This window comes from Myotis nattereri (genome assembly GCF_964212035.1).
Source record: "Myotis nattereri genome assembly, chromosome: 1".
Classification (NCBI taxonomy): Eukaryota; Metazoa; Chordata; class Mammalia; order Chiroptera; family Vespertilionidae; genus Myotis; species Myotis nattereri.
This window is the reverse complement of record NC_138075.1, coordinates 26,593,983-26,738,161: the sequence shown is the minus strand read 5'-3', so window position 1 is coordinate 26,738,161 and position 144,179 is coordinate 26,593,983. Positions and strand designations below refer to the sequence as shown.

Genomic DNA, 144,179 nt, shown 5'->3' with positions numbered 1-144,179 from the left:
CGCTTCCCCCCACATATCAAAGTCTTCCTGCCCTCTGTCCTGCCACATTTGAACCAGAAATGGAAGCAATAAAAAGTATGCTTGGCAATACATTTGAAGAAGAGAAAACAAGATGGCCAGCTCCCAAGAGGAGGACCTGGCTTAGCATACCTATTCCTGCTGCATAAAGTGCAGGTTCATACCCCTGCCCTTTGAATGTGGACAGATTAATTTCTGGGAATATGACCAAATGTCCTCTCTGGGGGGAGGCAAAGGCCAGGAGATAAGGGGAGAGATGGAATTTCTTTCATCTAAATCAGGGGTAGAGAACGTCTGGCCCTTGGGGCCATATAAGGCCCACAAAATCATTTGGTCTGGCCCTGCCTAGGCAACCCAAAATTCAATAAATCTAGGAGCTTTTTAAAAAATCATATTTTTATTGATTTCAGAGATAGAAACATCAATGATGAGGGAGAAACACTGATTAGTTTCCTCCCACATAACTCACACTGGGGATCTAGCTGGCAACCTGGGTATGTGCCCCAACCGGGAATCAAACCGCAACCTCCTGGTTCCTAGGTCGATGCTCAACCATTGAGCCATGCTAGCCAGGCTAGGAGCTTTATTCATAGCAACATAAATTTATATTAAGTGAGTTACATTAAGCAAATAATGTTATAAGTATCCAATTGGCCCTTGGCAGAAAAGAGGTTCCCCACCCCTGATCTAAATACTTGCTCTTCAAAATGTGGGCCATGGACCAGCAGGATCAGCATCACCTGGTAGTTTGTTAGAAATGCACAACCTTGGGCCCATCCTACATGAATGGAATCGGGAAATTGCATTAATAAGATTGGGATTCATACGCCTGTTAGAGTTGGAGAAGCACAGAGTTTCTGAATCCTAAAGCCATGCCCAAATTGTCATTTCAGTCTTTGCTCACTTCCAAAAATAGTAGTCTGCATATGGTCAATAGTTAATGACAGGATACTTGAGAAATTCTTTTTGGCACCTCTTTAATTACGTTTGAAGGGAGAAAATTTCTGAGACACCAGCACAAATTTACCAGTGAGTGGCTTAGACAGAGACAAACATACTAAAAACAAGTAAACAAAACAGTTCTAGACATACCCACACAGCTCTGCTGAGCGGGACAGATGGGCAGAGTAAGTCTGCTCTCACTGCATCCCGCCGCCCATAATATTCCCTCCCTTCCTCACGCAAGCTCTCCTTCATCCAAGCTAGCATTAAGCTCTCATGTTGAGCTCTGTTTCATACACAGTTGAGTACCACGTGGATTACATGTCTCTTGCAGCCCTGTCCTCGAGCCCAAAATCTAAGCACAAGCTACTGTACTGTTAAGCCAGGACGGAACAGGAAATCAAAAGGTAACTTGGACATCAGTATTTCTCACCTTTAAACAGGTATGGTTGTCATTGCCCACATCTTATTTTGGACAGTAGCCAAATCCCATGCCTGGATCTTCGCCCAGTATTTGCCTTCAGTAGCTCTTCCTATCTGAGCAGGAAGTTAATGATAAAAACTCAGAGCACCCAACTCCCAGCGTCTTCTCTTTCTTCTACCTGATACCATACCTTAAAACAAAAAAGGCCAGGGGATGGCAGATAGGTCTGCCATAACTTTTTTGACTCTTCACCCGGAGTATATGTGTGTGTTTTTTAATTGATTTTTTTTGAGAGAGAGTGCGGAAGGAGAGGGAGAGAGAGAGAAAAGCATCTATATGGAGAAACATCAATGATTGCCTCCCATATGTGCCCCAACCAGGGTTAGAACCTGAAACCGAGGTATGTGCCCTGACTGGGAATCTAAGCCTTGACCCTTCTGTACATGGATGACACTCCAACCTACTGAGCAACACCAACCAGGGCTGCCATAACATTTTTATGGGATCCAATAACGACAGGATTTAATGAGTAATGATTAAACTTACCATCTATTCAGCACTCACAGTGTGCTTCACAAGAATTCTATGAAGTAAGTAGTATCTCCATTTAATGAATGAGGAAGTTTGAAGTTTTCATAAGTTGAATAACTTGCCCAGGAAGCAGCAAAGACAGAATTCCAGCCCACACCTATCTGAGACCAAAACCTCTTAACCACTGAACTATGATACCTCACTGGTCAGAAACCTCTGTGTGAGTAGAGAGTCATTTCCTCCCCTGAGGCTAAGGCGAGGATTAAATGAGATTGAAGATGTTGAAGAACTGTCCTGTAACATATAAGGTATCATTTAGTACAGTAAGATAGTGTCAAAAGGCCCTCAGTACTCTATAAATGGCAATTACATGTATGGAAAATGTCCAATCTTATAATTAAAGAGATCCCAGTTCATTCAATATAGAGTTCTCATTTATTAGGTTAGAAAAAAAAATTTTTTAAGTGTAACTCTCAATGTTGGCAAGGATGTTGTGAAACTAGTACATTGCTGGTGGAAGCACAAATTACTACAACCTTTCTGAAAGGGAAACTGACAATATGTTTCAAGACGTTTTTTAGAAATTGACATCGGAATTTCTTGTAAGGAAAAATAAAATACGACAAAACCTTAAGTATGAATATAATTAAGGGTATAGATTCTGAAAGCAGGTTGCTTCAATTTAAATCACAGCTCCACTACTTATTAGCAGTGTGACCTTGGGCAAGTTTCTGTGAGCTGCTATTGAAAATGGTGTGGCTAGGTGGTTGAGGGCGGACCCATGTACCAAGAAGTCACTACTAATTCTATTTATTCCCAGTCAGGGCACATACCTGGGTTTCAGGCTTGATCCCCCACTAGGGGGCGTGCGAGAGGCAGTTGATCAATGATTCTCAACATTGATGCTTCTATCTCCCACGCCCTTCCTCTCTCTGAAATCAACGAAAAAATATATATATTTTAAAATGGGGATAATAATAGTGCCTATTTCACTGGGTTGTTCTGAGAATTACATGGATTACTATATGTAAAGTGCTTAACCTAGTGCCTGGCACAAAGTAAGCACTATGTGGAAATCTATTATTTTTATCATCACAGTATTCAATATGATAGCAAATAATTGGAAAATGGTTAAGTCCACTGATACAGACATAAAGTGAATATTATAAAGGCATTAGAATGAGGCTTTAAAAGACTGATCACATATAATGTAAAGTAATAAAGAGCAGAGCATTGTATATATTGTCTCATACCATTCATGTTTGTTAAAAGAGGACTTAGTACAAATATAGATGTATAGAAAGCAACCCGTAGGGATTACATCAAAATATTAACAACGAATATATCCGAGTGACAGTGTAAGGTTGGGGGTTTTATCTGCTTCTCTACTTGGCAAATCCTTTAGAGCGGTGCTTCTCACACTCAAATAGGCATAGGCATCACCTGGTGATCTTGTTAAAATGCAGATTCTGGGTCAGTAGGTCTGGGTTTTTAGAGATTCTGCATTGCTAACAGGCCCCTGGGTGGTGCTGATTCTACTTGCCCAAGGCCTACACTCTTGAGTAGTAAGGTTTTGGAGCAGGGGTTCTCAAACTTGTGTGTGCGTCTGAACCAACCAGACGGTTGTGAAAGGACAGGTGCTGGACCCCGCCCTAGAGTTTCAGATTTTAATAGAGCTGGAGCACGACCCTAGAATGTACATTTCTTACAGATTTCCAGGTGACACTGATGCTGCAGGTGTGGAAACCATGCTTTGAAAACCACTGCCATATATATATATATATATATATATATATATATATTCATTCACCATAAAGAAGTGGGGAAGTACTAAAAAAAAAAAAAAAGAAGAAGTCAGCCTTCTCCATTGCTTACAAAATAAAATCCACGCTCTTCATCCAAATGCCTCCATAATTTAACCCAATGTTTTCTCACTACTTCTGTGTAGGCCACTACTGCCCTAAACACACTCGAGATTTCAAGCATCATGATTTCTGCTCTATTTTCTCACTCTGGCTGACATGTCACTTCCTTCTGTTTCCTCATGCCCAAGTTCTACTCCCCACCCCTCAAAGCCCTCCAATGCCATTCCTCCATAAAGTCTGCAGATCCACCACTGCTTAAAGGGCCACCTCTCTCCCCTCCTCCGCGCGGCACGGCACCTTCTGCCCTTCCCTGGTAATATTTACCCACCTTTATCTGGGGGAGTGACTCTCAGGGTGGGCGGGGTCCCCCTCCCCAGGAGACTGGGAGTTAACTTGAGAGCAGGGCAGTCACTGGCCTATCTTCGTCTGCCGCTGGGTCTCAACAAATCCCTGCAGTCGGCCGACGTGCGGGGCTGACCTGAGAATGAATGAAGGAAGAAATGGCCTCCTGCGGAGGGGCGCGGAACTGTCCGGGAAATGGAAGCTAGACCGGCTGCGCGCCAAGCCTGCTGACCGACAGTAACAGGTGTTTTCCATCTCGGTGTCCGTGACTCAGGCGGCACAGCTGCCCGCAGACCACGGTGTGGGCGCACGGCGGCTTCGGGAGCACAACGCCCCGCACGCTGCGTGCGCTGTGCCCTGGGCGCTCCGGCGGCCGCGCGCGGAGACACACCTCGGCTGCACCCGGCTCCGCACAAAGGGCGCTGCCACCTTAAAATGGGCCTGCCTTACCGAAAAGAACGGCTATGGCTTGTGCCTATGCCCCTCACTCCTCGCCGCACCTCTGTTTGTAGTTTCTAAGAAATCTATTGAGGGTGAGTCTGCACGCGTTTCGTCGCTGGCGTCCCCCCTCCCTGCACACCTACACACACACGCACACGCACGCACACACACACTCCTTCCCCCTTTCGTCCCTTTCAGACCCGGCGCGTCTCAGAGGACTGGATTGAATGGGAAAGAGCGGGGCCGTCTTTGTCATTAATCCTCCCCTCTTTCGGGCGAGCCAAGCTTCTTCCGGGTCAGCGACGATCCCCGCCACCCCAATCAGGCCCGCAGCCCCCCATAACGCTAGCCCCAGAGGGCGCGAGGGCCAGGTCCTCACCCCCCGCAGGTTGCGGGAGGGGAGGAGGGCCAGCAGCCGGGCGGGCGGCGCGCGAGTGGGGGAGGGAGGGAGGGAGGAGAGGGAGGGTGGGAGGGGAAGGCAATCCGAGGAGGAGGAGGAGGAGGAGGAGTGGGAGGAGGGGGAGGAGGAGGAGGAGAGCGCAGCTTCCCGCAGCTGGCGAGGAGAATGGGAGTGCGGGACGACAGACCGCCGCGGGGTGTCAAGGCCGCGGCCAAGCTCGCCCGACGCGGGGCAGGCGCCCGCCGCTTTTAAACCCGGGAGGGCGCGGCGGCGGCGGGCTGATCGCGGCGCGCGCGCGGTGCCGGGCGGCGTCCGAATGGAGAGGAAGGGCTCGGCGGCCGGGACCAAAGGGAACCCGAGCCCGCCGGGGGCCGGCGAGGTGCAGCGGCCGCCGCCGCCGCTGTGCGTCCCGGGCGGCGGCGGAGGGGCTCCGGCGCGGGGCCAGGCTGGGGCGGCGGCCGAGCCCGCCGAGTCCATCCGGCGCGCGTACGAGTTCAAGAGCCAAGGCTCGCAGTGCTACAAGGACAAGAAATTCCGCGAAGCCATCGGCAAGTACCACCGGGCGCTGCTGGAGCTGAAGGGGCTGCTGCCCGTCCCCGGGGAGCGGGAGCGGGACTCGCGCGCGGCCTCTCCGGCCGGGGCCCCCAACCCCGGCCGCCTCTCGGAGGAGCAGAGCAGGACGGTGGAAGCCATCGAGATCGACTGCTACAACAGCCTGGCAGGTGAGCCGCGCCGCCCGCGCCGCGCACGCAGCCCCTCCTCCCGGCCTCCCGCCCGCCGCGGGCCCCCATTCCGCGGCCCGGGCCTGGGGTGCAGCGGACCACTGCGGCGCCCCGCGATGCACACTCCCCCGCTGGGACCGTGCTGCTCTGGGAGGAAGAACCTGGGAGGGGGGCGCTTTGGGAAAAGTGTGACTTTTAGCATTATACCTTCCAAAACTCATTGTCATCCCGCGTCCCTTCCCCCGCACCCATCGTAAATCGCGCCTATAAATAACTGGACAGAGACAGAAGGGATCCCAGCTGGCCTGGCGGCGGCTGCTGCTACTATCACTCCCCAGCAGACGTGGGTCCGATGCGGGCAGCAGCGCCAGGGTGGGCCACCCGCGCCCACGATACGCCCAGCGACCCCGCTCTCTCTCGCAGGCACCATTGGCGCCAGAGTTGGCCCTCACTCACCTCCTCCCCAAATAACCGCATCCCTATGGCTGAGGCCCTTCCCCAAGTTCACTTGGCCCCAGTAGCAAAGGCAGTAGCAGCAAAGGGAAGTTTGCCAAGATGCCTTCAACGTCTTGAGCAAAATGGATTCCAAGATGCCACTTTCTTCTCTGGGAGCCCTGCTGGGGCCCGGTTGCCAGGTGAAGAGGGTGGTCTCTAAGGGAGCCTAGTTCCAGGTTGGGCTGGGCTGGGCTACATTCTCACTCTCCTCCCTTCCTCCCGCCTCCTCACTCCATGTAGTGTTGGTCCGCACACCAGCTGGCTGCTAGGTGTGCGGAGAAAGGAAGCCCTTCTACTGGGATGAGAAGGTGAGGTATGCATTCCCCAGTTCACTTCGGGGATTGCGGGCCAACTCAAACATTATCTGACCATGTAACTTTGGCACAGGAAAATTTAAAGTCTCTAAAAATTAGGGAAGAGACTGGGTCTTTCCAGGGCCATCCTCTTAGAAGGTGGGAGATGCTGACAGAAGCAGTGGCCTTACATGTTAGATGCATTCTCTCCTCTTCTCCCTCACCAGTTTGGTGGGATTTTGGCATGGCCCAGCTCCTCTGACCAAACAAAAGTCCATTAACCCTTGAAATTGCCTAAATTAGCTACAGACATTGGAGCTGAGTAGGGCAGGGAGAGGGACTAGGTATGGCTGGGGATGTTGCTGAGGTCCAGGCAGTTGGGGCATGAAAAAATATATATTGATAATCCTGCTCTGTTCCTGAATGCAGATCGGCTGTTCCCTTTGAGGTTTCTAATGCCAGCCTGCCTTCCCATAATGCCATGTCCACTATTATCTTTCATCAGGCAAAACTCAGGCACTTTGAAAATCGTAGTTTACAAACTTAATTAATAGTAATAGCAGCAGCAGTTGTAGAAATGGTGGTGCTGATAGCAGTTCTAGTAAAAACAGCAGCAGATGAAGTAGTAGTACAGCAAAGATGGAATATGTCCATCCCTCATAAGGTACAGCATGATTCCCTGTATTTTCTGTAAGTCTCTGGCATGCTTCTTACTGCCTGGTGAATAGTTAAAGGGCAGAGTGGCTGTGGGTGGAGGAAGAGGCAGTCTGGATCCCTAATGCAGTGATTTCACAGTGGTAATGGAGTCATATTTGGTATTATCCATGGGCATTCTGGGGTTGCCCCTCACCCCATACTTTTGGCTGCTGGCCTGTGGCTAGCACTGCGCATCGCCCAGCCCAGAAGTGGTGGTTAGATTTCCATGGTGAGACCAAAGATGTGTCTGTCCTTGGTCAGGCCAGCCCAGTCAGGGCGTGGTTAAGATCTGGACAGCTCCTCCCCTTCTACCCTTATTCCACATACACTTTGGAAAACTTCAGTGTGTTATGGGTAGGGGTGGAGGTGGAAGAGCTGTCCACTCTGCTGCCTTCTCCAGTTCTTACCACTAATCATTTGTGTGCACTATGCTAGGCCCTCTACATACATTGTCTTTTTAAATCCTTAAAATAACTCAATAAAAGAAATATGAGCATTATTTTGCAGAGAAAAAAAACCTCTGCAGTTCTATAGCCACGTAATTCCAAATCTATGTTCTTGTCATCACACCCTGCTGGACAAAATCAGCATCCTCTAGTCTAGACTCTCTCTCCCTGGAGTCCAGGCTCAGATAGACTCTGGAGCCCTTGCACTCAGAAAATTCTGTTGGGAGCTCTTAGCCCTGATAACCAGGAGAAAGAAATACAGTATCTTGATTCACAGTTCTGACAGGGCTATTTCCAAATATTGACAAGGTTCACATAAAAGAGCAGTCTTGTCAAAGCCAAAATAGGTATCCTGTATAGAAAATTCAGCTGAGAGAAAGGATCCACACAGAAGTCACCTGGAGAAGTAAGAAGCCTGATGGTAGAAGCCTTTGGACAGTGCATAGCATCAGTTACTACTATTGCAGAAATCCTGGCAAACAGAAACGTGTCCTTTCTTGTTGGATTATAAAAGTAATACCTACCTACAAAATGTACTGTCTTTTAGAAAATACCAAAAAGTTTAAGGAAGAAAATAGAAAAGTCCCTTTAACCCCACCACCTAAAGGAATCCATTGTGATATAGTTCCTTCCTCTATTTTTTTTTCTATACATACATGTAAACTGTTTATAAACGAAGGACCTCCGGTATCCTGCTTTTATTTCCACTTACCGTATGTCCGAAGCACTTTACATCTCATTAAAACATGTTCATGAAGATTCTTTTAAATGGTGACATACATTTTTTTAAATGTGTATTTACAGTTATCATTTAATGGAAAGGGGAGGAACGATTATCGCTGTTATACTTCTTAGAGTCAGAGCAGTGCAGTGTGGCCTGTAAGATGTCCTTTCCCTCTTGTGCCTGCCAAAAGGAAGCAGACGGCTACTGCAAGTTTGTTCTGGCAAAAAGGGGAACTGACTTTTCCATCGGGGCTGCAGTGGCAGCTGAGGAGCCCAGCAGGCTCCTGGCGGGAGCAGTCTGAAGGTGTTCTCTCAAGGATCCATCCTCCTCTCCACAGCGGGGAATAGAGGGAGAGGTTTGGGGGTTAGAAGGAATTTGGACTAGCCCAGAAGTACCTGCAGGTATAGGCCGTGTTGCTAGGGTATCACAGCCCTAAACAAAAGGCTGTTGTGAGGCTTCTGGAGGAAACTAGGTTCAGTGGAATCTTGTACTCTGCATGGAAGGCTCCAAGACAATAACAAGGGGGCAGCTAGGAGAAAATCCATTTGGGTGACTTCAAGGGACCACATGAAGGGTGTGCAGGACAATTTGCAAAGTACTCATAGTTGTAGTTTCTTCTGGATTGGCGTTTCTTCTGATTAGTAGGGATCTGGCCAATGGTACAAGATGCCAGGACTTGGTTATTCTATTCTCTAAGAAATTCAAGGAAAGAGATGGGAAGCATCTTGTTCCTTAAGATTTCTAATGTCTTTGAGACAATGGGTAGAAAAGACTTCCTCACTTGCCTGGGGCAGTTTAGGAATCCAGTCTTTACCAAGGCTGCAAAGGAAGCATGTATTGGCCTGTTGATCAACTCCGCTTGACCTTCAACAAAACAGGACTCCCCGGGGCCTTGGAATGTTCTGTGCAGAACTTCTTGAAGGGCAGAGCCTTTTGCTCTACATCTGTTCCTGTGGGACTGCGGTGTCCTCAGCTGGGGTGTGATCAAAAGGTTGCAGCACATAATGACTTTGTTGGTGTTTTCAAATGATGTTTGAGATTGAAATACCAGTGGTGATTGGTGCAGACAGGCCACGGCATTGGATCTAAAGACAAGATGGGAGTCAGCTTAGGCCTCTGTCCATGGCATACACTGTGACTTTGGGTAAGCCCCTACTGTGTCATTTTACCCCCATTTTCCCATCACAGTGGTTCTCAACCTTCCTAATGCTGCGACCTTTTAATATAGTTCCTCATGTTGTGGTGACCCCCAATTTCATTGTTACAAATTGAACATAATTAAAGCATAGTGATTAATCACAAAAACAATATGTAATTATATATGTGTTTTCCGATGGTCTTAGGCGACCCCCGTGAAAGGGTCGTTCGACCCCCAAAGGGGTCGCGACCCACAGGTTGAGAACCACTGATTTAGAGCTATGTTTGGGAGAGATTTTTTTTCAGTTTATTGTACCAAAGGGGAAAATAATCTCCATTGGTCCCAACTGAAGCCCAGAACAGGGTCTAGAGAAGTCACACTGGGAAAAGGCCTTGGGTGGAAACCAGTTTTATCAGTGCTTATGGATATGACTTAAAGCCATGGGACCAGGGCCAGTTACATAATTTGTGGGGCCCAGTGCAGACTGGAATTGTGGTGCTCCTTGTTCAAAAGGCAGGGGAGAGATGTCATTAAAGTTCTTAAAAGGTAAAGCTTTTTTCTTTCTCTCATGCTGTCTCTCTCCCTTGACTTGACGTGGTGTTTTTATTTGCTATTTAATGTCAATATAAGAACATTAAAAATTTAAATTATTGGCATGCAGTTTAATGTTCATCTTTATACTGTGCAATGCCACTTTTAAATGGATATACAAGAGCACGTAACTTGTATATGGAATCATATAAATTACACATTTCACATTTTGTAGCTTATATATGCATATTATTCTTATTAAAACAGTGGAAATGCTGATAAAACAAACTCAGCTGTTTTCATTTCACTTCTTTATATGCATACTTTATGTACACACTTTCTGTCATGCTTGGCTTTCTGTTGAGTAAAAAAAGGAAAAGGAACGGTAGTTTACCCTGGCTCTTTCTTCCTATGTCATCATTTTCAGCCTGAGTGGTTGGCTAATACAGGGAAGTGACATAAGTAGAAAAGGCTATGACAACACTATTGCTTTCTTTCTGCATTTGAAGCAATTTCTGGATTGAATGGAAAGCCTAATTTCTTGGGGCTGTCAGCATCTCTGCTTGCATATAGAGCTAAACCTCTTACCGTGTGCTCGAGTTGGATCCTTCTAAACTGTCATGCATTGTGAATCCATTGGAATTCTGTGCTCATTGGGCATCGTGATTGCTATATGCAAATAGGGCTGCAAAGAATGATGTGCCTATCTCTTTTGCTCATGTTTATGCTCCATCGTCCCATCAGACTTCACTTACAAAACACAATTTCAAAGATAAAGTTATTAAGAATTTTAACAAGGCAACAGCAGAGCATTAAGTCAAATACAGGGCCCTTCTGTGTATGAGTCTTATGTGACTATATAAGTCGCCCACCCTTGAAGGGGCACTAGATGACTAGGTGGATGCAACTAAAGTGGGCACAATTAGATACAGACTTTGAGGCAGACAAAGGGTGTTTAATAGAAATTGTTGTGGAACCAACGAACCAAGCAAAAAGATAGATGAATTACAAATGCAAGAACTCAGTGGTAAAAAGGGGGTCAAGAGCTAGAGACAAGAGGTAACCTGGTAGCCAGAAGATGAGTTGTTGGGGTAAGAATTGGTCAAAGGAAGAGGAAAGAAGGGCTTTATGCTAAGATGCTCAGGCAATATCTTGCCATCTGGATGGGAGAACCTGACTGGCCAAATCACTGTTAACCTGAAGCTGGTTGTTGGGCAGCACCTTGACCAATAAATCTTTAAGACTGTGAATGTAGCTTCTAAGACCATCTTTCAAAAAAGGATGTGAGAATTGAAACTTGTAGAATGCTTTCAAGGAAAGAACATTCTGAATGTAGACTTCGGGCAGAGTTTCTAAAGTGGATTCTGAAGCTCCTTGGTTTACATCCAAGGGAAATGAAAACTCGTTAGGACATAATGAAGTCAGAGTTTCTGTAGCCAAATACATGGGAGTGCCCCATCCAAGACAAGGGGATTCGGCAGCAGCACAGACAGGAAGGCCAAGATGATCTCTCCTTCCAGCTGTTTTCTTTCACCGCCAGGCTATGCCTACTCCATGCAAATAGGATGAAAACCAAATGTTTCAACAAACCAACCAGCAATTTCCTAATTAACATAGAGGAAGTATAACTTGATGAACTGGGACTTGAACTACAAGTTCTGGATCTAATATGCTGGGTGCCTTGACATTTAACCTTTTGGGCCATGGTTTTCTGATTTATAAAAAACCTAGGGTTGGATTCCAGGTTCTCAAGGGTCCTTTCCGGCTCTTAAAAGAAAATTTCTCTCTAGATGTGAAGGCAGTCTGGCAGCGACATCTGTCACCCTGTTGATCACCAGGGTTGATTAGGCTGATCTGGGTGTCACCCTCCTCACTGCTCACTCCATGTACATCCCTCCTGACACTACACACTAGGTCAAAGAGGAAGACCTTCCCAACTAGAGGAGGATCGCTGTTCAGTCAAGGGTATACAAGTAGCCGCACTCTCCTGCTAGAACCTCCAAACAAGCTCTCAGGGTCCATTTGTAGAACATGCGGTAGTCAAACTTCCAAGGCTCCAGACACATCCACATGAGGCACTGCCTGTGGCTGTCTGCCATTCTTTATGAACATTGTGGCCCTTAACACAGAAAGGGGTAGTTCTGTGTGTGCAATATAGACCAGTCTCCAAAATCAGTTATTACATGGAAAGGCAGAAATACAGAACAGCATTTACTAGTAATATGATTCACTTGTGTAAAAATAAATAAATAAATAAATAAATAAATAAATAAATAAATAAATAGCATAAACTAGCATAAGAATATATGATAGTATAGTGTTTGCATTCAAGATTATCTGAGCAGTCCCCTCGGCAGTCCCCTGGATCTGTCTCTTGCTTCAACAGTGTTTGGATGGAACAGGGACACTCCTTCTGCCAGCTTCCTACCACCCTCCAACCTCTTTTCCAGTCACCACCTTTAGAACCTTCTCAACCATCCTCAGCCTCTGAGACCAGCCAACACTATTTTTTTTTTTTTTAGTTTAACTCCTTATTGCCAACCATGAGCTCCCAAATTTGTCAGAATTATTCCACTGGGGTGGAGGCTGAGGTCAGCCATCTGGTAAACCTGCCTCTGTGAGCCTCCTGTACCTACCTTTCTCGGGGTTTCTATTTCCACTGTGGCGATGTGGCTCTGAAGGGCCTGGACCACCTCATCCTCAAGAAGGCAGAGAAGCCCGAGGGCACCAAGAGTCTCTTAAGGATGCAAAACCAGCTCTGTGTCCACATTCTCTTTTAGGACGAGCTGAAGCCTTCCCAAGGTGAGTGGGGGCAAAACCCAGGAAAGCTGCTGTGGTCCTGGAGAAGAGCCTGACCCAGGCCCTTTTGGATCTAGATGCCCTGGGTTCTATCCTCACAGACCCTCATCTCCTGACTTCCTGGAGAACCACTTCCTGGGTGAGGAGGTGAAACCTATCACTAAGATGGGCGACACCTGACTCAACTCGGCAGGCTGGCGGGCCTCACCTGGGCTGGGCCAGTATCTCTTGGAAAGGCTCACCCTCAAGCAAGACTAGGAGCCTTTGGAGCCCAGACGCCTTTGAGTGGCCCCTCTGCATCCCCCTGGTGTCTGGCTTCTGCCTGAGCTTCTCCCTGCAACCTTTTAACCACCCTAGAGCCTTCCCCCATGCCTTGGACCAAATGGGAACAATAGAGATTTTGCAGCAAGAAAAAAAAAATCTGAAATCATACAAGTGAAGCTGTTAACTGAACTTGAAAAAGGGATGGGGCAGAAGAGTTGCAGACAGAGACTAACTTTTTTATTATTCAGATTTTATTGTTTTTAGAGTATTTTAAGATTCACAACAAAATTGAGGAGAAGGCACAGATATTTTCTCCCTGCCCCCACACAGGCATAGCCTCCCCCATTATCAACATTCCCCACCAGAGTGGTACATTTGTTACAATTGATGACCCTACGTTGCCAAGTCGTAATCACTCAAGTCCAAGGTTAAACGTTCGGGTTTGCTTGTGTGTTGTACGTTCTCTGGGCATAGACAATACTAGTATATGACATGTATCCATCACTGTGGTATTATAGAGTGTTTTCACTGCCCTAAAACTCTCTGTGCTCCGTCTCTTCATCCTGTATCTCCCGCTCCTAACCCCTGGCAAACACTGACTTTTCTTTTTACTGTTCTCCCTGGTTTTGCCTTTTCCAGAATGTCATGTAGTTGGAATCATACAGTGTGTAGCCTTTTCAGATTTGCTTCTTTCATTTAGTTAACATACATTTAAGGTTTCTCCATGTCTTTTTTAACTTTTTATTTAAATTTTTCTCTAGTGGTTGACTTTCCTAACTATATGCAGAATTGCTTTTATGTTTTAAGAAAAACGATGACAGAATCATCTGTGTAGAGAAATCATAGTTTTGCTTTCTTTTTATTTTCCTGAAGAAAGCCTACCTTATAAACATAACTTTTAATGCCTTTCTGGATATTACCTATGCCTTGCCTGTGCTTGTCTGATAGTAATGCCAAAGATGTCAAGCGAAATGATCCCAAATTTCCTCTTAATAGCCCATAGTAGGACACATTCCCCTTTCTCCAGTGGCCACCACGCCAGCCCACACACAGGGCTAGATCCTGGCAGCATGGTACCCCCCACCCCCTTGGAGGGGGGTGCCCTTCTGGACTCAGTAGCATGCTAGTGACAGTTTGAATCTGCTGGTGAGTCAGGGAAGAGAGTTGGGTCAGAGCTTGTGATATAACTTGTCCCGATCATGAGCGATGTACCTCTGGTGTTAATGAAGGGACGGTGTGGGTGCTCAATGGCCAAGATTCTTGTAAGCCCCTGAGCCCAGTGATGGCTCAGGCACAGCAGCCTGAGAGCATCGGAGGGAAACTCACTCATTTGTAGTCTTTTCTGGCTCTTCAGAGGCCAAATTTAAATCCTTTCTCCTCAAAACGTGGCATGGGCAGTGGGAACCAGGGGTCTGGCGGGATCCTGCTGCTACCTTGCTCTGTGACTTTGGACAAGTCACACAGCTCTGCCTTCAGGTTCCCCTTACTTAAACAGTGCAGGTCAGATACCCTCCAGGTCTCCTGTTAGAAGAGTTAAACGTCTAGTGTTTTGAAGGCCCTCAACCCCCTACCCCCTTGGCCCGTCCTCTCTGGTAACAGCCGGATTTGGTAAGGAAACCGGAAGCAAGCTCTCCTTTATTCCAGTTTACTGGTATCTGCTGATGAATAATCATTAAACGATCTCAACTAAGATTTCTAAGGCCGCCCTTGCAAATTGGGGGATAGACCAAAATAAGGCCGCAGCCTCCCGGGTACATCTCTGGGAGGTACCAGGGTAGGGGTTGGGAACCTATGTACAATATTATCTGGGTCCCAGAATCTAAACTGATGGCACCAAATGTTACCTATTACTGCTATATGTTCCCAGATTGTTCCAAAATTCAGACTTCGATTGTGGGCAGGCAGTCATTCACCATCAGAAACCTGCCAATACTGGCTACATTAGACCAAGACATCCTAATGGCAAGAAAAAAAAAAAAAGCTTTTAAGAAATGGACTGGCAGGACCAAGAGTTTCCGTGAACAGTTTGGCTCAGGGATAGCGTCTCAGAGTTGCCACCCTTGGCCCAAGGCCGGAGATCCCTGAGGAGTGAGCATTTGGGGATGTGATTCTGGGCCTATTGCTCAGGCTGAGTCCGAACTGAGCTCCTTTCTCGAATGGACCTGCACCCCCAGGTTGTGGAGGCCCCTGGGCCTTGGGAACCTGTGAGGACTCTTCCCAGACCTCGATATAAGGGCAGGACTGTATCCCTGTGTGTGCCAGTGAGGGCGGGAAGGAGGAGAGAGGATCCAGAGGAACTGGCAGGCAGCAGAACTAGATCCCAGGACACCTGCAGGGCACATGGCCCAATGGAAAAGAACTTCACTTAGCATAAGAGGATCTGGGTTTGAATCCTGACTTCCCACCAACTCCTCCGTTAACCTTGCACAGGTTCCCACCATACACAGGTCTGTTTCCATTACAACATGGAAGTAATAATATGTACCACACAGGATTGTGATGGTGAGTAAAATTAAATGATTCAGGTACACATGCCTAGCACAGTGCCCAGCCTATAACAGGTGCTTAATACATGATGGTTATACATAAATGTAACTCCTACCCCAGTAGGTACTAAAGCAGGAAAGTATGTGAGAGGGGAGGAAAAAATGACCTAGCAAAGGAAGCTGTGGGGGACTATGGGAAGCAAGTGAGTGGGTCAGGGAAGTTTTACCTCCCTGAGTGGCTGCAGGATAGGGGAAGGTGAGCAAGGTGTGAACCAACAGCTTTCAGTGTGGTATTTCCTATCTAGTGCATTCTTGGGCCTAACGAGGGTGGGGGGCATGGGGATGGGTAGAAGATGGATGGGTAGAGGGTGCTGAACGAACAAGTGATCCACCAGGCTTCCTCTGCAGGGCAGCTGAGCTCCAGAAGAACCAAGGGCTCCTGGGCCAGGGAGGCTGTGCCTACTTCCAGCTTCTCAGCATATAGGCCGGTCCAGGAAACCCTTAGAAACTGCTGGGTCTCTGGCCTGAGACTGTGCCAGCGAATATGCCTCAGTTCGACAGCATCTGCTCTCTGCCACTCCCGTACTCTGCCCCAGGGTTTCTGACCCTTTCTTTGAACTGAACTAGCAACGCAAGAACCTCGGGCTCTCCCACAAGTCAGACCAGTTCAGAGACTGAGAGCAGAGAGTGAGGAGTTGCCAGGAAGAGAAGATCCAGGCTCTGATCAGTCAGTTCTTGGGGCGCTTCACAAGCAAGAAGCTTCCTGGTGGGGAGGGGAGATGGAGGAAGTCAAGGCCTGGGAGAGAGGGAGACAGGAGGAGAGGCTGCAAGGCTGGCAGCCTCGTGTCTGCTCTGCCTGCTCCGTACGCCTCATGCTTGTGCCAGCTTCTGGAGCCCCTTCTTTTTTTTTAAATTTCTTTATTGGTTAAGGTATTACAAATGTGTCCTCATTCCCCCCTTTAACTCCCAGCCTCCCCCTGTACCCCCACTCATGCACTCATCCCCCTGTTGTCCGTGTCCATTGGTTTGGCTTATATGCATGCATACAAGTCCTTTGGTTAATCTCTTCCCCTTACCCCCACCCTCCCCTACTTTCCCTCTGGGGACTGGTAGTCTGATCACTGTCTCTGTTCATCAGTCTATGTTGTATTATGCTAAGTGAAGTTAGCCAGTCAGAGAAAGATAAATACCACATGATCTCACTCATTTGTGGATTATAGAGAACAACATAGACTGGAGCCCCTTCTTGATGTCGAACCAGGAAAAGTGCACGTGAAATCACTAACAAGTGTGCGCCTTGGGCCCTCCTTTTAGTCCCGCCTCCAGGCGCTCCTCCACCAGACTGCCCAGCAGTGCCCTCTCCGGCCTGGGTTCCCCCAGGCGGTGCCCCATGAGCAGGCAGTGCTTTCTGCGCTGGAAAGCAGAAGCCTCTCCCGCACCTCTCCTCCCTGCTGTCTTCGAAGACACTATGGGCAGGGGTGATACATAAAAATAGCTTTCTAATTACAAAAGGCAAACATCGTCACCGCAGAAGATAACTGAAAATAAATGGCATTCAAATCAGAAAATAAAACTCAACTTGTCACCCGCCCACCCCAAGATGCCCACTCTTTCCTGTTTGGGTTTATTTCCCTCCAGTCTCCCCCTCTGTGTGTGTGTAACATGTCTATGTCACCCAAACATCAGCCAGCCCACTTGGAGGTCACCCTCTCTCCAGCTTATTTATAAAAGCAGGGGTTTGCCCAGCCGGTGTCCATCAGTGGTTGAGCATTCACCTATGAACCAGGAGGTCACAGTTCGATTCCCAGTCGGGGCACATGCCTGTATTGCAGGCTTGATCCCTAGTGTGGGGAGTGCAGGAGGCAGCTGATCAATAATTCTCTTTCATCATTGATGTTTCTATCTCTTTCTACCTCTCCCTTCCTCTCTGAAATCAATGAAAAAATAAAAATAATAAAAAAGGAATTGTCCTTATCAAGTTAAAATAACATTATCCTATATAATAAAAGGCCAGCAACTGTAATGGCGGAATGACCGATCGACTAGTCGCTATGAGGAGCTGTGACCACCTCTCGGTCCCTCCCCCAAGCCCGCAGGCTCTGATCGCTGGATGGCCAACAGGGAACCATGGGGAACTGGGTGGGTGGCAGCAGGGCAGGACTGGGGACTGACAAGAGGTCCCTCCCCCCAGTCTGCAGGCTCAGATCGATCGCCCAGCCTACGGGGAGCTGGGGTGGGTATAGGCGGTAGAGCGGGACTGGGGACTGGCAAGCGGGTGGAAGATGGCCCTGATCACAGGCGAGGCCTAGGGACCCTACCCGTGCACAATTTCGTGTGCTGGGCCTCTAGTATATATAAAAAAGCAGGGGTTTGCCTCACATGTGCTGGGGCTGAGAACTCCATCTCCTTTTCTTCCTCAGCCCCCACAGGATGCTGCCGTCTACCTGGGGGTCAACCAAGGGCCAGTTCTGCTTCCCCTCATTGCCTCTTCCCTTTCACATCCCTTGGTGCCACATCGGGCTATAGTCACACTAGTTTTACTGAAGGTTACAGGACACAGAAGGAGTTTCCATCTCAGAAATGGAATATTCAAAATTCTTTTTCCTAAAACTCATTTGACCATCAGGCTACCAGGAATTTCTTATTGCCTTCTCACCTTGTGTGGCAGGTTCCAACTCCCTACCGAGCTTCTCAGACGTTCCCCCCTCCAGCCCCTCTCCACATCCAAGGTTCTCCTACTCTCAGATTCCTGTCATTTCCTATGCAGAGCAATTTGACCATCTTTGCATCTCAAATCTTCACTTCCTCATGAAGCAGTTGATGAGGGTATTCTAAAAATAAGGTAATTTCTTCCCTAAGAAGCATTCTGATGCCCACTGTTAAAATTCTAGACACACACACACACACACACACACACACACACACACACACACATTTTCCACAAGATTCCATTCTACTGCACAAACTTTTACAACCTTTATTTTTTTCCACCAAGAATTCCCATGGGAAACGTTTTTTCAGTGTCATTATGTATTTTTCTATGGCATGATTTTAATGTCTGTGTCATGTTCCATTATACCAACGTCCTGTTATTTATTTAGGCAGTTTCCTGCTGATGGATATGTAGGTGGTTTCCAACACCTTGCTCTGCACACACAGGGCTGCCACAGAGAAACCACAGAAGTGCTCTTTCTGCTACACACATGCCTGTGAACTAACTTCTCCCCACATAAACTGGTGGCATGATGGTTGCTCCGGTGTCATGGAGGGGTGGTGGGAGAGGCCATGGAACAGGAGGGATGTTGCTGGGGTCACAGAGAAATGGCGGGAGAGGTGATAAGGACACGGGAGGCATTCTTTAAAGTCCAGAAAGAGAACAGGATGGAATTTTGGCTTCTGAGATTCCCCCCTCACCCATCCTGGCTCAGAATTCCTGCCGAAGGGCATGACATGTGTCCTTGGCCAGAGCCAACAAGGAAAAGATCATGTCAGGCAATGGATTTCTTCTGAATTATTTCTGGGCATATACTCATTATTACATTTCAAATGGCCCAGCTGGTCCCGTTAAAGTCCCACTGCCAACCCAAGAAAGGGGTGTTAAAGAAGACTCCAACAAAAATAACCCCGCCTGCCTTCTCCCTACTACTCCCATCCCTCTCTATGTATACTGCATTGAGATCAAGAGTGAGAGGGGCCACGGATGGGATAACTTGTATGGATGCTCCATAGCACCGGGTTTATGTCTTCCCTCATGAACACTGGCATGTGACAGGCACCAAAAAACTGAGCTGACTTCAGGCTTTGGCATTACAACTCTATTGAGCAGATTCCAATATTTCTTAAAGGACTATCAACATAAGCCTTCTGCCTATAAGATTTTTAGACTGGCTTTTCTTTTCTTTTTTTTTTAAAATATATTTTATTGATTTTTTACAGAGAGGAAGGGAGAGGGATACAGAGTTAGAAACATCGATGAGAGAGAAACATCAATCAGCTGCCACCTGCACACCTCCTACTGGGGATGTGCCCACAACCCAGGTACATGCCCTTGACCGGAATCGAACCTGGGACCTTTCAGTCCGCAGGCCGACGCTCTAACCACTGAGCCAAACCGGTTTCGGCTAGACTGGCTTTTCACCTTAGCTCTTCTACCTGCCACTTTGACAGCAGTACTGGCCAACAAAGGGTGCATAAGACTATAAAGTCGTTGATGATATCAACACCTTCTGAATGCTTTCCCTTTTCCTCCTAAAGCTCTGAGCACAGGCCATGATGAATGCATCCTTATTGAACACCTTTACTAAGAGCCTCTGCCCAGGATTGTGTGGAGATGGTGAGAGGGGTGCAGCAGCCCTTGTTTGAGCAGTCCTGGAATGCTGGGACGGGGGAGAGGGGGGGTCCAAAGGAAGAATTCAAAGGGTCAGAAAACAAAGAGCAACTTGGGAATGGTGAAAAGCAGAGATCCCCAAGGACAGTGTTGCTAAAACAGGGAAAACAAAAGAAACACTTGGCAGTGTTTGCATCAATCAAATGCAAGCTGTGCTAGATTGGGGGGAAAAAATAGGTCAGAAATGAAAGTGTGTGGCATTGGAGGGGAGTCAGCCCACTAGGTAAAGCTGAAGGACTCCTGGTAGAGGGTGCAGCCACTGCAGCAGTGGGAGGAGTCTTTACCTGGGCACCAGGCAGGGCAGGTAAAGCGTGAACAAGGACACTCCCATCCTACTTTTGTCGTAGCTTCTCAGGGCCTTCGGCTTGGAAGAGGCCTTTAGAGATCAGCGTGTCCAGGTTTCCACTCTTTACCACCAGCTCTGCAGGAGTGGAATCAACATGGGACTTGGGCTGAGACAACCCTGGCTCTTTCCCTACAAGTCAAATGGCCTCAGCAAGTCCCTTCACTTCCCCTGGAAGCTTCTGGAAGCAGGGCTGAAAGTACCTATTTCCCAGAGTCACTGTGAGGGTCAATGAGTTATATAAGACCATACAGATGTTAGGTATTGCTACTTACTGCGCATACAATATGTGCAAATCACTACGACGTGGTTTTGCTGTGAGTGGACTTAGAGATGCCCTACCTACGGATGCTTGCTGGAAGGGCGAAGGAGACACGGTCCATTAATGACTGCAGGGATGGGCATCTCCTGAGCCTAGCCTGTGGCTGTGAAAAGTAATTTTTCCCTTGGGAAAACAAAAGGGTCAGTTGGATGATCATACCTGTAGATTTGACCACGTCAGAAAAAGACTCCCCATCATGTTGTGTGAAAGCATTACTATTAGGTGGTGGTCGGGTATGTGTATGCATGATATAATCCATAGGTAATAGAAAAATAATAACTTCTCAGCAAGTTAGAAATGGAGGGAAAGTACCTAATCTTGATAAAGAGCATCTACCAAAATACTTAATGGTAAGAGACTAAATTCTTGCCCTTCTGACCCAGGAATTGCACTCTTGGGCATTTATCCCAGAGAAATGAAAGCTGTCTGTGAGTGTTCATAGAAACATAGTCATAATAACCCCAAACAGCCCAAATGTCCTTCATCATATGAATGGTCAAATAAACTATGGTCCATCCATACCATGGAATACTACTCCTCAATAAAAAGGAATGAACAATGGATCCATGCAACAACTTGGATGTATCTCAAGCGGAGTATGCTGAGTGAAGAAGAAAGAAAAAATAAGTTCCAAAAGACTTCATACTGTGTGATTCCATTTATATAACACTTTGAGATGTTAATTTTAGGGGTGGAGGACAGATTTGTGGTTGTCAGGGGTTAAAGAGGAGATAGGCCCTGACCGGTTTGGCTCAGTGGATAGAGCGTTGGCCTGTGGACTGAAGGGTCCCAGGTTCGATTCTGGTCAAGGGCATGTACCCTGGTTGCGGGCACATACCCGGTGGGGAGTGTGCAGGAGGCAACTGATTGATGTTTCTCTCTCATGGATGTTTCTAACTCTCTATCCCTCTCCCTTCCTCTCTGTAAAAAATCAATGAAAGTATATTTTTTAAAAAAAGAGGTGGGATACAGGAAAGACATGGATGTAGTTATAAAAGGGCACCAGGAGGGATCCTATGGTGATGGAACTGTTCTGTAACTTAACTTTGGAGGCAGAGGAACCTACATATGTGACAAAATGAAACTAAACACATGCACACTCGCGTTCAAGTGAAGCTAGGGAAATCTGAATGAGATCTGTGGATCGTATCAGGGTCAATAGTATAGTTGATATATTGTACTACGGTTTCATAAGATGATACCATTGGGAGAAAACCAAGTAAAAGGTACATGGGGGATCTCTCTGTGTTATTTCCTACAACTGTATGTGAAGCTACAACTACCTCGATTAAAAAAAATTTCAATTAAAAATAATGTTGTGGGGGTTAGTTTGCAAGCACCAGGTAGGTTAGGAGCTGTCTCAGGAAGAAACCAGAGATGTGTCGTGTCAGCTGTATTAGGATAACAGTAGACTCTCAATGAAACCGGAGATCGTGGTGGTTTTAGAACTTAAAAAAAAAGTGTTGGTGGACACTCTGCACTTGGTTTCTCTTTGAATGCAGAGAAACAAGTGGGGTAGAGGGTTCTGGAACATTCTCTAGGAAACTTCCAGATGAGAAGTATACAGATAAAGTGAGCACAGTTTGGCACCATCAGGTCTTACACGTAAGCATCACAAGAATCAGAACTCAGAGCTCAAATCTACGTGATGAAGGAACTGAGTTAATATTCACTACAGCAGTGGTTCTCAACCTTCCCAATGCCGCGGCCCTTTAGTACAGTTCCTCATGTTGTGGTGACCCCCAGTTTCATTGTTACAAATGGAACATAATTAAAGCATAGTGATTAATCACAAAAACAATATGTAATTATATATGTGTTTTCCGATGGTCTTAGGCAACCCCTGTGAAAGGGTCGTTCGACCCCCAAAGGGGTCGCGACCCACAGGTTGAGAACCGCTGCGCTACAGGCAGTTGAACATCCTAGGAGGGCAGTGTGCGTGATGCTTGAGCACAGCCTTAGGTGCCAGAAGGCTTGGTCTCAAATCCTAGCCCTGACTCTTACTAGCTTTGTGATCTTGGGCAAGTGACTACACTTCCCTGGGCCTCAGTCTTTTTCCACCTGGAAAGTGGGAATAATACTAGAACCTCAGTGCCTGGCCTATTCGTGCTTAATAATCTGCTCTTACTCTTATTACCCTTCTGGGAGGATGGATAGAACATCTCAGCCTTTTGTTTCTCCATTTCCCTGGCCTGGTCTCCTCTTCTCCAGTGAGAAGTCTCCAATCACTATGAAGAGAAAAGCCTAAAGTGTCACAAGTTGACTAAGAACAATTGTTTGTCCACATGTACAGATTTTCACGTGGTCATCTGGTGGGTAATCCTGGAGCTCCACATGGCTATCCTGGGTTCTAAAAGCTTAACCAAATATATGGTTCTTAAGAAACGTATATCCAAAATGCTAGAACATAAAAGCTCAGGCGATAAGGAGGCCCACCTATAGGTGCCCATTAAGAATGTGGATTACTGCCTTGCCAGTGTGGCTCAGTTGGTTGGAGCATCCTCCTGTACACCAAAAGGTTGCCAGTTTGATTCCTGGCCAGAGCACATACCTAGGTTCCATCCCCTGTATGGGCACATACAGGAGGCAACTGATCAATGTTTCTCTCATATATCAGTTTCTCTCTCTCTCTCTCTCTCTCTCTCTCTCTCTCTCTCTCTCTCTCCCCCTCTCTCCCTACCCCTCTCTCTAAAAGCAGTAAAACATATCGTGGAGTGAAGTTTATCTTATCAATAAAAATATGGATTACTGGACTCTTGGGAATCTGCATTGCCCGGCATGGGGTCTGAGAATCTCTGTCTATACTAATAAAAGGGTAATGTGCTAATTAGATCAGACGTCTTCTGGACAAAGCCACAGTGGCGGGGGCTGAGGCAGAGGTGGTTAGGAGTGATCAGGCCGGCAGGGGAGAGCGGTTAGGGGTGATCAGGCAGGCAGGCATGCAGAGGCAGTTAGGGGCGATCAGGCAGGCGAGCAGTTAGGAGCTAGCAGTCCCAGATTGCGAGAGGGATGTCCGCGGGGTCCTAGATTGGAGAGGGTGCAGGCTGGGCTGAGGGACCCTCCACCCCTGTGCACGAATTTCATGCACCAGATCTCTAGTGTTAAATAAGCTTCCATGGATGATTTAATGAGAAACACTTGTCTGTAGGGTTCTGTTCAGGTGTCAGGGTCTGGAGCTTGGGAAGCACGGGCTATTTTCATCCTGCCAATAAGCCTTCAAGGAAAAGGTAGGTAGCAACTAAAATTACCTTCATTTTTACCCACTGCAACACTGAGGCCCTGAGAGGTGAGGTGTAACTAAAGGACACCAGTGATGCCCGTGCTAGGGACGTTGTCATGCATCAACTAACTCAGAGGCACCAAACCTGGCCAGCAACTTCTCCATTGAAAGTACTTCCCTCTTCCCTCATAGGCTCTCTCGTGCCTTATAGTCTCAGGAACCAGGCCTATTAATTTTCCTGCCACGCTGGCTTTTAGAGCTCCTAGCTCTCTTGAATCTAGAACTCCAGAGGAGCCCAGTGACTTTGGGTCCCTCCCTCCATCCCATCCATAAAGCTGTCAGCCAGATACTGACTGTGGAATCCACTCACCCATTCGTGGTGAGGGGAGGGGCGGAGAGCAGGGAGCAGGCAGCTCTAATGTTTGGGGTGTGGAGGGGTGGGGGTAGAACCAGCTGTTGACTCAGAGGCTTTCTAATCTATGAGAAGAAAATAGGCCCAGAATCCCACCCATTCTTTCCCTCGAGCCCCCGTTTCTGACTGTAAAGCTGCTTTGGTGATGTTCTTTGCCTGTACCCGCCTATCCCCAGGAGGGAAAACACACCTTTGAAAGGAAAACTGAGAAGTTAAAGCAAGCCTCCAACCTAGGTTTGGGAGACATTTGTGGCAGGTGGGAGTTTCTGTGCAAGCCAGACCGTGACACAAAAATCAGAAATCAAAAGGAGAGAGTTGTTTGCAGAGCTCTGAAGGCAAGCATCTGTATACGCAGGAGCGACCATCCGCACTTTTGTGGAAAGGTGAGATTGAGGGGGTCGCTGCAGTCCTGTGACGGAGCCTCCTAAGTAAAAGTCACCGTCATGTCACTGCACACTCTATGTTCCCATCGCTCTGCCATAGGAAGACCCACCACAATACATCTGACCTATTCCTAAAAATGTGCTTTAAATTCAGCTGTAGCTTTGTGTATGTATTATCTATTGTGTGTAGGACTCAAAGGGACATTTTCTCTGATGAAGGTACATGTTGCTGGAGAAGCCATATTTGACAAATGGCTTCCTAAAGAACTAGCAGTTAGGAGATTGAGCTGAGTGCCCAGCACTGAGTGAGACATATAGTACATTAACTATGTCATCTTATCATCACAAGAGTTCCCACAAAGGAGATATTACCTCCATTTAACACATGAGAAGGAGGCCCAGGGAGATTAAGTAACGTGCCTGAGGGCCTGGGCTAGTGGGTGGCAGAACTTGGGTTCCAGCCCAGGAACATGTATCTCCAGATCCACCGCTGCTGTTCAGCCAGGACCACCCAGAACTGGCACGATACTCTGTGCCTATTCAGTGTGGTTATGACCCGTACCAGCGGCTGAGTATTCTGAATGTCACCTCTGTCCAGATCCACGCTCCTTCCACTTGACTACTATGCCATTGCCCTTTGAAATCAATTCGAAAACCAATCAAATAATTTGGTTAACTTTTGGGAAAATTTCTCCCAGTAACGTCATAGCCCCTTCTTGGTGCCACCTCCCAAAGGAATGGCCAGCAAGGTGTATGAGTTTCCTGAGGCTGCTGAAATAAAGGACCACAACCTGGGTGGCTTCGAATAACAAATGTATTGTCTCGCAGATCTGGAGGTGAGGAGTCTAAGATCAAGGTGTGGCCAGGGGTAGGTTTTTTCTGACCTCTTTGAGGGAGAATCCGTTCCCTCCTACCTCTGGTAGCCTCCAGCGTTCCTTGGTGTGTAGCTGGCAGTCTTCTCCCTGTGTCTTTTCACATTGCCTTTCTTCCGTGTGTCAGTCTCTGTCCAAATGTCTTCTTTTTATAAGGACACCCACCGTTTTGAATCAGGGTCCATCCTAATGACCTCATTTTGACTTGATGACCTCTGTAAAGACCCTCTCACCAGATACGATCATGTTTTGAGGATTCCAACTTATCTTTTGGGGAGGACACAATTCAACCCCTAACAGTGAGGCAGCCCCATAGAGTAGGTTCCTTCTCCTCGCTCCTGGCCCCAGATGGGTCTTTCCTTCCCTCCCATCCAGGGAAAACTACAGTGAATCAGCTGAAAACCAATGGCTACAAAAACTTGTTCGGCCTCCTCTCATCCAGTTTCCCTTCATCTCGTGCCAACGAGTGGCGTTTTGCCCAGGCAGTCACTATGCCCTGCGTGCACCAGGAAAAACAAAAACAGGTTGCCAGAGCCAGGAAAACCTGACATGTTTTAGCCCGAGGTCTCACTGTCGTTTCTTTGGGGAACATCAAATGATTTCCCTTGTCTGAGTGCATGAGTGTGCAATGGGGTTAAGTTGCTGGTTGTCTTAAGTTTTCCTACCACAGATCCCTTAAGAAAGCCTGCCCGGCCTTTTCATAGAAACATCCCCTAACCACCCAAGGTGGGCAATGGAAGAGGAACTTCCACTTGGAAGGGGTGGTTGGAGACTTACAGCCCCAAGTCTTGTCCCAAATGTACCTTTCTCTTGTAAGTTGCACATGAGGCTCAGGGAAGGCTGTTTCTCTTCCAGCACTTCTTCCCAAGCATGAAGAGAAACTCGCCTTAATTCTCCACCAGCCCATCAGTCCCAGGAGGCAGTGTTTGGTTCATTACCTGATCCCAGTGGCCTGTGGGGTGCCCAGTGCAGTGAGGCATCACTTCTGGCCTTGACCGTGGAACACAGAGGAAGGTAGTTTACACAGGTGACCTGTCCTTTGCCAGGGGTTATGTGGATTTCCAAAGGCTTCAAATGCAAACTCACAAGCACCCATGGTCAAGAGCACAGTCTTGGAAGCCTGGCAGAAGTAGATGGATAGCATCATTCTTTCACCTCCTACTTGAGTGACATTCAGTAGATTACTTAAATTCTAAGGAAATGGGTTTCATCATCTGTAAAACAAACAAAAATAGAACCTGTTTCATAGAGTTACTGTGATAATTAAAAGACATAGGATATGTATGTAAGGTATTGAGTTCCACCTCTGACACAGGGGTGGCGGGGGGATTAAAATGGAGATAAAGGAAGGGCAGTGAGATGACCCAACCCATTCTAAGGGTCTACTGCACCCCAGACCCTGGGTAATGGGCAGAGGGACTTGGAAGGAACATCAGAAGACTGCTGGTCAACCTCTCAACTTTCTCAGTTCTAAAATGTGCCTTAAAAACATCCCAGCTTATCTATCCCATGGGCTTGTTACATGGACCCCAAGTCGCTCCCCAGACAAACTAGAGAGGTCTCCCAAAAATTACCTGTAGGTAGGGCTGAGGGCAGCTTTCCAGACTCTCTCTTACCCGCTCCACCCTGGACCCTCTTGAGAGCTCTGGCCTGGCACCCCTGCTTCCTTATCTGGATGGCAGCCCATCCGGACCGGAGCTGACTCTAGATTTCTGTCTTCCTGGGCTCTGCCTCTGATGCCAGCAGGGACTCCACACCCTGGGACCTGCCTGGCCTCACCGCCCAACAGGTCTGAACCCTAGGCCAGAGCCAGGTATCACAGTTCCCACTGGATCTGTAGGGGAAACCATGACATTTTCACCAAATGAGTCCCAGAAATTGTTATTCCAGAAATTGATTGGTATTGTTCCTTTAGCCCTGGGGAAGAGGGATCTTTTCCATTTCCAGGCCTCTTTCCCCACCCCACCCTCCCACCCCCCACCCCACCTCCCACCTCTGCTCCTCACCATTTTAGATGTTCAAAAACTGTGTGTGTGTTTTTTTTAATATATTTTATTGATTTTTTACAGAGAGGAGGGGAGAGAGATAGAGAGTCAGAAACATCGATGAGAAACATCGATCAGCTGCCTCCTGCACATCTCCTACTGGGGATATGCCCGCAACCCAGGTACATGCCCTTGACCGGAATCGAACCTGGGACCCTTCAGTCCGCAGGCCGACGCTATATCCACTGAGCCAAACCGGTTTTGGCCAAAAACTGTGTTTTAAAGAAAACGAAGTTCCCTTTCTAGACTGCTCAGATCAGCAAACAGTGTTTGGTGGAAAACTGGACAGGAAGGAGCTGAGATCACATCGGATAGGCACGGGGAAGCTGAGACAGGAAATCCATCAGTTCTGGGGACAGATGTTGAAGCCCGAGTCTCCCACAGATAGTAGCCAGAGGTTTACGCGCAGGAACCTCGTGGCAGAAACCCCTCCATGTCTGCAGAACTCTGTGAGCACCAGGGCCGACCCCACAGCTCGGGGAGGAGAGGGAAGGCGAGTCCGTGGCATCCACCCAGCGGGATAGCCTCTGGTGTGTCAGCAGATAGAGATCATCTGTGACAACAGCTGCCCACGCCCAGGCCCACCCCAGGCCCAGGGGGCTAGCAGCAGGTGGCTTTAGCTGACTTGTTTGGCTTTCTGCCCTGTGGCCAGTGGAACCTGACAGGTCAGTTTCCAGATCTGGGCTGATTTTCTTTCACTTCCTGGTTCTCGCACCTTCAACTTGAGAAGCTGTCGTTCCCCTCCCCCTCACTCTGCAAGAGGATGTGTTTTGTCCACAATGCTCAGAGAAAGGTCTGGTCTCTTAATCAGCCATTCTGAACCCTAGGAAGTTATTTAAGGGATCAAAACAGCTGAAGTTAGACCCCTGAAGATTAAAATCAGTGACTGGCCTCTATCTGAGGACGGTTCTTCTCATGTGCGAGAGACCTGAGCACAGAAACCCGCCAGGACGCCCCTCGCCCCACCAGCCAGGTCTCGGCAGGAAGGAGCAGCTTGGCCTCCTAAATCTGTTTTTTTAAATTGATCTTTAGAAAGAGAGAGAGAGAGAGAGAGAGAGAGAGAGAGAGAGAGAGAGAGAGAAAGAAACATCAATGAGAGAGAAATATCAATCTGCTGCCTCTTGCATGCCCTACTGAGGATTGAACCTGGGCATGTGCTCTGACCAGGAATCAAACCGTGACCTCCTGGTTCACAGGTCAGTCCTCAGCCGCTGAGCCAGGCTGGCCAGGCTCCTAAGTTCGTTTTTATTTGCTTCGGAGAAGGTGCCTTTTTTTTTTTTTTTTTGCAATCCCTTTCACACTCTTTACTGAATATTTGAGTGATCGAATGGAGATGGAGGTAGCTCAGCAGGGCTGGGATTATGGCAAGGCCAGTGAGGCTACCAGGGAACCAAATTGCAAGAGGCACTCGCTCTCGGGTTCATACAAGTTCTCACCCTGGTCGGACCCTGATTGCTGGTGAGGGGAAGCTTCAGGGGGAGATGGTTTACTCAGAAATGGCTGACTGTGGAATAGTGAGGGGCCCCACCACAGGCACCTGCCAGCCTTGCTTCCTCTTGCCTGGGACGTCCAGGCCTCTCACGTCCACAGGTGTGCCCTGTGTGGGGGCTGGGCACTCCCTATCAGAAGGCCCCTGCTCCTGGGAACTGAAGAGTGAAACATGTATGAAAGAGAACTTGAATCAAGTCAGAGGTAGTTGTCACTGCAGGGCTGCGGGGCTGAAAAACATTATAATAATATTAAATACCGCTTTGGGTACTTACCATGTACCACGCCCTGTGTTAAATACATTATGGCCATTATTTTATATAATCCTCTCAACTCAATAAAGAACTTGGGCTCTAGAGCCAGACAGCATGAATTTAAAGCTCAGCCTTGCCGAACCGGTTTGGCTCAGCGGATAGAGCGTCGGCCTGCGGACTCAAGGGTCCCAGGTTCGATTCCGGTCAAGGGTATGTACCTTGATTGTGGGCACATCCCCAGTGGGGGGTGTGCAGGAGGCAGCTGATCGATCTCTCTCATTGATGTTTCTAACTCTCTGTCCCTCTTGCTTCTTCTCTGTAAAAAAACAATAAAATATATTTTAAAAAAATAAAGCTCAGCCTTGCCTCTTTCCTGATGTGTGACCTTGGGAAATTACTTAACCTCTCTGGACTTCAGCTTTCTCATCTGAAAAATGGGAATAATAATAGAGCTGACATCATGGTATTCCAAGGATCATATCCGGCAATACAAGGAAAGCAATGAGACAAGCATCTGGCACAAGATAAGCACTGGACAAGTATGAGCCATGGTTAGTATTGTGATTGCCTCTTGTAGCTTATTCTTGGGGTTGCCACAACAAAAGTCTCACAGACTGGTGACTTAAACAATAGAAACGTATTGTCTCACAGTTCCAGAAGCTAGGAGTCCAAGATTAAGGTGTTGGTAGGGCTGGTTCCTTCCATGAGCTGTGAGGGAGAATCTGTTCCCTGCGTCTCTCCTCGCTTCTGGGGTTTGCTGGTTTATAGATGATCATCTTCTCCAATGTCTCTTCACTTCATCTTTCCTCTGTGTGTCTATCTCAGTGTCCAAACTTCCCCTTTGTTTGAGTCTGTTTGGGCTGCTAAACAAAAATACCATGGATTGGGTGGCTCAAACAACAACCCCTTATCTCTCACAGTTCTGGAGGCTGAGAAGTCTGAGATCAAGGCACTGGCAGATTCGGTGTCTGGTGAGGACCTGCTTCCTGGATCTTAGCTGACTGTTTTCTCACTGTGTCCTCACAAGGCAGAAGGGGTAGAGGAGCTCCCTGGGGTCGCTTGTATAAGAGTACTAATCCCAATCATGAAAACCCTGTCCTCACGACGTAGTCTCCTTCCAGAGGTCCCTCCAAATTGGGAATTAGTTTTCAACATATGGATTAAGGGAGGGAGGGTGGAGAAACAGACACATTCAACCTATAGCACCCTTTTTATAAGGACATCAGTAATAGTGGCTTAGAACCCACTCTAATGACCTCTTTTAACTTGATTACTTTGGTGAAGACCCTATTTCCAAATTAGGTCACATTCTGAGATACTGGGGATTCACAATCCAACACATCTTTTGTAGGGATGGGGTGGGGGAGGGGGAGAGACACAATTCAACCTATGGTACAAGACTAAGGAATTTGCTCAATGTCACACATCTCATTGGTGATGAAACTGGGTCCTAGACCCCAGGATTATTTGATGGCACATTTCATGGCATGAACCCCATGTGAAGCCCCAACATTCTTGAACCTTCTCTGGATGGGGAGAAAGAACCAAAGAGAGACATTCAGAGCCTACTGCTACTGTGTTGATGGCATTTCCCCTTCTTTCTCCCTTCTCCAGCCTGCCTGCTCCAGGCTGAGCTGGTAAACTATGAACGAGTCAAGGAGTATTGCCTCAAAGTCTTGAAGAAGGAAGGGGAGAACTTCAAGGCCCTTTACCGGTCTGGTGTGGCCTTCTACCACCTTGGGGACTATGACAAAGCACTCTACTACCTGAAAGAAGCAAGGACCCGACAGCCAACAGGTAAGGCAGAAATTGATGTGTTTTCTCATCGTCAGCCACCTCTGGCAGCTCCAGGGGCCCTCTCACTGGGATGGGCAGCTCTCATGATGTGGGGCCAGGCAGGTGCAGAAATGGCAAATTAGGGGTCAGGTGACCGCTAGAACCTAGAATAAGGAAAACATACAGTCCATGCAAGTTCCCTGGGCACCTCCTCTCTTCAAATTGAATATAGAATTCTTTGTCTTTTCTAATCCAGAATCCAGCTTTCTTCACTTACTCAATAAATACATATTGAATTCTTATGATGTGCCCAGATTTCTGCTGGGCACCAGGAATGTGGATGAGAAAAGGTGGCTCATATATTTGAGGAGCTCACACTCTGGTTGGCAAGACAGAACACAAAGGAATGACTTGGGTGCTGAGCCCAGTATCTTCCAGGAAGCGTGCTCTGCCTTCTCCAGTCAGATCCCATTCCTGAGAGGATGCGTTATCTGTACCATTCTTGCAAATTCACATCCACAAGCTCAGCCATTCCTTCATCCCACAGATACTGATTAAGCAGTTACAATGGCCCAGGAACTGTTCTCGGTGCTGAGTAGATGTCAGGGAACGAAAGAAAGCTGTTACATGCAAAGAGTTTATGATATAATGGAGGGAGATGGACAGTAAGCACCTGGACAAATAGATAATGCAATATTTAGTAGTATTAAGTGCTATGAAGAAAATAAAGCAGAAAAAAAGGATCAAGAGTAAATGGGGTGCTATTGTAGACCTGGTGGCAAGAAAGAACCTCTCTGAAGAGATAACATTTCAATAATGACTTTAAATTGATGTTGCCATTGTTCATGGGGCTGACTTTTTTAAATGCATTTCTCTTTCCAAGAAGTCTTTAAGAACTTTAGGATCAATTTGCAAATCTCCAAATGTATACAGTTTTCTTTATTTTTGTAAGAGCACCAATATCTTTATGTTTTGATTAGTTTTCTGAAATCAGTCATGTTCCCCCAACTGTACTGTAACCCACTTGAGGACAAAGAACTGGACTCGATCAACAGAATTTTCTTAAACACCTACTGTATGCCAGCACTGTTCTGGCTGCCATGTGTGCCATGTGTGGCATATTTTAGAATGCTACAGCGTTCGTTTCTACTTCTGGAAGCGAACACCTCTAGCAGCCCTGTAACTCTTATATGCTGGTATGTGCAGAGCTAAACAGCTGTTCCGCATCATACCCCACTCACCAATTTAAAAGCTGGGATTGGGGGATAATTTCCCAGTTTGAGGTGCGGTGGCCTGACTCTACTTATAAGGACAAAAATAAGACAATGAAGCAAAGTCATTTTAAACTCTTCAATTTAAAAAATTACATTCAAGTAATATTTCTTCGTCATTAGATTAGCACTGTTAGGCTAACCTATTTTGGCCCTCATAGAAATGTCATGAGGAAGGTATGACCCCCAGGAGAGGCAGGCTTTGGCGTCAGATGCACCACATACTGTTTGTCTGCTTGGGCATCACACTTAACCTCTCTGGGGCCCAGTTTTCCCTTTTGTCACAGGGAGGGTGATGCTACATACCTTGCAGGGTTTCAAGGAGGGTTAAATGAGATAACATGGCACAAAGTAGGCATTCATAAATGGAAGTTGTTTCTTGCAGACAAGACAGGAGGCTCCAAGAAGTTGGTAACGTGCCTGGACTTAAACTCTAAACAGAGCCTCCGCTCACTGTGCTGACTCAGGAGCACGGGGATATGCTGTTTCATAGAAATAAAGGGGGACATCCCTCCTCCTCTCCTCTCCTTCCCGTCTGTCCCTGGGTCAGGGTGACCTGTCCACATTTGCTAGGGGGAGGCCATGGAGGAGAATGCCAACGTCCTGGCTGCCCTCTCAGGACCTTGATGACAGCTGGCATCATGGACCTTAGTTGACTGAGGATGGCCTGTCCAGGATCTATAGCTGTGGGCCCAATACTTCCCCTCACCACGTGTCCTCTAAGGTGTGTTTCTCTCCTCACAGACACCAACGTGATTCGGTATATCCAGCTGACGGAGATGAAGCTCAGCAGATGCTCCCAGAGAGAGAAGGAAGCCATTTAACTACAACACCTCTCTAGACTTGCACTTGCGCCCGACCCTGGACTTGTAGGCATCCCCTGGCAGAGAACCCCTCCCTGGGTTCTGGTCCTTTCTCCCAACTCCTTCCACCAACACCCCCTCCGCCCCCCCCACACCCTCCACCCCACCACCACCCGCGCCCTTCCCATCTCTTCTTCCTGTTGCCCCTCAACTATTGTCTACTCCCAGTGTGAAAAGAAGGAGATGCAAATTTGGAATCTGGTGGGCTGCCCTGACAATGGAGATATCTTCTTCTCTAGCAGGTCAGCCACTGAGAGGGACCTGACCTCTGTGGGGACAGCCGGGGAGGACTCTCACAGACCAGGAATGCCTGGGTTTCTGACAGAGGCAGATCCTGGCGGTTTACCATCCCAAAAGCAGCAGGCATGAAACCCATGGCTGGACCCTGCACACCTTTCTGACAGACCAGAGCATCTCAAGGCAATTGTGACAGATCCAGGGTTGAGACAAACACCAGGAGCACTGGTTAAGGCAGGAGAGAGACCGTGAACTTGTACACTGGATTTCCCCACCTCTACCCCCAGTAGCCTCCGCCCCTGCCTCTCTTCCTTGTCTTGGCTTGTGCTTTCTTCTCTTGCCCTTGGGGATCTGAGACTGTGCCAGGATTCACATGCCATTGACACCCACTCTCAGTGCCCTCTGGTGACCACACATACCATCCTCCCATCCCCCAGCAGACAGCTGTGACAGCAGAAGGGCAGGGTCAAGTGGGCCAAGGGTTGACCACTAAGGGGATGTGGGGAGGGAGAGAGCATTGTATAGACTGGGCGACTCATTAAGTGTAAATAAAAATAAATTAACAGGCAGAAACTCCTGTCATTTCTGTTGGAAGCAGCCACTCCCCCACTGTTACTCCCTCCCCCAGCGAACTCACTCGGAGCTACTTCCAGCCAGGCAGGATGGGGCTTCCCCAATGGCCATTTGTTCCCTGGTCTACAGCGTTGGCTGCCTCCTCTGTGTGTTAGAGTAGGCTGGCTTGGGGATTCTGCCCACGGGGTTGGCTTTGTGGGACTTTGTGGGACTTGTACAGCCTCTTTGATGACATTAGCTGGACTCGATATCTAGCACAGAGAATGTGTTCAACAAATATTTGTTGAATGAATAAATTATGACTGCAGACTGGCTCTCCTGCCTTAAACTAATTTTATCCCAGCCTAGTCTCCTGGTATCTATGCTCTTCATTGCCATGTTGCTTCAGTCAAATAAGAAACATTTCCTGAGGGCTTCTTGTTTGCCTACCCTTGTGCAATATGCTGTGGGACATAGGACGTGGTCCTATGGAAGAGTCCAGAAATGCTCGTGTGAGATTATTACCAATGACACCTTTCATTTATACGATGCTTTAAATTTTTCAAAGCACTTTCATGTATCTTCCGTGTGATTAGTGAAAGAAACAGTATTGTACAAATTAAAATATATACAGATGCAATAATGTTCATAGTTAGCATTTATTAAATGCATTATCCTCAGCTCTTTACATGTATAAGCTCATTTCTTTCATGCAATTACCCTATGAGTTGGCATTTCTATTTGAAGGATAAGAAAACTGAAAACCAGAGAAACTAACTCTCCCAGCCCAGCAAGTGGTTGAGCTTCAGCCTATGAACCAAGAGGTTACAATTCGACTCCTAGTTAGGGCACATGCCTGGGTTGCGGGCTCGATCCCCAGTGTGGGGTATTCAGGAGGGCAGCCAATCAGTGATTCTCTCTCATTGATATTTCTCTCTCTCTCTCTCTCTCCTTGTCCCTTCCTGTCTGAAATCAATGGGGGAAAAAAACTTATAAAAGAAAAATGAACTGTTGCAAGGTGGCATGGTCTTAAGTGGAATAGCTAGGATTTGAGCCAGGTGTGTCTGACCCCAGAGCTCTAGCTAAAACTACTCTATAATTAGTTTCTGCTCTACGAAGTATATTGAGCAGTTACAACCGCTCAAGAGCAGGACCGTGTGTGTTACATTAAAAAGTTTTGACTGTAGTACCTGAGCTGCCTCTTGTGCTTAAAATGCCCAAAGGAAAACAAAAAAAGGTCCCTAACACGAGACTCGCTAGTCGCCAGGGTGGTAACAGGCCAGGAAAAGAGAGCTGAGCCCCACAGGTATTTCTGCGTATTGTTCATCCTACTTGCTGATGGGCCAGCATGTGTCCAGACAACCCGCCTAGCTTTCCTCACCTCATCCCAGCTTTGGGGAAGAGTCACAATTACAGGCAGAGGATGAAAGGGAATACCAAGTTGATGATGGGTTATTTGTTTAATCCGGGGCTCCACCACTGCAGGATCTCATGGCTGCTGAGGGGCCCAGGAGCCAGCAGCCCAGGGGATACTCACGTGGCTTCTCAAAGGCTTCTAACCGGGACCAGAAGAAAGTTCCAGGAATATCCAAGGGCCCACAGTTGCTTGCCTGTAGCTCAGCCTCTGGAGAAGGGGAAAAGGAAAAGGCTGTAACAGCTGCCCCATTCTACCCCACCCCTAACCACAGCCCTCTCTCTGCCCTCTTCCTCCAAAATGGTTTCACGTGACCCCAATTCAAAACCAGCCTGCAGTGTACATAGCACAGGCAACCGTGCAAAACCCCCCGCCCCCAAGCCTCCAGCCCAGAAAAGCTCAGGAGTTGGCGAACTGCTTGTTAGAATCCGAAGGATAAGATGAGGTCAGAGGTGGCCTGTAGAACCAGTTCAAATTGGCAGGGTCTTCCTTTGGTCTTGCATTCAGGAAGGACTCAGTACCTATTCCCAACATGGGTCACAAGAGTGAGTTGTGGCGAGACCGGACGGATGGGGCTAAGGTTGTTATCATCCTTCCCAAGAAAAAGGTTGGAACCCAGAACTGAATGAGCACAGCCTCATGGGACATCCTAGTACAAGTGTACAGGCTGTCTGCTTGTCTGGTGACTTAGACACACATGCTTATTGGAACTCCATTCACTGTGACCCAACGTTAAATGATCCCAAAGGAAAAAGCTGCCCGGGGTATTAGCTGATGTCCGGGCTGAGTGGTGAATCTTCTGTTCACTTGTCCAACAGAGACGTCAGGGAGCTGCTAAGCAAAATCAGGGGTGTTCACCTTCCCGCCCGCTTCCTTCTCCCTGCCCCTCGCGCACACAGGGCTTGCCATGTAACTGCACGCTGTTTGCAGATGTCACTGCTGAACTCTACCTGGAGCACGAAACCTGGATCTGACTGCCTTGTCATCTCCTGCTTGTACTTTTGGGATAGACTCTTTGGGAAGAAAAATTATACCTTTCTTGTAATGATTATAAACGCCTCACATGTGTATTGTGAATTTTAAGGGGGGACAAACTCCAACCCACAATCCTAGTACCCAAGACAAGCATTATCATCCTTTGGGATATATCTTTTGGTTCTATCTGAGATAAATGCACACATGCACATACACAGTTTGTGGTGGGGTGTTTTTTTCTAAACAAAAACTAGAGCATATTGTATATATATACTTACTCTTTAATAACTTACTTTTCAAAATGTGCATATTTTAGAATATGAAATACCTACACAGACACAAAATTCAAAAATTACAAAAATCTCTATAGTCAGAAGTAAATCTCCTTCCCACCTCTCTGCCAACATCTAGTCTCACTCCTATATCCTGTAGATCCTTCCGGAGGCATTTTAAGCATTTTCAAACATATGTCCATGGTAGCATATGGACGCACGTTTTTGCACCGTGTGCTACTTCACTTATTATGTCAGGAGCATAACATCTTTACACCTTTTTTGCGTGTCTCTCGAACTTTTCAACATCATCCCCATTCTACAGATGGGCCCTTATTTGATAACCAATCTCCTAATAGTGTTTATTTCATTTGTTCCCAGTCTTCGTTGTAAATAAGGTTGCAACAGACATTCTTGTAGCTAAACTGCGCACAAGGAAAAGATTGCTTGGCTATCTTTAAGAATTTTGATAGAAGTTGCCAACTGTCCTCCAGAGTTTGTACCAAAGCGCTCTCTTATCTGCCGCTTGAGAATGCCCTGTTCCCAGCACCCTCACTCGTGGCGGGTATTAGGCCTTATCACATCTTCACCAATTTGATAGAAAAATAATAGGATGTCAATATTGTTTAAACTTGCGTTTCTTTGGTTATTATGGATGAACATCTTCATATGCTTATTGATCATTTGTACTTCTTTCTTTGTGAAATTTCTATTCATTTGATATTGGTATGTTTACCTTTAATATCAACATGTAATTTTATTACGAATATTATTTTTGTCAAGAAACACTGCAAATGGGCTTTCCAAGCGCTTCGCTTTCTAATTTTGCTTATGGTGCTTTTTGACATACATAAATTCTTAATTCTGCAATCAACGTGTTCCTCTGTTGCCAGCTTCTTCTGCCTGTGGCTCACTCTCCCATTTCTGCCAGGTGGCCCCTCTAAAGCACACGGATGGTGTCGCTCTGTAGCTTGAACATCTGTAGTGGCTCCTCATTCACTTTAAAAGCCAAACTCCTTAGCATAACACACAAGGGCTGTCATGTGATTTCCCCCACTGGCTCTTCTGGGCTCACCTGCTGGTCTTCTCCTCAGGGGCCCTACATTCCATTGCCACACAGCTGCTTGGCAGTCCCTGAACCCATGTCCGGGGTCTCTGGGCCTCTGCATGCTGTTCCCTGCCTAGCTGCCCATGCCTTACCCCTCCTGCTCCCTCTTTGCCTTGCTAACTCCGTTCGGACCCTAAGCATCACTCCTTGAAAGCAGTCCCTGACCCCTTAGTCTGCTCTCCTAAAGCAACGCGAGCCTACCTCTGGCCAGCATTTGCTACAGCGAATTGGAATTTCCTGTTTATGTGTGTCTCCCCCGCTACCTGGATATTCAAGGCAGGCGCTGTGGTTTGTTCATTTTTGCAGCCAGAACGTCTAGCACGACGCCTTCACATAGCAAGTGCTCACTAAATGTTGAGCATGGAGCTTGGCACGGATGAATAATGGATTCAGTGGCAGATGTTACTTGAGGTAAATGCAGGGCCGGGCCGGGTCTGTGCTTCTGAGAAGTGAGGAGGTCCTAGGAGATTTGCGTTATAAGAGGAGCCAGGTGCTCCACTGCTGTGCTTTCCGAAACACCAGAATCACTTGAAGTAGCTTTTAAAAAATGCATCATCTCAGGCTCTGCCTGAGATCCATTGAATCAGACTCATGGGGATAATGCTCAGCATACGATTGTGTGTGTGTGTGTGTGTGTGTGTGTGTGTGTGTGTGTGTGTGAGAGAGAGAGAGAGAGAGAGAGAGAGAGAGAGAGAGAGAGAGTCCTAAAGTGTTTCTGATGACCAGCCAGGTTAAAAAGCTGCTGCTGAAGGAGTCCAGCAGATAAATCAAAGCCCCTGGCTCCACTATCTCAAATCATGTGACTTTTGCAGTGGATAGATGGAGCTTTATTTGAACACCAGCTTTGACATCTACTGGCCGTGTGACCTCAGGGCAGTTGCATGACTTTTCAGGCCCTCATTAGCCTCCCTTAAACATGAGGACAATATCATATGCCCTTACAAGGGTGTTGGGAGGATTAAGAACTGCCTGTCTCCTGGCTCCGTGCCTAGCACAGACTAAGCATGAAACAGAACATTCATTTCCTTCCCCCCACCCTCAGCCTCAGTTTCTTCATCTATAGTTTGGCTGCTCATGCCTGTATGTTTGCCTTCCACATTCCCACACCCAACTCCAGAAGGTACAGGACCAGGACTTGGGCGATGCAGGGGGCAGAGGAAGCCCCTTCTCCCACCGCATGCTCTCTCCCCGCACAACAGAGAATGTATAGCAACCACCTGGAAAGATTCTGATGCTTTTCAGACCCAGTTGTCTTTTAGTCGCATCCAAAGATCGACAGTTTTCTTCCTGTGGCTCCGCCCAAAGGCCAGTGGCTTTTCACCTCCAAAGTGAAGGCGATTGTCAGAAAAGAGAGTAGTCATTGCCTGCTCCCCTTCCCGCACCCTGGGATCCTCATCCCATGCCTCAGGGTTGGAAAGACAAGACTGAATGTGAGGTCAAAATAGCTCATCTACAGCCACCTCGATTAAGATGCCCCTGGTTCCCATTCCCAATGCCTCCACACTCTCTCCTCGCCAGCCCGGGGCCGGCAGCCGAGGCAGGGAAAACGCCTTCAGTCCCTCAGGCCTGACAGAGTTCAAATTCCCGAGTCAGCATGAAAAGTCCCACTCTAAATGGACTGAAATTGGATTCTATTAAAAACCGCACGCACTGAGGCCCTTGGCTATTAATATTTGCTCCAACGTGGAGGCGCGGGAGGAGGCAGAGGCTCCTGCGAAAGGTTGGAGATTGCAGCTGTTCCGTGGAATTGCTTTTCTGGACGCGAGCCTACATTTGAAAGCTAGATGATGTGCCCTGTTTTCAACCGCTCACAGAACATTAGGGCTGGAAGGAGTGCTGAAGCTCCCTCGTCTTACAGATGAGGGATCAAGTCCAGAGAAGGCAAGTGACCGACTCAAGGTCACGCGGCTCGTCAGTAACAAAACCAGAACTGCAATGCATCTCGGGTTTCTGACAACGAACTTAATTCTCTCTCCACTGAACCCACATACACTGACAAAGCATCTCTCTCTCTTTCTCTTTTAAATGTAATGCTGTAAGATTGTTCTCTTCTAACGAAATGGTAACCTAAAAATAAAAGGCCAAAGTAAGAGGCAAAAAAGCATTTATCTGAGATTTTAAAAAGAAAAAAAAAAAAGAATAGCTACTCAAAAAGCACTGATTCAGGAAGAAACCCTAACTCAGATTTGGGCGGAAACCCAAATCCAAACTCCTCAGCTTAGGAGACAAAAGCAAGAGGTATTTATGAAAAAGGGACAATTCTATCAGGCATTTCTACTGGTGCAGATAAGCTAACAGAGTGACGCTAATTCAAAACAATGTTTTAATTTTCAGTCCAGTAGTCATCAGCCCAGTAGTCATATCTGCTTCTTGTTATCCTTGCAAGCAGTTCTTTGGGACACAATGTTGTCTTAGGCCCAGTGCAGCAAAGATTCCTTTGCTGCTTTAACATCCAAAGATTTGAGGCATAAGACATGCATGGAGGATCCTCTGGGATGGCAGCTCCAACTCCATTTTAAAGTGGCTCCGTGAATATGATAGAAAGAAGGGACATAGTACTCATTCATTCACTCCTTCACTCGATCTTTATCATTCCGGTCACTTCGGTATGGGCGGTTCAGTGGTTAACAAGGTATTTTCTCTGCTTGACAAGCTTACAGTCTACATCAAGCATGTCAAACTCAAACGCTAACACGGGCCAAATAAACAAGGTTTAAGTTTCTGTGGGCCGAAAAACACACACAAAAGCTTCAATTTTCATAGAAACGTAGGTTTATTTCAATAGAGACATGCTGAATACAAAGGGCTGAAATAAATGAGTAATCGTTAACATAAAATAATAGAACATTTTAAGAAAAATTAATATTTTTTCTTGAACATTAACTTACCAGACACTGAATAACTGCACAAATTAATAAGCGTAACGCAAATAAACCTATTTTTCTTGTTCTCCGAAAGCAAAATATTTCCTGTTGCGCACACCAAACAAGTCAGCCCAAGACTAATGACGTGGCCATCAGCTGCGAAAATATTCGCTGCTAGCCGTAACCGGTTTGGCTCAGTGGATAGAGCGCTGGCCTGCGGACTGAAAGGTCCCAGGTTCGATTCCGCTCAAGGGCATGTACCTGGGTTGTGGGCACATCCCCAGTAGGAAGTGTGCAGGAGGCAGCTGATGGATGTTTCTGACTCTCTATCCCTCTCCCTTCCTCTCTGTAAAAAATCAATAAAATATACATTTAAAAAAAATAAAATAAAATAAAATAAAATATTCGCTGCTAGTATTAGTGGAGAGAAATGGTGCGCCTGTGCGTAAGGCGCGTAAGGGAAATGAATGCAACACGATTATAGTAATCAGTCATTAGCAAATGTTGTAGTTTGTTATTAATAATTATGTAGAACAGGATACTGTAAAAATTAAGTTACGAAATTTTTATTAAAATGTTTCTTACATACCGTTATAATGGCTGGGCCGCAAAAATATTCGTTGTGGGCCGCATGCTGCCAGCAGGTGGTGAGTTTGACACGCTTGCTCTACAGGGAAGAAAGAAAAGAAAATAGGCAACTTCAAATCTGTCTAATAAAAACACCAAGGGCACCATAGAAGTAGCATCTGCGGCCGTTCTGGAGGATCGGGGAAGATTTCCCCGAGAGAGTGCTGACTGGCGGAGCAGAAGTGTGAGAGACGAGTCAGCTGCAGTCCAGGGCCAATGGCTGGGGTCTGCCTCCCCTTTCCCAGGTTGTAGTGTGAAAGATTTGACAGCTTGACATCAAGTGCTGTCTTTTCTTATCTTTTCCCTGGTTGTTCATGCCTGAGCTCAGCCGATGTCATTTGTTCTACCCTGTGGACCCAAAGGCTGAGAAGTCACAGAAGACTCTGGAGGTTATATCTGATTAAATCCCCTCAGAATAGAACAGGGACAGTGGCTACATGCATTATCTCTGAATGCGATCAGACGCTCTCCAAGACCTGATTTCCTTTATAAGCAAAAATCCCAGACCAGGTTTTACAAATATAGTCACAATGCCATAGCAGCCTTAATATCTCCTATTGTTTTATGTTCCTTTGTTTTCTCTAATTTCAGCTTTTTTATTCTAAAATTAGTGCCCCAGTGCACAGATTCGTGCACATTGAAAGGAAATTAATTAGAAGGAGGCCTGCGGGGCGGGACTAGGCGAGAAGGGCCGGACACACCCTGGAGCCAACCTCCCATGGTCCCAACCCAGCCGGCCACACCTGGGGCAGCGCCATGGCTCGAAGGGTGTCTGCAGAGTGAGCAGGGTCCCTCTGGCAGGTGGGGTCCCTCGGCCTGACCTGCGGGGATCAGGCTGAAATTGGCTCTCCAATATCCCCTGAGGGGTCCCGGATTGCGAGAGGGTGGTTCTTGGGTGACGCACGCACCCTGGAATTGGTCTCTCTCCTCTCTGGTTCTGGGGTGCATCACCCAAGAACCGCTGCTGCCAAGTCACCACAGCTCGACAGCTCCTGCGTTGAGCATCTGCCCCCTAATAGTCAGTGTGCGTCATAACTACCAGATGGTTGGATGGTTGGATGGTCCGATGCGGGGGTTGTCTTTTCAACAAACTGTGCTGGGACAACTGGATAGCAGGTGAGAAAAAATGAAGTTGAACCACTACTTCACACCATATACAAAAGTTTACTCAAAATGGATTAAAGACCTAAATGTAAGAGCTAGAACTGTAAGACTCTTAGAGTGTAGGTGTAAACCTTTGTGATCTTGGTAAGTGATGGTTACCTGGATATGATACCAAAAACATAAGCAACAAAAGAAAAAAATAGATAATCTGGACTTTTTCTCTATTAAAATGGAAAACTTCTGTATTTCAAAGGACACCAACAAACAAAAAAGCAAATGACAGCCCACAGAATGGGAGAAAATTTTGCAATCACATATCTGATAAGATATTTATATCTAGAATATATAAAGAACTATCATAACTCACTAATAAAAGACATATAAATTGACCACAAAATAAGACCCAAAGCATGGAGGCATTGAACAGACTGACATACCTCGATGTGGGATTGGAGGGACGAGAAGAGATAAACCAAAGAACTCATATACTTATATGCATGGCCCATGGACACAGGCAATAGGATAATGAAGACTTTGGTGGTGGTGGTGGGGGGGGGGGTAAAGGGATGGGGGGGGGCGATATGGGAGACATATGTAATACTATCAACAATAAAAATATAAATATTAAAAATAAAATTTAAAAAGACAAATGACCCACTTTAAAAATGGACAGACTCTGAATAGACATTTTTTCAAAGAAAACATGAAAATGATCACTAAACACATTAACAGATGCCCAACATCATTAGCCACTAAAGAAATGCAAATTAAAACCACAATGAGATGCTACTTCACACCCACTAGGATGACTGTCATCAAAAACACAAAAAAACGCCTGACGGTTTTCATGGCTCAGTGGTTGAACAATGACATATGAACCAGGAGGTCACAGTTCCATTCCTGGTCATGCCCAGGTTGCAGGCTTGATCCCCAGTGTGTGTGTGAAATGGGGGGTGGGGAAGGGGGTGCAGGAGGCAGCTGATCAGTGATTCTCTCTCATCATTGATGCTTCTGTTTCTCTCTCCCTCTCCCTTCCTCTCTGAAATCAATAAAAATATTTTTTTAAAAAAAACAAAACACAAATAACAAGTGTTGGTGATGATATAGAGAAATTGGAACCCTCATAGGCTCCTGGTGGTAATGCAATATGGTGATGTGGCTGTGCAGAGCAGTCTGGCAGTTCCTCAAATGGTTAAACATGCAGTGATCTTATGGCCCATCTGACCAAGAACGACACACTATAAAACGCACAGATCTCAAGTGTCCATTGATACATCCTAAAAATGAACACATTCCTGCAACCAACATAACAATCATAACATAGGGCATCGCCGTCACCCTATAACAGTGATGGCGAACCTTTTGAGCTCAGCGTGTCAGCATTTTGAAAAACCCTAACTTAACTCTGGTGCCGTGTCCCATATAGAAATTTTTTGATATTTGCAACCGTAGTAAAACAAAGATTTATATTTTTGATATTTACTTTATATATTTAAATGCCATTTAACAAAGAAAAATCAACCCAAAAAATGAGTTTGTGTTTCACCTCTGACACGCGTGTCATAGGTTCAACATCACTGCCCTATAAAGTTCTCTCATGCCCTTTCCAGCCAATCTCCTTTGTGAAACCCTAAAGGTAACTATTATTCTGATTTCTAGCTCCATGGAATAGTATTGCAAAAACCAAATTCATATAAATGGGATAATCTAGTATTGTGACATTGTATTTTTCTCTTAATGCACAATTGTATCCCTATTAAATTTACTCCTACTGATTTCATTCTTTCCATACAGCTTGTTGTGAGCATTTTCATCTTGATTCCATCATCCATATCCGCTAATTCCCCCAACTTCATGCCGTCTATACATTTGATAACTCTTTGTGTCCTTAATCCAACATAACACAAGAACAAAAATGGAGTCCAGCAGCGCTTAAGTAGAAACCTCCCATCCAGGCTTAGGAATGAGAAGCATGGTGGAGGCGCAGGTCAAAGGGAGGTGGGCGTGGGCGTGGGGAGAAAAGCCGTGTTGCTGGAGAGGCCTGAGTTCTGCCCGGAGTGGCTGGAAGAGGGAGCTGGTGACAGGCTGTCCAGTGGGGCTGTGTGCTGGGGAGAGGGCAGGGCGGCGGGGGAAAGGCTGAGAGTCGCATGCATAGGAATGAGCACCGAGGTAGAGGGAGGGGAAGAGCTCCCCTGGGAAGAACCAAGCGCCACTCAGTCACGGGCGGTGGGTCACATGAGGTAGGTAATATTATTCCCATGTTCACATGGGCAAACTGAAGCTCAGAGACTGCGTTGAACCCCAATTGGATGATTCCCTACTTTTTCTTCTCTGTGACCCCTCTACCCACCCACCACGGTGGGCTGTGGCTGGCATGGTGGTACCCAGCATACACCACCACTCCTCGGGCCAGGGTGGAAACCTGACCCTGTGCGCAAGGTTGGTGTCCGTTTCTCAGAAAAGTAGATTTGGGTCGAGAGACACTTGTCCTCACGGGTAGGCCCTTCCCCAAGGTGGGACCATAGTACGGAGTGCAGCCATGGGTGCCGGGAAGGCCAGCCGAGAAAAGGGAAAGGACAGATGTGCTGAGTGAAGCAGGAGCAGAGAACTTCGAGACTTCTGAGGAGAAGAGGAAGAAAGAGGCCACACCTTGGTCCACGTGTGCCGGGGTCCAACCCCAGCAGGTCCAGGGGTCCCCAAAGGTGTGGACGGAGTCGGCGAAGAAGGAATGACACGGAGACAGTGTTCAGTTGATCAGCAGCCTAGCCAGGATCTCCAGCCAAGTTCTGGTCTCGATCTCCAGAGAGGTTCTGCTGTTTATTGTCTTGTTACATCCGTATTTATCCCAGTTGATTTTAATCCTGTCAATTTCTATTACAAAGGTTAGGGCGTTTCTTATCTCCATTCCAGGGAGTAAAGATTATGTAGCTTAAGCATGATTGTTTGTAGTTGAAGTGATTAACTACCCGCCTGGCACTTAGTTAAGGAGTTTCATCCCCTCCCTAACTTCAGGGAAAAATTCCTACCTGGGGAAACAACCTTTCTAGGAGAGGCATCCCCTCCCTGACTTCAGGGAAAAGTTCCTACCTGGGGAAACAACCTTTCTCGGAGAGGTGACCTTGGTTAAAACACACAGCGCTAAGGGGAGCAAACATATTAAGAACAGTATGCTATATACGCCAGGTCCCTTGAAACATATGCTGTGCAGATGTTTCTTTCCTGCAGCGACTGTGTCAAGCAGCAAGGATGGACCGGCTTCCGGCACACGTGGCTTCTGGGTCTTCTGAGAATCTCTCCTATTCCTCCACTTACGTACTCTATTTTGATTAAGATAAATCGAGTGGCTTTCAATGATTGGTAACCAAAGGGGCTTGACTCAGAGACATTAAGTAACTTACCTGATGCCACGTAGCTCCAGAGGGTGGAGTTGGAGCGGCAAAGCCCACACATTACTTAACTGCCCAAACGCTCAGACTGTGTCTTCCCCCCGGGCCGGCAGGCAGATGTAAGGCATGGCCTACCAGATCACTCCACCTCCGTGTCCCTTCTTTCACACCCAATACACGTTCCCAAGGAAGCCCCAGGGCAGCCTCCATTGAGAAAATAAGTCACTTAATGATGAGAATGTCTAGGAAATGCAGCACCATTTCGGTGGGTGGGAGGGGGCACCAGGGGGCACCAGGGGGCAAGTTCTAGTCTTTACCAAGTCCTGGGTCTTTGCAGGAGCAGGGGGAGCCATCTCCTTTCCTCCATGAGACCCGGTTAAGCAGATGGCTCCTGCGAGGAGGGGAGAGGCCAGGAAGGAATGGGGACAGGTCATCGTTTGGAGAGGGGACTTTGTCCATGTCCCTCAGGAGAACGGAATTTAGATTTGCCCCAAATGTGCAGTCAAGCCAGGTGAAGCCCGAAGAAAAGTGGGTCAAGCCTTCTCTGGGCAGATCCATTAGAGGTAGCTGCTCCCTCGGAGCCACTTGAAGTCTGCAGCTCCTGGAGCTCCGCTTATTGACTCTGTTTATTTCTCTAATTTGTCAAGTACTGTCTGCGAGCAGTGAGCTTGCCTCCTAAGTGCTCGGCTCCTACCCGGCCTTGCAGGCGTCGCCAATTTGATTAGCACACTCTGCACTCCATCTTTTGAGTCATTAATGAAAACCCTGATGAATACTGGGCATAGTCAGATCCCTGGGAGGCTTCTCCTCCGCTGCTACCTCTTCTTGCCAAGCCAACACCCTAGCAGGGATGACCCTTCTGTTCAGGCCATTTTGGCCCATTGTTCAAGAATGTCTGCCCCCTCTTTTCATCCATTTATTTATTCAATCACTCATTCATTCATTGTGCTAGGGCTAGAGGTTTACCACAATTCCTGGCAAATGCAAATTCACGGAAAATGCTTTATGAATGCAAGTTATTATAACCGTGAGGTGTTGTGGGGAAGCAAAGATGCAGAGGACAGACCCCAGCCTTCAACAGTAAGTATAGGGACAAGAATAATAGCTTTGCCCAGCTGTTGTGGCTCAGTGGTTGAGCATCGACCTATGAATCAGGTCACAGTTCAATTCCCTGTCAGGGCACATGCCCAGGTTGTAGGCTCTATCCCCAGTATATGTTTCTGTATCTCTCTCCCTTTCCCTTCCTCTCTGAAATCAATAAAGAAATATTTTTTTAAAAAAAGATAATAGCTTCCATTTGCCAGGGCTGGACTAAGTATTATGCAGATATTGTTCAGCCTGTGGTGGAGATTAGCCACCCGAGGGAGGCAGCTCTTGCTAACGATTAAGAGTAAGAATTCTTAAGTTTTTAGATTTGCCTTCTTGCAAACTGCTGGTGGGGATAAACTTACCTCCTAGGATTGTTATAAGGGTTTACATTATTAAATAAGTTGATATAGAAAAGGCACTTGGAGCATTTCTTAGCACATAATGAGCATTCAGTAAATGCTAGCTATTACTATTATTTCATGCAATAAATGCAACTACCCAATATGAGGTATTATTATCCATGTTTTCCAAGCAAGAAAGCAGAGGGTTAGGAGGGTAAGTAATTTGCCCAAAGTATGTCAGCCAATAATGGAACCAGGGTCCAAGACCAAGTCTGTTTGATGCCAAATCCCGTTTGCTTTATTATCATAACCTCAAAAGGAAGAAAACATGCATAAATACCATTTTATAAGATAGAAAAGCAAATGAGACTGTAAAGTGCAGTATATTTTCACCTCACAGAGTAGATTCTCAACAAATTCTACCAAATGATGATGATGATGATGACAAAATTATAAGCACCATACTGAAGTTTTAGAAAAAAAACAAAACTGTTTTAGGGTACCAGAGGAAGGAGAGATCATTTCTGAGCAGGGGACTAGTTGGAGACTTTCAAGGAGAAGGTACCATTGGAGTAGGCCTTAGCAGATGAGTGTGAGTTGGACTAAGGGAGAAAAGAACATGAACCCCAAGAAGCAATCTGTCGAAATGGGCTTCCTGTGGCTAACTGGGCCCAAGTTCACAACCAGAGTCTAGTGGCCATGGCTGATAGAAGCTCTCCCACACTCTGCATTTCAGGAAAAGCCATGCACTGGGCTCTCAACCTCCTGTAGTTTGCTCCTGCTATCTGAGTCCATTATAAGGGAGTTCCTGGTTTTGTCATTTCACCAGTGGACTGACACCTGCCCTGTCCAATCAGAATTCACAATTACATCCTCATTTGCATCTAAATTGACCAGTCAGAACTGCTGTATAAAGACCAATTAGAACGCACAATACTGACTAATCAGAACTGCACAATTCGAGCCAATCAGAACAGTACAAACATGGAAACCACATTTGCATAAAATTGAACCAATCAGGAACCTGAGTGGGAAATTTCTCTATAAAAGGTGGCCTCCCCCTTGTCTCCATGGAAGGCACTTTTTGTTTCCACTAAGGTTGCATTTCCCTGGTTTGCAAACTGCTGGTGGGGATGAAGTTTCTCCTTTTTCTGCATCTCTGGGAATTTTTGTCAACAAAAGAAAAAGACTCTCTTTATACAGGAAACTGCATGAGCAAAGGCATGAAGATGGGAATGTTTAGGGTGTGTTTGAAATAAAAAGGCAACAAGAAGTTCCATTTAGATAGTATGTGATATATTTAAGGAAATAGTTGGGAATGAATTAGAAAGTATTGGTAAATTAAGTCTTGCCCAAAGCACTGGCTGATGTAGTGAGATTTTTCATACTCCAAGAGTCTCCTAAAAACACCAGGAAAGCACCATCGTAGGGCTTTGGGGCTGAGGAAGGCGATTTCTCTTTAATATTCAGGCGAGAGTAATTGCCAGAACTGTGCAATGGGGCTTAAATTTGAGGTAGGGGCAAAGCAGGGCTGACATTCAGCCGATACATGGGTGCAAAATGAGTTGTTAAAATACTAACGTGTTTGAACCTTGAGGACATTATGCTAAGCTAAATAAGCCAGTCACAAAAGGATAAATACTGTATGCTTTCATTCATATGAAGTATCTAAAGTAGTCAACATTATAGCAACAGAAAGTAGAAAGGTTGTTGCCAAAGACTGAAGGGAGACAGAAGGGGGAATTATTGCTTAGTGGGTATAGAGTTTCAGTTTTGCAAGATGGAAAAGTCTGAGATCAATTGCACAACAATGCAAATATATTTCACACTACTGAACTAAGCTCCTAGAAATTGTTAAGATGGTCAATTTAACATTGTGTGTTTTTTACAATAAAGAAAAAGTGACCACCAATCCCCCCACCACCACCCAAAAAAAAGAAACACATTAAAGTGCTTTCCATCCGCTGGCAAATGGCACTGCCCTGGGCCACCCGAGGCCCCTTCTCCTGGACCCTGGATCCTTGACATCCTGCTATAAAGGGATTAAAGTCTGGCACTATTTTGAAAACCACCCCTGGGGCTTGGGGACTTGGCTGGAAGAAGCCTTTGCACAGCATTTTTCTTAAGATGGAAAAACACAACAATTGTATCAATGAAGGGGGGAGGCGGGCAGAGTGGTGGGGGCTGAAGAGTGTTGGAAAAGCAAACAGACCCAACCACTGCACTCTGGCCTCATATTCCTCAGGCGGGATCCCTGCGAGAGAGGAAGCATTGCGGGAACTCTTTCTGCTGAGTCTCTGGGCGCCGCCCTGCCCCCCATGAGACTGCTATGTGGAGTCTGGAGGTACCGACCCTGGGAGTCCCTTTCTGGCCCCCCGGGGACCACAAGAGTCCATCCATATCAGGACTTCGGGCACTGCCACCACCTAGGCACACACCGGGCTGCCCACTGTGTGGACGCCGGGTTTTCCTGCTGCCCTCAGCATCGGATTGCCCTGATCTCTCCACTAGCTTGGCAATGCTGTGGAAAGTGCCAGAAAAAAACAACCCTAAAGAGTTGGTTCTTGGCAGCTTTGGCTCAGTCATTTCTCTTCCTACTGAGCCAGTGGAGAGCTGGATCGCTCCTTGCCCAGCGCCGTCTGTGAGGCGGTCCGGCTCCCTCCAAGTGACAGGAGGGAAGGGGAGGCGGAAGCTTGGGGCCTGCTGTCCCTTCTGCTGCCACTTTCCTCCTCCTGCCCCAGCAGTGGCTCCGCTCACCCCTGCATTTCTGCCTGATGACTCCACTCCACACAGTCACCTCCCTCCTACCCCTGCCCTTAAGGAAAAAGTGACCGCCCCCCCAATATATTAAAGTGCTTTCCATCCAGCTGGTAATTTGTTATGGCCCTGGGCCACCCAAGGCCCCTTCTCCTGGACCCTGGACTCCTTGAAGTCAGGGCCTCCCTTCCCTCCCATGTAGAGAAAACTTAGAAGACACCCAAAGCCTTTTGCAAGGGGTCTCCCCGGGCAGGGGAGAGGGGAGCCCAAGAAGGGCAGGGAGGGCCTGAGCAAGGGAGGGCGGGGAGGAGAATGTAGGGGACCGGTTGTGACGATTAAAATGGTCTTTATTGGCATGTCAGCCCTCCACATGCAGCGAGCGGCCACCCGTCCCTAGCAGGCTCCTGAAGAAACATATGTGTCCATCTTGGCCATTTGAACGCCCCCCGCAACAGCACGTGCTCTCTGTTCTGCCCTCGCTAGCCTGGTGCTCACCCCAGAGTCTGCCGAGGGCTGGAATGACGCCACACCTGTCTGTGTGGAGCCCACCTTTCCTCCCCTACCTCGGCGCCTCTCTCCACAGCGCTCCCGGGTCTCAGGTGGCCTGTGTTCACTTGGGAATTTGTTTCAGCCTCTCTTGGGCATCACCACCGTTGGCCTGGCCACCCCGTAGCCTGGTGACGCTGTGATGGCCCTTTAGTCAGCTTGCGATGGCTGAAAGGGGCCTCCCCTCCATGCAGAGAACTCTTAGCCACACTTCATCAGTTCATATTTACATGGATAACAACACCTAAGTTTTATAAAACGTCTCAAGTGCCATGCAGGTGTTTGTATGCGTTACTCACTTAATCCTCACAATTCCACTAGGTCTAGGCCACCGCTCACCCTGATCATCAGGCCCAGGAAACTGGAGCATAAACATCTGGTAACATACCCAAAGCCCCATGTAAGGACCAGAGCCCAGATTCCCACCCAAGCCATGAAACGCCAGAGCGCGGGCATTTCCCAAAACATCATGCCAGGAGGCCACCAGAGTACACAGGACTGGTGCCCAGTCCTTTCCTGGAGCAGGCGGTGATGGGATGGACGGAGAAGCTCATGAGGAGGGAGATACACGAAAGAGGGAGGGGAAAGAACGCAGAAGGGGGACTGGAGCCAATGGCCATGGAGGGACTGGGACTCGCTCTCCGTGTTCTCCAGGAGCCGGCTCTGACAAGTGGCAGGGTGCGGGTGCGAGTGAGGAGAAGAGGAATCGAAGCAAGTGGAAAGAGAGTAAGTGAGCAGAGGCACCTAGAGGCAAGGATGGGAGACATACAGAAGGTCAAGGAAGCACAATGGGCCCTGGCCGGGTAGCTCAGTTGGTCAGAGCATCATCCTGATAAGTCAAGGTCGCGGGTTCGATCCCTGGTCAGGGTAGATACAGTAAACAACCAATGAGTGCACGAATGAGCGGAACAACCAATCAATCTTCCTCTCTCCCTCCCGCTGAAAAACTATTTTAGAATTAAAGAAGCACAGTGGCTGGTGGAAGCAGAGCCGGCATCACCCTGGAGGTGCTGAGCCCGTGTCTGGATCCCTGACTCGGTGCCGCCGATCAGGCAGTCGCCAACTTTGGCTCTAAGACCTGAGAGCAATCAGTTCATCATGGCAGGCTTCTTCTTGACCAAGGTTCCCCAAGGCATGAGATGCCAGTGGCTTCTCAACAGGGTGCCCCAGGTTCTGGGGAAGAGAGGGCCAGGGCGGCCAGGAGGGAAACCGGACACAAGCTTCACCAGCAGGGCCAGAGCATGCCTGGCAATGCCATCCCCTGGCCCCGCAGGCTGCCAGGATAGGCCCAGGCCGGGCAAGGAAAGGGAGGGAGGCCACCCCAAGGCCCTGGGGACACCTTGTCAACAGGCCAGTGTTCTTTGGCAACACTCCAGACCCAACAGCAACAGTGAGACAAAGGATTTCCTTCCTCCTCTGGCGAGTCACCAATTCCCTCGGGCTCTTCCAGGAGCCACGGGTCTGTCATCATAAAGATCCTCCTCAAACTTTTTCATCCACCCTGCAAGCAGGAAAGGGGGAAGGAAGCAAGATGGAAAAGACGTGTCAGCGTCTGTCCTGTGGCTGTGGTCTTCCCAGCAGGCTAGACTTCGTTACTGAGCAGAGTGGGGTCAGGGCCACAGCCTGGGGCAAGGCCATCCAAGACCCTTCCTGCCCTGTGGTGTTCTCCCACCGTCTGAGGGCTGGTAGAGCGGGGAGAGACCTCGTTGCTCATCGTACCTGTAGAACCTGGGGCCCAGGGAGGGGAAGGGACTGCCCGAGATCACACAGTAAGTTACTGGCAGCAGAGGTGCCAGAGACTTCGGTCTCCAGGGAGCAAACCTCCCATCTCATTGCTACATGCACCACGCTGACTCCTGAGGACATGGGACGGGGGATGCTTCCAGAATGGCAGGTTTCAGTGGGAGGGGCAGGGTCACAAGAGAGAAGGGGCAGACAGACCACAAGGGCCTTGCGCTGTGTGACTTAGCAGAGCTGTGGCTGTAGGGCCCTGTGCCCTGTGCATGTTGTCGGGGTTAAGAGTGCCGGCTCTGGGCTCGAACAAATATGGACCTGGATTTTGTGTGACCCTGGATAGGTGACTAAATTCTCTAAGCCTCAGGTTCTTCTTGTGAAAAATGAAGATGAAAAGAATCCCTCCCGGGATTTGGGAGGGGATTAAGTAAAATAATCCACGTAAAGCACTTAGAACATTTGAAAACTGGCCCTGAGCGGGTCTGCCTAGGGCCAGCCGGGAGTGTGTGGGTTCTTGACCTCGTGCAGGAAAAATTTTCACAACACGAGTCCAGGTGACTCTGCGGGAACGTTCATTAAAGCTGGGGACAGTGAAACAAGGAAGCGCTTAGCACAGAAGAAGCAACAGCAGGGAGCCTAGGCTGAGCTGCCTTAGCTCCCTGGGAAGTCAGAGAAAAGGGGGCCTTGGAGACGGGTTAGCCCAGGTGAGCGGCTGCTGCCCATTGCTCCCCTGGTTGCAAGTCTCGTGGGGTCCCTTAGAGTTAGGAGATGCTTGCCCCTGGGGGGGGGGGGGGAGGTTGGGGAAGACAAAGGGAAAGGGAATGTGCAGGCTGCTCCCCAGAGGGAGAGCATGAGCTGGACTCTTTGGCTGGAGGCTTTTCTCTCTTGCAGGCGGGAATCTTCAGGGCGGCCGCAGGAGGGCTTCAGCAGAATATTCATCAGTTTTCCAGGTGTGCTCTTTCATGGTTGTGGCCTCTACTGATTGGTCAGTGCCTGGGCAGGGGGTCATCAGTCACTGCAGCTGGTCCTGGCCTTGCCCACCTGGTTTTGCTGCTTTTCTGGGCCTGGAGCTGAAATACAACTGACGCCTAGATGTCATCTCTATGGAGGTGACCTCTGCATCGGCGTAAATGCCAGCGTGTAGAGCTACCTGTCTCAGTTCCCCTGTTCCCCTTGTCCTGGCGGACTGGCCTGTCTATGCAGGCTCTGGGCTCAAACAAGTGTGGACTGGAAGTTTGCGTGACCCTGGATAGGTGAGTCAACTCTCTAAGCCGCAGGCTCCTCTTCTGTAAAATGAAGATAAAAAGGATACCTCCTAGGGTTTGGGAGAGGATTAAGTAAAATAATCCACATAAAGCACTTACACATTTGAAAATTGGCACTGAATAAGCACTTGATCTATGTTGGCTCTGGTTTTTATCTACAGCAGTTATCTGATTTAATTCTCACACCTTTCTTTTAAAAAAGGGAGGATGTAGGCTCAGAAAGGCAAGTCACTTGCTCAAATTTATCTATCCATTCAGATTCCTTAAGCTCATGCCAAGAGCCAGACACTGTTCTAACCGTGGGATACAGCAGTGAGCAACGCCGGCAAAAGTCCCTGCCTTCATGGCACAAAATGTGGCCCACAGCCACCATTTCCGGGCTGGGGAGGGCTGTGGGTCGCATTTTGCGCCATGAGGTCTTGGCAGTGTTGGCTGCAATTTGGTGGGGTGTCACTCCAGGACACTAGTGTCCCGGTGCACGGAAATTAATTAGAAGAAATATTTTAATATCACTATTTGCCCTTTCTCTGTAATAGAAGTGTCAACCAAATTCACGATCAACGATGACAGATAGAAACACACACCTGCAATTGACACCAGCAAGAGCTTTATATGTATCGTGCACGCGTGAGTCAACTTAGCCTTTTATATATATATAGGATAAACTTGCTTAATTAGACCTGCTTTCTGATTTAGCTACACTTTTTTCAGCCCAGTGAAGCACCCCAACTTCTCTTTCAGGTAATTGTCAGCAACACAGCAGTAAATATCAACACGAAGCACATTATTATAGATCATGCAGGGAGAACAAAGGGTAAAATATTTAACTGCAACAGTGTTTGACTATATTCTGTGCAGTGAGAAAACCTGAAGGCATTTTCAAGGTCCACTATTTCTTACTTCTTTTCAGTCGGGTCAAGTTTCCAAGCTTTCTAAATCTCCATTTTCCGGCTAATGAAAAGAAAATAGGATTCCACCGAGTCTCCTATCTACCTACTCCAGGACTTCTGTGAGCATCAAATGAGATGAGGCATGGGGAAACGTTTCACAGACATTTGGTTAAAGTGTAAAATGTTTGCACCTGGCTATAGAGCAAGTTGGGTTCCTGGGCTAAAGAAACTCCAAGGAGGCTAGTGCTAGTCGCTAGGGAGAGGAAGCTGGGCGTTGCTACATGATGTCATTACCTGGCATCCACAGCAACTATTTCTGGGCTGGGCTGGGCTGTGGGCCGCATTTTGTGCCATGGGGTCTTGTCAGCATTGGCTGTGATTTGGTGAGATGTCGCTCCAGGATGTTGGCGGGGCCTGTGTTCCATTTGGGGGAAGCCAAGTGTTGGTTTGTTGGCACCAGGTTCCTGGTGCCATTTACTTTTAAATAGCCAGTGCGCATCATGGCAGCTCCTGCATTGAGCGTCTGCCCCCTGGTGGTCAGTACTCGTCATAGCTACTGGTGGGAGGGAAGGATGGACACTTAGCCTTTTATATATGTAGATAGCACAAAGACCTGCAGCTATTTTACCTTTATCCTCCTCTTCTAAGGAGCACCTGAGAAGCTCCTTCATGCCTGGTGAGGGGGAAACTGGGCCTCTTTAAAATCCTCCATCTGCTGCAGTAGCAGCGAGGTCCAAATGGGCGGGAGGGGTGGGCCCAGAGGCCTGGAGATCTGGTCCTGACTTCGGGTCACTCTCGGGAACCTCCGAGGAGCTTCATGGCCTTCCACCCCAGCTCCCCACCTCTGAGGACATTGCTGGGAGGATCAAAGAGAACCGCTTGGAAGGGCTGGCTCCCATTGCAGGTAATTGCCAGGTAAACACACAGGCCCTCGGCCTTCGGCCTCCGTGATGTAATGGGCCTGCGCTGGCAGAACGAGGAGATGGCTCACTGGGGGGGGGGGGGGGGGGGGGGAGGGCAGGCACTCTTCCAGGCCATGATGGTCGGCGAAGTGAGTTGCCTTTGCCAAAGTGAAACGGTTCCCTCATGACTTGAAAAGAGAACTGTCCTCTACTATTTCATAAAGCATTTCAGTTACCTGGGCGGCATTCCTCTTCTCTCTCCATGAAACCTCTGCGGCAGAGTTACCATACTTCTGGGAAAGCAGCGCGAATTTCAAAGAGGGTGGGAACTCATATGGAAGGCGCGGTGGGTGCAGAAGAGGCTGCTGCATAGCTACGTGGGGACTCAGGATTGTACCCGAGAGCACCCTGTGCCCAGGTTCCAGTCCTGGTAATTTCCTGATCTCACCCATCAGCTGAGCGACCTTGAGCAAGTCAGTGATGACTCTGGTCCTCACATTTAAAAACAATTTTTTAATTGATTTTGAGAAAGAGGAAAGGAAAAGGAGAGAGAGAGAGAGAGAGAGAGAGAGAGAGAGAGAGAGAGAGGGAGAGAGAGAGAAACATCAATGTGAGAGTAGGAACATCGATCACCTGCTACTTGCACGTCCCCTGCCAGGGATCGAGCCTGCAACCTGGGCACGTGCCCTGGGCGGGAATCAAACCAGCAACCTTTTAGTGCCAGCCACATCGACCAGGGCTGGCCCTCAGGTTTCTCACATATAAAATGGGGAGGTAATTGTAAAGTTCACTTTCAGCTCCAAAATTCTGTGACTCTGAGAGGAAGAGCTTGTAAATGATACAGCCAGAGGCTCAGAAAGAGTGGGGGGATACATTTGTAATGTCTGGGATGGCTCACAATTGGGCTCAATGATCCATCTTTGTTTTAGGCCCAGAAACCCCTTCTGAACATGATTGCTGCAGGCCAGACTGAGGCCTAGACAGGGATTTCACATAGAAAGCAAAATAACAACAACAAAAAACAACCCCCCAAACCCCCCACACACACACACACATTAAGGGGGTGGGGGTGCGGGAGCTAGGGGTTGTCATTTTCGCTTGGAGCTTGGAGGCCCAGAAGAAAAACACAAAGGTTAAGGCTAAGGACACACACACACTCAGCCCCTGACTTTTAATATCAGAAGATCACTCTCATAAGCTCCATCAACAATTCAGTAACCCACTTGGTGCCAACTAAGCCTTCTCCCTTAATGACATGCCTAGAGCACTGCAATTTAAAACCCTGGCAACCATGTCCTATGCCATTAAAAACACACCAACACACAGGCCTGCCTTGAGCCCCTAATATTTTGTTAGCGTTTGCCCCTGCTGTTCTCCCACCCCTCCCGCCCCCCAACACAAGGCTCTTCACCAAACAGCTCCGTCCCCTGTTCTCAATGCCTGCTCATCACTCTCCAGCCTCCATCAGAGGCCCAAGGTCAGGTTCCATTCACATCCACAGATTTGCTGACTCCCACCCGAGTTCCCAGCTCACTGTGCTTCCACTGTTCCCCATCGAACCGCAGTGTGGGAATGTGTTTTTGTTCTTGATTGCACACTCTTATGCTCCACCAGCTTAGAGACCAAGTATGTCTTGTTCAGCTTCGTTGCCTCTGCACCTGTCACTTAGTGGGTGATTAATAAATATTCGTGGCAATAAGAAGGGCAAGAAGGTAGGGAAGGAGGGGAGGAGAAAGGGCAGGCAGGAGGAAACAGCATCCCCACCCACTCTTTCTGAGCCTCTGGCTGTATCATTCCCGCCTTCATCTTCATATGGAAAACCTGTCATTCCACTTGGCCAATTGCACGAATAGTTTTACTAGAGAATGAGCTCAGTGAACTTTGAAACATTTAAAAGTCTGTGGTGAAGGGGCGGCATGAAGATGTCTAGATTTCTTCAGTACTGACCTTGCGTTTTTCAGACAAGTCCCACTGAGGGTAGGAAGCGGGTCTATTCCAGTCTCTACTGTAGACCCAGCTCCCAGGATAGTGCCCGGCACACAGATACAGGTTCCAATGTTTGAGTGAGTGAATGACTAAATATCAGAGGGAGACACGTAAACCCCAGCCTCATTACACCCACTTCTCTAGCACCTCCTAAATCAGGGGTCCTCAAACTTTTTAAACAGGGGGCCAGTTCACTGTCCCTCAGACTGTTGGAGGGCCGGACTATAGTTTAAAAAAACACTATGAACAAATTCATACGCACACAGCACATATCTTATTTTGAAGTAAAAAAACAAATGTTTTCGGCGGGCCACATGTGGCCCACGGGCCGTAGTTTGAGGACCCTTGTCCTAAATCCATTCAGAAACCCAGCCCTCACCGCCCCCCCCGCACACACACACACCTTTTAGGGGCTAGCTCCTTTGATTGCTGGCCCAGTAAAGACTTCACTTCTGGGAAAAGACTCCACTCCTTTGTCAGCTGTTTCAGACGGCCCTTGAAGAAAAAATAAGTCTGGCTTCAAGTTTTCCCAACACCCACTTATAGTTCCTCACACATGTATACTATTTTGTCTTCTAATTCTCTCAAAGGTAACCTTCTCTCCACCCCCACCCCGACGACTCCATCCCAAGGACCTCCTCCCCCACTCAGCTTCCAGGGGCCTATGGGAGCAAGCTGCTGACTGTGAGGTTTCCACAATGCACTCCGTAATGGAATAAATCTGCCTAAATTTCACTCTTAAACCCCAGAGATTAATGTTATCTTATTAGCAACACAAAATGGAAAAGACGGAGCGCTTTCAGTTTAATCTGCTTAGTTGCCGAGGCTGCAGGGAGCTTCTCCAAGGAATGTGCTTGGCTTTTGTTAGAGGAAGGGGGAAAGTCCAACATATTATTTGGCATAAATCTGCCGATCTAATTTAGATTGTGAAAACCCAACTGATTAAGCCCTGGGCCTGTCTTTTTTTTTTTTTTTCCTATGGAGTCTACAAATATCATTGTTATTAGGAAATCTCATACCATAAAACTCACTATTGCAAATTTTATTCTCTCTCTCTCTCTCTCTCTTTCTCTCTCTCTCTCTCTCTCCACACACACACACACACACACATACACACACACACACCTGCTCTTTATTCTCATCAGTGCCATCTGGTGGTGATTCAAATCCTCTACTTTTAAAAATATTGATACCAGAGTGCCTGTGTATGTATGCATACAAGTTTTATCTATCTTATTTATCTATTGTATTCAAAAATAAAACCCAGAAATCAAAAAAAGATTAATTAAAAAATTACCATAATAAAACCATTAAATGTTTAATATTTTAATGAAAAATAACTATGTTCCAAAACAAAATATATATATGAAAAAAGAGTGTCATTATTTTACGGTTTTGCACATCCCTTTAGTGTCTGGCTTAATAAAAGACAGCCAAATCCTCATATCTGTTTCTGCACTCAGTCTGTTTCAATATCTTGTTTTTGGTTGAAACTTATGTAGAACCTGGCCTCGAGGGGTCCCTCGAGCTATAAAAGAAGCTGCGTGGCCACCTCCTCTCCCAGTTTTCCCGGTTCTGTCTCTTGCTTCTCTAGTGTTTGCACAAAACAGACCCAGGGATGCCCCTTCTTCCAGCCTCCTACCACCTTCCAACCTCTTTTCCAGTCACCACGTTGGGAACCACCTCAGTCATGCTCAGTGTCCGAGACCAGCCAACACCGTTTTTTGAACTTAACTCCTTATTGTTGAACAACCGTGAGCTCCCAGATTCATCAGGATTATTCCTCTGACGTGGAGGCTGCTGCCAAGCGCCCACCCGGTGAACCTGCCTCTGCCGGCCTCCAATGGTGCCCTCTGGCTGGGCTTCTGTTTCAACCGCCCGGATGTGGCACTGGAGGACCTGGGCCACCTCTTCCTCAAGCTGACAGAGAAGAGGCATGAGGGAGCCTAGGATCTCTTAAAGAGGCAAGCATCTCCCCTGTGCCACCCGGGCTTTGACTGCACATGTGCCTATATCTCCCCTTTCTCCCCCCACATTCCATACCGGATGGGGGAGGGAGGGTGTTAACCCCCTAGAGAGACAACGCTGTGTGAAGCTCTAGCTTCCTGGGGACGCTTCCCAGGTGACCATGCTTACAGTGTCTGACTTTCTTTTGCTCTTTCCTTTATTCATATTAACTAGCCAATCATGACAATAACAATATCATTTGCTCCGAGATGGGGGTCAAAAAAAGATCCCCATACCCAGAACCCATCCCCTACACCCTCACCCCACCTGTTATTTTCCATGACTCAGTGTCCTTTCCTAGAAAGTCTCCCGAAAGGCACTGGTTTTGTCACCACAGAGCACACTAGGCTAACATTTATCTTTTCTCTTTCTCTCCCAGTTATCACCTAACCCTAACACTTATGAAAAAGAAAAGACTTCAAGAAAAAAGCATCCTATGAGGCGAGAAATGCAAGATAAGCAAACTGGCAGAGGGTAAAAGTCCCCTTGCATGGGCTGCTTGCAATACTTGGAATTCCCATAACCATGACCACCCAGTGACTGTTTCCATCTTAGTCATCTTTCAGGTCTCAACATAGACACCTTCCTTCCTTCCTTCCTTTCTTCCTTTCTTTCTTTCTTTCTTTCTTTCTTTCTTTCTTTCTTTCTTTCTTTTCTTTCTTCTTTCTTTCAATTTATCTTCATCTAGATAGATAGATAGATAGAGATAGAGATGGTGCTAGAAAGATGAGTCACCAGCAGAATATAGATATAGGTACATAGATACATACACACAGACAGTCTCTGGCGCCTTAATTGTCTGTTGCCTTACCTGATTTCCCCCCACTAGATGGTCAACTCCAAAAAGGCAGTAATTTTCAATCTCAATCACTCTCGGGAGTTTTAAAACTTAGGGGGGATGATTTACGGATTGTGTGTGTGTGTGTGTGTGCATTCTTCTTTAAGCGGGTGCTTCTAAATGGGGCATGCCTCTCCATTCGCCACAGCCCCCCCCCTCCTGTTGTTATAAGAATGCATCACCCATTGACCTGCCTGGCCCTGAATGAATTGGAATTTGTCAGCCACACTGCATCCCCAACCGGAGTAGGCCCTCCATAGGTATTTATCAGGGGAATGGTTCTGTTCCTTCAGGCTGGGTAAAGCTTCTTGAGCTGGATGGGAGTCCATGCTTCTTGAACTGGCCCCCCTTCACTAACCAGGGCCCCAGGAATCCCTTTGTGCTTGGTCAACTGCTCCAGTGCATCCCAGCACGGGAGGTCTCACCAGGGAGACTGTGACCTGGAGGGCAGAATCCAAGTCTCTCTTCCTTTCTGCTTTGTCCCTCTTTCTCTTGCCTAATTCTCCCTTGCCTTCTCCTACCTTAATTCAACCACTTAATTCTCAACCACTTAATTAGGTTACACTCAGCTTAGACACCTGGGTAAGTAGCAGAGTGTCTGCTCATAACGAGGTTGTCTGGCCGGTGTGCTCAGGAGGTCACGGTTGATTCCCAGTCAGGGCACATGCCTGGGTTTCGGGCTCGATCCCCAGGAGGGGGCGTGCAGGAGGCAGCTGGTGGATGTTTCTCTCTCCCTCACCCTCTCCCTCTCCCTTCCTCTCTCTGAAATCAATTTTAAGAAGAGAGAGAGAAGATCAGCTCTCTCAAGCCGGGGGCCTCTGCTCCAGGAAGATCAATCAGGTCTTATGGGAAATAGGAAAGTGAGCAGTCTAATGGGAAGGGAAGGGCAAGGGGGCGGGGACATTGCGGTAGGAGTTTGGGAAGGGAGGCTGGGATCTGACCAGGTTGGGCCCTCCAGGCCAGGCTAAAGAATGTGTATCTTTTCTACAGAAACTGGAGTGGCATGATCCGACCTGTGTTCCATGGGCCCATTTTCTAGGGCTAATCTTCTATCCCAAGCCTTCCCTTTCCCCTCTTATCACAGAGATGTCTCCAGTGCCTGCCACTGAGACTGCGTAAGGACCCCTCCTGATTGGGTGGCTGCAGTGTGACCTTGTGGGGAGGGGGCGGGGGGGGGGGGGGGGGAGAAGACAGGGCAGAGCCACAGAGGCCCACCCTCACCACCACCCCACTTTCCTACGCCAAAACACCTCCAACTTGAGCTGGTCGGACTAGATTGGGTGGGGACCCGAGAGGATTAGCACATCAGTCCCAGTCTTAAAGAGGCACATTCCATAGTCAAGTAAACAGGGTGTGAGCACGTAGGCCCCGCCCCGCTCGGAGGAGAGTGAGCCTGTGTTGCCCTCTAGGAGACCTCCCTGGTACTTCCTCTCTTAGAACGTCCTCTGCCTGTGCCCTCACTAGATTCTGCTTGCATTCTGCAGGAGACTGCCCAGCACTGGGGAGGAAGAGATGAGGAAAGGGGGAAAGGGGAGAGCCCATTAGGACTGGAAGCTGGACTGGCCCGGGCCCCAGTTCTGCCTTCTAAGAGAGGGGCTTCTGAAGTCACTATATTGCTCAGGGCAGGGGCAGCCTCGAAGCCAGTGGCCTGGGCTTCTGGAACATCTGCAGAGGAACCTGGCATCATTGGAAAGTATCCAAACTACTGTATTCATCATTGTTTGGCTCAATGTAACAGTAACATGCATTCATTCTTTAAAAGAAAGCCTTAAAAATTCCAAAAGCAAAAAAGCATTTTTTAGATCATCCATCATACCTTTCCATAAAGATAGCAATGACTGGCTTTCTTCCTTTTTCTTATGCCTCTCAAGTGTATATTTTTTTAAAGGTGGAAAGAAAAGGAAATATGTTTTCTGCATATAATTAGGATAAAATTGTTTTTTGAATCCTGCCTTTTAACTTATGAACATTTCCTTATTTCCTTAATTATTCTTGAACAATCTAATTCTAATGGCTATATAACACCATAGATGGTTGTATCACAAAACCAGAAATAGGAATCCAGCATGAATCATCACAGGTCATCCCCTCCAAAATAAGACAGACGAGCGGCTGAGTATGAGAGGGCGTCATCTCCTGTGTGTGTGCCTTTGCGCCCCTCCATCCCTTAGGACTCAGCTCAGGTGTTGTAGCCTCCAGGCAGCCTGTGGGTCCCTGGCTCAGGCTGATGCCAGTCCATGATGCACCCTCTAGTTCCCCCATGGCACCAACCACGTTATATTAAACAGATTTCTGTATATTTCAATCTCTCCCATCAAACTGTGGGGAACTGTGAGACCTGGGCCTCATCTGAACAAGCTTTGAATCTCCAGTGTCCAGCGGGTGTGTGGCACAGAGAAGACAATAAATGCCTTGCAGAGAGCAAAGTGTAAGCAACCTCCTGTGGGGAGGCATTTAGAAGGTTCCTGATTTGTGAAGAGCTTTCATGCTTTCACTTTCTCAGATCCTATGTTGACTGAGGGGAGAGGGTGGAAGAAGACCCCAAAATCTCCTTTGGGTCCCTGGTAGTCACTTGAACCCTCCTGTAAGTAATGTTGGGATGGCCTGTAAATGAATCTTTGTTTGTACCCGACTCATCCTCATGATACAAGTGCAAATCCCAGCCCTGCTATTGGATAGTGTGGCCTTGGGCATGTTCCTTGACTCTGATCCTCGTTTTCCTCATATAACATGGAGATAATAATGAGATCTACTCTTAAGGATGCTGAGACGTTGTAAGTGAGATGATGTAGATCAAGTCCTAGTACATCATAGCTAGTTTTTATTACTGAATGGCATTTCTGGGCCCATGTTATAAAATGAATGCTGCATGGCCATACTGCTTTCCAGAAACATGGGACAGCTTATACACAGGCATACGGCATGTGGCACTCTCCACGGCACCTTCTTCAGCAAGGAGAAGAGAAAATTTGGTCAATTTTTCATCTCTGCCCAATCTGCTTTACAAAGGTTATGTGGGCCCTGGACCGACCTTGAAATTCAGCAAAAGGTCCTCTTTCTCCTGATAGTCTAAGCATCCGGCACTGTCACCCCTCCCGGGGTGCAGAGGAAAGGTATGGAGTGAAATGAAAGGTCACGGCATGAGGGTGTCAATATTGAAGTTCAGAAGCCATTTTTCCACGTGCAGCTAAATGATGAAAAGGGGGACTAAAGAGGTAAAGAATGGCCCCAAACAAAATTCTTCCTGTCTGTTTTCACCCACATCCCACCCAACCCTCAGACAAAGTTAGAGCACAACGGCTGTGCTATGATCAGCTTGCTGCAGAAGTGGCCCAGAGAGGTTAAGCATCTTGCCCAAGGTCACACAGCTCATAAAGGCCATTAAGACTATCAAGACCACAAGGAATCCATGACTCAGAGCCCACAAATCTTGTCTATAAGTGTCATACCCCATCTGTGTTTGTCCTCTTAACCCCATTCACAACTTCACCAGCAATATCAGGGTAGAGGATGAGAGACAACACACACTTGCTAAGAGCTCTGAAAGCCAAAGCCCATGACCTGTGCCAAAGCCAGTTACGAGAAGAGACTCAATCACCTGGACAGACGTCACTCAGGGCCATGCTTCAGAAAGGCCCCTGTGGTCCAGCTGGGGGTGCTAGGACCTTCGGGGGAGGGGGAGGGGCTCCTCTCCCACCTCTTTCCTGTACCATATCCATTTCTCTCTGGTTATTTTTTCCCTACATGTGGAAATTCCCAGAAACAGCCAGTTACTTGGACATCTTATTTAATTACAAAGAAAAGAGGGGCAAGGACAAATGTATAAAGCACCACAGTAAACCAGAAGTCATTGCTATACCAGTTTTATTCAAGTTTGTGTGTGCTCTGGTGGTGAGACCAGGCTGAGACCAGCATTGCACTGTAATACGATAAGAGGTTTAGCCATTGAACCAAGCCAGCTTGGCATCCTTAGTCAACAATTTACAGTACCTGGAAAACAAACAGCCAAAGGAAAGAACCTGAAAAGTTTTCTTCAGGACTTTTCTATTTTTAATATTGTTGACGAATTAACAATAACTTAAATCCCAAAGCAAATGGGAACTCAAGGACACAGGGTCAGGACACACGGACAGGACACGGAGCAGAGAAGACCTAGGGATGAAAATTGGTAGCTAGTTACAGAGGAGCAAAAGGAACGCGTGTGCAACCTTTCACCTTACCCAGACTCAAAGGCTCGAACGGGGAGGCGAATCCCAAAGAAAGCGAGATAAAACCCATCTTCAGCTCCTTCCCTTCATCCGCTGAAGACAGACACAGTGTCAACTAAAGGTTTGTGTAGGCAAGCGTGCATGTGTGTGTGTGTACAGGGTGGGTGATGAAAAAAAATCAGAGAAAGCTGACAAGTTCATCAACTCCCTTCTTTGCTACAACTGGGTACCAAGGGCACATGGCTCTCAATGCAACAAAAGGCAAAAGCCTGACTTCAAGTTCCCAGTGAGGAGCTACCACAAGGCTTCCACATTCCGAAGACTCGGAGGGAGGGGGTCGGAGCCGTGGCTAAGAGCAGTCATGGGGCCACTGGGGCTGACAACACAGGAGCGAGGCCCACAGGCCTTCCGTGGTGCGGGAAGAAGGGCTACGGGATGGACGTGTTCAACCCTTGCGTGGAACAAACCCCCCAAAAATGGTGGAAATGGTGCAGAGAGCAGCCAGGAGCAGAGAGGAAGTCGGCTGAGCTGGGAGGCTGCAGGTCCTGCGGGGTGAGCCCAGGGACGAAGGCAGATGGATTAGCCACAGGATACGCTCCCCCTTGGACACAGAGCCATCTCAAGGCTTGGGGGGCCTACACTAGGCTCACCTTATCCCAGGGCTTCTCAACAGTGGCACAGCTTTGGAGCCAAGCAGTTCAGTAATGTTGCTTCCTAGCTGTGTGTGGGACCTTGGGCACGTTATAGAGTTATCTGAGCCTCAGTTTCCACATCCTCAGATGGGGGTCATCCCTTCCCTCCCAGGATTATTGTGAGTCAAAATAATAATAATGGTAATAATAATACCTCTAGGACACCGCCTCCCACATAGAGGAAACGTGTGGTTTCTGATTCCTTGTTAGCCACGCAGAGACCAGGCTAAGACTATGCTTCACTCTGACAGTGACGGAGAAAAGAGCCACAGCCAGCAGGGCCCTGGCGCTGGAGGTAGAGATAAATGATGAGAGTGAAACAAAGATGAGAGAATAATAACGGCAGTGAGGAGGAGATGGCTGACATGAGGAAGGCTCGCGGGGACCCAGGCACAGTGCGCCGAACACGCTCCAGGCATGCAAGGGAGTGAGGACGCCTCCACCCATCTCAGTCCTTTCTGAAATCTGGGAGAGAGAATGAGTCCGATTTATTCACATCTCTGGGAGTTCCGGGATGTCCCAAAGAGACGTTAGGTGAGAATCAAAACGGCCCTCTCTACTGTAATCGCCTACTTTGCCCCTAAAACACACACATACCTCTAAGTGGCCTCAGGGTTTGGGGGAGGCTGAAAGGAAGCTGGAGAACTTCAAGAAAAAGTCACCCCCAATTGTAGGTCCAAAGATGAAATCTGCCCTAAGATGACAGTCAGCATATTCCCATTTAAACACAAATACTACCAGAAAACTCCTCCTCACACGGGATGTAGAGCAAGGGCAACCAGGAAAAACAGAACAAATCCTAACACCAACTTCACAATTCTGCGCCAGCGTCTCTGCAGACCCAGTGAGGTACTCCCATTGGATGGAAAATTTAAGGGGGCACCCACGACTCAGTTATCAAGATAAATCGTATTTCAGTGCAGTATTTTAAAAAATTAAAATTAATGGGAAAAACAATCCACGTTGAGCACAATATCAGAATTTTAAATAAAGCCAGGACCTGTCCATGCAGGAGCTTAGGGATGTGGGCAACATATTCCCTCTGAAACGGAAACTTGGTCTTACCCTCCAGCAAGTGCGGGCAAGTGACAATATCCACCCCCCCACCCCCCACACACCGGACTCTCCTTCATCAATCACAGCTGACCTCTGAGCTCAGAATTCCTGGAGGTGAGCCTCATGTGCGATCGTAGAAAAGGGCTGGAATGTATTCCAGTGTCTTGTCCTCAAACACCCGTCTAGCTGTCAGGTCCACGCCTGCCAATCGGTCTCGTAAAACTAGGTTGTGGGTGTTTGCAGGGAGGGTGAGACCAGTCAGGAGAGAAGATGGGTCAGGAGAAAGGTGGGTGTTTCCAAGAGAAACAAAGACGTGGAAAAGCTCCTGGCTCTGAGAACCCACTGGACCCTTCTCTATTCATTGTCTGTCTGTCTGTCTGTCTGTCTCTGTGTGTGTGTGTGTGTGTGTGTGAGAGAGAGAGAGAGAGAGAGAGAGAGAGAGAGAGAGAGAGAGAGAAGAAACATTGTTTGGTTGCCTCCTATAACGCACCCCATCCAGAGATTGAACCCACAACCTAGGTATGTGCCCTGACCGGGAATCAAACCCTGCCACCTTTCGGTGTATGCAGCAATGCTCCAACCAACTGAACCACACCAGCCAGGGCTCATTCTAGCTGCAGTTGTGACCTAAAGCAAGGCTCTGGGCAGGGGATGCAGGGAAGCAGGGACCAGACCCTGAGAATCAGGACGGACCAGTCCCACTGGCTCCAGATTGAGGAGGGGCCCAGCCTTTGGAAGAGCACCTGCCAGGGCTCCCTCAGAAGCCCAGAGGCCAGGCTGCTTCCAGCGCCCAAGCCTGGAAATGGACAAAGGCGGCTGCGGCTGTCACATCCCCTCAGGACAAATGGAAAACACTCAGTCAACAGTCTGGGCAGTCTAGGCTAGGAGGGGCTCACCCGGCCGCACAGCCAACCCGAGGCCCAGGGCTGGGTCAGGTTAATTGGGCACCTGAGCCCTGTTAATTAGCCTTCAATGTCTGCCGCCCACCTTCCAACACAGGTGCCTGAGTTGGTGAGCTCCCAGGCAGCCAGGCCAGGAACAAGCCGGGGACTGAGGAAGCAGCAGTGGATTTTTATTCATTTGAATTGCTGATCTAAGAAAACAATGATTCGTCTGAAGGAAGAGCTGCGCATTTGACAACTATAACTTCACAGGACATCATCCTCAGGCCTGCAGCCATGGAGAGAGGCCGGTGGTCTAGCAGGTGGAAGCATATGAAATTGCTTATTTCCCTATATATTTTCTTTTTACCTACAACCACTCCCCCCTCCCCCAACACGTATATAATTTTCTCCAAAGAGGAGCAATCCAGCAAGGTGAGATTATCAGCGCTGGACCGGGGCTCCAGGACCACACAGCTTAAAGTTAGAAGGGCTTCGTGCTTCGGTAGGGTCGGCACTGTCCTCAGCTCACGGCTGGGCTGAGGCCCAGGGACAGGAAGAGACATCTGCAACCTCACGCACCTAGTGTACGGGCAGCTCAGATCTCCGCATTCCTGCAGCTCCCGTGGCCTCCCTCACTTCCCATCACAACCACCTTGAGCTGCAGGCTGTTCTCACCTCTGACCCAGGGGTGCAGTCTCTGACAGAGGCCTCGGGAAAAGCCCGGCCTCCCCAGCCTTCCCCTCCGCCCCCGAAAACTTGGCACCTGCTTCTTCCCCCAATCCTTCAAGAGGCAATAATGCATAACCCATGGACACCGCCTGGGGGAGGGGGGGCCAGGGGCAGGTACAGGGTGAAGGGAGTCAATGGGGAAAAAAGGGGACATCTGCATACTTTCAACAATAAAGATAAATTTAAAAAAAATGGCAATGGAGTGTTTCTGACCTGCCTGAGGATGCTACACACCTGAGTCAAAGGCTTAATGAAAGGAAAAGGTCCCGTTCTGCGCTGAGGGGCCTGCCAGAAGTGAACCACTCACAGCCATCCAGTCTTCAGTGCCCACTGCCCTGTGCGCTGTTAACAGCAAGCTTGAAGAGTTAGGGGTGCTCAGGAGGTGTCTCCCTCCTTGCAGGGAAGGGAGGGGGGGCCCAATGTGGGGGCTGTGGAGCAAGAGTGTTGACAAGAAGTCAGGCCTTGCCCAGCTGGCCGGCCTAGCTCAGTGGTTGAGCATCAACTTATGAACCAGGAGGTCACGGTTCAATTCCCGGTTGGGGCACATGCCCGGATTTTGAGCTCAATCCCCAGTGTGTGTTGTGCACGGGGCAGACGATCAATGATTCTCTCTCATCACTGATGTTTCTATCTCTTTCCCTCTCCCTTCCTCTCTGAAATAAAAAATAAAAAAAATCAGGCCTCGCTGCCCTCGGGTGCCCCACCACGTCCCTGAGCAATCGTGGTCTGAGGGAAAAGGGCTGTGTGAGGAAGCCCACACCATGACACATGTCCCACAGGCCAGCTGACCCTGTCCCGAAGGTTCCTCCAGGATTTGGCCTGATTCCAGTCTCTGAACAACTAAGACTCTGGGAGGGCCTCCAAGAAATCAGAGACCCCACGCTGTCATTCCGATGCTGCCCCCAGCCACTTCCTCCTCTGGAGACACTAGTGGTGGAGACGATCAGCCGGGCACGGGAAGTGGGGGAATTTGGAAGGGGGCTTGTAAACATCAGGTGCTACATAAATGCAGGAGAAGAGCACGGGCCTGACCAGGGGCCCTGTTAGTCACGCAAAGCCAACCTCCAATCACTCCTCTTCCAGAAGACAAAAGAGGAGATGGCAGGCAAGTCCCTAGAAGGAAAGGGGGAGAACCACACTGCCAACCTCAGCAGTCCGTCCTCACTGACCTGCTGATCCTGTGCTCACTGCCCTTGGGAGGGAAGCGGGGACGGAGGCCTTTGCAGGAAGGAAATCTGAGAGTGAAGAGACAAGCCCGAGGTCAGACGGCAGAAGCAGAGTGAGGAACAGAGCCAACGTGTTCAGGGCTCAGAGCCTGGTGCCCGACTCAGAAATCCACCCAAGCAGCTTTTTTCATTTCTCTTCACTTGAACCTTTGTCTTCAAGCATTTCCCCTTCTCTACCAGCAAGGGCATCAAATGTAGAAGGAAAGTGATGTAATTTTGTACTAGGTCAGGAGGAAAGGTTAGCAATATTCCGAGTCATGCAAATATAAGGTAGCACCACCATCATCTTCATCATCATCAACAACCACCACCAAACGCTCAGGTAACTAAAGGATGGGAAGTTAAGAGCACACACCAACGTCTCTTAGAAATAACATATGAGGATATCTAGGACATTTACTCAGCCCCAGCAATGGCCTGGATGCCCCAGGCAGTAAATGAAGGATCATTTGTTTAGCATCAGTGGAAGGAGCCAACAGCTCTAAGGATAAGGGGCAGAGAACAGGGTCTGTTTCCTATCAGCATCGTCCATGTAGTGAGCACCGGCCAAGAGTAAGGGGAAGTCTCTGAGGAGAGAGAAAAGGGGAAAGGGAGGCTATTGCTGTCGCAGAGGAAGCCTGGTCCCCAGGTTCGAGGCCTGAGCCTGACCATGACCACAGAGGCCAGGGAACCTGAATAGACAGAAAGTACCTCAAACCTGCTACCCTATAGGATCCTTATCCCAGGGGCCCAGCAGAGAGAGACGGTAACTCCTTCATCATCATGGAAACTCACAGAAGCATTTTCAGAAGAACCCCGCTGCTGCCTCTGGCAGTTACAGTGCTTCCCTCAGCAGAGACCAGCCTTCTGGCTCCCTCCTGGATGAAGGAGTAAGAGCGGGGTTCAACTGTCACTCAGTGGCAAGTGGCCGTCACTCGGTTTATGCTGTATCGGTTACACTTCCAAGAAAGATGGCTACCACCTAACAAAATGGCAAAAGGTAGAACATGAGCAAAGGAAACATCCCTGCCTCACACCACAGAGCGCCCTCCAGAGTCGGCATGGTTTGGATCACGCTGCAGGCTGCACCCACCTCCCCCCGAGAGCCGCTTTGTGGCTTACAGGTGTGTTAGTGGCTTACAGGTGTGTTAGTGGCTTACAGGTGTGTTGGTGGCTGGGACTGGAGCTATGCAGAGTTCAGGGAGGGGCAGAGAACAGACCACCTGTGTCCCTCTCCCACCAGGAATGAAGAGGAGTCCTGGCTGGACTCACAGTTTATCCCTCCTAGCTAAGGAGTGGGGAATCGGGGCAAAAATAATCTCCTACATGTAGGCTTCACTGAACAAAGACAAAGAGGATGAGATGCAACAACAAACCCTGGGCCACAAAACCAATAGTGCCTCCCCAGCCAAGACTAGGTGGGGCCCTTGAGCCAACGTGCCAGTGGGCTCATAAAACAAGGAACGATTTGAAAGCCATCCCCACGGCAGGATGTCTGTCACAGGTGCAGAGAGAGAGCAGTGACCATGTCTATCACTTGGACCTGCTTCACCGCTCTCCCGTTCTGACATTCAGGCAGCAAGAGCAAGGAGCCTGCAGGCTGGCCACCAACATCTCCAGAGGAACGTTCCACAATAAAAGGTGGTGGAGCAACACACAGAGTCTTGAGGAGGGAGGAGCAGGACCTAAGGACCCTACTCCCAATCACGCTGTTCCCCCACTCAGAGACCACTGTTCCCACGGACGCAGGAGGCCTCCCTGACGCAGGGGGCCTCAGAGTGAGTGGAGTAGTGAAGACGCGTAAGAGTAAGCTCCAGAAGAAGCTCAACATTCAAGTCAAGGAATCAAGTTCCAGAAAAGTCAGGGTTGGCCACTGTTGTCCTTCCTACCTGGCTCCAGAGTCCAGCATTGGGGCCATCTGTGCACAGAGACAAGAGCCTTGGCCAGTGGCCAGTGCCGGGACTTGGAGGTTACTGTCCATCGGTGGCTCACGGAGCACCTTACAATCATCGCCGCCGCCGCACTCATCCATTCACGGAAGGTACTACCAAGGGCTCTGTTTTGCTTCACGGGCATTTCAGAATGGGTGGCCTGGCTGAGAAGGAACACCCTTGCCCAGTTCCAACCCCCAGTGTCGAGGATCCCCCACCCCCACCCCATATGCTATTCTGGTGCAATGCAGAGGTATCTACCAACCAAATACGGAACCCAAAGTCCACTATTTCCAGGGACTGGAGGAAAGCTCGCGGGAAGGGAATGACACATAAAGATCAGACAACAAAAAGGACAAACGGAGGAACTTGGTCTCTGGCATCCCAAGCAACTGGCCGTGGGATGAGCTTATGTTTGTATCGGAACCTGGCCTGACCGTATGTGGACCCCGGGGAGGAGATGGGTGCCAAAAGGAACAAGGACGGACAAGCTCCGTTACCGTCTTTACTGCGGCTAACTGTATTTTCCCTAACACTCTTCCTGCCCCCAGCTCTCACTGAGGCAGCTCCCCTACCACGGGCAGGCTCACATAAATAGGTGGGCACCTGGAAGTGCAGGGAGGTAGTGCCGGGTCCATCCGTCCCCCAGCTGGCATGGAAGGGCTTAGGACACAGAAAAGCTCACATCAAACAAGATTCTGATTCATGGGTGTTGGGGAAGAATGTGGAAGAGAAATAAAATCAATCACAGAACATCCAATACTGATGCTTGGGAAGGCTGAACTCAGGGCTAACAGGGCCCCCAGGACAGGCCCTGGGCATACCCAGGGGGCTGAGGAGAGGGAGCAGCAGACAGATTTGGCTGAGTGACACCGCAGGGTCACCCTAAAGGCGAGGAAGACTGTGGAGGGTGGGGGACATGCACGTACCCCCCTCCCCTACAGCCAGAGCTGATAGCCACAGCCCCTCCAGTGGACACAGGTAAAAGGCCCTGCAGGGCTAGCGACCCTCTGAAGTGGCTCTGCTTCCATCCCTTCCATCTTCAAAGTGCATTATCAGTGCAAGAAGTGGGACTGGATCTCAGGGGTCCAACTCTGAGAAAGGGCTGTACCAGCCAGCTCCCCCATCTCCTCCTGCGTCCCCCTTGCCCACCCTGAGCCTTTCCATGCTAAGACCAGAACTCTTGCTGGATCTCATAAGAGGCAGGCCTGTGTGCGCTCAGTTCAGCTCTACACAGCGGCACAGTGCTGTCCTGACTCTGGCCCTCGGCGTCCAGGTCCAACAGCGTCCGCTCGGTGGGGGGCAGCGGCCCCGCCTGGAACGGGAGCAGGGCGGGGAGCCCAGGCCGCTCCTCCAAAGTGCTGCTGCTGCTAGCAAGGCAGGAGTCCAGGTTGCTGGGTGTCTCTGTGCTGGAGCTGTTGGCCGGGGAGGCGCTACGGGCGTGGCTGGGGGACACAAACCACCAGGGGTCCAGCCGTTGCCGGTTGGCGGAAGGACGCGGCCGAGGCAGGAACTCCAGGGTCTTGGGTCTCTCCAAGGCGGAGTCCTGCTGTGTGTTCCAGCGCCTCGGGGTTGGGGGAAAAACTACATTGGGGTCAGGGAGACGGGGGAATTCACCTGGGTCTCGGCTGGGGCTGGGGGTTTTCAACATTCCTGGTCAAAAAGACAAAGGGAGTGGCATCAGATGAGGGTCCCTTGTTTCTGGGCCAGGTATACTCTGCTCCATCCCCACCTGGCCAAGGCCCTACTCTCTTGGGATAACACAAACAACAAGTATTTAATGAGCACCTACTATGTGCCATGCAGTGTGTTTGGAGGCCCTGGTAAATACAACAGTGAACCAGAAGACCATGGTCACTATATCTGACAACAATAATGGGACAGATGGGGGTTATAGCTATAATAAAATGACTTAAGGCAGATGCTGGCAAACTACAACTCGCAGGCTAGCCACCTGTGTTTGTAAATAAAGTTTTATTGGAACAGAGCCACACCTACTGCCTGCTCTCCCACCGCAGCAGGGGAGGTGAGCAGTTACAACAGAAACTGTATGTCCCACCAAGCCTAAAATACTGACCGTCTGGCCCTTTACCAAAAACGTTTGCTGACCCATGACTTAAGGAAATGTCTGTTTATTCCCAGTTCATCCATTTAATAAACATGTGATGAGGACAAAGCTAGGCATCAGAAACCTAAAAAAAGGGAGTAATATAGGGAGAGGTCACATATTTATGTTTAACAAAAAAATCTTGCCCTAACCGGTTTGGCTCAGTGGATAGAGCGTCAGCCTGTAGACTCAAGGGTCCCAGGTTCGATTCCCGGTCAAGGGCATGTACCTTGGTTGCGGGCACATCCCCAGTGGGGGGTGTGCAGGAGGCAGCTGAATCGATGTTTCTCTCTCATCGATATTTCTAACTCTCTATCCCTCTCCCTTCCTCTCTGTAAATAATCAATAAAATATATTTTAAAAAAATAAAGGATGAGTTCCTTTATAAAAAAAAAAAATCTGAAGAGGGGAGAGACAGCTGAATGGGCGAATACAATGATCATTTACAGGCAAATCCCCTTGAAAAGTACTGCATCGCGTCTCCTACTGGATTAGAGGCAGCTTCCAAGTCAGACTCAGGTCTTCTGGGAGGAAGGGCTAGTGATGGGACAGACCCAGGAAGGGTGCAGGCGTGCCCAGGTGTCACTGGTGTCAGATGGAGAAGGCAGGCCCCTGCGCAAGCACAGCAATTTACCTGGACACACCTCCACTTCCGAAGAGTCAGGCATGAGTCAGGGGTGAGTGGTGAAGGGCGGGAGGTCTGGGCGAAGGCTTGCCTTATGAGTGTGCCTGTACTAATGCTATAATGAGGCGAGCGCACAGCTATGCGGCAAAAAACACCCGTCCTAGTTCAGGGCAGGCTCCTTCCGGTAACTGCAATCTCTTCTGCAGGGAACAAGCAGAGCTAGGCTCCCGCCCTCCTGTACCCTGACACTGGCCCTCTGCATCCAGGCCCAGAGCACTGCCCTGTGCTCTCCCAGGCCCAGGGCCCCAGCGTCCACAGGAGCCCAAATCCCGGCTCTGGTCCTTCCTAGAGCCTGCCTCTCTTGCTCCTCAGGGAAGACCCCCTGAGGCACAGGACAGACCAGCCATCTGGACTGGCTGAGTCAGAGGAGGAATGGAGTTCGCGCTAACATCCCTACCCTTGGGGAAGGCACAAAGGCAGGAAAGAGAAGAGAGGAGGGGGCAGGACTCACCTGCTCCGGGGCTGGGGCCCAGCCCGTTGCTGGAGGGGCTCCTGCTGGCCAGGACAGCCGCTGGCTTGAGGGCCCCGTCAGAAGGGGTCCGCCGGTGACCACTGGGCTGCGTGGGGGCTGTGAGGGTGACGTGGGTGGGAGTCAGAGATTGGTGAGGGTCCCGTTTGAAGCGCTCCACTCGGATGTTGACCAAGGGGTTGTGGGTGCAAGGGGTCGGGGGTGGGGCCTCCACCGGGCTGACAGGCATCTCATACACCACGATCTCATCGCTGTCCGAACGCAGCAGGGAGCGTGTGGAGTTGCACTCGGAGATGGAGGAGAGAGACAGCAGTGTCAGGGAGGCAGAGGGATCTCCTAGCAACAGCAAGGGCTCCTCCTTCTTGAAGAGCTTCCGGGATGGGGGGCTGGTGCTCCGTCGAGGACGACTGGCCCTCTGAAAAAGTCCCTCGCGCCTCTTCTTCTCCTCCCGGGCTGGTGGCTCAGGCTCTTCTGGGAGAGGCAGCTGGCACTTGCCAGCTTCCAGCAGGTCAAACCCTAGGCCTGTGGCTGCGAGAACAGCCCCACAGCCAAGCAGAGCCACCTCACAGCGGCGGTGGTGGGCGCCGCCCCGCTTGAGGCTGTTGGTTGGCGTCAGCTGAGGGGTACTGGTGGCTGAGTTGACTGGGGTGGGCTCCTCGTGGGCTGTGTCACTGGGGGGGCCATCCCCATCCTCTCCACGAGGGAATGGGATACAGAGGTAGGACTGGTTGGGTGAATGCTGTAGACGACTTTCCCCACTCCCTGGGCCTTCGCTGTCCTCATCCTCTGTGAAGTTGAGAGTAGACGGGAAATAGAAAATGGGAATGCAGCAGCAACAGTAAGATTCTGGTCCTTCTCCCCTACCCAGGCCTCCTGGCTCAGTGTCAGGGATGCAGAGGTCAAATAGTCAGATGGGCGAGATGGGGGACTGGGCATTGAACCAACAGGGCTTTACCCCTCCACACTCAACTGTGACCAGCGAGAAATCACTCTCCATTCCAGAGCTTGTTTCCCTACTTGCAGAAGCAGATCTGCCAATTTCCTACTTCTTTCCTAGGGACCCTCAACACAAGAAGAGCAGCGAGTTTCCTAGAACAATGGATAGACAGAAACATCCCTAATTTTTTTGCACTTTGGAATTGCAAGGGACCTTGGGTTTCTACAATGACAGCCTAGAGATTTGTCTTAAGACTGGACTCTTGCAAAGGAGTAGAATCCCCTCCATGGGTGAAGGCCAACCTACTCTATAGACTGACCTATGACCTTGGGAATCTACAGAGATAAATAAGAGGATGACTCTCTGAGAGAGAGCCTGGAGAAGACCTTACCCATTCAGTGATCTCCCTTAAGAGGAAGACTGCGGCAGCCTCTCCCACCATCTCTTGTTTTATGGACATCCTACACTGAAATATGAGGAAACAGACCCAGAAAAGGGAAATGCCTTAAGGCCTCACCCTTCTGCACTGCCCTAAAGAGACCCTGACTGGCCCCTTGGGACAGAAGGCCAAGGGCAGGCTCCATGGCAGCAGTAGTGATTTGGGAAGACTTAATGAAATGGGAATAGGGCAAACGAAGAGGGACTAGGGTGGGAGGCCAGGATTTGAGTAAAAGAGGGGACGACCCCATGAAGTAATACTGAGGACCTTACACAGTCCTAGAAGCTTGGCAAGAATTCCCTGGGGGAACAGGGAGAGAGTCTAGACAAGGGCAATGCTTACCTATCTCCGTAAGGCTGGTGAACCCCGGCAGGGCCGGGCTGCTCCGAGGGCCCTTCCCCAGGTTGGGGGCACTGGACGACCACTGTTTGTATCCATCTACCAGGGACTTGAGGCTACAGAAGGGGAAAGGAGGAAGCTATTAATACTGGTTACTGCCTTTACTCCACCCTCAGCTCCATGGGCCTGTGGAAATGTGTCTCCCTTCATGACACCAGAGCCCTCTAGAGCCTTGGGGAACAGGCAACAAACCTTACTGAGCCCACCTGCTTCATTGACAAAAGCGCACATGCTGCAGGGAGAGAAAAGCAGCGGCGTGACCCACCCCCTTCACATGCTGCTAAGGGCTGTGGAAGGGTCTGATGGGCGGGCCGGGAAGAGGACAGAAGGAATAAGGACTGCCCAGCACCGGCCAGAATCTACCCTGAGCCCATCTTAAGGGAGAGGCCATCCATCCACAGACACTGAATACCACACACGGGTGACATCAGAAACACTGCAATGCCATGCCAGCCAGGCCCTGGGCAGAGGAGTGGGCAGAGACGGCCAGGTGGCTCCACTCACATCATTTCTCAATTCCTCCTTCCAAGCTTATGGCATGCTCAGGCAACTGTCAAAGCCATTCACTTTCCAAAATCAAAAACCAACCAACACAGCTGCACCAACCCAGTGCACTTTGGGACAGACCTATGTGGGGAGGACGTAACGCTGTATGCGAGCCCTCGGTTTGTCTGGGACTGGAGAGCAAAAGGACAGGAGCTCGCTTTCATCCCTGGAATCAGCTCACACTAGCAAGCCAGCAACTCCAGACACAGACTGGGAAGCCCACCAACCCCCTGATAGGTGTGTGTGTGGTTGGGGGCGGGGTGGGGGGAGTCAGGGGCCCAGAAACACTGGCCTTTCCCTTGAGGACAATGAGAGGAAGGACAGGAATCTGTGCTGTGGTTGCCCTAGAGATACCTGTATTAGAACCTGAGGTGGCTCTCATTTTGGGGCTAGAAAGCCATTCAATGGAAGCCCACTCTTCCCAGTTTCTCTTGAGGGAGAGAGAAGAACCAAGTTTTTCCATGACTTCAGATCTGTTTCAAGTGCCATCACAAATACCAATGAACTAGAATACATTCTAGCCACCAGTGGTGTGAACCAAAATACACCACAAGAGATAAGCAAGCTGTTAGAACCCCTAGCCTGGGACTTCTGCCCGCTAACCTTAGAACAACCCTGCCTCCAGCTCTGGGTCCAAGGAAATCCAGGTTAGCATAGTCAGAGCCAGTGCTGCAGACCAAAGGGTACATACTATGGTCTCCCTAAAACTAAGGGTACCAGGAGAACCCCAATAACCGGAGTGATGAGGGAAGTGAAGAACAAGGTAAAGTCAGACCAACACAGGAATTTTCCCAAGGTGCACGATGGTACTGCTTAAAATAAATAAATAAAAGGTCAGCATAGCTTGGCAATAACGAGGCTGGATTCTCTGAGGTGCACGGTGAGAACAAGGAAACGGAAGGAGGGTTATTGCCAATACGTTTGAAAGGGGACGAGGAGACTCACCCCAAGTGGAAATGTGGAGAGTCTGATGGGGTGCTTAACCCGTTAGCTTTCTCACGTCTCTGAGGGGATCTTCAATGAACACGGAGAATCAGTAGTGGGTCGAGCAGGTATAGCCAGCTCAGCCTCTCCCAGAGGGGACCCCTCAAGGCTGGACTCGAGCTACGTCACCAGCCACCCTCCCCTTGTCCAGCCAGCAAAGCCCACACCGTAAAAGGATCTTATGCAGAAGGCCCAGCTGGAGCTGCTACACATCAGGACCGCCCAGTCCCTGGGACAAAGGTCCCTGGGCAGCCACAGCATCATTCTACGGGGCCGCAAACTCCCCTACAAATGTGGACTATTATGTTTTTAAAATATAGAGATGCAGATTCACTTAACATTACTAAATTCAATAGAGCTTTATGCCTATATATTTTCTTTAGCTGACAGGGACCAATTTAGAAATATTGTCATATAGAGGCTCTTAAAATTTGCTGACATTAAAGAGGTTTTTTTTTATTCAAGACTGGGTAGAATCCATTTTATTTCTTAGATAGGAATTGAGAATCATGAAAAATGAAGTCACATATTTTGAACTGCTTCAAAAGTCTCGAGGGCAGCCCTGGCCGGGTAGTTCAGCTGGTCAGATCGTGCTCACCATACGCCAAGGTTACAGGTTCAGTCTCCAGTTGGGGCATATATAGGAATCAACCATTGAATGCATAAATAAGTAGAAAAACAAACCGATGCTTCTCTCTCTTTCTCTCCCCTCCCCCTCCAAAAACAAACAAACAAACAAAAAACTAGCCAGGTGGCTCAATTTGTTGGAGCATCATCTCACCCACCAAAAAAGTCGCAGGTTCGATTCCTTGTCAGGACACATACCTTGGTTGCAGGATCGATTCCCGGTTGGGGCATGTACGGAAGGCAACTGATCAATGTTTCTCTCCACATCGATGTAACTCCCCCCCCCCCCCACTTCCTCTCTCTCAAAAATCAATGAAGGCATATCCTCGAATGAGGATTGGGAAAAAAAAATCTTTAAAAATAAAGTTTTGTGAGCAAATGTATATAAGAAGGAAGAAAATCCCAAAGTTAACATTTTATATTGCAAAGTAAACTTAATTTATTAGCAAGACAAAAAACAAACAAACAAACCTCTTTAAATGAAGCCAAACCACAGAAACAACTGGGATCCTTAGCCAACCTGGTAAGTCCTACCTGTAATCACACTGTCGGACATATCATGGGATTCAGAGTGACTGAGTTTCTTCTCTCCAGCCCAGGGCACAGAGGACAGACAAGGGCTCCTGCTCCTGTAGAACTTAGTGCAGCAAAGCAACGTGCCATCCCCAGGGGGTCTACACAGCTTAGGTAGTTTGCCCTAAATTTTCTATCCCAGGGTAGCTGGCAATCTCCAAAGCCTGGCTTCAGATAGTCAATCCTTTACGAACCAAAGTATTTTCACATTCAGCTCAGATCTGACATAGCGAGCTAGATTTTGGACACGAAATCTTCGTGTTTGGAGGAACATGGAGGCCAATTATAGGTTGAGGGCACCTAGAAGTCTACTATTCAACCTTAGAAGCTCTTCGGAAAGCCACTAGAAAGGGTGAGGCAGGTTGCTGCTTATAGTCACACCAGGAAAAGTAAAAAAAAAAGCCATGGTTCTAGATTCTCACACCAAGAATAAGAAGTATAAACCATTGTGTTTGTTCTTCAGGTATGAAATAGAATTGCATTAAAGCATGGGAGAAGCATAGCAAATTTTACACCTACTTACGATGAGCCAGCTAATCTTCTCTGCACTTCACAATGATGAGCTTATTTACTCCTCCATCTACCCCATGAGACGGGTATGGATATAATCCCCATTTTATGGATAAGAAAACATAAGGTTCCACAGCTAGGCATGGTGGAGCCAGAATTCGAACCCAGGGAGCTCAGGGGCAGCATCCAAGATCTTCACTAGTGTACTACAAATGCCTGGCCTCCGAAGGACAAGGACCGGGAGAATGTGAGTCCTAGGCCACAAGCCCACAGAGCACACACAAGCACATCTAAGGCACCAAGGCGTGCTTTGCACTTTGCCCAGAGAGGGCGCTCACACCCATCAGAGTAGCTATGGGGTGGGGCCTAAAAGAAGTTCTAGTGGCCCTGAGTTCTACCTAACTCAGGGGTGGGCAAACTTTTTGACTCGAGGGCCACAATGGGTTCTTAAACTGGACCGGAGGGCCAGAACAAAAGCATGGATGGAGTGTTTGTGTGAACTAATATAAATTCAAAGTAAACATCATTACATAAAAGGGTACGGTCTTTTTTTTCAATAGTTTTATTCATTTCAAACGGGCCGTAGTTTGCCCATGGCTGATAACTGCTCTACCAGGACTGGATTATTCTGCCTGCCTCAGCTTCGGGATGAGTCTCCAGTCAAGAGGGCCCCCTAATCCATATTCCTTCTTTCCTCTGAGCAGATGTGTTGGGGAAGAGCCAGGTCTAGTTACAATATTCTAGCAGAACTCTGTCCACCTGGCTCAGCCTCAGGGTATCTGCTACTCTGAGTAGCACTGCTCTGGCGGTCGGTGAACTGTCACTCATGGTCTACCTCCTGCCCACTACCTCTTCTTCACTTACGTCTCGTCCATGCTCCGTGGCTGCTTCTGCACTACCACAATAAAACTGAGCCGTTACCATAGACACCACACGGCCCACAAAGCCTAAAATACTTATTATCTGGCCCTTTATGGAAAAAGTATGCCGGCCCCTATCAGAGGCGGTTCCAGGGGAAAAGGAAATTGGCAAACTCTGTTGTAAAGATCGAGAAGCTCATAATTTCTGAGGAAGAAGTGAAACGCACAATAGAGAAAAAGGTACTTCCCACCGTAGCTTTAGAAGGTGCCCCGTCTTCAAATGAGAATCTCCCATCATCTGGCTCTTACCCTTCGTCGCCCGAGGCAAGCTCCTTCTGACCCAGCGTCCCCGGCCCCCACGTCCGTCCCTTCTTCTTGGAAGCCCTCTTGTCCTCCTCCTCTCCTTCCTCCTTTGGGATGACTGAGCTCCGGCCCCAGGTTTTGCTGCTTTCACCTGGTGTCACTGTGAATAACAAAGGTTGGATGGGATCTGGAGACAGATGGACAGCGCTCCCCACCAGCCCCTAAACCAGCCTCTACATACACACACACACACACACACACACACACACACACGCACACACACACACACGGAGCTCCTGGGAAAAAGTCACATTTCTTTAAAAACTCCATGCCCACATGGAGCCTTCCAGGAAAGTGATGGAGTTCTCAGCCCCCTCTCACTTAGCATTCTCAAAGTACCAGACGTGGGAACCCTTCCTAGGCTCTCATGAGTCCAACGAAAAGCTGGAGCGCAGGCCAGCCGGCCCTCAGCGCTCCAAACAGATCTGACGGAGGCATTTGTTTGGTTGGGTGGGACTAGAGTGTGTGTGGGGGTGGGGTGAGGGGATAAGGGGCAACGGAGGTGTGAAGTGCAGGAAGTTTTGTAAGGAAAGTGGTGGAAAGGAAGCAAATGAGGGTTTCGAGGCTCTGGAAAAGGGAGTCCGGAGGAGGAGGAGGACAGGGGAAAGGAACGGGCCTAGAGAAATAGAAGAGATAACAGGAAGAACACTCTTCTGGGCGTGGGCTGAAACCCACCTGCTTCAGAGACTTGGCTTATTCCACAAACGAGCGAAGTGAGCCAGTTGCCAAAAAATAAGCAGTTGAGGGAACTGAGGCAAAATACGGAGCATGTGGAAGCCTCCGCAGGCGCCAGCCAACTGGGCCACCGCAAAAGGGAGCCCACTGATGTGGTCTGATTTTTCAAGGAAAGCCAGAAATCCAGGATTTTTTTTTTTAAATGAAATCTCTTAAATCAGGGAAACTAGTTCATTCATATACATACACACACACATGCATGTGACATGTATGTGCTTTAAAACTACAAGGAGTAGTGTTAAATGGGGATGCTGTCCATCTGTCTCCAGATCCCATCCAACCTTTTAGAACCACAAGGAGTGTATATATCAATTCTTTTTAATAAGCACCGCCAGAAAAATGAAATCGGTCCAGATGTGGCCTATCATAAAATACTTGGCAAGTTTTCTTAGGACCTACACTTTGAAAACACCCTTCCCTGGGAAGCATGAACATAAGAAAAACAACGACGCCTCAAATACGGCAGAGCGCACAAGGTGCCCAGGCCATGGTACCAACCTGTATCTACATCACACACCAAAACACTTTGTACCCACAGACCCCTTTGCTGGTATCTGACTACGAGGAAGAGGAAGAGGAGGCAGCGGTAAAGCTAATGGAGGGAGACCAGGGGAGGCTGAGGTTTGCGTACATATGTGCATGTATGTACACACTGTCCAGGAGAAGTGGCAGGAGCTATGGATGGTGCAAGCCTGGACCAGTCGGTGGCTGGACAGAGTCGGGGACAGGTGCCCCCGAGGTTCTGGCCCCAACTAATCTGGGAAACAGTCTCACACTGGATGGCTCGAAGGCGAGGGATGATGGTGGGGCTTGCAGGAGGGCTGGAGCGGCTGCTGCTGAGGCTCTTCCTTTTATCCATGGTGGGGGAGGCCTGCACCGTGAACTTGTGCTGGAAATCTGCTTGGAGAAAGATAAACACACGTGCATTAGAATGTTCCCACAACCCAGTTCCTCCTAGAAAACACACACTTCCTGGCAGGCTTGAGGGACAGGCCCGTTTCCTAAGAAACTCCTTGTTCACCTGGGAAATGTTCTCTTTCAGAATCATCTCTTTTCCCCAAAAAAGATGGCAGGATGGCAGGATGGACATACAAGGAGAAGGAAAACTCCTTATCCCAGTGGAAGTCACGAGACAGTTTTCATAAACGGACACAGGTGTGGCAATTACATATTTAGAATAGTCCTTTTTGGATCCTGAGAGTTGGTGATTATCCCAGGAAGTCTAACTTTAAATTCTCTGTTTCATATAATCTATTAGTGCACACCCATCTTCGCAGGGACCCCAGCAGGCAGACTAATGCTTCTCACCACGTGCAGGCAGAGCAGGGGAATAAGAATGAACCCTTGGTGGGAACCTAGGGAAGTGAGGGCCATGGAGCTAATGGTCCGAACTCTGATGCATTTCAAAGGCAGTTAGGCTCGGCCTAAGCCATGGAAGGCGTACAGCTCTGAATTTCTGAGTGTTACTCTTATCGACCAAAGAGGTACAATCATCACGGCTGCACGCTGACACCTAAGTCTGCCCCCTGGACTGTGACCTCCCTGAGGTGGGAACGATCGCGAGTCTCTGCTTCCCCGGCATGCAGCAGTCTGCGGGCACATGCTGGAGGCTCAGAGATGCTTAGGGACTGTGTTGCCTGAAGAGAAAACAAATGCTCAACAAGGAAACCAGTAGGCAGGCCCGATGAACACATTCACTGGCTTTCACTAAACAAATTCCCTTGTCTCTGCTTACGCCACCATCCTTGTGCTCCAGACCACCCACTCCTGCTCCTACTGGGCCATATTCCCCGCGTTCCCTAACTTCTAATAAGCTTGCTTCCTGGGGCCTTAAGGACTCGGAATACAGTGAACCTTTTCATCTACATAAACACACACTTGAGCGTTCACCTCCCTCCATGGGTACAGCGCCCCCCACAAGATTCTAATGCCTAGTTTCATATTTCTTCGCATTTTCCCGAGGTTGTGCATACCACAAAGGTACCTATACTCAGCCAATGCGTTTCTGAAAGGGTATGTGTAAATCAGATTCTTATATATTAGTCCTAATCGCAACTGCACGCAGTGAACTAATTATTTAAAGCAGTGGTTCTCAACCTTCCTAATGCCGCGACCCTTTAATACAGTTCCTCATGTTGTGGTGACCCCCAACCATAAAATTATTTTCGTTGCTACTTCATAACTGTAATTTTGCTACTGTTATGAATCGTAATGTAAATATCTGATATGCAGGATGTATTTTCATTGTTACAAACTGAACATAATGAAAGCATAGTGATTCATCACAAAAACAATATGTAATTACATATGTGTTTTCCGATGGTCTTAGGCGACCCCTGTGAAAGGGTCGTTCGACCCCCAAAGGGGTCACGACCCACAGGTTGAGAACCGCTGATTTAAAGGAACCCTGAGATGAGACAAGAGTTCTTTTTCTCACACAGACATGCTCTGGAATCTCTGTTCCCCACAGTGACACGCTTCCTTCGCCAGATGTGCCTACAGTAGGATGTGCTTACATGAGTGACCATGCTTCTAGCAGCCAGGCCGGGCTTGCCCGTCAGGACCACCGCCAGTGTGTCTTCCCTTCATATCCTGTGTTTAGTCACCCTCACGAAGTGCCCTGGGGTGGAGTCCCTTTTCAGCAGGCCAGTCCAACCAGTGAACGGAATGGCCCATTGCAGGCCGGCTCCATGTTGAGACTCCGCTGCCATGTGTCCAGCTCAGCCCCTGGCTCCCGCCCACCCCCGGCCACCCCAGCCCCTCGCCCAGTGCCCAAGTCCCAGTGGGTCCCCGGCCACTAACCCGAAGGGAGGCTGATGCGGTTCCCGTCCTTGAGCTTCAGCCGGCTCTTGCGGAACTTGCCCTTGCGTTTCTTCACCCGCGGCTTCTCCTGGCACAGCTGGTGGATGATGATGTTGAGCTCGCGTCCCAGGATGTCGATCTCCCGCTCGGCCAGCTCCTGCTCGCGGCGTCGCAGCAGCTCCTCCTGGTTCTTCTGCTGCAGTGCAGCCCGCGTCAGCTCCTCCTCCCATGTGCGGAGCTCCTGGGGGTGGCAGGACCCAGAACCATGAGTAGGAGTGGGTGTCAGTGCAGAGAGGTGAGGCCTGAGGGCCCGGAGGCTGGTGCTCAGGGCCACCTGGAGAGCTCCCCTTTAACACCCCCTACATCCAGTCCCCAGCAGAGACGGCAGCACCGTAGTTAGCTGGTGAATGAACACCTGCCCACCTGGATGGTGGAGAAAGGCAGGCTCAGAACAGTCACACTGAGGATACAGCTAGAGGAGCCAGAGGCCAAGCCCCGGACTGAGAGCTCCCAGTGGTTCCTTGATTATTGATGAAAATTGCTTATGAGTCAGGAAAAAAAGTGGAGGGTTGGGTAGAAAATATAATATGTACTTATATTTTGCAGATGTGATTCTACTTTAAATTTTCCCATCACGTAAAAATGTTAGTTTTTTTTTAAAACCAGAGCCAACTTAACGTGATCTACCTTAAAATGTGCCCACTATAAATGAATCACCCTGCTGGCATCACCTAAAACATTCAAATAAAAAACAGCCCCTAGCCAGTTTGGCTCAGTGAATAGAGTGTTGGTCTGCGGACTGAAGGGTCCCAGGTTCAATTCCGGTCAGGGGCACATGCCTGGGTTGTGGGCTCAATCTCCAGTGGTGGTGGTGCGGGGGGCGGGGTTTGCAGGAGGCAGCCAATCAATGATTCTCTCTCATCATTGATGTTTCTCTCTCTCCCTTTTTCCTTCCTCTCGGAAATCAATTTTTAAAAAAATATTTTTAAAAAACACACAGATTTCCAGAGTGGCTGTTGCAGAGGTAGGGGAGGCATGCTCGCTTGGTGAGGGAGTCCGCTGAGGCATGTGGTCGGAACTCTCTTCTTATCTTTATTTTTTTTTTAAATGTATTTTATTGATTTTTTACAGAGAGGAAGGGAGAGGGATAGAGAGTTAGAAACACTGATCAGCTGCCTCCTGCACAGCCCCTACTGGGGATGTGCCCGCAACCAAGGTACAGGCCCTTGACCAGAATCAAACCTGGGACCCTTCAGTCCGCAGGCCGACGCTCTATCCACTGAGCGAAACCGGTTAGGGCTCTTCTTATTTTAAAGGACAGCCATTTGCTCTGGAAGGATGGCGACGATGCAGCCAAGAGAAGAGAGAACATTTCCTGACATCTTTGCCAGGCACTTGCTCTAGAGCCGCTGCCACATTAGGTGGGCAGAACCCCCTTTTCCTTCTGCATGAATTTATCAATGAACCCAGCACAGAGTCCTGGGAAGAGGTGGGAGACATGGAATCAGGAAATAGGAGAGAAAATAGGAAAGAGAACAAAGCATGTGTATACAATTTTTAAATATGGAACCTAAACTTTTAACACTGGATACTCCAGGCCTAGGACTGAAGGGGGTGGGGATAAGGGGAAATTTAAGAAAGCTCTCATGTCAATAACCTAGGAGAACCATGTTTAAAAAGTGGAATGTTTCTTTAATAAAGAAGTCAGAGCAACACTTCTGTGGTCGAAACTTAAAATTCTCAATGACATGCTCCACTAGAAGGAGTCATTCTGGACAAAAACAAAATACTATAGATAAGAAACTTAGAGCTTTTTTAAAAAACAAGTATGAGAGCACATATTGGGGAAGCTGAGCAGCAGGTAGAAAGCAGAAGAGCAAACAGAGATGGGAATAAAATGTTCTGGTGGTAGGAGCTTTTTGTCTGACTAATCTTCCATTTCCAAGAGAATATCAAAATAACCATAAAAGGAGTAGAATGAGAAACAAGAAGAGGATTAGCACCTAGGAAATTGTCTGTTATATGGTAGGTGCTCAATAACTGCTGAGTCCATGAATGAATGAGTGAATGAGAAAGAAGGAGGTAGAAGACACTTTTATAAATGCAATCCTCCTTGATGGAACATAGATTCATCATAAGTATCTACGAGATGAGCTTGAACTTTTGAGCTTCTACTTTGATGAAATAAGCTCCAAAGAGATCAATGGTGCACCTTCCAAGTCTTTGGCTTCCCTGTCCCATGACTTAGCTTTCACCATCAGGAAAACACAAACACATGGACGAATCAGAAAAATTGTTACTGGCTGGTTGTAATAATTTACCATTTGCTGCTAAGTGGGAGCACTGAACAGTTCAAGCTAATACCAGCCTTTCTAAGTCCTCTCTCCCGCATACTCTTGTGTAAGGGATGGGTTGAGGCTAAGCTCCTTCCTTTTAGGGAACCCCAACCCCAGTCCAGAGACCAAGCCAGGTCACAATACCTAGAAGCAGTAGGTTGAGCCAACCTGAAGAATAAGCTGAATCACATAGGAAACCAAGACATTCACAGAGTACTAACTAGCCTAGAAGAATCTCAAACATGGTAAGTCCCCTTCTTGTGAAACACCTATGAGGGGTCAACCTCATAGTGTGCCAATCATATCGTCTACCTTCAATAATGTAAGAGGAATCACTCCAGAGACAAAGCTCATTATTCATCTTACCCTCACTCGCCCAACTACAAGCCTTATGTGGAGAGGCATCACAGCGTGGTGGTTAAGAGCGAGGACTGGCCCTAACCGGTTTGGCTCAGTGGATAGAGCGTCGGCCTGCTGACTCAAGGGTCCCAGGTTCGATTCCGGTCAAGGGCATGTACCTTGTTTGCAGGCACATCCCCAGTAAGGAGTGTGCAGGCGGCAGCTGATCGATGTTTCTCTCTCATCGATATTTCTAACTCTCTATCCTCTCCCTTCCTCTCTAAAAAACCAATAAAATATATTTAAAAAAAAAAGAGCGAGGACTGAACAAACTGCCTGAACTGTGTGGCCTTGGGCAATTTGATAGGGGGCTCATCTGTGATAGGGAGTTAATAGCACCAACATCACAGGGTGGTATAACATAAGATAATTATTATCTCATTACGTATGATTATGCAAGAATTCATATAAATAAATAACAGACCACAGCACATAGTACCTGCTCTATGAATGTTAGCTATTGTGAGAATGGGTTTGACTTTTCCTAGTAACTACTTATTGACAAAATCCAACTTTCATTTTTTTATTGGCTGGTACCCTTATAATTTCATTAACCAAAAGAAATAACTGAGAGTCAGTGATTAGCAATCTAGCAAAAGGCCAGCAACTCTGCAGTTTTTCTAGTTGGAACAGTTTTTTAATCATTCTGCTCAGTGGTCAGTGCGGGTCTCTCCCCCTTCCCCCTGAGATCCTTAAAGATTCATCATCAGCTCACTCCATTCCCCTGCAGAATGCTCGCTGACTCAACAAACAGTACCAAGTTTAGGATTGCTCTGTTGAATAAAAAGAATTTAATCTTGTTACATCAGCTGCGGAAATGATGTTGAAGTCATTTGTTTAGGGAACAATAATGATACCGCGAAGAGGATGATTTGGGAATCCGAAGACCCAGGTTGAAGTTTCTGGTTCCCTGCTTACCTACACAAGTCACTGACCCTCAGTTCTGAGAAGAAAAAGATAATGACACCTGCCCTACATGCTGGTGGCAGGGGCATAAGACTCCACGATAAAAAGGATGAGAAGGTCTTAGCAGACCTTTCAAGTGGAAGAACTGGGAAGTCATAAAGATACGTGTAATTTTAGCTGCTATTATTATCATGTTGCTTCCCAAATTCCCATGGTGGGGAGTGAGAAGGGAAAGAGAAATTAACCAAGTCTATATATAGACCTCCCTCCGGGCCCTCGCTGTAGCCCTTAGATTTAGTTCTGTCCCTGCAGTATAAAGCAACCCAGCTGCTTTGATTAACTTTACCTGTGGGGACACTGACTGCACCAAGGGCATAGAGAGGGGACATTTACAGAACGGCCACAAAACAGGAAGATGGATCTCTACCTGGCTAAGTCTCTGAACTCCCTGGTTGGTTTGGACTGTCAGCCCTTTTCACAAAAACATGAAAAATGCCCAACAATTTCAGATTCATAGTATTTTTAGCCCACATGCTATTTCTGATTCTGATACCAGAAGACACTGGCAAGGTGTTCCAATAACTGTTCTCCATGTTGAAGTATCCTTGGAATCAAGCTACCCCTCGAAAAGTCCATTGCAGAGCCAAGAAACCTTTGGAGAACTCTTTGGCACTTTCAGCTGGCAGGTGAGACACCACGTTGGTACTTGCCCAATGGTGTGCTCCCTCAGTTTGGACAATGAAGTAGATAGGCTCAAGGAGAGCTTTGGCTCCAACTCCCCCTGCTTATTCCCGCCATATTTCCAAAAGAAGAAAAAGTCTATACCATTTCAGGTCATACCTGAGGCCTGGAGCATTCTTTCCATGCAAAGCAGAGAAGGAAAGAGCTGCCCCGTTATTGCAAACCAAGCAGGAAGGTGGTCGTGTCAGGATCTGCCGAGAGGCTCCAGCAGAGAAGGCTCACTGATCCAATGCACGACTTTATCTTTTTCCTCTTACCTTTTCTTTGGCCCTGAGTTGGTCAAACATCTCCTGAATCTCATGTTTCCAGTCATCCTGCAGGCAGTGGAAGGAGTCCTTGGGCATTTCAAAGAAACCAGACTCCTCTATGGTAGTTAGCTGGTCCAGGATATTTGTGAAGGGTGGTCGTGAATGGGGGTCAGGATTCCAGCAATCTTCACGGAGCACATGAGCAGACAAAAAGCATGAATGGATAGAGGCAAATGTTAGACTTAGGATATGATGACCTCATTTACCAGGCAACTACCTCTCATTTCTCCTTTCAGAAACAGAGACTGGGATTTAGGTCCACAAACAGGGCTTAGGAAGTAAAGCCAGGTGCCCAGCATCACAATCAAAGAGGGTGAACTTGGAAAGAAAATGCTGCACTTGTGCACCCATCCAATGGTGACTATTGATTCAGCACAAGAAAGGCAAGTCCAAAGAGTTCCCTTGTGTGAAGTGCACTACCACACTTGATCCAGTTACTCACGATTCCAGTCCTACAGTGGGTAACTACACCTTGGGCCTCAATTTTCCAAAAACCAATGAGCTACCCTCCCCGACCTCAATGGGCAATTGAGAAGGCAAGGATCAACAACACTGGAGTGGGAGTCAGGAAAAATGAATTCTTTCTCCTTGCAACTCAGCTCTTACTAATGGAGCGGCCACCCATCCACTTAGCTTTTCTCAGCTTTGGATTTCTCACAAAATTGTAGGATTTGACTAGATGATTTTGAGAGTTCCTTTCTTCTCAGGTGCTCTTTATTTCTACATGTAAGACACACAGAGGTCCTAAAATAAAAGCTGCTATACCTTCTTCATTTGAGTTAATAATATAATGAAGAACTGGATAGCAGGCTTTAGTTACTAAGTTAAGATCTACAGTCACTGGAGAAGGACAGAAGGGACAGCTCTGACATCAACTATCAGGGTGCTAATATCATGTTGAAGTAGCTCTTCCAACCACCCATAGGATTCCTCCTTGAGTGACTAACACTTCATCTCCTTTTTCAGTAACTGATCCTGCAGAATTGGCCAAAATCTATCAAGTGCTGATAGGAAGGTGAACCGTCTCCAGTTTTGTCCTGGCCAGGGATCACTTACCTTCCATGAGTTTGGCAAAAGGTTCTGGGCATGTAGAAGGGATGGGGAGGGCGAGTTTGTTCATGGCCACTCCATAAGCGACTGCCAGGCCATCGATCCCTCGGAAGGGCACTTCACCAGTCAGTAGCTCCCAAAGCAGCACCCCGTAGCTAGGGAGGAGAAGAAGACGTGATAACCACGGGTACAACTGCACTGAAGTAGCTCATTCATGCGTGCTTGCTGAGCATGCCGCGTTCTCTCCAGCACGTAGGGAGACGAACAAAATGGACGTAGTAATGTAATATGAAAGGGGGACAATAAGGCCTTCTGGCGGGAAGCAAAAACTCTGGAGTCAAGCACCCTCGGTTTCAAAGTCTGCTCCTCAAATTCCTCACCTGTGAAGGGCAAATAACACAGCACTCTCTCAAGACTCACGATATTAAATGAGCTCCTCTAGTGTTTAAATCAGTGCTCAAGAGCCATAGCTATTTTGTTGTTGTTATTGTTAGTGTAATAAACTGGGAGAAGGGGCAGCCTCCCCAAAATACCTGTTTTTCTGTTTTAAAAAAATTTCGGCTTTAGTCACAAATATAAATATATATATAATATATATTTTTTAGCTTTGGAAACACAGAAAGCTGACCACTCCAAACAAACAGATTTTTCCCCCTAAAATCTTTAAAAAGGTTTCTTTAACGCCCACTAGGTTGAATAGATTCCTGCCCCCATCAGTGTGAGCCCTTAATGGACACCGCTAATTCCAAGGGGACGTTTCGCCAGGGTAGCCTGCACCAGCCGAGCACAGCAGATCACCAGCGGTGAGGACATCAGAGCTCCCTTCCTACCTTGCAAGTCTACATGAAGAATTTCTTTTCACAGGTCCTGGAAGCCAGAGAATGAGGAGCACAGAGCTTAGCGGAATAACTATTCTACGAGTTCACAATCAGAACTAGACAAAATACAGCGTGTTTAATCCTTCCAGGACTGAGTCAGGACAAGAAAACGTAAGACCATGAATGGTTGGAACAGTGGCTCTTTTTATATTTTCAACACAAACCTCGAATTTTTTAATATTCATCAGTAGTTTACAAACAACAAAAAGTCATATTAATTTAAAAGAAAGAAAGAACCCAGTATCTATTTTATCGTGGTACCTTGCATGTGCAGGGTGCTATGACATTTACAAACACCATCTTGAATCCCTACAACAAACCTGCAAGGTAAGTTTCATCATCATTTTGCAGATGAGGAAAGCAAGCTCTAGAAAGGTTGAGCAGCATATATTAAGGGCATATAGGTACATGAAGTAAGTCATGGTGGACCCTGCACCATCTTTCCATTCTTTCTCTCTAGAATGTCCTTCTACATGTCTCTGCCTGGGAAACTCTAACAGTCTTTCAAGATCTGATTCAAGTGCACCACCATTTATTAATTCATTTTAAACATCTGTTAAATCTTTATTATGCATCAAGTTCAATGCCACACACTAGCATACAGGATAAAAGATACAGATCTTGCCGAAACCGGTTTGGCTCAACGGATAGAATGTTGGCCTGCGGACTGAAGGGTCCCAGGTTTGGTTCCGGTCAGGGGCATGTGCCTTAGTTGTGGGCACATCCCCAGTGGGAGATGTGCAGGAGACAGCTGATCGGTGTTTCTGTCTCATCGATGTTTCTAACTCTCTATCTCTCTCCCTTCCTCTCTGTAAAAAATCAATAAAATATATTTAAAAAAAAAAAAAGATACAGATCTTGCCCTGGCTGGTGTGGCTCAGTTGGTTAAGCTGAAAGGTCTTGGGTTTGATTCCGGTCAGGGCACATACTCAGGTTGCAGGTTCAATCCCCAGATAGTGTGAGTAGGGGAGGCAACCGGTCAATGTTTCTTCTCTCACACATCAATTTTTTTCTCTCTCTCCCTCTCCCTTCAATAAAAACATATCCTCGGGTAAGGAAAAAAAAAAGAAAAGAAAAAGATACAGATCTTATCCACGAAGAGATTAATAAGAGGAACAGAAAGACCTTCAATTAGAATATGGAGAAATGAGTCACCACAGAGATACTATGAGCGCACAAAGGAGGGTCGCCCAAACCAGACCAGGATGGGATGGGAGATTGCTAAATCTGGAGCTAGACCTCGAATGCTGAGTGAAGGAAGAGCTAGTGCTCCAGAGACAGGGATCAGCATGTACAAGCACATGAACTTGTCTTTAGTGGCCTGGCATGGTCCCAAAGAGCAACAATGTGCCAACCCATGAGCCAGGGCAGCCAGGGGATCCCTACACATGGACCCTCAGAGTGGCCTGGCCAGTCTCCTAAGACAATGGCTTTACCCCAGTGACCCCTCCAAACACTTCATATATCTTGACAGGAAAAAGCCTGCTAGACAGTTCCAAAGTCTTGTCTGGACAAGGTGCTGGATTTTAGACTGAGGCTGATGGGAACAATTGGACACGTTAGGAAGCCTTGCCTAACACCTCCAGGTGTTACGCAGCCTTTGGCTGGGCTGCCACATACTGTAGTTGATTGTTCACCAGCCTATGGGCTCCTAGAGGGCAGGGATAGTAGTGCTTAATCTGCGTTCTCAGGGCCTGGCTCAGGCTCTGGTACATAGTAGGCACTCATTTAGTGAGTGAGTTGGTGGAGAGGGGTGGGAGTGAGTGCCTGGTGAGACGGTCCTGCAGGGTGCACAGGGTAACCCTGAGTAAGGCCTGAAAACCACCAAGAGCTGCACTGTTACACTTCCTACCAGACCTTTAATGTGGCCCCCAGACAGAGCTCACGCTGGGCAGCTTTTACCACATAAACTCTCAGCACTGCTGGCTGTATTCCTAGGTTAGAGCGACTTTCCTCTTGCCTGCCCTTGCATTACTGCCCACCTCCACCCCGAGGAAGGAACACCCACGGTCCCAAAGAACTTCTTTCTCCCATCCAGGCAAAGACAAATGGTGTCTGAACCCTAACCACCTGGAAAGACAGTAGAGTTTCAAAGATCCAAACATGCATCCTCTTTGTGTCCTAGCATCCCCCGTGTGACGGTTCTCGCGTGGAGCCCTAGGTGACCCATGGAGAAGTCTCAAGCCACCTGGAAAAGGGAGGAGCTAGGCACCTCTTGGCTGCAACAAGAGCAGCTCTGCTCATACCTGGCTGGCTTCTTTGAGCATCAGCATTCCATTCCATTTGAAGGGCTCTACAACTAAGTGAAATGGGAGGACTACTCCCCAAGAAAGATCGAGACAGACTTCAGTCAAATGCCTGCTTTACCACTTACCAGCCATGTGACCTTGGGAAAGCAAGCTCATGGCTCCAGACCTGTTCCCTCATCTGCACAAAGGCGGCCTCCCCTACACCTCGCAGAGCAGAGAATAACAACTGCTCCTCATCCAGAAGTCACCACCTGTGGCCAGCAAACATCGGTGCTGCCCTGGGAGAGGGCCTGACGTGAGAGTGGCTGGTGGGAGCTGGGGAGAGCCCTCCGTGTGTGGGGAGGGCCTTGTTGAAGGACACCTGCCTTCTGGAAGCCTTTCCGGGATGACTCAACCAGTCCGAGTTTCCCTCTGCCAATGTTCCTGTTTATTTTTGTAACAGAAGGTGGGTGATATAAAGGAAGTCTTGGTGTTCCTTTCACAGCAATAGAGTCCAAGAAAGAAACTGGAGAAATACACGTTAGTTGGGTCTGAGGCCCAGGGAGAGGCGGGCAGAAGCCCACTGATTTACCTCAAGTTTAGTTTAATTTGTTGCCCTCCTGGGATTGACAGGGAAGGTCAAGAGATCCTTCCAAGACCATTTACAAGCAGCCTGGAAGCACCCACCTAAACACTGCCTGGGACTCCCTCCCCCATAGAGAACCGCCAGCTCCCACAGTGCTGCCCTCAGGGAACTCATCCCCCCCCACCCCATGTCATTAATTAGCCACCTCCAGAGGTGTGGTAACCTTCCCCCGTTGGATATGGTCAAAGGTGGGAGAGGGGTGTTTTATTTTTTTCAACTTGAAGAAAAGCATCGGAGTGGATAGCAATCCTTCCCAACCAAAGGCACAGCAATTCCGCACCTGAACTGGACCAGGACTATTTTTCTTCTTAACCTGTGTTATCTCTAAATTAGGGCTAACCTGTTTATTAGGGATAACTGTCAACTCAGGGGTCCATGTCCTAAAGGGAGCGGTGCCCCCTGAATGGGCTCTTGCACTTGGCAATCAGCTGTGACCCCACATTCAGGAACCTCACTGACTGTTCACTAATCTTCGGCAAAAACAACTGAACTTAAAATATGTGAAAACACTTTGTAAATTGTAAAGTAGCATACAATTCTTCTTGTTGTTAGCTGGATCCTCATTCAAAATGATGACATATTTACTAACATATTTATGTAACATATACATTGATATTTTTATTGGCAATACATACTTCTTGATATGCTCATGCAATATTATATTTAAAAAGTAGCTTAAAAAACAGAATGACCCTATTTTAAGGGAAGGGTGGATGAGCATGTAAACAGGAATGAGTACACCAAAATATTAATATAGGTTATCTTTGGAAGTAAGTTGTGGGTGATTTTCTTTTTCTTTGTTTATCCATATTTTCTAATTTTTTCTATAGTGAACACGTTTTACTACTGTAACTTTAGAAACTTACAATGATCAATAAAATACCTCCATTTCATCCCACACATGAGATAAACGATGTACGGCATTCAGTATAGAGCCTGGCCTGTAAGCATTCGTAGGCGGTAAACGCTGCTACCAGTGTATGTATGCTGTATGAATAGCAATGGGCACGTGTTTTCTTCTGGTGAAGATGCAAGATCATTTGGAGCCACTTAGATGAGCAGGCTTGAAGAGAAAGAGATAAAAAGCTCATTTAATGGGTTCAATAGATGGTGTCCTAGAAAGAAATACTGAAGCATGGAAGCTAAGGAAGCTAGAAAGAAATAGGGTGAATTATGTTTTCAAACCACATTCATCAACCACGCTGAGTCAGGAGGCTTGAGCCCCGGGAACAGTCCTAATCCAGAGAGCCACTGGCAGAGCAGACCATGAGACAAATTCTAAGACACCTCATCCAAAGTGCAGTTGATTTGAAGTTTACCTCCCAGCTACTCCCTTCAGGTAGTAGAACAACATCATCAGATGCCTCTCACCAGAGGCTCCTCAAGCCTGCTTTCAGGATGTGTGCTTTCAGGGCAAACCCTGGAGCTTAGTCTTGGAACAAGGACACTTTGGGTAAAAGCTGAAAGGTTCTGCCTTGTTACTTCCCTGATGGACAGAGCCCTGCAATGGCCTTGCCCTTCCTTGCCTGGATTTCTATCACCATGAGAAGATCTGACATTAGGTATCTGGGTTTGCTCTTCCCGCTAAGAATGTACCTGGTATCCAGAGGCAACTCTGCCGAAATCATTGCAGCAACAGAAATCTTGGGAATGTGACAATTAATCCTGAGTGATTTGGGGGCCAGGCTGGGAGAAGAGGCTAGCAGGAATGTAGAAAGTAGAAAACAATCATGCTACTGAGAAGTCCTGTTGTCCCATGAAGAACGTTAAGATGAGGTTGAGTGTGGCAAGTGGTTGATTGTCCCCCGGAATCCATTCTCTCCTTCTTCCATAATAAGAGTTTTAGCTGGGCACATGGTTGTCCAGCCTACATCTGTCTGCCTCCCTTGGAGCCAGGTGTGCATACATAACCTAGAACAGGCAATGAGGGGTGCACAGAGGAGATGTGCACTATTTCTGGGTCATCTCCAAATGAAAGACAAACTGCTTGCCATGGATAAGCTCTTGTTCCCCTTCTCTGCAGACTGTAATGCAGAAGCAACAGTAAACTCAGATGTAACCATTCAGGCAAGAACAATGCACTGAGAGGCCTGAAAGAACCTGGGTTCCTGAACGATCTCATAGGGCACACCAGTCTGGACTAACTGGACGACTCCTTAAAAGAAATACACTTCTAGCAGCACAATTTACAATAGCTAAGATTTGGAAACAGCCTAAGTGCCCATCAGCAGATGAGTGGATTAAAACCGTGGTACATCTACACAATGGAATACTACATTGCTGTATAAAAGAAAGAACTCTTACCATTTGCAACAGCATGGAGAGCATTATGCTAAGTGAAATAAGCCAGTCAGAGAAAGATAAATATCTTGGCGGTTCCTCAAAAAGTTAAACATAGAATTACCACGTGACTCAGCAATTTTGCTCCTCAGTATATACCCAAGAGAACTGATAACATATATGTTCACACAAAAGCTTGTACACAGATGTCCATAGCAGCACTGAGCCAAAAAGTGGAAACAACCCAAATGTCCCTCAACTGATGAACAATGGATAAACAAGCTGTGGTATATCCATAAATGGAATATTATTCAGCTATTAGAGGAATGAAGTTCTGACGCATGCTAACACATGGATACACCTTGAAAACATTATGCTAAATGAAAGATGCCAGTCACAAAAGACCATATATGATATGATTCCATTTGTATGAAATGTCCAGAATAGCTCCCTAAAGACAGAAAGTAAGTTTGTGGTTGCCAGGGCAGATTAGGAAATGACTGCTAAGGAGTATCAGGTTTCTTTTTTGGGTAATAAAAATATTCTGAAAATAGATAGTGGTTATAGTAGGTTGAATGGTGGCCCTAAAAAGTTATGTCCATGTCTTCATACCCAAAAGCCTTATTTGGAAAAGAATCTCCCCTAGAGTCTCTGGAAGGGGTGTGGCCCTAGGGCCACTAACTGTAGACTTCTGGTCCCCAAACTATACATTTCTTTGGTTTTACGACACCAGGTTTGTGGTAATTTGTTATAGCAGCCCTAGGAAACTAATAACAATGGTGACTGGTATAACACTTTGTAAATTTACTAAAAACCACTGTCATACTTTTTAAAGGGTAAATGTGACTATCTCAATAATGCTGTTATTAAAAATACACACACATACATACAAACACATAAGCTCACTTTACCACACATCAGGAAGCAACGACTTCACGGACTGAGGTACAACGATAACCTATAGTCCTTTCTTTTGCGTACCGAGGTGATGCCCAGTCTCACAGCCACGGGCTGCATGCTCTGTAGATGCTCCTCCTCTTGTCCTCCCATCAGTGGGGACAAGAGTTTTAGATCCATATGTTCACACAAAAACTTGTATTCCTCTTAAAAGGAATACAAAAGTGACCTCGTGGGCTGATATTTATTAGGCAGATGGCTGGTCCAATCTGTGACTATGCATTTCTGGGCACATGCTTGGACTTCTTTTCCTACTCCTTATCCACATTCAACAGATAGACTAAAAAGGTTAACCGGATAACTGGAAAGGATAATTTCCAGCCACCAGAAAAAAGAGACAGCACAGTGAATACTTATCGTCCCAGGAGCTTATAGTGGGGACAAGTCCAGCAGTAAGAGCACTGTCGCTAAGCAAGCCAGGGTGACCCTGGTGAAGGTCTCCAGGAGTGACGGAGTGCCCTCACCCCCTACAGTCAGCGATGGGAGTACACACTGCCCCTGACCTTCCATAGGGAGCAACCACTGACAGAGAGAGGCCTGCATAGATGTGCATTTGCCACGGCACTGGAGGGACTTCTGGCAGATGAAGGCACTGGAAACTGTCCCTGGCAACTCGGGAATTAGTGTAGATTTCTCTGAAGGGGTCACTTAGACCTACTTGGGGTTCCTGGGCATCTATGCAACCTCAGTTCTCCGAGTCTCGAAGTGTGTGTGCAGCCAACACAGACCCGGGGGACACTGACCTTGCACCCTTGAGCCTTACCTCCACACATCGCTGCCTTTGGAAAACATGGAGGCACGAATGACTTCGGGGGCCATCCAAGCATATGTCCCTGCCGCGCTCATCTTGGTGGTTCGGTGCCATTCCCGAGCCAGGCCGAAGTCAGTGATCTTCAGAATCTTGTTGCTCAGGTCTCCATTCTCCACCTTCTGGAGGATCAATACTGGGCCAGGAAAGGAATACAAAGAAACCAGAGAGTCTGCATTAGTCACAGGGCAACCACCAAATGCAGAGCCCTCGGGGACCCACTGTCCTCTCCTGTGCAGGCTCCATCATGCAGCTACCAAGGACTGACTGATGGTCGGAGCCATCACTCCTACGAGGCACCATTTTTATGCCACATCTTTTATCAGCATTATCTCCAAACCACACACAGCCTTATGAGGTGGGTACTACTGCCACCTCTGTTTCACACAGGAAACTGAGGTGAGGAAACTGAACTATGGCACCATTAAATTTTCCAAGGCCACCCACCAAATAAGCTAGGACTGAAACTCAGGCAGCCTGACTCAAGAGCCTTCTCTCTTAATCTTATAACACACGGCCCATTCACCCCCTAAGGAAGGCGCTGAGGTCACAGCTGACCCCGCTGAGGAGCGAATACTTGGGTTTTCTGTCGGCCAGGGCACTGCTGGGCTATAGCCTAAACTTCATGGTACATGAAGAATATCTAAATAACACTATCATTGAAAATACACACACATACTAGTACATACAAACGCATAAGCTCACTTTACAACACATCAGGAAGCAACGGCTTCACAGACTGAGGTACAAGGATAACCCAGAGTCCTTTCTCAGCCCACAAGGAATGGACGTGCACGTTGGATTTCCAAGGTTTCGTGTCTGGACAGTCTCCATGAACCAATCAAAGGTACTTAAGCTCATAAGGAAACACATTTTGGGACACAGAGATTTCCCCTTATTCCAGGAACTCACCCCCTCCCCATTGGGAAGTGGCTGACAGGGTCAGAGGGTACACACGCATTCACACCCATGATGTTCTCTATGAACATGGCCAGGAAGGAAGAACTGGTGGCTGAACTGGTTTTACTGGGCCGTCTCCCTGGTTTAACGCCAAAGCATCGCGGTGTGGGAGCCATTCTGGCGTTCCTCGGACAGCAGCTGAGGCAGCCACCTCACGCACAGGACGATTCAGCGATAAGTGTGCCCTGTGGGAGCCAATCTCCCCCAAAAGAGCAACAACGCTAATTGACTGCAGTGCTGTAAGCTGAGCCAAGGAACTCTGCCGGAGCGGGCAGCGAGTGAACGCCTTGGATCTGTGAAGGACAAGCCTTCATTTTCCAAGTGGGATGGTTCCGCAGGCCTGGAGCAAACACAACCGCTCGGGGCCAGACACTGACCACGTGGAATTCAGAGTTCTGAACACAGGATTCCAGGGAAGGAGGAATGCTTCCCTGCCGCTCAGGCTGGGGAGGTGTAGGGCAAGGGCCTTAGGCAGATCCTGCAGGCATACAACTGTACTTTTCCTGCCGCCCTCCACCCCCAGCCAATGTCCAACTGTTACCACATGGAAAGGATGGAGACCAACAATCTCCAAGCCCTATGTGGTTCTCAGAAAATCATCAGTAAAGAGGGTTTACAAGCAGCCACGGAGCTGGGGGCACAAAAGAAAACCGTGCCAGCCACTCCCTGAACCTAATGGACTAAGTCTCCTTCCTCCACACCCTCTCCCCTGACACGGCCCTCCCCACTCCCTGCTTCCAGCAGCCTGAAAGGGTCCAGGCCTCTGAGTGCTGGGCAGATAAAAAACAGAAAACAAAAAAAAAACCTGTCTTCATGTCATCTACTAAAAATCTTTCCAGACCCTAGCCGGTTTGGCTCAGTGGCTAGAGCGTCGGCCTGGGGACTGAAGGGCCCCAGGTTCGATTCCGGTCAAGGGCATGTACTTTGGTTGTGGGCACATCCCCGGTGCGGGTATGCAGGAGGCAGCTGATCAATGTTTCTAACTCTCTATCCCTCTCCCTTCCTCTCTGTAAAAAATCAATAAAATATATTTTTTAAAAATCTTTCCAGGTTCTTCTATGCCTCTCTCTCTCTCTCTCTCTCTCTCTCTCTCTCCTTGGACAGAGATAGCGGACGAATGTGCACTCAGGTTGCGGGCACTAAAGGAAGTGACAGTACAGAAGCTCACTGAACCTCCAAAGAGGGGCCACCAGCTGCTGGCCGTTTCTCCGGAGCCATCCTTAAATCAAAAGTTCAGAGAGATCCCCCCTTTTCATAGGCAATGGGGTTTAGTCCTGTTACCCCAAATCTCCAGGTGGCTGGCCCAAGGCACAGTGGGGAGGAGGGTAAGAGTTTCATGGTACATGCCCAGCCAGTGTGGCTCAGTGGTTGAACATCAACCTATGAAGCAGGAGGTCAAGGTTGGATTCCTGGTCAGGGCACATGCCCAGGTTGCAGGCTGGATTCCCAACTGGGTGTGTGCAGGAGGCAGCTGATCAATGATTCTCTATCATGATTGATGTTTCTCTCTCTCTGCCCCTCTCCCCTCCTCTCTGAAATCAATAAAAATATTTTTTTAAAAAAGAGTTTCATGGTACATATGCACATGGAACCAGCTAAACTTCCTCATACTCTCTGCTGGAAGGGGAAGCAGAGAAGTTTGGGTTCTGTTACAGGAAAAGGGTTTTTAGCCACTGACTGGCATACTGAAGACGATGTTTAAAACAGCCTAGTCTGTCAGTTGGTTTAGGAGGGATGGCAATGATGGAGATGGGGCAAGAATCAGCCCGGAGAGAGACGGTCTGCCTCTGAATGCCTACAGGTAGTGCAGGTCCAGCCCCATCTCACCCAATCCCCACTGCTCCCTGCTGCCTCACACCCAGCTGAACTCAAATATTTATCCCAACAGGTTGGGCCCTGAAGGCATCTGAGTTAGAAATCCCTGGTGTCCTGCCCTCAGCCACAAGGAGAAGTGTAATTAGAAGCCAGTTAATAAACCTGGCAGATGGCTACAGGCAAGGATTCTCACCGTGTCCTGACATACTGGTATCAACAAGTCTCTATTACTGGTAATAATTATGGTTACAAAGTTTGTAAAAGCTTTACCTTTTTCTGGAGTTTTAAAAAAATTGAAATGAAATTCACATAACATAAAATTAAAACTTTTAACGTGAACAATGCAATGGTACTTAGTACATTCACAATGTTGTACAACCACCACGTCTATCTAGTTCCAAAATATTTTCATCACTCTTCCAAGGAAACCCCATGCTTCTTAAGAAATTGTTTCCCATTCTCCCCTCCTCCTAGCCCAGTGATGGCGAACTTATGACACGCGTGTCAGAGGTGACACGTGAACTCATTTTTTTGGTTGATTTTTCTTTGTTAAATGGTATTTAAATATATAAAATAAATATCAAAAATATGTCTTTGTTTTACTATGGTTGCAAATATCAAAAAATTTCTATATGTGACACGGCACCAGAGTTAAGTTAGGGTTTTTCAAAATGCTGACACGCCGAGCTCAAAAGGTTCACCATCACTGTCCATTAATAGGCATTGGGGTTGCTTCCATCTTTTGATGATTGTGAATAGTGCTATGAACATGTGTGTACATATATTTTTTGAATACCTGTGTTTAATACTTTGGGGTATATACCTAGGGGTAGAATTACTAGATTATATATAACTACAGGCCCGGTGCACAAAATTCTGCCTGGATTGTGAGAGGGCACAGGCCAGGCTGAGGGACCCTGCCAGTTCACGATCGGGGCTGAGGAGGGACACAGGAGGTTGGCCACCAGGGAGGGATTGCAGGAGGGGTCCAGGGTGTATCCGGCCCATCTTGCTCAGTCCCGATTGGCCAGACCCCAGCAGCAAGCTAACCTACCAGTTGGAGCGTCTGCCCCCTGGTGGTCAGTGCACATCATAGTGACTGGTCGACCGGTTGACTGTCTGCCCCCTGGTGGTCAGTGCACATCATAGCGAGCAGCTGAGCGGCCTTAGCATATCATTAGCATATTACGCTTTGGCTGGCTGAATGGCCAACCAGATGACTGGACACTTAGCATATTAGGCTTTTATTATATAGGATTCTATGTTAAACTTTTTGAGGAGTTCCTGTGCATCATTCACAGACTCCCCACTGCCCCATCCTACTGTAGCTGGGTGCTGGGGGCGTCTTCCCAATGTTACCTATCCCTGGGGAACTAGGGAGAGCCAAGTGTATAGCAGGGAGGATAACGACACTGGGGAAAGAGGAACCCCTCAGCCAGGTTCACTAGTGACTAACACGTCCAGCTGGTGCTGGTGCTGGTGCTGGTGCTGGTGGGGGACACAGGAAAGATAAGCCAGTCTTCCTTATCCGTCAAGGGCCTCCCAAAAGCTGCACGGAGAGATACATGAAAAAACTGAACATCAGGTCAGGACGAAGCGTACACCAATAAGGGCTCAGGTTTTGCTACAGTCTCTAAGATAATCATAGTTTTCCAAACCTCAGTAACTCAAGAACATTACCTATATACCATTGACCTGATATTTTTATTTTATCTTATTTTTTAAAATTGATTTCAGAGAGGAAGTGAGAGGGAGAGAGAGACAGAAACATCCATGATGAAAGAGAATCATTGATTGCCTTCTGCACACCCCCTACTGGAGATCAAGCCTGCAATCCAGGCATGTGCCCTTGACCGGAATCAAACCTGGGACCCTTCAGACCACAGACCGAGGCTCTATCCACTGAGCCAAACCAGCTAGAGCTTAATGTTTTTCTTTAATTACTTAAAGAAGAAATTTTGTATCATAACAAATGGAAAAAATATTCTAAATATTAGGTACAAATAAATAAAATTAAAATAACTTATTAGTTTCAGCAGATCCTGCTACTGGTCAAAGTTCTGAGCCTAAGGCCTGTTTCTTGGTTAGAAAGAAAAGATTAGACATGTTAGAGAGGAATAAAGGCCAACTAGCACTAGAATGATGATATTGAGCGGTTGAATGACTTTCTATGGGAGCCAACAGTATTTAATACAAACCATCTAAAAGGGCCTCAAGGCCATCCTCTGCTAGGATAGCAGGGGGAGAAATGAGCCAATGAGCCGGGTAGGATGGGGACAAAGGCTTTGTGCAATGATCTCCTATCATTTAGCTGGAGGCCAGGCCCTCAAAACTCAGCAAAATTGAGGAGACTCCCCCATATGTCTGAATGGCAAATGATGGCTTACCATTTTGAGATTTCTTATTTATTATTCACCTTCATTAGCACAAGGGGCTCAGATTTGCTAAATGCTCAGCTTGGCACCAAGGCTCCCATCCCCATTTGGTTCAAATGATTCCCCATCACCGCTCCCAGATTATGCAATTGGTCTAACTCTGTTTAGAGTTAGGTTTTGCTTGATTTAGTCTTTTTTATCTTAAGTTTATTGTCAAATATGTATACATATAGAAGAATGTATATAAAACATGTACTAGTATTATAGTTTAAAAAAATAAGATGAAACCCATCCATTCTCTTAGAAACTCCATGTGTCACAACCCCTTCCCTCTCCCCAGATGTCACACAATCCTGTTATTCATTCTTTTACTTCTCTTTGTAATATTACATCCTATGTCTATATCCCTAAATAAGATATTGTTTAGTTTTGAAAAAAGTGAGACAAGCACAAATGTAGCTTTGTGTACTAGTTTCCTAGGGCCACCAGAAGAAATTAACACAAAATTGGCTTAAACAAAGAAACTTATTCTCTCTCAGTCTGGAGGCTAGACTTCTAGTCCAAAATCAAGGTGTGGACAGGGCCACGCTCCCTCCAAGACTCCAGGGAAGATCCCTCCTTGCCTCTTCTAGCTTGTGGTAGTTGCCAGCAATTCTTGGCATTCCTTGGCTTAGGGTGGCATGACTCCAATGTCCTCATGTGGCCCTCTGCCCTCTGTGTGTCTGACTGTGTCTTCACATGGCATTCTCATCTCTGTGTGTCCATGTCCGTGTCCCTCTTCTTATAAAGACACCAGTCATTGGAGTGAGGCCATCCTCGCCCAGCATGACCTCATCTTCACTTGATTGCGTCTACAAAGACCCTGTGTCCTATAAAGGTCACATTCACAGGACAGGCCACCAACATATCTCATTTAGGGGAACACAATCCTACCCACAATACTGTACAACAGGAAGAATACTGCATGTGCTAGAGGAAGCCTCCCAGAAGGTAATTAGCTAAACAGAGTTTGGTTGTGGTCCCAGAGAATTGCCAAGAGCCCTTCCAGGGAAAGCTGATGAGCAAGATGGTAAGTGAGTCCCAACAACGTTGGGTAGGTGGCCACAGCGGGGACATCTGGCAGTGCGGTCATGGGGAAAGGTGCAGATACTGGACATCCCTCGGGACTATGGTTGCAGGAGTGAGCTCTTCTGATGTTCTGTTTCTAAATTCACTGGGGCCTGCCTCTGATTCTCGGGATCAGGGAAAGAATACACTCTGTCTCTCTGGTCAGCAGAGCAAGGAGAGGTGAGCTGGAGCTTACTCGGCACATGAGCAAGACAGCCAAGTGCAGACAGGAATCCGGACCAGGCTCCCCCAGGGAGTCAGCCTCAGGCTAAAGAGATGGAACACGGGCAGTAGGTAAGTAGGTAACGACAGCCCCTTGCCCACTGTCCATCCTCTTTGTCAAATGCACAACCGTTCTCCTGGGATCGCCCTTCCCAGTCCTCGGGGATTTCCCTGCGCCTCTCTCCTGTGTTATTTCCTGTGCCCTACACCCCACTTTCTCCTTTGGCTGGTTTCTCCTCTTGCTTTGGTGGTGTGTGTTCTCCTTAGAAAGAGGAAAGTACTTTTTTTGTTAGAAAATTATCTATTCCATCCCCATACTTGGTATAACAAGGACTGGAGACTTTCCTTCATAAATCTGAAGGCATCATGCATTATATTCTTGCTTCTAGCACTGCTGTTATGAAGCCCGCAGCCATGTTGCTTCCTGATGCTCTCTGTATGCGATGTGTCTTTTTCTTCCCGGAAATTGTTAGTCTCTTCTGATTCCCGCCCCACCCCCCATTCTGAAATCTCAGAGGGTGGGAATTTAGTGAATACTTTCAAATCTGAACACTCGTGTCCTTCAGCTACAGGGAATTTTCTTGAAGTATTTTACTGTTAATTTCCTCCCCTACTTATTTCCTCTTTCTCTACAACTTCTAGCCAGATAGTGGGCTTTTTAGGCTGCTCCTCCAATTTTCTTATCTTTCTCTTCTACTTTTTCCAGTTTTCTTTCTTTTTCCTCTTTTTTCTGAGGCATCGTCACTTTATCCTCTAACCCTTCCATTGGGTTTGTCGTTTCCCTATCATGGTTCTAATTTCTAAGAGAGAGCTTTTTGGTTCACTGAATTTTTTAAAAATTGAGTGGCAAGCACAAATGTAGCTGTGTGACAGCTGTTTAATATGGGCACAATATCTTTTCTTTTACCTGCGTGTATTACTGATGGTTCTTTTTAATTTCTCTGTTTTCTCCCAATGTTGTTTGTTCCAGTTACTTTTTCTCCTTGGGCTTTGGTCTCTAATGTACTTTTGTTCAGAGCTGTAGTAATCTTTAGTTGTCTGTTCATGATTAAGAACCAAATTGTGCTTAGATTTTAAAGGTATATACTGAAATATTTACCAAATTTTTTTTTCAGGATTTCCCTCAAAATAATCAAGGGTGATGAATGAGTGGAGTGACAGAAGATATAAGATTACCCACGAGTTGATCATTGCTAAAACTGTTTGAGTACAGGGGAGTTCATTATGTCATTCCCCTTACTTGTGTATTGGTTGTCCATTATAATAAGGGGGGGGAGTTTCAAAAGCTGGGTAGAACCTCTAAGCACACAGGAGGAATCTGTCAGCTTTGAACTTCACTGTAGGGAGGTCCAGATGAGCCTAGACAAGAATACCTGAGGTCATTTCTCTGGAGCTGGCCAGCTCCCAGAGGGCAGTACTATTCCAAACTGCTAGGAGAGCAAAGGTCTGGCTGCCAGTGAGCTGGGAATCGAGTCGTGAGGACGGCGAGGTGGTCCCAGAAGACAGGCTTCTGTACAGAAACAGTGACTTCATCTTCATCCCCTTTTTTACTTTTTTTAAAAAATAGATATTTATGGATTTCAGAGAGGGAGAGGGAGAGAGGGAGAAACATCAATGATGAGAGCGAATCATTGATCGGCTGCCTCCTGCACACCCCTTACTGGGGATCGAGTCAGCAACCCGGGCATGTGCCATGACCTCCTGGTTCATAGGTCTACACTCAACCACTGAGCCACACTGGCCGGCTCCTCTTTCCATTTTTCAGAATAAAGTATCCACACTCTCCATATACTTAGTGTCCCCAGTCCAGAAACTGCTTCAACCCTACCACAAGGAAAGGCAGTCAGGTGCTGAATGGGGTGCAAAAGGAAGCGGTCGATGGACCCAAATGCATTTCTTACAATGGATGCCCAATCCTTTTTATTTTAGCAACCTCTCCTCCCCCAGTTCACCCCAGTTCCTGGGGTACCTGGTCCTGGTAGCTCCTAGACTTTTAAGGAATCTGTGATATAAACAGATTGGACCTTTGCTTTCCTCACTGTCAGCTTAAAATTGTCTCTCTCAAATGTGCTAAGTCAATTACCACTCATCCACCTGTTTCCCAGCTTCCGAACGTTTACTGCTGTTATCTCCTCTCCTGTTCGCCTTGTGAGTTCCTGGAGTTTCAGCTGGGTTTCAAGAGAGCACAAACAGCTGTAGTATTTGTATGTATTCAACCTGCCTCCTTAGCCTGGAACCGCCCTTGGTTTGTTGTTTTCTGGGGTAGGGAGCAGGACCAAGTACAGTCTGTATCCAGAGGCGCCCTGCAAGGGCTTCCCACTTTCCTTGGCTGGGTTCTTCCATCCCCCAATATGCAAATTCTGTATTCCTGCTTGTTCCTGCCAAAGCTCAGATCAGCCTCCATGTCACGGCATCCCCTCCCACCTCAATAAGAACAATTTCTGAGCTCCAGCAAAGAGGGAAGAAAAGAGCAACAGATGAAGACCCCGAATGTCTGGGTCTGGCTCCACCACTGTGTGATCTCCACCAGAATCCCGTTCCCCCACCTCTGACCTTCTCTGTAATTCCCAGAAAGTAGTGTCAGTCTTTCCTGGGCCCAGCCAAGCTCCACCACCCATTTGAGTTGCAGAACAGCTCAACTCAAAGGCAAAGAGAAGTTAGGTAGAGGATTCTACCACAGAGAAAAGCTCCGTAGACACAGCCAGGCCGTAGGAGCCTGAGTCAGCACTGGAGACTTTAGCCTCCTGCAGCTCGTCCTCACCAGTGGAAGAAGAAAGACCTCGGGCTCCAGCCCCACAGGCCGGACTCCCCATTGTGCTGACTCAGCAAGAGCCACATGGAAGAGCCTGTCTCATGGACCACTACCATGCAGTGAAGACACAGCCAGAAGGCATCCCCCAGCCTCTCTTGGCCCCTGACCCTCAGCTCACTCTGTCCCTTCCTACAAGGCCAAGAGAGGCCAGACTTGCTTACAGAGGCAAATGATTCACCACCTAGACTCCCCGACTCTCTGCCTCAGCAAAGGTGTGGTGCTGCCTGGAGACAGCAGGGAGATGCCAGCAGCCACCAAGGCCCCAGCTGGGTTCAGCAATGTCAGCAGAGCTGCACCAAGTCCACTGGCACAGCCAGCGAGGCTGTGCTTCCCAACAAACACTTGGGCCCAGGCAGCTAGCAGGCCCTGTGGGAAGATCTACAGACGAGTAGAGAGAACCGGGTCTTTGAGGACTTTGGATCTACCTCCTCTTCTATAGAAGAGGAAACTATTGGATGTGTGCAGTGCAGTCCTGGAAAAGCCAAAGGGCACTCAGCACAGTGACGTTGTCCTGTGACCCGAGCCAGAACAAAGCTGAATTACAATGGCCTCCCTTCCTGTACCTGTTACCTGAAGAGGCATACAGGTGCTCAATAAAGATATCTTGAATGAATGAATGAATGAGTGAATGAATACATATCATCCCAAAGGTTTCTGATTGAATCAGCTAAGGCAGTGGTCCCCAAATACCTATCTGAGGGCTGGCTACATCAGAATCACCAAAGAAACTATAGCAATGATGCCTAACCTTTTAAAATATGTCCTTTCATCCTTAAACAATGCTATTATGATGGCAAATGTACTTTAGTGTGTGTCAATTAAGAAGAAAACAATAACCAGGGCTAATGTTTATGAGGGCCTTAATGTGTGCTGTGCACTGGACCAATTGATTCACCCATAATCTTACTTCTCCCGGCAATTCTGGAAAGCACTTTGAGATGTGGAAACTGCAGTCCAGAGAGGCTGGTCCACAAGTGGGAGGAGGCAGTGCCAGGACATAACCCAGGTCTGAATGAAATCACAGTCGGGGCCACAGGTCACCAATCAAATTAAACCCCAATAAGAAAAGCACTTTTAAATGTATTTGTATTTATGAACACAGCAGCACCTACACACGTGTGAAAAACAGAAAAATGAATACTTGCACTTTCTATGAACATGTTTAGATTTAAAGACACCTTGCAGTAATCCCCTCCTCAGGGGTCGATAGCCCATCACTGGGAACCACTGAGCTCAGTGCCTAGAAGCCCATTATGCAGAACGCAGCAGGATACTGCCTCCAGGAGAGGATCTACCTGTCTACCCTCACCTCACATCCAAGCAGGTGTCACCAAGCCTCCAACTCCAGAGGAGTGGATGGGAGAGAATCTCCACGGAAGGGTTAAAACAGAAGGACAGAGTCAGCAAGTTCATGAGAAAGACAAAACAAGTTGAAAACACAGCAGAAATGAACTGCTACATTAGCAATCCTAGCAACATATTGTGGAAGGACTAACGGGGGATTAATGATAGGAAGAGAGCCTGAAATCTGTGACCCAGACTGTTAGTCGCCCTTCAATGGTTATTCTCCCCTCCTCCCATAGTAACAGAACCCGCAATTTCAAGATGGGCATCTGGCCACCTCTAACACCCATTAAATTTCCCTTGTTCCTAGTATAGCCAGGTGACTAAGATGTATCCTGTGGCTGCTTTCTGTAACATTGTCTTAAAAATGCCAGCTCCAGGCCTTTGGCCCTGCTTCTTCATCCCTTCTTACCTTGTGCTGCCTGAAACATGAATGTGATAGATGGAAGACTAGCTACCAGTTGGGACCATGAGGGTGAGATCATGCCCAAAAGTTGGCATAGCTGTGAACGAGAAGTTTAGGGCTTGTAGAACAGAGATGCCATGCCAACCATGGGCTGTTCTTGCCAGACTTTTATGTACCGAAGGACCAGACTTCTTATTTCAGCCACTAGAGACTGTGAGTGTCCACTCCTGACAGCTAACTTATACAAAGTCAAATTCCACTCCTACAAAATCTCTGTAGCCCTGGCTGGTGTGGCTCAGCTGGTTAAGCATCATCCCATGAAGCAAAGGCTGCCAGTTCAATTCCAGGTCTGGGCTCGTGCCCAGGTTGGGGGCTTGATCCCAGGAGGGAGTGTGCAGGAGGCAAGCGATTGATGTTTCCATCTCGTTGATGTTTATGTTTCTCTCTCTCTCTCTCTCTCTCTCTCTCTCTCTCTCTCTCTCTCCCCCCCTCCTTCTCCCTCTCCCTCTCCCTTCCTCACTCTCTAAAATCAATAAAAAGATATATTTTTTTAAAAAAATCTCTTTACAGCAAAACAGCAATCCAAAATTGAAAATATAAACCAAAAGCAACATTCCAGCCAATAAAATCTCCAAGCAATAGAGCCAAAGATTTGGATGGCCTCTCCAAGCTGTTATAAAATGAATCAACTTGAAACATGTTTCAACTGCATATTATTAAAGTAGTATAGTATGTCATGTTTTATAATAAGTGTTGGCTTAAATATTTCAAAAACAAAAGGCCGCATGTATGGAGGGCCTACAGGCAGTGCGCTAAGTACAGGGTGCTCAAATATAAATTAAACCAGTACCTCCCCTCAGGGAGATCACTAGCTAGGCGGAAGGCTCAAGGAGTAAGAAAGGATTTTTAAGTAAGGAGTAAGTAAGACCTTTGATTTTTGTTATAAACCCTGTGATATAACTTGGCTTCTAGACTAAACATTATACATGTGTGACTTTAAAAATACACATCAAAAAGATGTAGCAGGCAATTTAATAATATAGGACTATATTAAAATAAAACGTTAGTATAAAAAAAGACATAACTTGATCGCATTTCTTTTTGTTGAGAATATGCTGTCCATCTATCTATCTGTCATATAGGAAACACCTGAGAGGTATATACCTACACCTAATTGCTAACAGCAGTTATCTCTGGCTACCAGGATTTGAGGTGACAAATTTTTTATACTCATCTACATTGGTGAAATCATCTAAAATAAACGTGTATTTTTGTTAATATAAATAATAGGTCCCCTTTTTGCCCCTGTTGACCTCTTCTAGCCCAAGCTCCTTCCACTATCCCACACTGTCCCCTCTACTTGGGATTCAAATGTTTAGCAATTACATCTCCACAAGACCTTGCACATCTCTACACTACATCTCTCCTAAGCCACAGTCCACATCTTCATGTTTTTTGTTGTCTTGGGATGGGTTCATACCATAAGTTAACTGGGCAGGCACCTCACTTAATCCTACACCCTGTGTGGACAGAGCTGCCGCTGAGAATGGTTTCCTCAGAGCACTGTCAAGTTGGTGATGGCTACTTCTCACTGGCCAGGACGAGCAGGGATGGCTGTCTAGAACAAAAGGGAACTGAAGAGAAGCCACCAAAGCTCAGAGTAAAACCCAATTCTACCTGAGCCCACTGTCCTTCCCACTAGAACTCTGGGGGTCTCTGAAACCAAACTACTAGAGGATTGCTCTGTATCTTTCTAGGGAAGGGAACCAACCTTTTATAATTAAACTAGAGGCCCGATGCACAAAATTCGTGCAAGAGTAGGCCTTCCTTCCCCCGGCTGCCAGCACCAGCTTCTCTCTGGCACCCAGGACCCTGGCTTCCCTTGCAGAGGGAGGCCCCACCCACCCGCAGCAGCCCGTGGGTCAGTGGCCTGGGCCTCCCTCTTTGGGGCAATCATGGAGTCCCCTGATTGATCGCCCTGCTGGCCTATGGCTTGGGCCTCCCTCTGCGGGTGATCATGGGATGATGGCCGGGCCTCCAACCAATCACATCGTACCCGCCTTGGCTGGCCTGGTACCAGTGGGTGTCATAGCATGGTCCCGGATGGTCATCCAAGTGGTCATTCCACTGTTCAGCTATTCGGTCGATTTGCATATTATGCTTTTATTATATAGGATAGGAGTGCTTTAGAAGTGAAGATTGTAAATATCTGGGAAGATCAGACACTGAAACTAAGGCATCTCTGGCAAGGTGTGATGGGCAAGAGCTTGCTGGTAGGCAGTGTCTCACTAGGTGTAATTCAGAGCAAATGTGTGCCATAAGCACCATGGCTGAGATAGTACGTTAGCTTGGGGGCTGGGGAAAGAAAGTGTTTATGGACAGGCATGTAACCCTGCTACAATCTAGTCTGACACCATTGTAGGAGTTTTGAATCACACATGCTAGACCCTGTAAACTCAATACCACCAATTGTCTTTTTTTTTTTTAATATATTTTATTGATTTTTTACAGAGAGGAAGGGAGAGAGATAGAGGGTTAGAAACATCGATGAGAGAGAAACATCGATCAGCCGCCTCCTGCACATCTCCCACTGGGGATGCACCCGCAACCCAGGCACATGCCCTTGACCGGAATCGAACCCGGGACCCCTCAGTCCGCAGGCCGACGCTCTATCCACTGCACCAAACCGGTTTCGGCCCACCAATCGTCTTTTAGTTACACCCCTCCAGATGGTATATCTATTCTAGACCATCAGTAAGGTCAGTGGAGAGCTGAGAAGAGAAAACTTACACGTTCAAAAGTTCGAGGATAAAAACTAAGAAAGCAGAGGAATCCTGGGATCTTGAAGTTCTGATATCACCATTAGACCCCCATCCTTAAGATAAGTATGAATTTGGTGCTGAGCAGTAGCAGGTAGGCCCAATACAGATGCTTAGCAAAACCCAAAACAAAATGTTCTCAATCCAGGATCTCTACTTGGATTTAGGGAATCCTCTTCCATCATCCCTTCAGTCACCAGGCTGTAAGAACTATGAACAGTCTTTGACTGGCTGATCTCTAACTTTCCACCCATCTCTAGGACCCTGTTGCTTGGTCCAATGCCTAGCTCACTATTCTCTTCACCGGGAATCTTCATTCCTGTCCCACCCCTACCAAGTCACCATCCACGTCTCTTTGTCCTTTCCTATAATGTGTGCCCTACCCAGGGATTCATCCCCAGACCAGCAGAAAGGGCCTTCAGAGAGTGACAAGAAAGGCAAAGAGTAAGTGTAAATTCCGAAACAGCCACAGTCGACCATGGGAGAAACATTACACACTGTTCATTCACCTAAAAAAGAATCATTGTCCAGCCCTAGCCAGTTTGGTTCAGTGGATAGAGTGTTGGCCTGGGAACCGAAGGGTCCTGGGTTCAATTCTAGTCAAGGGCATGTACCCTGGTTGCAGGCTCCTCCCCAGCCCGGGCCCTGGTCAAGGTGCGTGCAGGAGGCAGCCAATCGATGTGTTTCTCTCACATCGATATTTCTCTCTGTCTTTTCCTATCTCTTCCACTCTCTAAAAATCAATGGGAAAATATCCTTGGGTGAAGATTAAAAAAAGAAGAAGAAGAAGAAAAGAAACATTGTCCATATTCAAAAATGGAGGGGAAAGTTATTTTAGAAAGGAGCCTTCTCCTTGCTCCATCAGTAAGTCTCTGGGGTCAGTAAGTCTCCCTACAGGACCAGGCTGGTGCTACTGAAAGTGGTCAGGGCACACTGGGTGGAGTCTGAAACACAAGGGTCAGGACCTCACCAGAGAGTCACATGCCCCAGCAAGTCAACTCTTGAGATGCCAGTTTTGTCCTCGAACCACGAGGCCACACCCTGACAAACTGCAGCAAACACTCTCCTCTCTGGGAAAGAGGCATCACTACCATGGTGATGGAAAGGGAGCTGGAGTCAATAAGTTTTTTAGTTTTGTTATTTTTAAATCCTAAGTCAAGGACATGCTTATTGATTTTAGAGAGCAGGGAAGAGAGAGAGTGAGAAAGAGACAGAGAGAGAGACATATCAATCAGTTGCCTCCCAACACTCCAACCAAAGCCTCTAAAATACAACCGACATCCAGGATCAGACCTATAGCCAGGAGAGAATCCAGGTTGTTACTCCAAGAGATCAAGAGTCCTCCTTGCTAATATTCCTGCCTGAGAATCTACTGACTTTGGCCAAGAAGAGATATCAACTGCTTTGGTTATTGGACAAGGTCAGCGATCACCTACATTCGCGAAAGGAAGAGAAAGAGAGAGAAATAAAGAGTTGACTCTATAAAGAAAAATAGGATGGAACTTCCCTCATTCTCACATCTCTACTCCCAGTCATTCTGGCCATAAGTCAGCACCTATAACCATTACCATCACCATTGCAAGTACTTACGGAGCACTTACTATATGCCAGGCACTGAGCTAAGCATTTGACATGCGCTATCTTACTTTAAAACCTCATGAGATGGGTACTGTTTTCATCTCTGTTTACAGATGAAGATGCTGTGGCCGAGTGAAGGGAGAATACTCCTCAAAGTTACATAGCCAGTCAGTGGTGCAGCTGGGACTGGCTTCAAGCTCCCATGCTCTTAATAATGACCTTATTCTACCGCATCTTACTCCAACACCTACTGCGGAGCACTCTGAAAGTAACAGATGTAGAGAGAAGGGAACGTCTCAGACGGGTCACAGGATGTACAGCTGCTCTCAGAGTTGTAAAGAAGGGACAGGGCTTAGTCCAGGGACAGGCTCAGGAGGAGGCCACTCTTTGTAGGGGGAATAAGGTTATTTCAGGCCAAAGGGAAGAAAAACCCCGACACGCCTTAGCACACGAGTCCCTGGTAGCTGGAGCAGAACCTTCGTGACGGGAAAGGGGAGAAGGCGGAGCTGGAGCAGAGGGCTGGGGCAGGATCGAAAGACTACAGGCCACTCGGAGGAGCTGGGACTCCGCCCTGGAGTCAGTAAGTTTTTTAGTTTTGTTATTTTTAAATCCTACGCCAAGGACATGCTTATTGATTTGAGAGAGAGAGAGAGAGAGAGAGAGAGAGAGAGAGAGAGAGATCAGTTGCCTCCCATACGCGCCCCGACCAGGGATCAAACCTGCTGCCTAGGTATGTGCCCTGGCCCTGACCGGAATCAAGCCCACAACCTTTCAGGGCACGGGACAACACTCCAACCAACTGAGTCACTGGGTCAGGGCTCACAGGCAGTTTTTAAGCAAGGAAGTGGTACGATCAGATTTGTGTTTTAGCAAAACATCGTGGTTGCGGTGAGATTGACAGCAAGAACAAACGGGCGGCAAGGACACAATCACCTATTGCCATTATCCAGGGGAAGGTGGTACAGAACAAACTAAGGTACCGGAGATGGGGACGCATGATCAAGAGATGAAGTAATTAATTACATGTACAGGGAGCAGCAGTGGCCAATGAGCCCTAGGAAATCTTCTGGCTTCACATCCCTCATCTTCTCCGGCTGGTACCTGTATGTCACCAATCTTAGGGGAAGGTATGAGGGATCAGTGAGTACAGGGGCTTTTAGAGGGCCCATCCTCACCCTCCCACCCCCGACTCTGCACCAACATCCACCCACCCACTCTTCCTTTCCAACAGGGACTGAAGCTTCCCATCCCCCCTCTACGTGCTCACAACCACCTAGGCACACGGTTCCTCTGTTCCAGTTGTAAGCACCAACTCTCCCGTTACTAACTGCTGCCCTCGGGGCCATGTGCGGTCCCATAGTCCTGCCGCGCTGACACGATTTGCCAAAGCAGCTCAGTCCTGCGTTCATCAGGAGCAATGGACTGAGCTTCACAATGTCAGCCAAGGGCATGCAATAGAGAGCTCAGGGAACAGCACAACCCAGCATGAGGCCAGAGGGGACGGAACTGAAACATGAGCCAGTGCTCAGACTGGCACCTGGGCCCTCAGCACAGCGTTCAGACATGGCGGTTAGTTAACAGGACTGTGCAACTGTTCAAACCCAGAGCATGGCCAGGGTTTCAGGCCACCCCCCACTCTGGCTGGCCACGGGAGGGTCAGACGCATTTAAATGGAGCAGCCTTCCTTATGTGCCCACACCTGTGTCTGCAACATGATTCGACAGCATGAGGGTGGTTTTCTGCTGCTTGTTGGGCTGGAGCCTAGAAGGGGGCATGGTAGGGAAATACAGTGCTGACAGAATAACAGCGGCTGGTCTCACGCTGGCATAGCACAAGTTACCAGACTTTTTCAAGCTATTTTCAATGACCCTTTTAACCAGCCCCAGCTTTCCATGGGGCCTTCACTTTCATCTCTACCCTGGATGCTACAACCCCTTTCCCATCTCTCTCATGCTGTGCATAAAGGTTTTCTTACAGACAAGCGTATTGTGATTAAAACAGAAATCTCAGTGCCATCTCCCCGGCCAAGCCTCCCAGCATGCATCTGCAGGACACCTTGCTCTCTCCAACATCCTAAAATATGACTATTTCAAAAGGTGTCAATGTGGGTATCCACGGCTACTGCCATCTTGTGCAAATTAAGCCCAGATAACACAGCGGGCACCCTCCCCTGTGCTGGCCCAGACACAGATGTCACCAGCGGGCAACAGAAAGGCAGGGCAGAGCTTTTGTGCAGCCAGTTTCCTCATGAGAGAACATCTCCTCAAACACCTGTTTGCCCTGAATATCCCCACCTTCCCAGCTCAGACGGACTGAGCAGAGATGCCAGGTCCCTGTTGTGCCTTGGAAGCATGCAGCTACCAGCTGGATAGAAATAATAAAAACAGGGGTGGCACAGCAGACCTTTGACAATGCTGTCAACAAAAAGTCATGCGTCTTTCTTGGCATGTGGGCATGGGGTGCTGCTGGAGCACAGGCTCTCAGGGCCTCTAGCCCAAGCCTGCCCACTAGAGCTCCCTTAGCAGGCATGGCAGGTGGCCTTTTCCTAAGGGCACAGCATCTCCTGTCTTCTATGCTTTTCTCCAGTGTGACTGGACAATCCTCCCGCTGAGAGGCGGGTCTCTGTCCCCTCTGCTTGAGTCTGCATGGGCCGGACTCACTTCGACGACTACTGCCTGACCTCTAAGCCAGATCAGAAAACAAGGTGCAGTGTCTGCCCTGTTCGCTTGTGCTTGAAGCCTTGAGCCTCCACGTGAGAAGGCCAAGAGCCCTGAGACAGCGGCGCCCATGGAGGGGTTAGAGGTGGGCACCCCCATCAGCAGTCCCAGCCTTCCAGTCCTCCCAGCCCAGGCAACGAGCCTTCCCGATGATTCCTCGCTCCATCTCTGGCCTCATCCTGAGCCTTCAAATCTTCCCAGCTGAGGCCCTGGAAACTGAGGAGCAAGAACAGCCACTCCTGCGAAGCCCTTTCCAAATTCCTGACCCAAAGTCTCCATGAGATAACGAAACGGTTCTCGTTCCGAAGCAACAGTAATGGGAACAGTTGGTGACTCATTTGTCGGTCAATTCTCATATCTGCTGCTACCAGAGAAGCAAACAGTGTTTTTTTTAAAAAGCTCCCTTTTATTGAGCACTTACTTTGTGCAAGGATTTATGCTAAGGGCTGACACACATAATTGCACTCAATGCTCATTACAATGCTATACGTAAATACGAAGATTACCCCCATTTTACAAAATGGAGATGGGCTCGGAGGTTGAGGACCTTGCCCAGATGTGCCTGACTGACAGCCCATAACCCTGACCCATGTTCTGCTCTCCAGCCACTTGGACACGAGCTGCTTCTGTATGGAAGACTCAGCAACTTGGGAGCACGGGCTTCCTGTCCAATAGCCCAGGTCTGGGCATCTCCTCAAGAACCCAGGAGACAGGGGCACAGCAGTGACAAACACTTGGCCTAGACCAGTGGTCAGCAAACTGCGGCTCGCGAGCCACATGCGGCTCTTTGGCCCCTTGAGTGTGGCTCTTCCACAAAATACCAACTTCTGCGCATGGGCCACGAAGTTTCAATCGCACTGTACCTGCGCGCCCGCACGTGGTATTTTGTAGAAGAGCCACACTCAAGGGGCCAAAGAGCCGCATGTGGCTCGCGAGCCGCAGTTTGCTGACCACTGGCCTAGTCTAAGCTGGGGCAGAACCCCCTGCCTAGAAAGTCCCTGCTATGGCCCATCACTCTATTTTCAACTCCCCCTGAATCCCACTCCTTCTTTAAGGCCTAACTCCTCCACCCAGGCCTCCCAGAGAATGCTGCCTTCTCTGCACACCCTCTCACATATGTTGGGCACACCATTCCATACTGCCTCCTGATGCGCCGGTTGCCTGGCTCCCGAGGATGGAAGGAATGTGGTGGAAGTGACGTCTAAGGTATGCACATGACAGTGACCTAACCTGCAGCACCTATACAACAGCAGGCACGTCAGCTTCTCACAAGGAGCTGGTAGGCTGCGAACCACAACCCCCACACAACACAAACATCCCAGGCTCTGTGGCCTGCACTTCACCACGGGCATCACGGAGGGCGGCGGAGGAAGCAGCTTGACCCACCACAGACACCCCTCACCATCACCTGGCAGGCAAGGAAGCCCCGGCCATGGAGGCTCGACACAAAGGTCCAGGAGTTGCCATTTTGAACCTCAAGTCCTTAATAGTCCTGGAAAGCTGAGAAACTCTGACTGACGTTTCCTGTGAGTCACTCCTCTGCCTCCCCACTGAGAGCAAGGAGGGACCAGCCCCAAGGACCTCCTCAGGCTACGACTAACTTTGCTCTGACTCACTGTCCTCCTGTCTGTGCTGTGGACGCCTTTCCTACCACCTTCCTTCCACCTCCACACCCACTGGGATGGGCGAGACAAGGTTTGTGCCTATACCTTCCCGGTCTACCTCCAAAAATTACTCCACATAGCCCAGTCCCCATGGGGTGGAGCTGAGGATCTTACTATGCTTGGGCAACTAAAACCACACGGACTCTCAAGGTGGTACATCTCAGTTTCCAGGGCGAAGCCAATCTGTTCCTTCCTTGCTACCTGGGAATGTAGGCGTAATGAGCACACCCAGAAACTGCCGGGAAAATATTCCAATGCCTGATTTCCTCCCTCGGGGAACTTCCCTGTGAGGAAAGATCTTAGAATATCTCCTTTTTCCTCAACAGGGACTTTTTTTTTTTTAATATATTTTTATTGATTTCAGAGAGGAAGGGAGAGGGAGAGAGAGATAGAAATATCAATGATGAGAATCATTGATTGTTTGCCTCCTGCATGCCCCCCACTGGGGATCGAGTCCACAACCCAGGCATGTGCCCTTGACTGGAATCAAATCTGGGACCCTTCAGTCCACAGGCCAATGCTCTATCGACTGAACCAAACCAGCCAGGGCAACAGGGATGTTCTTATTCTTTCCAGTGACCTTGCCATTCCTATGCCTTCTCTGGCATACATTACATATGTAATATACTACATATCAAATCAGGCACCAAAAAGCTTAGAGGAGCCTGAAATTGACCAGATTCATGGTCCATGCCACCCAGAGCCATGCATGTAAAGCCAGACTCATAGGTTATAATCACAGGGCAAGATGTACCCAGTGGGGGGAGGGGGCAGCATCCTAAAGGAAATTAGAAGTTAGTTGGACCGTTTCCTTATTTTGTCAGGTATCAGGGGGTTCATATGGTCCACAGAAATGCTCTTCAAATCCCCTCCTTTCCTCCCTCTCATTGCCCTTACACAAAGAAGCTCACAAATTTTCTGCTTAAAATTCCTTTGTAAGTAATGTTTCTGTCCTGCTGAATTGAAGGATTCTAGTCCTCGTCCCCTTTCCCTCCCTCACATCACACCAGCTCAAAAGCAGTAGTAGCAACAAAGTCAAATTCTCTACAGTGAGGTGGGAGAAGGAACAGTGGGGAAGGTTCACTCATAACAGTTTGGGGCTCTTCCACCAGCAACTGATCCAAAGCATTAAAGAATGAATGGTGGAAAATCAACTTTCTCATTCACGATATTTGTCTGAAACTGTAAGTGGCACCACAAAGCATGCCTCGTTCTCCTCCATGGGGTGCAGAATCGCCATGCTGGTCCAACATGGTTCTTCTGGTTGCAAGCTCAAACTGCAAAGACAATACCTGGGGGAGGGGGCCAGCTCACCATCAAGAAGACACAGAGCTAAAAACCACGGCATCTGAATAGCCACATGGGGCTCTGACATCTACAGATGTGTCCATACGTTTTTGAATGTTTACGTTACTTTTCTGGTTAAAAATGTTTAAATGCCATAAAGGAGCACCAGTGAATTTATCTGAAATTTATACATACTTCCCTGGTTTATACAAAAACAAAACCACAACATGAACATAAACAAAAACAAGAGTCCCATAGACGGGAAACTTCGGTTATGGCCCAACTTTTGGGCAGCTGTATGCAAGCATCACTGTGGATCAGGACCAACACTAACAAAAAGCAAAGTGGAGGCCACGGAATGAAAGCTGAGGTGCATATTGTGCTTTTGGAGGGGCCCTGGGGAAGGGGAAAATGAGAAACTAACTTGCAGCAACTTGCATTTTAGGACCATCAGGTCCAGAGGTGTTAGAGGCCCCTGGGTTGGAGTGAAGGATCTGCTCCCTGAAATTCCAGATGTGGGATGATCTGCTCCGCAAGACCAGGTTTAAAGTCGGGGACTAGCCTCATCACACCCAGACTCTGGTGGGTCACACGGGCCATCCCACAGAACAAGTTGCTACAAGAGGGTCTCCTAAGGCAGTCTGTTTCCAAGGAACAGAGCAGAAAGAACAGCACACGAGCACTCAAGAGCCTGGGCTTCAAGCTCAGGCTCCATCACTCTCCAGCTATGTGTTTTAGGCAAGACATAATTAAATCTCTCTGAGCCTGTTTTCTCCACTGTAAAATGGGGCTAGCATCACCTCCGCCTGGAATACATTAGATAGATAGTCTTTCAAATGAAATTCTACAGCACCAAATACAAATATGATAATTCTTCATCCCATCTCTAGAAATATGAGGTGGGGGTAAGGGGAATGAAGGTTCATTTATTGCTGTCACCATGAATAACAGGCTAAGGAAAAAAAATCAGTTAAGGTCACGTTGACACTAATAATCTTAAATCATCTGAAAAAAGCTTGTGGGAAAATTTTTAGAAGGTTTTTCCATTGCCATCCATGGAACTTGATGGTGCATCTTTCCTTATCACCAGCTGCCACACACTAGGGATAGACAAGCTAATTTTATTATTAACTTGATCCAAATAATTAGAGTGGGTAGCTCTCCTATGGAAGGAGAAGGGGGAACTACCAATGGCAGAGAGATTGCTACTGACCCACCCCAGGATTCCTATCCCTAAGCACAGGTACCAGGACTCGACTGCTTAAGAAATAAAAATGTTATCAATTCGAATGAAAAATGGGCAGAAGACCAAAACAGACATTTTTCTAAAGAAGACTTACATAAAAAGATGCTCAACATCCCTAATCATGAGGGAAATGCAAATGAAAACCACAATGAGCTATCACCTCATACCTGTCAGAATGGCTACTGTCAACAAGACAAGTGGTAACAAGGCTGGTGAGGATATGGAGAAAAAGACAACCCCTGAATACCATTGGCGGGAATGTAAATTGGTGTAGTCACTCTGGAAAACAAGTAGAACTACCACATGACCCAGCAATCCCACTTCTGGGTACATAGCCAAAGGAAATAAAATCACTATCTAAAAGTGGTATCTGCACTCCCGTCCTCATTGCAGCATTACTCACATAGTTAAGATAAAGAAATAATCTAAATGTCATCTACAGGTGAGTGGCTAAGGAAGATGTGGTATATGTACACAATGCAATATCCTGCCACTTGTGACAACATGGATGAACCTTGAGGGCATTATGCTAAGAGATAAGTCAGACAGAGAAAGACAAATACCCTATGATATCACTTATATGTGGAATCTAAAAAAGCCCAATTTACAGAAATGGAGTAGAATGGTGGTTGCCAAGGGCTGGGGGGGTGGGAGAAATGGAGAGATATTGGTCAAAGGTTACAACTTTCCAGTTATAAGATGAATAAGTTCTGAGGATCTGATGTACAACAGGATGACTATAGTTAACGAAACTGTACTCTATACTTGAAAGTTGCTAAGAGAAGAGACGTTAAATGGTCTCACCACGAAGAAGGTAACAGTGTGAGTTGATGGCGGTGTTAGCCCTATTGTGGTGATCATTTTGCAATACATATGTGTATCAAATCATCATCTGTATACCTTAAATTTATACTGTGTTATGTGTCAATTACATCTCAACAAAGCTGGGGGACAGGGGGGAATAAACATGTTTTTACTGTTTTTTTCTTCCTGAAAATTAAACCAACTATAAGAGCCGTGAACATTCTTATCCTTCTACCTAACAGAGAAGAACATGATCGAGCTCATGTTGGTGAGCAGCTTTGACCCAGGGTCTTATCAGCAAGTCATCCCCATTCCTCAGATGATGTATAGAGCCTCATTCCACCACTGTCCACAGCGCTCTGACCTGGCTGGAAAGCCTGGCAGAAGAACAGGCCCTGCTGTCAGGGGCTGGGGGAGGCTGGGAGAAAGAATACTGTCTTGAGTCTCGGGAATGTCAACAGCACGACTTTCGGCAAGTCACCCAGCTTCTCAGAGTCAGAACCCTAAGGTTCCTTTAAGCTCTGACCTTACAGATAGACACAAAAGAAAGTTAAGCCCTGGCCAGTGTGGCTCAGTTGGTCAGGTACCATCCCGTGCATCGAAAGGTTGCCAGTTGGATTCCTAGTCAGGGCACATGCCCGGGTTGTGGGTTCGATCCCCCAGTAGAGGGCATGCAGGAGGCAGCTGATCCATGTTTCCCTCACATTGATGTTTTTTTCTCTTTCTCCTTCTGCTTTCTCTAAAAATCAATAAAAAATCTTTAAGAAAAAAAGAATGTTAAGGATGACTGGAAACTGCAACGACCACTGCTTTCCCTAACCACAGTGCTTTTTTCCTTCCTCTTGTGTTTTGAAGGTTAACAGAATGCAGAAACCAAATCCTATATAATAAAAGGCTAATATGCAAATTGTCCCCTCGACCAGGAGTTCGACCAGGAGTTTGACCAAGGGGCGGGGCCGGCCAGGGGGAGGTCCATGGGCGGTTGAGGGGGCAGGGCTGGCCAGCCAACCGCCCATGGACCTGCCCCCAGCCAGCCCCCCCCGCCATCGAGCGGACCCCCCCTCAATCAGCCAACGACCCACGGCCCCTCCCCCTAGCTGCCCGGCCTGATCAGCAGGATTGGGGCAGGCCGGCTGGACCCCACCTGTGCATAAATTTGTGTACCAGGCTTCTAGTAATATAATAAGTATCTGGACAGTAGGTACACTATGACTAAAATGGCAGAAGATGAGCTAAGTAGACAAAAATAGGCAAATCATATATAATAATAAAAACAGTCACATTTTACACAGTGAAATCTGGGATAATTTTTCCTTCTTCAATGATACTTTTTTCCTGTTACACTGCCTTATCAGGTACACCAAGCTGCAAACAGTCACACGAATTTGCAGGGAAAGGTCTTAGTTACAATACCCATCATTGCCAGGACCCTGTAGCTGCACTGGTGTGGCCACAGCCCCGACCTCTACCCACCCCCAACCCACAGGGATGCGAAGAAAGAGCCTTTCCAGGTGGGCAACTCCAGAGGCAAACATTAGGCTTCTGACTCAGCTTAACTCCAGGGAACACCTTCCCTGAGGATTCCAAGCTCCCAAAGTTTATGAAATGGATACATAAAAGCAAGGGCTTGATGGAAGCAAACACAGTTCACTCAGGAAAGGAGTTTGAGTCCATCCGGAGAGGAACTAGGCACAGGAAAGGCAAGACTTTGTAGCAAAATTGGAACTGCTGCTCAGCATCTGGACTGCCATATGCAAAATCCTATGTTGGCATCATTCGAGGGAGGCGGGCAGGGAGGAGGGGAAGATGGAAGAAGGAGCACAACACCTCTGCTGTCAGGACTCCTATTGGGGTTCCTGTTTTCATAGGAAAAAATTATCAAAGAAAACCCAAAGAACCTTAATTCCATTTGTTTCTAAGAAGTAAACTTTAGGGTAGGAAGGACACTCACTGTTCTCTGTATTTCAATTGTGCACTATTTTGACATTTTGAATTTTAAAAACCCATTGTGCAATTGGAGCGAATATGACTAAAATACTGAAAATGCAGGTACAAGACAAATTGTACTCCAAAGTACAAGATCACAAATTGTGGACCTAAATACTGAGGGAATAAATGTAGTTGCTGGATTTACAACAATAATGTCAGCATATGGAGTTCTTACCGCATGCCAGGCACTGCTAAAAGCGCCACTTAGATTATTTGATGTACACGTCTACCCTGTAAAATGAGATTGGTGGGGTTATAATTATCCCCATTTCACATTTATAGAAGCTACGGCACAGAGATTCTCAAGGTCCCAGCTCACAAGCAATAGAGCCAGGGCTCACACCCAGTCTCACCCAGAGCTCACGCCGGCTCATCTCCAATGGAAAGGGGGTTACATCCTAAATGTGGGCTCTGTAGGAGGGGGTTCTGGCATTGTTTGGAGAATGTCTTGAGGCGGGTAGTTAGTACATGGAAAAGGGCACAGCACCGGAAGCTGTGATGATCAAAAGCTCAAACATTTCTTGAGGTCCTCCTACGTGCTACAGTCCTCTTGCCCAGATGCTCAAATTAAAGCAGTTCTCTGTAACAGTGTTGATTCATAACATTATCTGAGTCTTGGACCGGTAAAAGCTGTAACCCTTTCCCCCCAAATACAGATTCCCCACCAGGAGCTTGGCACAACCGGATCTGGAAAAGCAGTAGGAAGTCAGAGCTGCTATACAGAGATGGAAAAGGAGTAATCACACTCCATTCTCCTTCCGAAAGAAGACCACAATACTCAAAATAAAATCTCTCCCGCCCACCCTGAACATTCCAGTCTTAAAGGAGACGATGCAACAAGAATGCTACAGTTGATTTGGGGAGGCTGGGAGGAGGGTTTGAAAAAAGGCATCTATTCCCTCTGACCTCAGCCGCAGGGTGGGGCAGCAGAGAAGGGAGAGGGAGAGAAATATATGGCCTTCCTCCGAGGGCAAAAGCATTTTAATGATCAGCCGAGAGGCCAGCCGAGCCATAAAACTGGCCGGCTGTCCCTTTCAATCAGGCCAAAGGCCATAACGAGGCAGCATTTCTCAGGGGGGCTAGCACTGCGAGTTAAGCTGGGTCCACAGAGGCTCCGGCAGTTGGAGGCGGCTGGCAGGGACCAACCTCTGCAGCTTCAGCGGAAATAAATCTGCCCATTTCAGTGGAAGCGGTGAAACTACACCTGGCTGGCTTGAGAGACGACAGCTTAGGGCTGCTGAAAGTCCTCATAATAAAAAGAAAAACCCGATTCTATCCTGTGTACACCAAACAGCAAGGAACAGAAAGAAGGTTCTCCTACTCCTTGGGAAGAGGGAAGAAAGTGCAGGGCCACTGCTGGCTGTGGTTTGTGCATGGCACACCATCTTGGGACAACCCTGCTCCTTTCTGTACTGTCCACATCAGGGGTCCTCAAACTACGGCCCGCGGGCCACATGCGGCCCGCCAAAAACATTTATCCGGCCCGCCGGGTGTTTTTGCCGCCACTGTGTGCATAGGAATTTGTTCATAGTTTTTTTTTTAAACTATAGTCCAGCCCTCCTACGGTCTGAGGGACAGTGAACTGGCCCCCTGTTTAAAAAGTTTGAGGACCCCTGGCCATTGTACAGACGAAAATCCTAGCCACAGGCCCAGGGTCAGGGGCTTAAGAAATAGCTTGAATCCAAGTCGCTCTCATGCCCAAGCCAGTGCCCCTTCCATTAGAGCACAGTGATTCCAAAAAGCAAGCTTAAGGGGAAATACTTTCTTCTCATATGAAAACCTTCAAATTTCCTACAGAGAATAAAAACCCCAGGGAAGACCGGAAGGGAAGGGCTGTGTAATCCACAGCTTTCATATGTCTCATTTCTGTAGCTCACTGTCATGGCCTAATGGCCTGCAGAGCAAAGTGTTCCTGCAGTTGTATTGGTGAGTGGAGCACAGAAGCACACAATTAAAACCATCGAAATGGTCTTGAGCCCCATCTGAAAAAGCCTTATGTCTGTTCAGAAAAGTGGATGGGAAGCCAGTAAGCAAAGCCCCGAGACACTAGGATGCCCGTCACCCAGTTCCAAGGACAGGAGAGTGGACTGTGTCCTGATTGTGGATGCAGGCTGCCCTTGGTTTATTGTAAATCCCAATTGTGATTCATGTGACCAGAGCATCTTCTCTCTGCAAGGCCATCTGTCATGCACTGGGCAGCAAAGGGGGAAGGGAGCACCTGTGGGCTCCTGTCAGCTGTCTTCTCACTTGGCGAAGATTCCCCACCAGGAGCCTGGCCTCTGCAACAAGAAGCTGGAAAGAGGGAGAACCTGGGCATGCAGGAGCCTCACACAGATTCAGACAGACCATGCAGTCCTCACCTACTCCCAAAACACACCCGTTCACACTTACGTCACATGTCAGTCCTGGGAGGGCCCGCAGAGACCATCTCATCCAAACCTCTCATTTCACAAACGAGGACCCTGAGGCCCAGAGAAAGCACAAGATGTACCCAGGGCCACCCAGCCAGTCAGCGCCACTGGGCAGGTGTCCCTTCCACTGCACCGGTCCTCTTACCCAGATGCTCACAGAAATTCTCTATGACAGCGCTGATTCCTAACTTTCTCTCAGTCTTGGACAGGTGAAAGCTATAAAACCCTTTCCCCAAATGAACCCGCACACATTTTGCGTAGATCCAGGGGTTCAAGGTTAACAGCCCTTCCTAGTTAAGAACAAGGGTGGTTCTACAAGAAGCCGACAGGGCATTGAAAGAGGCTCCAAGGGCGACCTGGGGGAGAAGCTACATTTTTCTCTTGACTCAGACCACTGACGTCACCCCTTTATGTCTCAGTGCCCATATCCATTCCGATCCCGAGCTACCTCCTGGGAATGAGGCGAAGCACCAAGTCAGGAATGGAAAACTTCCCACCACGGAGGAAAGGAGAGACCGGCTACGAAGCACAAATCTTGACCCTGAGCAATGGCAGCGCCACAGGCCACCTGTGAAAGGGGGGGGGGGGGGGACGGTCCACTACTTAGCTGTTACCAGGTTGGCTTGAGGTTGAGAACTAAGGAAGACATGATAGTTTATTTGACTTTCAAGGCAACAGTGGCTCAAACCAGCAGAAACAGAAACGGGGTAAAGGAGATGAGACAAAAGAAATACAGGGTGAGGCAAAAGTAGGTTTACTGTTGTTTATAAGTATGTGAAACAGAGTTTATTTTTGCATTATTATTTATCAATTATTGTGTTATTTCCATATGAACACTGGTGCCCCACCCTATATTTAGAAACCAGAGCCCATACACCTTTCAAAAACCCTTCTTGCTCTGAGCCCACCCAACTCTTCCTTCAACCGAGGCCATTTCCCCCACGATCACAGCTCAATCATAGTCCAGAAATATCTACCAAAACCCTGCACAAACACAATTTTCTGCTCCAACTCCAGTGCAGGCTTTGTTAGTGCCTAAATATTGCCCAGGGCCCCAAGCCACTCCAGCCCCACTGAGTAAGCTACAGAGAAGCCCTCAGGGTCAGCAAAGAGGAAGGGAAAGAGGGTGACTTCCAGAGCAAACTTGGGGGGAAAAGGGGAAACAATCCACAAAGAAGCCCCTCCAGCCACAGGAAAAGACTGAGGCTAGAAAATCCACAGGGAATGTCAAGGGCACCATTTGCTACCCTCCTCCCCACAGGAGGCCATGCTCTCACTGGGCGTTTGTGTCTGCTGGTCTCCCAGCCTGGAACCTCCCAGCCCCACCTACCCTCCACACTTTGTCCATTAACTCCTCTTCTCTCTTCAGACCACATCCGCGCAAACCCTCGGGTATGCCCCTGTGTTAGTCACTCTCATGTCACCTGCACCTTCCCTCTACTGTGCTCACCAGTCATGATAGCATCTGTTTCTGCTTACTGATACATTCCCAGCACCACACGCTCAAACTCACACACCACCAGAACCACCTTTGTGCGGAAGCAGCAAGGTTCCCAGACAAAGTTAAAGAAGTGAAGACACAATGCGACCCGCAGGTCAGACCTCTTGGCCTCGCTGGGGTCTTCTGCGGAGACGTGTCACCTGGCTGGTGGCTTGCTTCATTTCAGCTTTATTCACTTATGTATTCATTTTAACTTGCAGAACAGGTCTCTGTATTCATGGAAAATGCAGCCCATTAACTGACCACAACGCTCTGGGACATGCCTGAGGGCTGCTAGCTGACTGCAGGTACAGTCTCCTGCACTCAAAGGAGAAATCCAATTCGTTGAGCGCTTGTACACTTTTGCCTGGAAAAGTCCTCAAGACACATCTGTCATCCTCCAACTCTCTGTAAAAGGGAACTTGTAGCAAAGCACCCCGAAGACTAGAAATGGGTAGAACAACAGGGAAAAAGATTCAGAAATACCAGAGCCAGGTACTGCTAGAGATGCGTTCACGAGTCATAGAAAAAGTCATTTATGAACCTCTCCAAAAGACTAAGAATTGGGTTCTCTATAGCTGGTATTTGACTGCCTCCCAGATCCACCCTGAGAATGTTCTAGTTTATTCTCCTATAGCGGGGGTGGGGAACATTGTTTTCTGACAAGGGCCATTTGGATATTTATAATATCATGCGCAGGCCCTACAAAATTATCAACTTAAAAATTAGCTTGCTTTATTTGGTTAAACATATAATTAACTCACCCCTAATGCCTTGGCAGGGCCAGACCAAATGATTTCACAGGCCTTCTGGAAAGCTACGTTTATGGCTACTCCTCATCCTTTTCTAGGCAGGTCCTTTCTGCCGCATTGCTGCTGGCCAGGAGGCCACTGCCTCAATGGCTTCATCCCTAAGGCAGGAACGTGCTCCACCTCAGGGGGAGTGTGTGCAGGAACAAGGACACTAGAGAGTGAAGTCCAGTGGGTCCGGGGTTCCACAAGCCTGGAGGCCAGCAAGCTCGCAGCCTGGGGAAAGCCTACACGGGCAGCGCAGTCAGGGGCTGAGGCCAGAGTCCAGTCCAGGTGTGCGCCAGGGCTTAGACCAGTGATGGCGAACCTATGGCACGCGTGTCAGAGGTGACACGCGAACTCATTTTTTTGGTTGATTGTTCTTTGCTAAATGGCATTTAAATATATAAAATAAATGTCAAAAATATAAGTCTTTGTTTTACTATGGTTGCAAATATCAAAAAATTTCTATATGTGACACGGCACCAGAGTGAAGTTAGAGTTTTTCAAAATGCTGACACGCAGAGCTCAAAAGGTTCGCCATCACTGGCTTAGACTTAGAGCCAGCCTGAGGCGAAGGGCAAGATGGAAGCTCCTCCCACTGTAGAAAAGCAGGTCTTCCTCTTTCTTGCCTTGTGAACTCCGAGAGAAGGCTGGAGACAGGCACAAAGCATTGTGAGCACAGAACTGGGAGGGAGGGCCTCCAGTTGCAAAGGAGCAGCCAATCAAACAACTCGACAAAACTGGACCCCGCACCCTGAGGAGCACGACAGGGCTTCACAAGCTGGGACTAAAGGAACGCCGAGGGTGGATGAGACAGGCTGGCAGTGGACCCCGCAGCACCTGGCAGCTGCAACTGGCTGCTATGGAGACACTGGCCAGTGAGTCACTGGGAGCGAGCGCCTGGGAAGAGTGCAGAGAAAGAAGAGGTCAAAGCGCTAGAGGTTACTAATGAATATGTTGTAAAAATGCCACACGCGGCACCCAGAACAGGTCGATGAACTCAGATGTTAGCAAGGATCAAGGGCCTGGAGATTACAATGAGGACACAAAGCAACTTCCATGCAAGTAAGGCATGAGGGACCTCCGACAAGAAAATGGGAATTTTTACATTTTGAGATCCTGCAAGTAGACCAGTTCAAGTGCTACTTTATTCACTCATTCATTCATTCATTCATTCATTCATTCAAGTGCCTGAAAACTAAAGACAAAATCTATTTAGAGACATAGGGGATGCTCCTGAGATCAGAGCCAACGAAAACAGGAGGCCAGGGATGCAGTTTCGCAGCCCGCGGCAGGCCAGCACACTGTTTTGCTTTGTTTTCCAATGGCCTGCGTTGGGTGGAGCAGACATGCCCTTTGCCAGCATTCCCACCAAGCCCCACACCGTCACACCAGCCGACTGGAAAGCATCTGAGTTTGCAACCACTGGCCTAGCAGATCTAGTCCCTCGTTCTTTCATATTCTTCTACGTGCCATCGGGTTCACATGTTTAGCATCAAACAACTATTCAGCATTAACTACAGTGATGGGCTGTGGGGCAGGAGAAGCAGCCAGCTTTGAGCTGAGCACAGGAAACTGGGTGGGGTTTGGCTAGGCAGAGAGATGAGGCGAGAGCACCCTGAAAGCAAGATTATTCCCACACCAAGGGGCAGTGTGATGAGGGTGCAGTGGTTGAAAAGTACAGGATGTGTCCCGGGGGAAAGAGGAAACCAGCTTGGCTTAAGGGGCAAGTACCTTTGAGGAAAAGAGGGAAATAAAGCAGCAAAAAAGCCTCATGAGAAGAATAAGTTGACACCCAAAAACAGGAAGGCAGGTGTGGCTAGTCCCAAATCAAATACCGCTCACCACTCACCTGTTCTTTCAACTAGGAAATCAAGAATAAGGTGATGGACCGTACATTAATGAAATATGGATGCCATGGCTCGGTGAGCAGAGTAACATCACTTCTAATTACACAAAACTGAAGTATTAGAGGGCCACAGAAATAATGCAGTGAAACACCCCCGCTGCCCAACAGCAGTGTGCCAATGATGGCAGATGATTAGGAACACAAGCTGAGGAGTCAGGCCTGAGCTCAAAGCCTAGTCTAAGGACTGGCAGTGAGAGTCTAGAGAAGTGGCTGGTCCCTTCTGAGACTCAGTTTGCTCATCTGTAAAGACACTCATAGCCTTTACCCGGTAGGGTCCTGAGAGAATTAAGAGAGAATCTACATAAAATGCTTAGACAGTGCCTGACTTAAAGGGAGCACTCAATAAGCATTAGTCATTGTTATTAATATTATTATTAGATAGGGGTTTGACTGTTAATACAGGATGGTATCTCTAAATAGTAAAATACTGCGCAACCTTTAAATATCTAGTAGTAAAAGAATATTTACTTATATGAGAAAGTGGCTACAATACACTGACAAGTGTGGGGGGGAAATGCATGCTACAAGCAATGTTTATTAAGATTTTCTGTGCATGACTTGGGAGTGAGAACAAATATGCACAAATGCAAAATTTGGTAAAACACATATAGCTTTTGCCTGTATGGTTCTTCCACGTGTCCTAAGAGAAGGAAATAAGTTATCCTATATAATAAAAGGCTAATATGTAAATGGTCATGACGCCCTCACACCGTAACGACCTATCAGCAGGAGGCAGCTTGCGCAGCAGACGCGGGGGGGGGGGGGGGGGGGGGGGCGGGGGGCAGGGCTGTGTACGCGGCAAGGCAGGGGGACATGAGGCTGCATTCCCTGCCCAGTGCCTGCCGGGGAACATGAGGTTGTGTCCCCCGCCCGGCACCAGCTGGGAGACATGACACTGTTATTGTTTAATAAATTGATATATTATTTTCATATACATTTTACTAATTTTTTTTCATCTCTGACACTTCTATTATAGAGAAAGGGCAAAAAGCAATATAAAATATTTCCTCTAATTAATTCCCTTTTTAAAAAAATATATTTTATTGATTTTTTACAGAGAGAAAGGGAGAGAGGGCGAGAGTTAGAAACATTGATGACAGAGAAACATGGATCAGCTGCCTCCTGCACATCTCCTACTGGGGATGTGCCCGCAACCCAGGTACATGCCCTTGACCAGAATCGAACCTGGGACCTTTCAGTCCTCAGGCCGATGCTCTAGCCACTGAGCCAAACCGGTTTCGGCATTTAATTCCCTTTTAATGTGCATGAATTTTGTGCACTGGGCCACTAGTTTAATAATAAAAGAACACTAGGGTAGGGGAGGCCAGGGGACTGTCAAGGGCAGGGGGGAAAAAATGACACAGATGTAATACCCTTTGTAATACTTTAAGCAATAAAAAAATATAAATAAATAAAAATAAAATAAAATAAATAAATAAAAGAACACTGTCTTTACTTTGGGTGAGGCTTTCCCTTTTCCAAAGCTTTTTCATATGGTCTCATTTTTACACTAATTTAATTTTTATGGCTACTGTTAAACTGCAATTCTGCCAAATGCCTGTAAGTCAAAACTCTGAAATCCATCTACCTACCCCCAAAAGGACAATCTTTCCTCTGAAAGACCACCAATCACTAACACTGTTGCTAACAATCAGGTTTTTCCCTGTCTGATGGAGCAGAGCCACATAAATCCATTTTTATAGCCAGCACTTTTACAAGCAGTTTCAAGAAGTGATGTTTAAGTTAACGATGCAATGTGGTAAAGTAATATAAACCATTAGCTAAATCAGGGGTCTGAGCCACACAGCCCAGGGCCTGTCTAGCCTTGTTTGGCTGTATGATGCTAAGTATCTGAGATAACGGTTCTTCCCAATGTATGTCCCACATTGAGATTCCATGGTAAGACTGCCAGCTGCTTTCCACCAGCATGCTCTCCCTGTTCCTTGGTGATACACCCGGATTATTAGCTGCACCCACTGCACCCAAAACAAAATCCTCCATCTCCCAGCCTCTCCTGTACTAGCCATGGCTATGTGATTTCATTCTGACCAAATAATGCAAGCAGATGTGTTATGCTGGACTTCTGAGAGATTCATGGGAGACAACTTCTGTGCTTCTGCTTTCCTCCTCCTCCAGGCTTGTGACTTAAACCAAATAATAGCATCCTGAACTATAAGGCGACCCCTGAGGATACTAGCCATGTGCTGGGATAATGGAGTGAAAAATAGGAGCCTGGGTCCCTGAGGACACTGTGCATGATGCCCTAAAACCCCCCAGACTTCCTTTAAAAGACAAATGAAGACATACCTTGTTTTGGCTAATGTTACCTTGTTTTGTTCTTTTTAGGTTATGTACAGTCAAGCCTAAGCTTACTGAAGATTATATATCAACATAGGATGCTGCCCTGACCAGTTTGGCTCAGTGGATAGAGTGTCGGTCTGCGGACTCAAGGGTCCCGGGTTTGATTCCAGTCAAAGGCATGTATCTTGGTTGCGGGCACATCCCCAGTGGGGAGTGTGCAGGAGGCAGCTGATCAATGTTTCTCTCTCATCGATGTTTCTGACTTTCTATCCCTCTCCCTTCCTCTCTGTAAAAAATCAATAAAATATATTTAAAAAAAAAAATAGGATGCTATATGCTATTCACATTTCACCGCCACTAAACAGCTTATACTTTTTAAAGCAGGTGATCAGGAATGATATAACATTTTAATAAATCACTTTTTTGCCCAGCTGGTGTGGTTCAGTGGTTGAGAGTTGACCGATGAGCCAGGAGGTCACTGTTTGATTCCTGGTCGGGGCACGTGCCCCTGTTGCAGGCTTGATCTCCAGTTGGGAGCATGCAGGGAGCAGCCCTTCGATCATTCTCTCTGACCACTGATGTTTCTATCTTTCTCCATTTCCCTTCCTCTCTCTGAAATCAATAAAAATATATTTTTTAAAAAAAATCACTTTTTTGCTGAACCTTTTGTAATAGATGTTTATCATCAATTACTTTTTTTTTCCAACAAGGACATTCTCAATATATGCATATTCTTTTCTCTAGAGGTTCAAAGTCAACTAATACATATAATTTGCAGAATTCTGCCCTCACATGACAGTGACCCAAATCTAACTCTCTGGAACCCCTAATGAAAACCAAGGAAGACAGGCCAATATCCCCAGGTCTGCAAAGTACAAAGAAGTTGTGACTCTCCAACTGAAGACAAAGAGTGGCATAACATTTTAAAAACGATTTCCAAGTCATGTACACACCGCAATGAAATAAGAACAGTGTCCTGAAGCCTCCTGTTGGATATGCTGTATACGATCCCAGGCAAACAGCCAAGGAGGTAAATGCCAAGGAGGTGCCCCACCACACCTGTGAGATTTATGGGGGCATCAACATCAACACCAACCATGCAGAACAATGAACCTTACTCACTTCTGGACATTAATTATCTCCTGCCACAATACACTGCACTGAAGGCCCCCCCTTGGCAATCCTTGTGGCAAGCCGGCACAGCCATGGCATACTCAGCCCCACACTGGGCGCCTTATGTGCCGTGCCAGATCAGCCAGGTTCAGTGACCCTGAGAGGGGGTGGTGAAGGATGGAGAAAAGACAGACAAGAGAATGAAGCTGTGTCTGGGTGGGACACTCTCCTCTCTGATGGAGAGTTAGCGACAGTGCCATGGACTACAAGCCGTGTCTTTATTTCATAGCCAGATTCCACGAGGCAAAGTAAGGGCGTGGTCAAGATGTTTACAACATTCTCGTGGGTTTTGATCCTACTCAATTACATGCACCTGAACTCTATCAAGCCCACATCACTCCGACACGTGGGGCCACGTGTTCGAACCATAGGTTCAAGCTTACAACTTTAGCTGCTGGCTATGATTGTGCTGGGAGGGCTCTGCCCTCCAAGCTGGGACTTGCACGTGGCCACGAGAGGACTGTGCCCTCTCATTAGTCCAAGGCTTGAACCTGTCCAAACACTGTAGCTGCTCTCCACAAATCCTAAAATTCACTTAAGGACAAAGAAAGGACCAGGGCTTTGTCTCCTGGATGATAGAATGACATTCAGGTCTCTTGCCATCTCCTGCAAACACAGCAAAACCTTGACAATTTAGCTTTTCCTTCACAAGAACCTAGACTTACAAACACAAATCTCATAAGGTAAAACCTTGTATTTACAGCTTGAAATTATACCCAAATTTAAAACTTCATAGAAGAAATTATTAACTTTCACAATTCCATCATCTTAGCCGAAATTTTTAAATGGGCTCAATTATGTAAGGTTAAAGCACTTTGCTTAATTCTCCCAGCATGATCCTATCTAATATAGAGGGAATATGCTAATTGGCCATCACACCATCACAAAGATGGTGGCACTCACAGCCAATAAGGAGGGGGTATGCTAATTGACTGCCCCACCCTCAAAGATGGCAGCACTCACAGCCAATAAGGAGAGAATATGCTAATTGACTGCCCCATCCTCAAAGATGGCAGCGCCCACAGCCACAAGATGGCTGGCAGGAGAGGGCAGTTGGGGGCAATCGGGCTGGCAGGGGAGCAGTTAGGTGTCAATCAGGATGGCAGGGGAGTGGTTAGAAGTGATCAGGCTGGCAGGCAGAAGCAGTTAGGGGCAATCAGGCAGGCAGGCAGGCAAGCGGTTGGTAGCCAGCAGTCTTGGATTGTCAGAGGGACGTCCGACTGCCGGTTTAGGCCTAATCCCTGTAGGATTGGGTCTAAACCGGCAGTCGGACATCCCCCGAGGGGTCCCAGATTAGAGAGGGTGCAGGCTGGGCTGAGGGACAACCCCCCCCCCCCCCGCCCGCACAAATTTCATGCACCGGGCCTCTAGTAAGGATATAAGAAAAAATAAAATAGCCGAAACCGGTTTGGCTCAGTGGATAGCGCGTCGGCTTGCAGACTGAAAGGTCCCAGGTTCAATTCCAGTCAGGGGCATGTACCTGGGTTGCGGGCACATCCCCAGTGGGAGATGTGCAGGAGGCGGCTGATCGATGTTTCTCTCTCATCGATGTTTCTAACTCTCTATCTCTCTCCCTTCCTCTCTGAAAAAGGATCAATAAAATATATATTTAAAAAAAAGAAAAAAGAAAATAAAGAAAATTCAGCTTCTTTATCATTTGTTTGTACCAACACATCTGCTTATTCTTATCCCATCATCCAAAGCAATCTCTAGGTAGAAATCACTTTGAAAAAGGGTCACCAAAAGTTTTGATTTCTTTAATACATTTAAAGAACAGAATTTTGAAAGCCCATATGAGAATAAGCATATGGTAAAGAGACAGAATAATGGCAGAAGGAAAAGAGAAATCAGGTTTTATTTTATGGGACTTAAATCCTTCATATGCATTATATCTAAAATACATACCCAATGTTTCATACTCTCACAAGAATGAATTTTCTATTATTAAAGGGGAAGAGGGTGCAGGTGGAAGAGGTAAGTAAGTGTAATAAAGGCTATTTACCGGGGGTTAGGGGGGTCAATCGGGAAAAAAGGAAACATGTAATAATTTAAACAAACAAACAAAAAAATAGTCGGTTTGGCTCAGTGGATAGAGCGCCAACCTGTGGACTGAGGGGTCCCAGGTTCGATTCCGGTCAAGGGCACATGCCCAGGTTGCGGGCTCGATCCCCAGTTGGGTGTGTGCAGGAGGCAGCCAAGCAATGATTCTTTCTCTTCATTGATGTTTCTATCTCTCTCTCCCTTTCCCTTTCTCTCTGAAATCAATAAAAATATATTTCAATAAATAAAATAAATAAATAAAGGCTCCTTAATGTAAATTGGAAAGTATATAAACCATATATGCTCTGGAAATGTCTGCAAGAAATGCCAGATGTAATAGTTACATTCCCTGAAAGAAAACATTATGGGTTTCTTTCAGTACAAAGGCCGACACACTATCCACCCTCTATCCACCAAGTCAAACTGGCCCAGGCTAAAATGCATTACCTTAAACAGATTCACAAAAGCATCAACAGAAAAGTAAGCTACCTCTGGAACAGCCCAGAACAAAACAAAGCCTGAAGGCTTTCTGGGCTCAAAGCTGAAGGATACAGAGAGCATGAAGTTCCTGGGCCCACCTCACCCCCAAAGTCCTCCTAAGACCCTCCTCCCTGGACAGGGTGCTCACAGTGGCCATTCAGCACCCTGGATCCTCTTTCCCTCACAGTTTAGGCAGCAGAGAACACACATGGCCACACAGAAGAAGCATATTCCCGGTATCTGCGGATTCAGCCAAGGAAAGAGACTCAAGTGTCTACCGACTCACCATTTTATTATGTCTAACACTTGCTTTATGATCCAGTTTATGGATTCTGGGTGGTTAATAAAGTTGCCTCTCAGTTCCCTGCTATTAAACACTAGGAAGTTATACCAATTAATTAACACTGCCCCTAGGCTATCAGGAGGTCTGGAAGCCGACCAGCCAGGTCCTGCTCTCCAAGTTGACACTGAACCTGAATGGGCCTCACAGCTTACACCACATGCCTCCTCTTCCTTGGAGCCCCTTCTCTGGTGGGTGCCTCAAGCTGGCTGTCTAGACAGAAATGCAAACAGGTGGTATAGGTTTGCGTTACCTGATGTTCCACGAAAGAGGAAAAGCCCTTTTGTGGTTACAGACACACTTCCCTCAAGTGGAAAAGTAAATCTATGTCGTTGTTGCTTTTTGCCCGGTACATCAGAATTACACATTGCCAAACTTACCTGCTAATGGGAGCTCAGAAGTGTCCCAACCCCTCAGGCACCTTATTCTTCTCGTCCTAAACCAATTTTCCTAGCACTCATCACCGCCCTACATCTCAACTCCAGGATGGAATGGTTTTAAGCAAGCAGTTTTGACTGCCCGCTAGGGTTCTTTTAGGAATCCACATCAACTGATGCCCTGGACTGAGTCTGAACGTGCTCTCAAGCCCTCCAGCCCCATCCCTTCATACTCACTGTTGCTGGACTTAAGGTCGCGGTGGATGATGGGGACAATCGCCTCATCGTGTAAGTAGTTCATCCCTCTGGCAATCTGCACGGCCCAGTTAACCAGGATGTCGGGAGGAATCCTCTTCCCAGATAGCACTCTGTTCAAAGGTCCTCCACGAGCGAACTCCATGACCAAGCAGAGGTTGGGTTCCTTCAGACACACCCCCCTGAGAGCAATGATGTTGGGGTGCTTCAGCATGGCGAAGAGCTTGGCCTCCTGGCGAACATTCTCTATGGTCTGGCTGATGTCCTCATCGGGGTCGTGGCGAGCTGCTTTCACGGCGACCTCATCCCCTATCCAGAAAGCACGATAGACCTTCCCAAAGCCCCCGATGCCAATAATCTCTTCCAGGGTTAGCTCCGCAAAGTCAATCTCTAACACTGGGAAAGAGGAGGGAGAGAGAGGCAAATCAAAAACATTCCAGAAACACCATTTAATCACCCATTTACCCGGATGCGTGAACGCAGCAAGTTGTCTCTTCATGCGGCTTTTCTGTCTTCCTATTATAAAGTCAACTGCATAAGGGCAGGAAATGTGATTAACTTACGCTCTGCGGCCTTATGCTTTGTAACTGGCACACAAATCTTGGGCTGGACATGGTGCTGCTATATGAGCAAAGAGCTATTGTATGTGTTTTTGTTTTTTTTTCATGAAAACCTGTTCTATCTTCTCAGTCTCATCATCTTTACCTGGCTTACTCATACTCATCTCTCAGCTTAGTAGTTTGGCTTAAAAAAACAAACAAAAAAAAACAACAGACAGACAGACACACACACACAAACTTTGCTAAAAAACTAAGAAAACAAAAATGTATTTCTGAACTTTTGGCAAGACCAAAAGAGGAACTGCCCACTGCTTCCTTCCACAGCCAGCCCCATGATGCCGCCATTCTCCACTCAGATGCTGGTGGTGCTCCAAACTCTGTTCTTGCTTAATTATAGTGTTTCTATTCCATCTGGGGCTGATATTCACTTGTATTTTGTAATGCAAGTGGCAGTCTGCACAAAGGAAACTCTTAGGAAAAGTTAGCTGTTTTTTGGTATACAAAAAGTATGGCCCATCTTGACTCCAAATGTTCCAAGTGTTCAGGCTTATCACCTCATCGGGCGCTCTCCCCAAAGAATATACGGTGCGGCAGGTCCTGCAGACTAGCAATCAGCATCCACTCTAAAATCCCTCCAGCAGGCCACTCAGTTCTACAAAAGCCAGAAAGCTGAAAACTACATTTCCCAGACCCCCTGACAGCTAGAGTTCTGGATGCAGATCAGGTTCTGCGTTAGATGCAGAAGATTTAGAAGGCAGAAATGAAATGGAGGCCGTCTTCTTGCTGCGTCTCCTGGCAAGCAAGGCTGTGGAGAGGTGGCGTTTTTCTGCAACAGCGAGTCAGTGTCCAATCATTCGCTCTGTGGATGAGGAGAGGCATGTTGCAAGGCCAAGTGGTTGCCTAATCCTGGACTGCAACAACAACCGGGCGTTCTTGAACTCCACCGCTTCCATGACAGCTCCTGATTCTGTGCCTTCCCACTGGGAGAAGTAGCAGCCTACCTGGTGGGCGGGGTCTGCAATGTTCTTGGCGTTTTTCCGACAGGTCCACCCGAGAGTCCCTTCTCCCCACCCTCCCAATCATTCTGTAAGCACCTAACTTCCTGTGCTAGAGCACTTTCTACTTAAAATAGCTTGAGTGTTTCTAGGTCCTAAAATAAAACCTGACATTACTAATGTTTGCCTTATCTCATCTATATGAATGGGGGGGGGGGGGGATGCCTATGTTAAAGAGAGATTAGAAACCCTTTTGGAGAAACATATAAGTTATGTTCGGAGTCTCCTGGGTCATGGAGGGAAGGAAAGTTCATTGTTTTCTACCAGTTTTTATGCTGATGAAAAGATATGGGCCTATTTAACAAATTTGTGTTTACACATCTTATTTCTTTAGCGGAGTATCTGAATTCTCCTTAAGGGAATGAACTGTTGTATTTTCTCTTCTACCTGCCTTCTTCCCTGGGACTGAAGCATGGTTGTGAACACACAGGAGGTGTTAAATATTTATTTAAATGTATGAGGGTTTTAAAGATGTGATTCTGAACTGGGGTGCTGAAAGGACAGCTCCACGGGTGGCGTTTGGCCGAAGACAGAAAACCTCTGTGGGGAAGGCCAAGCAATAAATAGTCTTGCTCTGGGTAGGACATAAACTCTCAGGTTCTTGCTATTTAGTTAAGAAAACATTACGACCAAACTTAAAGAAAAGTATAGAACACAGCTTACAAGCAGACAGAAGAAAGAAGAGAGGGGGGTGGGGGCAAGGGAGGAAGGTACTTCTGTTCCCTTCCCTTGGAAGTAAGAAGTTTCTTGGAGTAAGAACTAGACCAGCGGTTCTCAACCTGTGGGTCGCGACCCCTTTGGGGGGGTCGAATGACCCTTTCACAGGGGTCACCTAAGACCACCGAAAAACACATATATAATTACATGTTGTTTTTGTGATTAATCACTATGCTTTAATTATGTTCAATTTGTAACAATGAAAATACATCCTGCATATCAGATATTTACATTACAATTCATAACAGTAGCAAAATTGCAGTTATGAAGTAGCAACGAAAATAATAACATGAGGAACTGTATTAAAGGGTCTCGGCATTAGGAAGGTTGAGAACCACTGAACTAGACCTTCAGTTGCGCTGAGAGAATGTGGGGCTCTCCTTCTGTTTCCTGCTCCAGTCAAGACCTGGTTTTAAGTAAGAATCAGGTCAAGTCGCACCCAACACATTTTTTAGTTTCTTTGGAAGGACATATCCAGGAATACCAGGAACAAAACCTTATTTCTTTCATTTTCAGAGTCAAGATGTTCTTCGCTCTCAATTGTATCCTTGAAAATGAAATGTATAGGCACATTCTGGTGGGTTTTGGCAAGTGAATGGTACATATCTCACTCATTTAAAAATCTTAAGTACATATGAAAATGCATCCTTATAAGAAAAATAAAGTAAATTAGTCAGATAGAACCTTAATTTATGCCCTACTTGAAAATAGACACAACCTCCTGTAGGAGAAACGTTTTTAAATGCCTACATATCTCCCAAGATAAAACATATGGAACTACATCTTTTCATCTTTTACTAAAATAAGGAAGATGAGAGACCCCCTTGGTGATTTTTATTTCTCAGTTCCATGACGAGCTATACGCTAATATCTACATTGGAGGGGATAGAACTATTACATTTTTCTTTGTCATAAGATTTAGTAATTTCCACCTTTTTTTTTACCTCTTTTGTTTTGAGTAAAGTTTGAAACAGAATTTTCCCTCTGAAGCAATATTTAAAACGAAAACAGATCATTATTAGTGTCTTCTATTCGCAGTCTAACATCACAATCCATGCCCCAGATGGGAAGTTCAAAAGGGTAACAGGGAAAAGTTGTCAGTGGCTCAACTTCATTCCAAATCTTTGGGAAAGGTTGTCAATCACCTTTTGTTTCTGAGTGACACTACCTGAACTGGTGGACATTAGCCTACAGGTAGGAAGCACACCTGTCAGCAACTTGCCCTGTTCATCTTTACCAAAACGCTGTAGTGAAATTATTTACATCACCAATCTCCCTCATGTGTGACTTACAAGCACCTCTTATCGTTTCTTTATCCCTGGATATTTAACACAGTAGCCATTCTCCACGAGGCCCTCTAATTGCTTTGTGACTGGAATTACATTTTCTGAATTATCAAGAATTAATTCCAGGCAAGATCAGAACTCCTGATGACACTAAATAAAATAACTTACCAGGACCTTTCAAATACCATGTTCTTCAAGTCAATTCTTTCAATAAGCACAAGGGACTGCCTACTTTCTCACCATCTGGATTCTAGATTTAAGAATCTAGTCTATGCAAGGTTACTTTTGTTACAATAAGATTAAGTCCTGGGCACCTAACGAAGGAGGAGTTTCTACAGTGGCACAGTGGACATGTCTGGCTCTCTGGGGATGGGCGCTTCCAGCCTAAGTCTCATTCACTCCTGACTGCTCTGACAGCGGGGAGCACAAGACAGTAAAGAAACTGCGTTCCAGCGCATGAGCCTCACACACCCCTTCGGCTCTGACCAAACTTAAAGAAAAGTATAAAACACAGCTTAATTAGCTGTTGCTGAAAAAAAAAAAATCACAAACTTCACCCACAAAGAACCTCGAAATGTGACTTACGTTTAAAACCAGTTTTCTAATACACCAGACCATTCTTCCAATATTTCTCCCAATGTGTGACCAGGTTCATCTTCAACACTATTTCAGACACTAACCTTCATCTTCCCAATACTAGTGCCAAAAAGATATAATGCCTAGAAACAGCATAAAGTACTTTGTTGCCACTAAGTACTATCAGATGCAGAAACAGGAAGTTTTTAATTGAATGAGAGGGAGAGGGAAACAAAGGTAACTAAAGATTTGAACATCAATTGATAGTCAAACCACCGATACAAAAAGAGGAAGGAGAAAAACAGGGTAAGAGATTATGACTTTGATATTAAGTGGTGGTATTTAACAAATATCTTAAGAAAATAACACAGTTGTTCAGGCGAAAATAAGTTACAGGGCCAGAAAATAACTTGTCACGAATGACTTTTAAAACTGTTTAAAACATTTAAAAATGTTTAAAGTTGGAGATTGGTGATGATTTTTTAAAAATCAGCGCTATGATGCAAAGTGTACAAAATATGGAATGAGGAATGCTCAATATGCATCAACAATATTTTTCTTAACAGGAAGGAAACTATGGAATCCCTCAAATACAAATATAGTGTAACATCTTTCTACTAAAACCACCTAGCATCATTGATTGAGGGATTTTCATGGCAGCTTAAGTCCTTTGAAAAAAAAAAACAAAGGAAATTTCATTACAGGGTGTGGAACAGAGGACTCCTGGGAAACTGGTAAAAACCAGGACACTGGAAGGAAGGAAGGCCCTGGGAGGGACCTATGGGCATGGTCCCCCTGAGATTTAGTAAATACCAAATATAGGCAAGGATCTAGGATGAGAAGAAAGAAGAAAATGTATTGTCTTAGCATCCTAGGTGTCAAGGGACTGGGATTTAGCCACTGTGCCCTGACCTCCTGATCTCTCCTGGGAGAATGACTTACTTTTGCCTCTCTCATCATTTCCCCACCCATCACCTGCCCATCCACACAACACACACCCTTCTCAGCACATTAGTATTCAGTGAGACTCCTGAAGGTACAACTTCTGAGTTACAAGATTAGCATCCAAGAAATCAACACGACATTTCAAAGACACTTCAGCCCTGAGTTCACACAGGCTTCCGGGACGTGTGAGCCAGCCCAGCCCTGCGGGAGACAACCCCCAACTCCTTCAAAGCAAATGCCTTTAAGGGGCGGGGACAGAGGATACCAGGGGCCGGGAAGTCCTAGACGTGGGGACTAGAGTTACGACAGAAACCACCAGCTAGCTTGCCTGAAATCCTTCCAGATATTTTTTGAGGGGAGCGGGGATTGGAGGGGGACACGGAGAGAGAGATTGGGGGGAGGGAGGCGGGAGGGGAGTGGGAAATGGGGAGATTCTCATGCTGAGGCTTCAGGAAGTGCAATCAGGGGTTGCTGCTGAGGTGGTCAGATGAAGGCTGAGAAGCCCAAACGCCGGAGGTTCCAGGCAAGGCCTGCGGCGTCTCCATGGTACACACAGCACCCACCAAAGCCCTGCGGCCCGAGCGCGCGCGCCCACACCCAGCCCCAGGTCAGCCACCCCCCCACACTCAACCATCCCCCCCACACCTAACCTAACCCTCGAGGGGGGCTCCCGTCTCTCCGCGATCACCCCCAGGCTCCAACGCCCCCCCTCTCCCGCCCTCCCCGCCGGGGTCCCGGGCCCTGCCTTCGCCTTACACTGAATGGGCGGGTAGCAACTGGGGTCCTCGCCGCCGGGCTGGCAGCGGCTGGAGAAGGCGCTGCGCGGGGTCACGTAGTTGCTGGGGAAGATGCCCACCCGCTGGTTCAGCTGCCCGGTCCACCAGCCCTCGTCGCCGGACACCTGCGAGTCCTTGGACAGCACCTCCACCACGTCGCCCAGCCGCAGGGTCAGTTCGTCCTCGCCCGCCGCCTCGTACTCGAACACGGCGGTCCAGTAGGGCAGCGGCGCGTCGGAGCCCAGCTCCCCGGGGGCCGCCGCCGCCTCCTCCTCCTCTTCCTCCTCCTCCTCGGCCCCGGCCCCCGCTCCATCCTCCCCCGGCGGGGCTGCAGCGGCGGCGCTCGCCAGGCAGCCGAGAAGCGCTCTGGAGGGCTCCATGGAGCGGCCGATCCATAGGGTGCGGGGCCGCCGCCACCCGCAGGAGCCGCCGCCGCCTATTGTTCATGCGGCTCCGCAGAGCTGGGGGGACCCCCTCCCCCGACAGTGGCCGCAGGTAGGGCCCGGGCTGGCGGGGCGGAGAGAGCCGGCTGCTTGCTGCTGGCGCGGCGAGTGCCAGGAGCTCGAGTGCTCACCGCAGCCTGGGGGCGCGGCGGACAGGGGCCCCCGCCTGTGCGCTCGCCCCCTGGGGGCGGCCCGGCCACCTCCGCCGCGCTACCTGCTCACTCAGCCGGTGCCCGCCGCCGCCCGCCTGCGGCCGCTCCCCTCCCGGCGCCGCGCCCCGCCCCAGCCCCGCCAGCCCGCCCGGGACCACCTGACGCGGCCTGGCTCCGCCCCAGCCCTGCGGACCCGAGGGGACGGGCTGCCCGGCACCCGGCCCGCCCCTGCGCCAACCCGCCCTCCTATTGGACGCTGCCGACCGGCCCGCAGGTTCCCCCCGCCGCGGTTGGAGCACCCCGCCAAGGACCCGGCCCGCCTCCCTCCGCCCCCGGCGCCCCGGTCAAAGGCCCCCTCGTTCCCGCCCTCTTTTGCGGGCTCCCACATTCTCAAACCCCAGGTCACGCCGTTCTCTCTCCCATTGGCCCGCCGCAGCTCCAACCATTGGCCCGAGGTACCTGTCCATTTCCTGGGAGAGTGCCACACCTCCGGGCTGGGGAGGCCGCGGCCTCATTGGGTCTGTGGGGAGGGATGGGTGGATCCTAAAAGGTAAAGCCCAGACTTCATTCAGGGCAAAAAGGCTGGAGGGGGCCCTTCCCTTTGTTTGCGGTGGGTGGGTAGGGGTTCTGTTGGGCAGTTCCGGGGTTTCTCCTCCTACAGGGAGCTTTTGAAAATGAGCAGAGGAGAAGGGAGCTGGGTTGCGCCCCCTGGTAGAGCGTTTTCCCCTCCATCTACCTCTGACATTTGGATTCTCCCCTCTTGGATCTGCCTTTGCCGTGGTCCAACCAGTTGGATTGGCTCCACCCCACCTCCATCACCTCTCATCTCCTATTTAAGGCCTGCAGGCCCATTGAAATGGTCTTTAGAAAAACTCTTACTACGACAGTGCCCGCCTTTACAAAGAGTGCAGACAGCTTTCCTTTTCCTGGGTTCCTGTAAGAAGAGATTCCAATAGAGTGGTTTTTAGAATTCAGAAAGAGAGACCACGTTACAGGGGCTTCCAACTGAGGCTGGAAAAACTGTGGCGAAGTGGGCTTGGTCTCTCTGAAGAGACAACTTTCTTACAGTCATGCATTTCTTTCACCTGGGTGAACTGCACCTCTGGTCACGGTGACATATATAAAAATTAGGTTAAGAACCAAAGGAGAGCCCAGCTGGCGTGAACCAGGAGGACACAGTTCGATTCCTGATCAGGGCACATGCTCAGGTTGCCGGCTGGATTCCCAGTGTGGGGCATGCAGAAGGCAGTTAACCAATACCTCTCTGTCATCATTGATGTTTCTATCTCTCTCTCCCTTCCTCTCTGAAAGGAAGAGGAGGAGGAGGAGGAAGAAGAAGAAGAAGGAGAAATATATAGAAGATGATGCTGCAGTTCATGATCAAGGGCTGGCCATTTTCTACATCCTTTTGTTATCCTCCGTTTCTCAAGCATTAAGAAAGAATGAGATAGGTCAGTGGTATGCAAACCGTGGCTCGCGAGCCACATGCAGCTCCTTGGCCCCTTGAGTGTGGCTCTTCCACAAAATACCACGTGCGGGCCATACGCACGTACAGGGAACATTGTGGAGTGAAAGAAGATGTAGTGTTGAGGATTGAGAAAG

At 47.9% G+C, this 144,179-nt stretch overlaps 2 protein-coding genes across 3 annotated transcripts; one reads left to right on the top strand and one right to left on the bottom strand.

Annotated features, from left to right (window-relative positions):
- The first annotated feature begins 5,126 nt into the window (after positions 1–5,126).
- Positions 5,127–34,666, top strand: TTC9 (tetratricopeptide repeat domain 9). Its single transcript, XM_081088001.1, has 3 exons — positions 5,127–5,685; positions 30,898–31,080; positions 33,075–34,666. The coding sequence occupies exons 1-3, from the start codon at positions 5,280–5,282 to the stop codon at positions 33,152–33,154; spliced, it is 669 nt and encodes a 222-aa protein (XP_080944127.1). The 5' UTR covers positions 5,127–5,279; the 3' UTR covers positions 33,155–34,666.
- Positions 34,667–71,474: 36,808 nt separating this feature from the next.
- MAP3K9 (mitogen-activated protein kinase kinase kinase 9) lies at positions 71,475–142,362 on the bottom strand (the record flags this gene model as incomplete). 2 transcript variants are annotated; one of them, XM_081105309.1, is made up of 12 exons in its annotated part: positions 71,480–72,445; positions 74,036–74,839; positions 75,772–75,884; positions 77,320–77,388; positions 80,238–80,391; positions 81,801–81,923; positions 83,829–84,069; positions 88,468–88,643; positions 89,575–89,723; positions 97,321–97,501; positions 136,050–136,463; positions 141,963–142,362. In XM_081105309.1, the coding sequence occupies 12 exons, from the start codon at positions 142,360–142,362 to the stop codon at positions 71,961–71,963; spliced, it is 3,309 nt and encodes a 1,102-aa protein (XP_080961435.1). In that variant the 3' UTR covers positions 71,480–71,960. The 2 variants fall into 2 exon arrangements, with proteins under 2 accessions (XP_080961436.1, XP_080961435.1); XM_081105310.1 differs by lacking the exon at positions 77,320–77,388 and having other exon boundaries at positions 71,475–72,445.
- Between the last annotated feature and the right edge of the window lie 1,817 nt (positions 142,363–144,179).

What these genes read in the sequence shown, in the direction of transcription:
- TTC9 (XM_081088001.1), top strand. Translation starts at nt 5,280, where the DNA reads ATGGAGAGGAAGGGCTCGGCGGCCGGGACCAAAGGGAACCCGAGCCCG. An exon ending in CTGCTACAACAGCCTGGCAG is followed by an intron (nt 5,686 to 30,897) that starts GTGAGCCGCGCC and finishes TCCCTTCTCCAG; the next exon opens with CCTGCCTGCTCCAGGCTGAG. An exon ending in AAGGACCCGACAGCCAACAG is followed by an intron (nt 31,081 to 33,074) that starts GTAAGGCAGAAA and finishes CTCTCCTCACAG; the next exon opens with ACACCAACGTGATTCGGTAT.